Source organism: Bombina bombina, chromosome 8 (genome assembly GCF_027579735.1).
Source record: "Bombina bombina isolate aBomBom1 chromosome 8, aBomBom1.pri, whole genome shotgun sequence".
NCBI classification, from domain to species: Eukaryota; Metazoa; Chordata; class Amphibia; order Anura; family Bombinatoridae; genus Bombina; species Bombina bombina.
The window spans coordinates 259412866-259557044 of record NC_069506.1 but is presented as its reverse complement, the minus strand read 5'-3'; the positions used below and the strand labels follow the sequence as shown (position 1 = coordinate 259557044).

The 144179-nt window shown below is 38.5% G+C and overlaps 1 protein-coding gene across 1 annotated transcript; it reads right to left on the bottom strand.

Annotated features, from left to right (window-relative positions):
• Window positions 1-29838: 29838 nt before the first annotated feature.
• On the bottom strand, window positions 29839-140618 carry LOC128638985 (alpha-tectorin-like). The gene is made up of 7 exons (XM_053691126.1): window positions 140591-140618; window positions 135234-135272; window positions 106163-106293; window positions 105495-105776; window positions 60270-60407; window positions 33797-33956; window positions 29839-30226 (listed from the first exon to the last, which is right to left on the bottom strand). The coding sequence occupies exons 1-7, from the start codon at window positions 140616-140618 to the stop codon at window positions 30051-30053; spliced, it is 954 nt and encodes a 317-aa protein (XP_053547101.1). The 3' UTR covers window positions 29839-30050.
• Window positions 140619-144179: the final 3561 nt, after the last annotated feature.

Genomic DNA, 144179 nt, shown 5'->3' with positions numbered 1-144179 from the left:
TGACTCATTGTCTGATCTAATTTCAGAGGAGACTACTATAGAGGAGATCCAAGATAGGATCAAGGCTTTAAAGCTGGCTAATACTTTTATCTGTGATGCCAGTATGCACGTTGTTAAGCTGGGAGCCAAGATTTCTAATTTTGTGATACTAGCCCGCAGAGCCCTTTGATTAAAGTCTTGGGCCTCTATTTATCAAGCTGTCAACCGCAAATACGCTGGAATTCCGCAGCGTATTTGTGGCGAGCCTGATTCGCCTTAGTTATCAAACCCTACAAACCGGCAAAAGTAGAATTCAGTGACATAACATACGATCCGCCGGACTCAGTCTGACACACATCGATGCTTACGTCACTCCAGATGTTCTGAATGCAAGTTCGGCACAATCTGACTACTTTTGCTAGTTATCAAATAACTAGCAGGTACGCTCGGCACTTTTCTAGCCCAGTGTACCTGGTTTCAATCCACCGCCCTGGAGGCGGCGGATGCCATAGGAATCAATGGGAGTCTGAAAGCAGCGAAAGCTTATGTTCGCTGCTGCCCAATATCCCATTGATTCCTATGGTAATGTCTACACCTAACACCCTAACATGTACCCCGAGTCTAAACACCCCTAATCTGCACCTCCTACACCGCCGCCACCTACATTATACTTATTAACCCCTAAACCGCCGCTCCTGGAGCCCACCGCCACTCTAATAAACTTATTAACCCGTAAGCCGCCGCTCCCGGAGCCCACGCCACTCTAATAAACTTCTTAACCCCTAAACTGCCGCTCACAGACCCCGCCACAACTAAATAAAGTGTTTAACCCCTAAACCGCCGCTCCTGGAGCCCACCGCCACTCTAATAAACTTCTTAACCCCTAAACTGTCGCTCACGGACCCCGCCGCAACTAAACAAAGTGTTTAACCCCTAAACCGCCGCTCCCCGAGCCCACCTGGAGCCCGCCGCCACCTACATTATATTTATTAACCCCTAATCTGCCCCCCTACGCTGCCGCCACTATATTAAATTTATTAATATAAATAAGCCTAACACCCCCTAACTTAAATATAATTTAAATAAATCTAAATAAATATTCCTATAATTAACTAAAGTATTCCTATTTAAAACTAAATACTTACCTATAAAATAAACCCTAAGATAGCTACAATATAACTAATAGTTACATTGTAGCTAGCTTAGGATTTATTTTTATTTTACAGGCAAGTTTGTATTTATTTTAACTAGGTACAATAGTTATTAAATAGTTATTAACTATTTAATAGCTACCTAGTTAAAATAAATACAAAAGTACCTGTAAAATAAAACCTAACCTAAGTTACAATTACACCTAACACTACACTATAATTAAATTAAATCCCTAAATTAACTACAATTAAATAAATTAAATTAAATTATCTAAAGTACAAAAAACAAACACTAACAGAAAATAATAAAATAATTACAAGTTGTTTAAACTAATTACACCTATTCTAATCCCCCTAACAAAATAAAAAAGCGCCCCAAAATAAAAAAAAGTCCTACCCTATACTAAATTACAAAAAAAAACTATAAAAGGGCTTTTCGCGGGGCATTGCCCCAAAGTAATCAGCTCTTTTACCTGTTAAAAAAAAGTACAATACCCCCCAACATTAAAACCCACCACCCACACACCCAACCCTACTCTAAAACCCACCCAATCCCCCCTTAATAAAACCTAACACTAACCCCCTTGAAGATCACCCTACTATGAAAAGTCTTCACCCAACCGGGCCGAAGTCCTCAACGAAGCCGGCCGAAGTGGTCCTCCAGACGGGCAGAAGTCTTCATCGAAGCCGGGCAGAAGAGATCCTCCAGATGGGCAGAAGTCTTCATCCAGATGGCATCTTCTATCTTCATCCATCCGGCACGGAGCAGCTCCATCTTCAAGACATCCTACGCGGAGCATCCTCTTCCATCGACCTCTTCTTCCCAAATGAATGTTCCTTTAAATGACGTCATCCAAGATGGCATCCCTTGAATTCCGATTGGCTGATAGAATTCTATCAGCCAATCGGAATTAAGGTAGGAAAAATCCTATTGGTTGATGCAATCAGCCAATAGGATTGAGCTTGCATTCTATTGGCTATTCCAATCAGCCAATAGAATGCAAGCTCAATCCTATTGGCTCTTCTTCCCGGCTTTGATGAAGACTTCTGCCCGTCTGTAGGACCACTTCGCCCAACTTCGTTGAGGGCTTCGGCCCGGTTGGGTGAAGACTTCTCAAGGTAGGGTAATCTTCAGGGGGTTAGTATTAGGTTTTTTCAAGGGGGATTGGGTGGCTTTTAAAGTAGGGTTGGGTGTGTGGGTGGTGGGTTTTAATGTTGGGGGGGGAATTTTACTTTTTTTTACAGGTAAAAGAGCTGATTACTTTGGGGCAATTCCCCGCAAAAAGCACTTTTAAGGGCTATTTGTAATTTAGTATAGGGTAGGGCTTTTTTTTATTTTGGGGGGCTTTTTTATTTTATTAGGGGGAATAGATTAGGTGTAATTAGTTTAAAAATCTTGTAATTATTTTATTATTTTCTGTAATTTAGTGTTTTTTTTTGTACTTTAGATAATTTTATTTAATTGTATTTAATTGTATTTAATTTTGGTAATTAATTTAATTATAGTGTAGTGTTAGGTGTTATTGTAACTTAGGTTAGGTTTTATTTTACAGGTACTTTTGTCTTTATTTTAGCTAGGTAGTTATTAAATAGTTAATAACTATTTAGTAACTATTCTACATAGTTAAAATAAATACAAACTTGCCTGTAAAATAAAAATAAATCCTAAGCTAGCTACAATGTAACTAGCTTAGGGTTTATTTTATAGGTAAGTATTTAGTTTTAAATAGGAATTATTTAGTTAATTATTGGAATATTTATTTAGATTTATTTAAATTATATTTACGTTAGGGGGTGTTAGGGTTAGGGTTAGATAAATATAATTTATGTGGCGGTGGGCTCTGGGTGCGGCAGTTTAGGGGTTAAACACTTTATTTAGTTGCGGCGGGGTCCGGGAGCGGCAGGATAGGGGTTAATATCTTTATGTAGGTGGCGGCGGTATAGGGGGCGGCAGATCAGGGGTTAATATGTATAATGTAGGTGACGGTGGGCTCCTGGAGTGGCGGTTTAGGGGTTAATAACTTTATTTTGTTGCGGTTGGCTCCGTGAGCGGCGGTTTAGGGGTTAATACATTTATTAGAGTGGCGGTGGGCTCCGGGAGCGGCGGTTTAGGGGTTAATACATTTATTACAGTTGCGGCGGCGGTATAGGGGGTAAAACAATATAGTATAGTGTGGGTGCTTAGTGACAGGGTACCAATAAAGCTGTGAAAGAGCCGAAGAGCAGCGAGATCGATGACTGTTAGTTAACAACTGTCCACTGCTCATCGCCCCGTACTTGGTGCGTGGCTTTTTGACAGCTTTTTTGGTAATTTTGGAGAACATATTCAGGTCCGTGGCAGCGATGTTAGGCGATTTTAGGCGAGCGTATTGGTGCCGGTGGATGCAGGTAAGTTGATAGGTTGATAAATAGAGGCCTTGGTCTTCAGATGTGATTTCCAAATCCAAGCTTCTGTCTCTACCTTTTAAGGGTAAGACTTTATTTGGTCCTGATCTTGCAGAGATCATTTCCACGGTTACTGGTGGAAAATTAGTTTTTTTACCACAGGATAAGAAGAATAGACCCAATTTTTGTCAGACTTCTAATTTTTGTTCCTTTTCGTAACTTCAAAGGACAGAAATCTTCCTCATCTTCTAAATCTGAGCAAGCCAAGACTTCTTGGAGAGCTAGCCAGCCCTGGAATAAGGGTAAGCAATCCAGAAAGCCTTCCGCTGATGCTAAATCAGCATGAAGGGGCTGCCCCCGATCTAGTTCTGGATCAGGTAGGGGACAGGCTTTCCTTCTTTCAGCAGGCTTGGATTTCCGATGTTCCAGATCCTTGGGCAGTGGATGTTGTCTCCCAGGGATACAGGATAGGATTCAAATCATGTCCCCCAAAGGACAGATTTTTTATTATCAAGATTATCTGAAAACCAGGTAAAGATAGAGGCCTTCTTAAACTGTGTAAGGGATCTGTCTACTCTGGGAGTAATTATCCCAGTTCCTCTAGCAGAACAGGGTCAGGAATCTTCTGCTCTTTTTGTTATCTTTTCTAGTAAACGGAGGGGTCAGAAGGCCACTTCTACTCTCTCCTTCTGGTTGAGAAGTGTTATTCGATTGTCTTATGAGACAGCTGGACAGCAGCCTCCAGAGAAAATTACGGCTCACTCTACTAGGGCTGTCGCTTCCTCTTGGGCCTTTAAAAATTATGCTTCTATGGAACATTTTGGGTTTCATATCACTTTAAATAGTGTAAATTGAACTTTTGAAGCTTTTACTGTTTTTATAAATTAACTTCAGTTTTTGAGATTAGATTTGTTTCCTTATTTTTTCATGGTTTGTTTATTGTTTTTCTGATGAATGCAACAACAGATCATCATATTATCTATTACTGCAGAACAGTAGTCTTCATTCACTTGGATGTTAAATGTTGAACCCTTTACATATACCCTGTGAGCTTGTGCACATGCTCAATAGAATCTTGTTCCCCAAAAAGTATGAATATAAAATGACTGTGCAAAATTTGATAATGGAAGTAAATTGGAAAGTGTGTTAAAAATGCATGTTCTATCTGAGTCATAAAAGTTTATTTTGACTGTCCCTTTGATATATTTCTAGCTTGATATTTAGATTATATTACAATAAGGGTATTACAGATTACAGATTTCATACAGTATATTTATTTTGTGGTAAATTACATATAATATACTATAAAGAGCTAGATTACCGGTGGGAGAGCAAAATTGCAGTAACGCGAGCACAATATTTGCGCTCCACTTGTAATACCAGCGCATGCAAATGTGTTCTGGTATTTGAAGTCCCCCACAATGCGAACGTGAGCTTTGAGCTAGAGCATGTTTACATAGGCTCCAATGTGAGCATCGTTCTCATGATGTGAGACACTAGGGGCTCCCTGTACTAAGCAGTGAAAGCTGCTCTGGAGACCTTGTGGGACAGGTTCTCATAGAGAAGGAACGGGCTTTACACGCCCACTTGAGCAGATCGGAACAGCCAATAGAATGCAACTCAATCTGATTGGCTGATTGGATCAGCCAATCGGATTGAACTTGATTCTGATTGGCTGATTCCATCAGCCAATCAAAATATTCCTACCTTAATTCCGATTGGCTGATAGAATCCTATCAGACAATCGGAATTCGAGGGACGCCATCTTGGATGACGTCATTTAAAGGAACCGTCATTCGTCGTTCAGTCGTCGTCCAGGATGGATGTTCCGCGGTGGAGGTCTTCAGGATGCTGCCGCTTCGCTCCGGATGGATGCCGCTTGGATGAAGACTTCAATCGGATGGAAGACCTCTTCTGGCCCGCTTGGATGAAGACTTCAGCCGGATCATGGACCTCTTCAGCCCCCCGCTTGGGCTTGGATCAGGACATCGGAGGAGCTCTTCTGGACCGATCGGTGAACCTGGTATGGTGAAGACAAGGTAGGATGATCTTCAGGGGCTTAGTGTTAGGTTTATTTAAGGGGGGTTTGGGTTAGATTAGGGGTATGTGGGTGGTGGGTTGTAATGTTGGGGGGGGTATTGTATGTTTTTTTTTACAGGCAAAAGAGCTGAATTTCTTGGGGCATGCCCCGCAAAGGGCCCTGTTCAGGGCTGGTAAGGTAAAAGAGCTTTGAACTTTAGTAATTTAGAATAGGGTAGGGCATTTTTTTATTTTGGGGGGGCTTTGTTATTTTATTAGGGGGCTTAGAGTAGGTGTAATTAGTTTAAAATTGTTGTAATATTTTTCTTATGTTTGTAAATTTTTTTTATTTTTTGTAACTTAGTTCTTTTATATTTTTTGTACTTTAGCTAGTTTATTTAATTGTATTTATTTGTAGCAATTGTATTTAATTAATTTATTGATAGTGTAGTGTTAGGTTAATTGTAGGTAATTGTAGGTAGTTTATTTAATTAATTTATTGATAGTCTAGTGTTAGGTTTATTTGTAACTTAGGTTAGGATTTATTTTACAGGTAAATTTGTAATTATTTTAACTATTTTAGCTGTTAAATAGTTCTTAACTATTTAATAGCTATTGTACCTGGTTAAAATAAATACAAAGTTACCTGTAAAATAAATATAAATCCTAAAATAGCTCTAATATAATTATAATTTATATTGTAGCTATATTAGGATTTATTTTACAGGTAAGTATTTAGCTTTAAATAGGAATAATTTATTTAATAAGAGTTAATTAATTTCGTTAGATTTAAATTATATTTAACTTAGGGGGGGTGTTAGTATTAGGGTTAGACTTAGCTTTAGGGGTTAATACATTTATTAGAATAGCAGCGAGATTCGGTCGGCAGATTAGGGGTTAATAATTGAAGTTAGGTGTCGGCGATGTTAGGGAGGGCAGATTAGGAGTTAATACTATTTATGATAGGGTTAGTGAGGCGGGTTAGGGGGTTAATAACTTTATTATAGTAGCGCTCAGGTCCGGTCGGCAGATTAGGGGTTAATAAGTTGTAGGCAGGTGGAGGCGACGTTGTGGGGGGCAGATTAGGGGTTAATAAATATAATATAGGGGTCGGCGGTGTTAGGGGCAGCAGATTAGGGGTACATAGGGATAATGTAAGTAGCGGCGGTTTACGGAGCGGCAGATTAGGGGTTAATAATAATATGCAGGGGTCAGCGATAGCGGGGGCGGCATATTAGGGGTTAATAAGTGTAAGGTTAGGGGGTGTTTAGACTCGGGGTACATGTTAGAGTGTTAAGTGCAGACGTAGGAAGGGTTACCGCATAGCAAACAATGGGGCTGCGTTAGGAGCTGAACGCGGCTTTTTTGCAGGTGTTAGGTTTTTTTTCAGCTCAAACAGCCCCATTGTTTCCAATGGGGGAATCGTGCACGAGCACGTTTTTGAGGCTGGCCGCGTCCGTAAGCAACTCTGGTATCGAGAGTTGAAGCTGCGTTAAAAATGCTCTACGCTCCTTTTTTGGAGCCTAACGCAGCCTTTATGTGGACTCTCGATACCAGAGTTATTTTTATGGTGCGGCCAGAAAAAAGTCGGCGTTAGTTTTTCGGGTCGTTACCGACAAAACTCCAAATCTAGGCCTAAGATAGCTACAATGTAATTAATAATTACATTGTAGCTATTTTAGGGTTTATATTTATTTTACAGGTAACTTGGTATTTATTTTAACTAGGTAAAATAGCTATTAAATAGTTAATGAAATACCTGTTACACTATGCAAGCTTAACTCTAGGGGGCGCTAGAAGAAATATATAAAACAATCTGTAGGATAATACTGAAGTATAGTAAAAACAATAAAAACTTAAAAATAATATAAAATGATCAGATAATAATGTATAAAGACAAAATAATAATGACAATTACAGAAAAAAATGAGACATGGACTCTCATCAAATGTGATGTGATGAGATCAATATAAACAGAAAATGCAGCTTAAAACAATATACAATAAATAAATAGTATTAAGTCTCTAATAAGTTCTTATCTGTATATGATATTGATGATCAGACAGTCCCAAGATTAGGAGGGCACTTCAGAGGTTTATTAGTCCTCCTGGGTAGCACATATATAAGATTCTCCCTTAGATCCAGAAGTCAGCTCCTTGTCACAAAACCAGTCTGGGTAAATACTCTCTCTGTGCAAAGAAAATCACAAAGACAAGGGCGCCTCCTCGTGTGATACAGTTTGGACAAATGTAAAAATAGCTGAATACAGATTTTATACTCACAAGTAAAGCAGCACTCTGTTGTGCTTATAGAGGCAGACTGGGAGTTCACAGTGTCCCAGTTCACTGACCAAGGCAGTGCAACAAATCACTCCAGGGTAGATTTCAATCAAGCTCAGGCTCTCAGCAAAGAGTTAAAATACCATAGTTTAATGGTGCAGTAAAATACAATATAAAATGTCACAAATGTGACCGTAACAATGGATAAACAAGCAACTAGTTTCTCAGATCTCTGTCTGTTTCCTCAGGCTTCTATCCAAAGACTGAGAGCTCTGGCTTATAAATGCTAAATGACCACTCTAAGAGTGAAACATAACCTTGTTTATACATTGTTACGGTCACATTTGTGACATTTTATATTGTATTTTACTGCACCATTAAACTATGGTATTTTAACTCTTTGCTGAGAGCCTGAGCTTGATTGAAATCTACCCTGGAGTGATTTGTTGCACTGCCTTGGTCAGTGAACTGGGACACTGTGAACTCCCAGTCTGCCTCTATAAGCACAACAGAGTGCTGCTTTACTTGTGAGTATAAAATCTGTATTCACCTATTTTTACATTTGTCCAAACTATATCACACGAGGAGGCGCCCTTGTCTTTGTGATTTTCTTTGCACAGAGAGAGTATTAAATAGTTAATAACTATTTAATAGCTACCTAGTTAAAATAATTACCAATTTACCTGTAAAATAAATCCTAACCTAAGTTACAAATACACCTACACTATCAATAAATTAAATAAACTACACATATCTAAACTAAAATACAATAAAATAAACTAAACTAAGTTACAAAAAAAACCCAAACACTAAATTACAAAAAATGAAAAAAATATTACAAGATTTTTTAAGCTAATTACACCTATTCTAAGCCCCCTAATAAAATAATAAAGCCCCCCAAAATAAAAAAATTTCCCTGCCCTATTCTAAATTAAAAAAGTTCACAGCTCTTTTACCTTACCAGCCCTTTAAAGGGCCTTTTGCAAGGCATGCCCCAAAGAAAAGAGATTGGTTCAGCCAATCGGATTGAACTTGAATCTGATTGGCTGATTCAATCCGCCAATCAGATTTTTCTACCTTAATTCCGATTGGCTAATAGAATCCTATCAGCCAATCGGAATTCGACGGACGCCATCTTGGATGACGTCATTTAAAGGTACCTCATTCCTCGTTTAGTCTTCGTGCCGGATGGATGCTCTGCAGCGGAGGAGCAAAGAAAGAAGATTGAAGATGCTACTTTGCTTGAAGACATCGCTGGATGGAAGAAGACATCGCCGGATGGAAGAAGACTTCACTGCCGCTTGATTGAAGACATTGCCCGGATGGAAGAAGACTTCACTGCCGCTTGATTGAAGACATCGTCCGGATGGAAGAAGACTTCTCTGCCGCTTGATTGGACATTGCCCGGATCGGATGAAGAGTTCGGCCCGGCTGGGTGAAGACAAGGTAGGGAGATCTTCAGGGGGGTAGTATTAGGTTTTTTTAAGGGGGGTTTGGATGGGTTTAGAATAGGGGTATGTGGATGGTGGGTTGTAATGTTGGTGGGTGGTATTGTAGTTTTTTTACAGGCAAAAGAGCTGTTTTCTTTGGGGCATGCCCTGCAAAAGGCCCTTTTAAGGGCTGGTAATGTAAAAGAGCTGTGAACTTTTTTAATTTAGAATAGGGCATGGAATTTTTTTATTTTGGGGGGCTTTATTATTTTATTAAGGGGCTTAGAATAGGTGTAATTAGCTTAAAAAATCTTGTAATTTGTTTTATTTTTTGTAATTTAGTGTTTGTTTTTTGTAACTTAGTTTAGTTTATTTTATTGTATTTTAGTTTAGATATTTGTAGTTTATTTAATTTATTGATAGTGTAGGTGTATTTGTAACTTAGGTTAGGATTTATTTTACAGGTAAATTGGTAATTATTTTAACTAGGTAGCTATTAAATAGTTATTAACTATTTAATAGCTATTGTACCTAGTTAAAATAAATACCAAGTTACCTGTAAAATAAATAAAAACCCTAAAATAGCTACAATGTAATTATTAATTACATTGTAGCTATCTTAGGGTTTATTTTATAGGTAAGTATTTAGATTTAAATAGGAATATTTTAATTAATAATATTAATATTAATTAGATCTATTTTAATAAGAATTTAGTTAGGGATGTTAGAGTTAGATAGGGTTATTATACTTAATATATATATATAATATAATAACAATATTAACTATATTAACCCTAATATAATTAGGGTTGATATAGTTAATATATATAATATAATAACTATATTAACTATATTAACCCTAATATAATTAGGGTTAATATAGTTAACCCCTTAATGACCGGACCATTTTTCAATTTTCTTACCCTTAATGACAATGGCTATTTTTACATTTCTGCAGTGTTTGTGTTTAGCTGTAATTTCCCTCTTACTCATTTACTGTACCCACACATATTATATACCGTTTTTCTCGCCATTAAATGGACTTTCTAAGGATACCATTATTTTCATCATATCTTATAATTTCCTATAAAAAAAATATAAAATATGAGGAAAAAATTGAAAAAAACACACTTTTTCTAACTTTGACCCCCAAAATCTGTTACACATCTACAATCACCAAAAAACACCTATGCTAAATAGTTTCTAAATTTTGTCCTGAGTTTAGAAATACCCAATGTTTACATGTTCTTTACTTTTTTTGCAAGTTATAGGGCCATAAATACAAGTAGCACTTTGCTATTTCCAAACAACTTTTTTTCAAAATTAGCGCTAGTTACATTGGAACCCTGATATCTGTCAGGAATACCTGAATATCCCTTGACATGTATATATTTTTTTTTAGAAGAGAACCCAAAGTATTGATCTAGGCCCATTTTGGTATATTTCATGCCACCATTTCACCGCCAAATGTCATCAAATAAAAAAAAAAGTTCACTTTTTCACAAATTTTGTCACAAACTTTAGGTTTCCCACTGAAATTATTTACAAACAGCTTCTGCAAATAAGGCACAAATGGTTGTAAATGCTTCTTTGGGATCCCCTTTGTTCAGAAATAGCAGACTTATATGGCTTTGGGGTTGCTTTTTGGTAAGTAGAAGGCCGCTAAATGCTGCTGCGCACCACACGTAAATTATGCCCAGCAGTTAAGGGGTTAATTAGGTAGGTTGTAGGGAGCTTGCAGGGTTAATTTTAGCTTTAGGGTAGAGATCAGCCTCCCACCTGACACATCCCACCCCCTGATCCCTCCCAAACAGTTCTCTTCCCTCCCCCACCCCACAATTGTCCCCGCCATCTTAAGTACTGGCAGAAAGTCTGCCAGTACTAAATAAAAGGAGTTTTTCTTTTTTTAATAAAAAAAAATAAAATGTTTTAGCTGTGATGGACTCCTGCCTTAGCCCCAACCTCCATGATCCCCCCCCCCAGCTCTCTAACCCTCTCCCCTACCTAATTGCCGCCATCTTGGGTACTGGCAGCTGTCTGCCAGTACCCAATTTGCCCCCCCAAAAAGTGTTTTTTTGATCTTTTATTGCCATTTTAAATTTTTTCTGTAGTGTAGCAGCCCCCCACAATACCCCAACCCCCGCCCCCTCCCAGATCCTTATATATTTATTTTTCCCCCCTCTTCCCTCCTCATTGGTGTCAGTGTGGGTAGCTAATCGCGCGCGCGCACGCTCCCGGCACCCGGCGTGCACATTGCACTTACAGGAGCCGGATGCCGGGTAGCGATGGGCCGCCCACCCCGCCTCCCTGTTGCGCTCCCACCCACCAACGAACCGGCACCATCGCTACCGGTGCAGAGAGGGCCACAGAGTGGCTCTCTCTGCATCGGAGTCTTCTGAAAGGGTATTGCAGGATGCCTCCATATGGAGGCATCACTGCAATACCCTGAGAGCTGCTGGAAGTGATTGCGATCGCTTCCAGCACTCTCTTAGACAACTGACGTACCAGGTACGTCTATTGTCATTAACTGTAAGTTAATGCATGACGTACCTGGTACGTCAGTTGTCATTAAGGGGTTAATATAGCTCACGGCGGTGTAGGGGGATTCAATTAGGGGTTAATATTTTTAAAATAGATGGCGGCGGTGTAAGGGGCTTACTTTAGGGGGTAGGTAAGGTAGATGGCGGCAGGGTAGGGGGCTCACTTTAGGTGGTAGGTAAGGTAGATGGCGGCGGGGGTAGGGGCTCAGTTTAGGGGGTAGGTAAGGTAGATGGCGGCGATGTAAGGGACTCACATTAGGGGGTATGTAATGTAGCTTGCGATGGTGTAGGGGGATCACATTAGGGGGTTATACTTTTAATGTAGGTGGCGGCATGGTCCGTGTGCGATGGTTTAGGGGTTAAATACTTTATTAGGGATTGCGGCGGGGGATCGCGGTTGACAGGTAGATAGACATTGCACATGCGTTAGGTGTTAGGTTTTATTTGGCCGGTAGTTTAGGGAGTTACGGGTCTCCAATAGACAGCGTAAGGCTTACTACGGCTGCATTTTGTGGCGAGGTGAAAATGGAGTAAGATTTCTCCATTTTCGCCATGTAAGTCCTTACGCTGTATATTGGATACCAAACTGCGCTGGTTTGGTATACCTGCCTATGGCCCAAAAAACTACGGGCGAAGGCAGAAATATTCGAGCGTAACTTCTAGGTTACGCCGTATATGGGATACCAAACCAGCGCAAATTTCGGCTTCGCTGGCTTTTGCGGGCGACGCTGCATATCGGATCGGGCCCATAGTCAGCAGTAGCCATCTAAATGTAAGGAAAACTAAATCAGCATTCAATCCTGGCTCATTCAAATGTGGCAATTGTAGTACCTGCCATCATATGGTAAAAATGTCATCAATTGAAGATAGATTCAGAACCAAACATCAAATTAAACGATACATTAGCTGTAATACAGAGGGAGTGATATATGCCCTACGCTGTAGATGTAAATTACTTTACATTGGAATGACGACCCGTAAACTCAGAATAAGATTAATGGAGCATTTAAGGAATATCACAAATGCAGCTAAAGATCTGAAAAAGGGAAAAGCAATTACCAGCATAGCATCCCACTTTTTGAAGCACCATCACTCCAATAAAGAAGAATTAGAGTGCTGGGGAATTGAAAAAGTATCCCTTGGCATCAGGGGAGGGCGTTTAGAAACTGTCCTTCTTAAAGTGGAAAGCAAATGGATATGTCTGTTAAACACTGTTCATCCCAATGGAATGAATGAACAGAACAACTACTATGTCTTTCTATGAAAGGGCACAATATGATTAACCAAGTACTCAACTTTAAGAGGAAGCCATAGGGGACCATTAGAATCCCACAATTTATTTGATCAGGAAAATGGTCCTAACTCCAGATCAATATTGGCCTGGACAAATGATATACTGGGATCATTTTAGAATAACAGGACAGACAGAAACAAGATATTCATATTGGCCTGGACACATAATATACTGGGTTATTTCAGAATAACAGGACGGACAGAAGTAAGATATTCATAGGAGTATAGAACCCTAGCACAATCAATGCTTAGCACATTACTATCACTAGTCCAAAGAATCACTACCTCCAATACAGGAGTCATCACTGGAATTATTGCTTTGAGTTATTTCCACGTGTTTAATTTTTTGTTTAATTTCTTTTCCTCTTTTTTTACTTTTTCCTTTTTCTTTCTTTTTTCACTTGTTACTTCATGTCCTTTGATTAGGACACATAACACGATCAAAATTATGTTATTAGAGGCCACCAGCCTGTATTAGGTACTAATAAAGAATATACTATCTCTAGAATCACTGTCACATTTTTACACCTGAAATTTAATAACACTTATATAGGGGCAATATATAATGCCCAATATTACATATGACTCGGATAGATTACACTGTCCAACTATTATGTCCTGAAATACATATAACAGGATAGATGAGTACAAAAGCCAGTTGCTGATGCGCATTAGGAAGTGATACATATTACCACACAGAGGGATTTGAGTAATTAGAGATTGCAGGCACATATATTTAATCACACTGACTGAACCCAAGCAAAAGTGGGACAATAGAGCCTGTACCATCAGATGCGTATAATATTAAGTGAGTATTATATTAGGCATATACAATATAGACTATGGACAATCCTAAAACATCAGATTGATGACATCCAGTAAATATTATGTCCCCTCTACGTGTACATAACTGTACATATAGGAGATGACATACTATATTACTCTAAGACGGGATAACATTAAACTAAATAGGGGGAACATCCAACATGCCCTCCTTCCTTTTAATTTGCGTATATCGGTAAGCGAGGCACTATGTTATACCATCTTAATACGTATCTACTAGACAATGTCATAGGTCAGCCCTAAAGGTATATGACACAAAATGATGAGAACATAACCACATACCGATTTAAACTCATACAAAAGAACATGTGAGACAATTCAACATAAGGGTTAATTATCCCATTACTTTCACACATCAGCCACCTAAAGCCAATATGAGTAATTACAATAGATACCATCATAATATGTGACAATAGATCCCTCTATATAGATGTTAGAGAATCATATACCCTTTATAAAAAAAAACTATGCCAAGGAGAATTACAAGAATATCAGTACCTATCCACACTTAGTGGAAGATCGGGAACTCCACCTCTGTTCTGCAGTAAATACTAAAAACATGGGGTTAAACCACAATCGAGTATACACCAATACTCATAGTATAAGCTGTGATATAATGCACTATTTAATAATACAGCAGTCAAGTGTACCGTAATCTGCAATATACAAAAAAATTGCATTACTTGTAGTATGATCCTATATAGGTAAAGTGATAATAAGTATATACCTCCTTGACTAATTGTCACAATGAGTGACAAGTCAGATTCAAATCACTACAAACGAATAGGCGGAACTTCTGGTACACCTAAGCTTTAAATAAGTTCAACTCCGGCGGGCCGCTGCCTTTGATAAAGCCTTCACAGGCGAAATGCGTCAGCAGTATGGACGATTTTTCGTTTTACACTCTGTGGAGGCTGTGTATTGAGCCTAGAGTTTGCCTAGTCTAATATCAAAACTAGTCACACATAACCAGTAATAAATGGGTATGGGGAAGTAGCTCCCTATCACAGTCTCGTCAGTAGCGACTGATGGACCTTTACTAAGGGGAGTGCTGTAATAGAATATGACTCAAGGTGGTAACGGAGCTAAGACTGTGAATTTATAGCATACTAAATTGCAACATTCAGTTACATTGAATTAATATAGCTCTGATACTACGGAGAGATAAACAAGGCACTACTCCAATTAAAGAAGAGTCATAGCGCTCAGGTGGGGAGCAAACAAACTGCTTAGACAATAACGGATATTATTTTCAACAGATTATACCAATAATAGGTGCTGCTCAGCTAACTGTACTAAGAGCGGGTATAGGTAATCTCTGGAGTAATACAGCTTGACAGAGGAGAATAAACCAACTGTTGAGAGAGTAATGGATATCATCAAAAATAGACTGTGCTAATAACAGATACTGCACAGTTAACTTTAACAAGAGCGGATATACGAAAGATTTTGAGCAACACAATTGATAGAATACTGTTAATTAGCTAAATTAGAAACACAGCGATCACTAACCCTTTGAGTGCTAAGCACTTTCCCACCTGGGTGCTAAGCTTTTTTAATGTTTTTTTTATTTTCTTATTTTTTGAACAATTTGTTTTTAACTTTTTTAATTTTTTTCAGACCCACAAGACTGTTGGAAAGGTTAGGCGATTACCTTTCCAATGGTGGGTCTTGGGGTCTGTAGCTGCTTAAATGCCTGAGATACAAGCTTCTAAGCAGCATGCCCCCTGCTCCTATACTTAACATTGTTAAGTATAAATAAAGTTGCGCTGTGACGCCCCCAGATCTCCCTCAAGGTAGAATAGTGCTAGTGACGGCTCTGAGCCATCATTAGCACCAGAGTGGGAAACTCTGTGACGGCTCAGAGCCGTCATTAGCGCTCAAAGGTTTAAGCTGACCAGTGTTCATAAGAAATCCATGAACACACTAGATGATATGGTACATACCTTGGGGGGTAATCCAATATCCGGGTCATACTAATTATAAATAACCGTACCAAAACAGATTAAGTCCAATATAATAAGAGACACAGAAAGAGATCACCTCTGATCTGTTATATAACAGGCATTTACCTAAGAAGTGATATAAGACACAGTAGATTACACTTAGTCAGCGGTAGCTTTGTGGTTCGCTCAGTATATGTACAAAATTGTCAAACTGAATAAAAGTAGTGGTATGCAGCCCTGAACAAATAAGCACTATTTAAGACAGTATGACTGCTAGTTACATAGTGTTACGGATGAGATGTTAGACACACGTATCACTGTATCAGTATATTATAAGTATGATGCAACATTAGACAGAAACTAATGGCATGTTTATATTTATGGTGATTTTGCATGTGTCCAATCATTAAACACTACATGAGTTCAAGCACTACATACGATCTACAATAATAGTGTTGCATAAGGGGTTATAGATGTGTTCAATTGGATACCCTAATTTATATATCTAGAGTGTACCTTTACCTCCCAGCATACAATTTGGCATAATTATGCCCCATATAGTTAGCAAAACGCTAGTAGGGGGCTTAGTTATATATTTGGACTCTTAGAGGCTATAAGTATAAACTTATCAGCCCCACTACTAGCAGATCTATATTTCCCCCTCATATACCTGATAATACAGGCGATAGATCCATATACTGTGCAAGTACTGGGAAGACGGATTTAGATCCGGTCACCAGATAATATAAGTGCTATTTCACGTATTTATATGGCAGGTATTATTACATGCACTGTAAGTAATAATTCATCTTAAAGCAAATTCCTAGTCCAATTTGATTAGGATTTGACTATATGACTATATTATCCCAAGCACTATTTATTATTTCTAATAATGCGCAAATGTGTAATTTGGCTTATTAGTGGTTACATACACTGTGAAGACCAATCAGCGGACTAGACTCTTACTATTTGATATGGGAATTAAGTGGTTAAATTAATTCTGGATAAGGCCACAAAGTACTTGACACGCACCACTTCCCGTTTCCTACACAATTAATAAATAGCCCCACAGAGTACTGATTTTAATTTCTATTGGCTAGATTACGAGTTTTTGTTGGTAATGGTGTGCGGTTTTAACAAGCATTATTTTCTCACCGCTCACTTAAGACAACGCTGGTATTACAGGTTCTTCTAAACCGGAGTTAGCCGCAAAAAAGTGAGCCGAGAGCAAAATTTAACTGCACATCTCACCTCAATACCAGCGCTGCTTACGGTAGCGGTAAACTGGCTAAATGTGCTTGTGCACAATTTCCCCATAGGAAACAATGGGACTGAACCGGCTGAAAAAAAACCTAACACCTGCCAAAAAGCAGCGTTCAGCTCCTAACGCAGCCCCATTGTTTCCTATGGGAAAATACATTTTATGTCTACACCTAACACCCTAACATGAACCCCCGAGTCTAAATACCCCTAATCTTACACTTATAAACCCCTAATCTGCCGCCCCCGACATCGTAGCCAGCTGCGTTATATTATTAACCCCTAATCTGCCGCTCCGGACACCGCTGCCACCTACATTATACTTATGAACCTCTAATCTGATGCCCCCAACATCACCGAACCCTAAATTATATTTATTAACCCCTACTCTGCTGCCCCCAACGTCGCCGCACCCTACCTACATTTATTAACCCCTAATCTGCTGCCCCCAACATCGCCGCCACTATAATAAAGTTATTAACCCCTAAACCTAAGTCTAACCCTAACACCCTAATACCTAACATTTAAAATAATCTTAATAAAATTACTACAATTAAATAAATTAATCCTATTTAAAACTAAATACTTACCTATAAAAAAAAAAACCTCTCAGCTAGCTACAATATAACTAATAGTTACATTTGTATTTATCTTAGGGTTTATTTTTATTTTAAAGGCAACTTTATTTTAACTAGGTACAATAGTTATTAAACAGTTATTAACTATTTAATACCTACCTAGCTAAAATAAATACAAAAGTACCTGTAAAATAAAACCTAACCTAAGTTACACTAACACCTAACACTACACTATAATTATATTAAATCCCTAAACTAAATACAATTATTATTTTAGTGTTAAAATAAACTAAAATACAAAAAAAAACCCACTAAATTACAGAAAACAAAAAAATAATTTCAAATTTTTAAACTAATCCCCCTAATAAAAAAGCCCCCCAAAATAATAAAATCCCTACCCTATACTAAATTACAAATAGCCCTTAAAAGGGCTTTTTGCAGGGCATTGCCCCAAAGTAATCAGCTCCTTTACCTGTAAAATAATATACAATACCCCCCCAACATTAAAACCCACCACCCACACACCCAACCCTACTCTAAAACCCACCCAATCCCCCCTTAATAAAACCTAACACTAACCCCTTGAAGATCACCCTACCTTGAGATGTCTTCACCCAACCGGGCACAAGTGGTCCTCCAGATGGGCAGAAGTCTTCATCCTATCCGGGCAGAAGATGACCTCCAGATGGGTAGAAGTCTTCATCCAGCCGGCATCTTCTATCTTCATCCATCCGGAGTGGAGCGGGTCCATCTTCAAGCCAACCAACGCGGAGCATCCTCTTCTTCCGACGACTCCCGACAAATGAAGGTTCCTTTAAATGACGTCATCCAAGATGGCGTCCCTTGAATTCCGATTGGCTGATAGGATTCTATCTGCCAATCGAAATTAAGGTAGGAAAAATCCTATTGGCTGATGCAATCAGCCAATAGAATTGAGCTTGCATTCTATTGGCTGAATGGAACAGCCAATAGAATGTGAGCTCAATCCTATTGGCTGATGGGATCAGTTAATAGGATTGAACTTCAATTCTATTGGCTGATTGCATCAGCCAATAGGATTTTTCCAACCTTAATTCCGATTGGCCAATCGGAATTGAAGGGACGCCATCTTGGATGATGTCATTTAAAGGAACCTGCATTCCAGAAGAGTCGTCGGATGAAGAGGATGCTCCTCGTCAAATGACTTAAAGATGGACCTGCTCTGCGCCGGATGTTTGAAGATAGAAGATGCCATCTGGATGAAGACTTCTGGCGGTCTCGAGGACCTCTTCTGCCTGGATAGGCTGTAGACTTCTGCCCGTCTGGAGGACCACTTCTGTCCGGTTGGATGAAGACGTATTAAGGTAGGGTGATCTTCAAGGGGTTAGTGTTAGGTTTTATTAAGGGGGGATTGGGTGGGTTTTAGAGTAGGGTTGGGTGTGTGGGTGGTGGGTTTTAATGTTGGGGGTATATATTTTTTTACAGGTAAAAGAGCTGATTACTTTGGGGCAATGCCCCGCAAAAAGCCCTTTTAAGGGCTATTTGTAATTTAGTATAGGGTAGGGATTTTTATGATTTTGTTTTTTTTTTTATTATTTTATTAGGGGGATTAGCTTAGGTGTAATTAGTTTAAAAATGTGTAATTATTTTTTTATTTTCTGTAATTTTTGTTCTTTAGTTTATTTTATTTAATTGTATTTAATTGTATTTAGTTTAGGGATTTAATTTAATTTAATTATAGTGTAGTGTTAGGTGTAATTGTAATTTAGGTTAGGTTTTATTTTACAGGTAAATTTGTGCTTATTTTAGCTAGGTAGTTATTAAATAGTTAATAACTATTTAATAACTATTGTACCTAGTTAAAATAAATACAAACTTGCCTGTAAAATAAAAAATAAACCCTAAGCTAGCTACAATGTAACTATTAGTTATATTGTAGCTAGCTTAGGGTTTATTTTATAGATAAGTATTTAGTTTTAAATAGGATTAATTTATTGAATTGTAGTAATTTTATTTAGATTATTTTAAATTATATTTAAGTTAGGGGGGTGTTAGGGTTAGGGTTAGACTTAGATTTAGGGGTTAATACATTTCATATAGTGGCAGCAACGTTGGGGGTGGCAGATTAGGGGTTAATAATATTTAACTAGTGTTTGCGAGGCGGGAGTGCAGCGGTTTAGGGGTTAATATATTTATTAAAGTGGCGGCGATGTCCAGTCGGCAAATTAGGGGTTAAAAATTTTAGTTAAGTGTTTGCGATGTGGGGGGGCCTTGGTTTAGGGGTTAATAGGTAGTTTATGGGTGTCAGTGTACTTTTTAGCACTTTTGTTAAGAGTTTTATGTTACGGCATTAGCCCATAAAACTCTTAACTACTAACTTTTAAATGAGGTCTTGACAGGAGAGGCTGTACCGCTCACTTTTTCCACTTTTAATACCAGCGTTAGGAAAATCCCATTGGATAGATAGGATACGCAATTGACGTAAGGGGATTTGAGGTATGCTCGAGTCGCGGAAAAAAAGGGACAGGTACACCTGTACCTGCCCAACTCATAATACCAGCGGGCGTTAAAAAGCAGCATTGGGACCTCTTAACACTGCTTTTTAACCCTAACGCAAGACTCAGCTTATGTGTGTTAGTTTGGTTTCATATTTTTAATGTTTGGATTAAAAGTTATGTTTTAAATTATCGGAATTCTGCCTATTTTCTAGTCTGGGCATAGAGTGCTATAGTGCATTCCTTTCGTGGATATTTCTGTATCCACAATTTTTGTTTATATTCAGCCCAATGCAGAGAACAAACCCACACACTTAATGATATGCGCACCATTGCACAGTTATATATCAATTAGTTAATGTGCAGAATTAATAACATCAGGTAATAAGTGGGGATTGCCAATTTTTAGTGCCATTGTTTACCCTTGTCTAAATACTTCAACTTACTCTGGGTAATCCAGAGATACTTAACAATAGAGCGCACAGACTTAACTACTAACATGGAATCTGTCTGGGACAAAGACAGGCAGGCCAGGCAACTCAAAAGATCAGCAGACTTAAATGAAATCTTTGAGGAGGGGGGCAATCAAGGGCTCAGTACAACACCGACCACTCTGGAAGGACTATTAAAAGATGCCCACAAAACTATGTTCAAACAAGATAAGGCGTGGTGGATCGCCGTTTCTTTGAGAAATATTTAGAAAAGAAATTAACACCTAGACGGCTGAGGATCCAGCTATTTCCAGCTTTCGAATTCAGGATCCAAACTTTAACTATGGAATGGGAAGAAGCCCTATTGGAATGCTCAGTCAAACTAATGAATATTCTTATTAAACACGATCAATCTGAATATGATTTATTGGAGATAAAAATCAAAGAGTACAATGAGGCCCTAAAAAGGTTTGAGACCAACCCTGAATTTGATAAATTATACAAAACCTACCAAAACAAATTGGACAACTATGAAGAGGAACTTAAAACCACCAAACAAGGCAAACTTTATAGAGATATACAAGATTTCTCGAATCTCCTCTGTTTGAGCTTTCATCCTATTGGCTGATTCATCGGAAGAAGAGGATGCTCCGCGCCGGATGTCTTGAAGATGGAACCGCTCTGCGCCGGATGGATGAAGATAGAATATGCTATCTGGATGAAGACTTCTGGCTGCTTCAATGAGGACTTCTGCCCGCTTTGATGAGGACTTCGCCGGGTGGATGAGGATGGATGTCCGGACTTCAAAAACTGTAAGTGGATCTTCGGGGGTTAGTGTTAGGTTTTGTTAAGGTTTTTTTTGGTTGGTTTTATTTTTAGCTTAGAGTTTTGGCACTCCGTAAAATAGCTGATTGCCCTTTTCGAGGCATGGCAAAAGAGCAAAATGCCCTTTTAAGGGCAATGTCCATCCAAATGCCCTTTTTAGGGCAATGGTCAGCTTAGGTTTATTTAGATAGGTTTTTATTTGGAGGGTTTGGTTGGGTGGGTGGTGGGTTTTACTGTTGGGGTTTTTTTTGTATTTTTTTACAGGTAAAAGAGCTGATTTCTTTGGGGCAATGCCCCGCAAAAGGTCCTTTTAAGGGCTATTGGTGGTTTAGTGTAGGCTAGGGTTTTTTTTAATTGGGGGGGGGGGTATTTTGATAGGGCTATTAGATTAGGAGTAATTCGTTTTTATTTTTTGATATTTTTTTTTATTTTTTGTAATTTAGTGTTTAGGTAGTTAGTAAATAGTTAATAACTATTTACTAACTAGTCTACCTAGTTAAAATAAATACAAACTTACCTGTAAAATAAAAATGAAACCTAAGCTAGCTACATTGTAGCTAGCTTAGGTTATATTTTATAGGTATGTATTTAGTTTTAAATAGGAATTATTTAGGTAATAATTGTAAGTTTTATTTAGATTTATTTGAATTATATTTAAGTTAGGGGGTGTTAGGGTTAGGGTTACGTTAGGGTTAGGTTTATGCTTAGGGTTACGTTAGGGTTAGGTTTAGGGGTTAATATATGTATGTAGTGATGTGGGAGGCCAGAGGTTTAGGGGTTAATAGTTTATTTTATTATATTTTGTTGTGGGGCAGATTAGGGGTTAATAATCTTTAAATAGTGTTTGCCATGCGGGAGGGCGGCGGTTTAGGGGTTAATAGGTTTATTAAAGTGGCGACGATGTTGGGGAGCAGCCGAATAGGGGTTAATACCTTTTTAAAGTGGCGGCGATGTCCAGAGCAGCAGATTATGGGTTAATAAATTTATTTTAGTATCTGCGATGCGGGAGGGCCTCGGTTTAGGGGTTAATAGGTAGTTTTTGGGTGTTAGTGTACTTTTTAACACTTTAGATATGAGATTTATGCTACAGCTTTGTAATGTAAAACTCATAACTACTGACTTTAGATGGCGGTATGAATCTTGTCAGTATAGGGTGTACCGCTCACTTTTTGGCCTCACAGCAAAACTTGTAATACTGGCGCTATGAAAGTCCCATTGAAAAAGGACTTTTTTTAAAGTGCGGTACTGGTACTAACGTTGCGTGACGTCCAAAAGGGTGTGCGGTACACCTATTCTGACAAGACTTGTAATAGCGGCGTTAGGGGAAAAGCATCATTATGAAGCATAACAATGTTTTTTCACTCATAACGCCAAACTCGTAATCTAGCTGATAGATCTTTATTATTAATGGTACAAATGGTGAGGAGTGCTATTTAGTATACATCTTTGTAGTTGGTCACACCAACTACTCATTCTGCTTAACTCTACTAGTATACAGCACCCACCCCCTTATCTGATCTTATTTAATTGTATTAATAGGGTAACCATTTGGTAGTGCTATTCTCTTCTCCCCTCTTTCCCTTTCCCCAATTCTTCAACCAACATTCAAGGTGCCTGGAGGTTGTGTGTATCAAGGTAAATAATGAGCCTCATTATCTTACTGCTGGGCTTAATAAAATTCATGTTATACTATCAGTCTATCATGCCTGACTCAGTGTCAGGTAGAGAGACAGGGTGTTAAATACCATACCACACAAAGTATAGGAACGGCACAGAGTAATACAGAGATTAAAGTGGAGATAGGAGTAATGGGAGTAACAACCAGCCTGAACCTCTGGATGTAGGCTGGACTGTACAGTACTATATAAATCTGGATATACTTTTCAAGGAAAAATAGTACTGGTAAAGGATACAATCCGGTGTAGTACAGGTAACAATCACAAGGGATATGAAGCAAGAAGGGGTTTCAATGGCACTGCCTAATCAGTAATTATGACTACACCCTCGATGGATTACTGGCTTTATTTCCATATAATCTCAGGGTAGACGGTGCTGTGTATTATTTGACTTATAAACAAAAGCATGGGCAGAAGAGACCATTAGAGAATACACAGTTAGCACTCATGTAGACATCTATAACACAAATTGTGTATATGTATTATGAAAAGATTGAGTACTAAATGGTAAGGGGAGTTCGCTTGAATCATTAAAACATAACTTATATTTAATACGCAAAAAAACAGGAGATAAAATAAAGGGATGTGCAATTAAAAACAATAGCTGCCTGGGGCGTGATAAAAGGGGTCTCTTATATCACAATAAGTGCTTGAATATAACGGCTATAGGTTGTTATGCATATGGGTATTAGCAGTATAGACTGCAAATGTATAATAGAACTCTGCAAACAAAGTGACTAAGGGCTCCATGTACGAAGCAGCGAAAGCTGCTCCGGAGCCTTTGCGGGGCAGGTTCGCATATGCGAGCCTGCTTCCCGCAATGTAAGAAGCAGCGGTCATTAGACCGCTGCTTCCTACACCCTACGCCACCTCTTAGGTGGCGAAGCAAAATCACCGAGAGCTCGCTCGCTCTCGGTGATTGACAGCCCCTTCAGTCGCGTGATTGGTCGCGCGACTGAAGGGGCGGGCATTACACACTCCGCTGAGTGTGTAATGGTACATACGGGCAAGCGGATCAATAGATCCGCTGCCCGTGTGTAGCGGAGGCGGGCGGACAGCTTCGCGAGTTAAGAAGCTGTCCGCCCGCCTCTTAGTACATGGAGCCCTTAAGTTTCCCTATGTTATGGGTAACACCATAAATGGTTAATTTGCAGGGGTTGTGTTCAACATATATACATTGCGAATTCAGGACATTTGTCCAATACTGTCTAAGTATTACCCACAGTGTCTTGTTAGCATGAAATACTGTTCATTAAATTTAGCATAATGGTGCATAAAGCACAAATATAATTTGCTAAAAGATCAGTGTGATTGGTGCATACGTAGGTATCCGTGTTTGTCAGTTCTAGACACCACAGAGTTAATCGTTATGTCTTATACAGACAGAGTGGTTAAGCATATGACATCTTATGTAGTATAATAGTTTGACTGGTTAAGCAAAAAAAGTTTATTTATAAATAATGCTAGATAATCAGGTGTACATTTATTTACAGAGAGTATAAGTTCACTTGGCATATATTTATATGCTATAATAAAGAATTGGGTTGCAAGTATTACTTGACAATAACTGGATTTACACAGTACTGTCTCTAAGGTAATAGCGTTTGCACAGATTGACTTTAACACTAATAATAAAAGTAATTGACTTGCTGTGTGACGTACAGCATGTGTGTACCAATATCTAGTGCTTCACAGCTCTTTATTCCGGTTTTAGTATGATACAATATTAAACAGCATAAGCTTATGCTAAGTAGATTTTTGGCGATATAAGTAGCTAAATTGCCACGCGATTAATTTAATAATTTGCCTCTGTAACACTTGTGAATCTTTAATATAACCAGTATTCAGCTTAAACACAGTAGTGTCCCAGGGATACCTGTGTTTGCACAGCAAAGTATCATGTTTGTCTGGGAATAATCACTGATCTTAGTACCAGTTTTACTAAAGTACAATATTACACAAAGTGAACCCTTGCTACATTTGTAGCGATATGTAAAGCTCGAATGCCACAAGGGTAGCTAATGTCTGGCCTCTGTAACACTTGTAAATCTGTGAAACAGCCGGTATTAAGCTTGCGCATTAGCTTTCTGTGGCAAGTAAAAGTTAAGTGATATTGCGCTCCAATATGCTACAATATAAAGTAACTGCTAACAAGAGTATGCAAATGTAACCTACTCGAACGTGCCTATCAACAGTCTCCAACAGAGTCTATATAGTATACATGTAAGGTAATCTGTATATACATGGTAATAGATTGGAGAACGCTATAGCGGCAGATCGGTAAGTATAATTAACAGCAAGTTACACCCCAGGTTAAGCTAGCCCTAACATACACAGGAGCTCCCTGACTCCTCACCATTGCCCTAACATGTTTCGCCGTTCACACAGCTTTCTTAAAGGGGGTCACAAGGGGTCAGGCTTGAGAGCAGTCAAGGTCACAATCCAGGTCAGCAACAGAAAGGCAAACAGTCCAGCTATGTAAAAGGGGTTGAAGTAAAGTATAGTCAAAGTCCTGTTCAGGAAGCAAAGTAAACAGCAAATCCAACAAAGTACCGAGGGGCAAAGAACTAGCATAGTCCATAATCCAAATCCAAGTTTGTAACAGGGAGCAATCCAAATAGCAAGGAACAGCACAGCCTGAGAAGCAGTTCAATAAACAGGCAATGACTGCTAGAAGGGCTGGGTTTATGTAGCCAGATTACTTGACAAATTACCTACATTTGCAGGCAGAGGTGGGGAAAAAGCAAACTAAGCAAAAAAACAAGCTGCAGTCCAAGGGCAAGGATCACACATAGAATAAGCAATAGCTCAAGAAGCTGAGGTCTCAGGTTCAATTCCAAGGTGTGACACTATCTTTCTATCACTGTTTCTCTATCTAACTCATCTACGCTTTTACACCTGCAGCATTTCTGATTATGTCATGGTTTTTAAGGACTGCCCATGCTCCATCAACAACACATCTCCTCATTCACACACATCCACATCTCCTATTGTCATACCTTCCAACATTCTACATTTAGCCACCAATCAGCAAGCGCTACCCAGGTGCTGAACCAAAGATGGGCCGGCTTGTAAGCTTACATTCCTGATTTTTAAAATAAAGATACCAAGAGAACTAAGAAAAGTTAATAATAGGAGTAAATTAGAAAGTTGCTTAAAATTGCATGCTCTATCTGAATCATGAAAAAAAAAAATTGGGTTCAGTATCTCTTTAAGCGTTGTGCTCAAGCACAACACATAATAGCGCTGGAAAATGTAGTTTGTTTGGTGACCTGAAGTAAAGTAAAACATATATAATATAAACTATATATTAAAATAAAGTATTTCACTTATATTTATACACATTAAATGTAAAATAATGGTTTAATATTGAAAAAATATATATGTAAATAAATGTTGTAATAGTAATTTAAAGGGGCAGTAAACCTAGAAAATGATGTTATATAATTCTGCACATAGTGCAGAATTATATAACATTAGCTTAGCGCCAGCTTTGTAAAGCACAGGGTTAGATAGATATTTTACAACAACAACAGAACGCCGCTTCTGGCTCTACTGAGCGGGTCTGTTTTCTTCTCCTAAGCGCATCGCGGCACGCTGTCTAATCACAGCTGGCCTGATCGTGCTATTAAACTCAATGTAGCTCGCTCCCACTACCAGACCAGAGCGGGAGCGAGCTACATTGAGTTTAATAGCACAATTGGGTGAGCTGTGACTAGACAGCATGCCCATGATGCGCTTAGGAGAATAAAACAGAATTTAAAGCATTTCCAACACATTGAAGCTTCAGTGTACAGCGGGGACCGTATGAAGAGGACGCTCCGCACTGGATGTCTTTGCCGCTAAGCTCCGCACCGCACCACCGGGATGAAGATAGAACAACAACCATGGATGGATGAAGATGTCGCCGCCTGGATCAAGACTTCTTACCACCTGGTTGTCCGGTCTTCAGCAACCGTGAGTAGAAATTCTGGGGTTAGTGTAGGGTGTTTTGTTTTATTTTTTGGGGTGGTTTTTTTTTCAGATTAGGGTTTGGGCTTTTGAAAAAGAGCTAAATGCCCTTTTAAGGGCAATGAAAAAGAGCTGAATGCCCTTTTAAGGGCAATGCCCATACAAATACCCCTTTATGGGCAATGGGTAGATTAGTTTTTTTTTTTTAGAGTTAGTTTTTTTTTATTTTGGGGGGTTGGTTGGGTGGTGGATTTTACTGTTGGGGGGCTTTGTATTTTTTTTACAGGTAAAAGAGCTGTTTAACTTAGGGCAATGCCCTACAAAAGGCCCTTTTAAAGGGACAGTCTACACCAGAATTGTTATTGTTTTAAAAGATAGAAAATCCCTTTATTACCCATTTCCCAGTTTTGCATAACCAACACAGTTATAATAATACACTTTTAACCTCTGTGATTATCTTGTATCTAAGCCTCTGCAAACTGCCCCTTTTTTCAGTTCTTTTGACAGACTTGCAGTCTAGCCAATCAGTGTCTGCTCCCAGATAACTTCTCTTGCACGAGCACAGTGTTATCTATATGAATTATGTGAACTAACACCTACCAGTGGTGAAAAACTGTTAAAATGCAATCTGAAAGAGGTGGGCTTCAAGGTCTAAGAAATTAGCATATGAACCTCCTAGGTTAAGCTTTCAACTAAGAATACCAAGAGAACAAAGCAAAATTGGTGATAAAAGTAAATTGGAAAATTGTTTAAAATTACATGCTCTATCTGAATCATGAAAGTTTATTTTGGCCTAGACTATCCCTTTAAGGGCTATTGGTAGTTTATTGTAAGCTAGGGGGTGTTTTTATTTTGGTGGGGGCTTTTTTATTTTTATAGGGCTATTAGATTAGGTGTAATTGTTTTATTTTTAATAATTTTGTTTATTATTTTGTAAGCTTAGTGTTTTTTATTTTTCATAATTTAGTGTTTATTATGTTTTGTAATTTTAGATTTTTTAATTTTGTTCTTAGTGTTAGTTTTTTTAAATTTGTAATTTAGATTTTTAATTGGTAGTATTTTTTATTTTATTAGAATAGTAAGGTTAGGTTAATTTATAGTTTAATGTTAGGTTTATTTTATTTCACAGGTAAGTTTTTATTGATTTAAATATAGTTATATTGTAATTTAAAGTTAGGGGAGTTAGGTTTAGGGGTTTAGTGTTTTGCGATGTGGGGGGCCGGCGGTTTAGGTGTTAATAGGTTTATTTTGTGGCGGAGATGTGGGAGGCTGGAGGTTTAGGTGTTAATATGTTTATTTTGTTGCAGAGATGTGGAAGGCCGGAGGTTTAGGGGTTCATACATTTATTATAGTGTTGGCGATGTCGGGGAGCAGCGTAATAGGGGTTAATAACTTTATTGTAGTGGCAGTGATGTCGGGGAGAGGCGGAAAAGGGGTTAATAACTTTATTATAGTGTCAGCGATGTCTGGAGCAGCAGATTAGGGGTTAATAACTTTATTTAGGTGTCGGCAATGTCGGAGGCGGTAGATTAGGGGTGTTTAGATTTGGGGTTTATGTTGGGGTGTTAGGTTTAAATGTAATTTTTTTCCCATAGGCATCAATGGGGTTGCGTTACAGAGATTTTTCATTACCCACTTCAGGTGTTTTTTTTCATTTGTTTTCCCAAACACTCTCTCCCTATTGATGTCTATAGGGAAAAACGTGCACAAGCACATCAAAGCAGCCCTTGGATTTTGTGCGGTATGGAGCTTAACGCCACCATATCGCACGCACAAGGAGGCTTTACAGTAACTCGTAATGGCAGTGCTATGGAGGGGGAAATAACGCAACTTTTTTGGCGTTAGTTTCGCACCCTATTTAGCGCAAAACTCGTAATTTAGGTGAATGTTAGTTATGTATAGTAAAACAACCTTGCAATATAATTTCATTATTTATTTTGCCTGTTTACTAGTAATATAGCTGTAAATGTAGATTTTGTCATTCTCAGAGCTGTAAATTCACACTGCAGTCTTCTTATTGCTAACCCTGCCACATATATGTCCCTATTGGTTTCATCTAATAACAACTCCAAAGCTATGTACTTTAAAACTAACATAATGACCACGACTAGCCTTGTTCTCTGCAGACTTAAGCCTGGATTGGCTCCTTCAAAAAAAGGAAAGTGGATGGGTGGAGTTTGGTTATTGAAAACTGGAGAAAACAAGATGTCAATTTGTTTTAGAAATGTTTATAGTTGGCTAGATGTTATTCTGTAGCAACACAACAGAAATGTCTTGTAATTACAAGATGTTTACTGTCCCTTTAACTAGCACAAAGACTAGAATTAAACCTGAACCACAAGTTTGGCAATCACCTTTCTGCAGATAAGTGAACAGTAGGGATGTGCATTCAGATCTTTCGTGAGGATGTGATTGCGGAAGTAAACAGCGGCTCGTGCCCTTCGGATATTTTTGCAGCCGGATTGATTCCAGTAAAAGATCCCCACACTGAGATCTTTGCAAATCTAGGTTTTAGAGTGGGGATCTTTTAGAAGAATCAATCCGGCAACGAAAAGATCCAAAGGGCACGAGCTGCGGCTTACTTCCGCAATCAGATCCTCACGAAAGATCTAAATGCACATCCCTAGTGAACAGTGATATTTTAGAAAACCCAATGTTATGGGCTGATAGATTTCATCTTTGCCCTTAACATTGTGGGTGCAATATTGTAACAAATAGCACTGCTGTGTGTGTGTTTAGGAATAAAAACCCCATTGAGAACGTTATAGAATAATAAAGAATAGTTATACGTTGTTTATTATGTTTTGTTTACAAGTACACATAGAAAAACAAATGCATACTGCAGATGTACCACCAAACACGCAGTCTTTACAAGTTTACTATATTTAGTATTCATTATACCTTTATGTTAGGAACATTCATTTTCTATAAGCAAAATGAATCAGAGGATATTATTTGTGCCTTCTCTAGTGGATAGTTACTATATGGGTTCAAAAGCAGGTGCCAAAGTTGATCTGGCAGGTAAAATGCCAGGCTGAAGGCTGACACACTTGAGACCCTGGGCATATTTCTTCATTACATACAACTTCTCCATCCGTTTGGCACAGACATTTTTTCTCACAGGTTTCATCTTTCCAAAAGGTTTCATTGTATCTCACAAAATTAGCTGTGGAGGAGCAGAGAAAATATTTAAGAAAATAGCAACTTACTTTTTTAATATTAACAAACACAATGTTTATCTCTAGGTCAGGACTATCAAGCATCTTTGAATGGGCTGCATTAAAATATTTTTTTATCTGCCACGCCACATGCTTGTACTAGTGCCCCACGTGAAGAGCAAGTCTTCTCCAATGTGATCTGTAAGCACCACTATTGAGTTATGTGCATGAGGACTATGGGGCCCGTGTTTCTGGCGAGCCTGCAGTCTCACCAGAAACAGCAGTTATGAAGCAGCGGTCACAAAGACCGCTGCTCCATAACCCTGTCTGCCTGCTCTGATGAGGCAGACAGGAATCGCCGGAATTCAACCCGATCGAGTACGATCAGGTTGATTGACACCCCCCTACTGGCGGCTGGTGCAATGCTGAATACGGAAAGCGTATTGCTCTCCGCATTCAGCGATGTCTGTCTGACCTGATCCGCAATATCTGATCAGGTCCGACAGATATTTGTTAAATAGGCCTCTTAGTGTTGCAAATGGAAATAGTTAGATGAGTAGGGTAGAGAGACACAATCAAATCTATCACTATAACCTTGTACTACAAAAGAACCATCATGTAGGCTATTCTTACTTAAAGGGACATGACACCCACATTTTTTCTTTCATGATTTAGAAATAGAATGCATTTTTAAACATCTTTCTAATTTACTTCTATTATCTAATTTGTTTTATTCTCTTGATATTCTTTGCTGAAAAGCATATCTAGATATGCTCAGTAGCTGCTGATTGGTTGCTGCACATAGAAGCCTCATGTGATTGGCTCACCCATGTGCATTGCTTTTTCTTCAAATAAGGATATCTAAAAAATAAATAATAGAAGTAAATTGTAATGTGGTTTAAATTTGTATGTTCTATCTGAATCATGAAAGAAAGACTTTGGGTTTAGTGGCCCTTTAATATTTCAAAAATAGAATTAACTATTTCTTTATAGATCATTAGAATTATCCACATTATAAAATTATTTCTGAAATCATCTGTTTAGACCACTCAGATGTATATACTGTATACTGTGTATATATATATATATATATATATATATATATATACACTCACCAGCCACTTTATTAGGTACACTTTACTAGTACCGGGTTGGACCCCTTTTGCCTTCAGAACGGCCTTAATTCTTCATGGCATAGATTCAACAAGGTGTTGGAAACATTCCTCAGACATTTTGGTCCATATTGACATGATAGCATCACGCAGTTGCTGCAGGTTTGTCGGCTGCACATCCATGATGCAAATCTCCCACTCCACCACAACCCAAAGGTGCTCTATTGGATTGAGATATGGTGACTGTGAAGGCCATTGGATTGCAGTGAATGCATTATCATGTTCAAGAAACCAGTTTGAGATGATTTGAGCTTTGTGATGTGGTGCATTATCCTGCTGGAAGTGGCCATCAGAAGATGGGTACACTGTAGTCATAAAGGGATGGACATGGTTAGCAACAATACTCAGGTAGGCCATGGTGTTTAAATGATGCTCAATTGGTACTAAGGGGCCCAAATTGTGCCAAGAAAATATCCCCCACACCATTACACCACCACCACCAGCCTGAACCGTTGATACAAGGCAGGATGGATCTATGTTTTCATGTTGTTTACTCCAAATTGTGACCCTAACATCTGAATGTCACAGCTGAAATAGAGACTGATTAGACCAGGCAACATGTTTTCAATCTTCCATTGTCCAATTTTGGTGAGCCTGTGCGAATTGCAGCCTCAGTTTTCTGTTCTTAGCTGACAGGAGTGGCACCTGGTGTGGTCTTCTGCTGCTGTAGCTTATCTGATTCAAAGTTTGATGTGTTGTGCATTCAGAGATGGTATTCTGCATACCTTGGTTGTAACAAGTGATTATTTGAGTTACTGTTACCTTTCTATCATCTCGAACCAGTCTGCCCATTTTCCTCTGACCTCTGACATCAACAAGGCATTACCGTCCATACAACTGCCACTCACTGGATATTTTCCCTTTTTCGGACCATTCTCTGTAAACCCTAGAGATGGTTGTGCGTGAAAATCTCAGTAGATCAGCAGTTTTTTAAATACTCAGACAGCCCTTCTGGCACCAACAACCATGCCATGTTTAAAGTCACTTAAATCCCCTTTCTTTCCCATTCTGATGCTGGGTTTGTACTTCAGCAAGTCGTCTTCACCAGATTGAGATGACTAAATGCATTAAGTTGCTGCCATATGGCTGATTAGCAATTTGTGTTACCAAGCAATTGAACAAGTGTACCTAATAAAGTGGCCGGTGAGTGTATATGGGTATATGGGGAAAGATGAATCCAGCACTTCAGAAACAACTACTGCTAAATAAAGTGAGGAGGAATACTTAGGGATACCAAATTCAGCTAGATAATGGCTTAGATTCAAAGATGGTTGTTGAGGGGCCTCTCTGTGAAAATGGAATTGTGTTGAGCATCACTTCACATATATTCTCCACGGATTAATTAGTGGCCATTCTTCCTGTCATTAATATTGCAAAGCAGAAAAACATAGTTAATGGGAATCTGATATATTTGTCAGTTTTGTTATGCCTCACTGGATAAAATGGAAGGCGCCTCAGACACTTCACAAACATGAACAAGGGTCTGACCATTGGTGTTCTTGGGCTCTTTGGGGGAGTGATCAGGATTTTTTTTACCAACTCTAATTCCAAACATGAGGAATTCAAAAAGTCTGTTATGCCTTTGTGAAGTATTTTATCTCATGGTTATGTATTTCTATTGGAAAGCTAATGAAGTTGTCTCAGTGTTTTTTTTTCTTTTCTTTTTCTATTACTTTTTCTTTCCATTCTTTCTTTTGTTTTTATGCATATACTATAATGGGGTGTTAGCCAGGTGAGGAGCTCTTTTTAATGGATTGTTCTATACATTTGTTGCAGACATTTTGAAGATGCTGATATCCTTCACTATGGAGCTTGTTCTCTGCACCAAGAGATGAACATTTACTAGATAGACTCTGCTATCTTAATTATAATAGAGAGTCGCTCACAGATGTTACAAGGGGCAGGTACAGATCTATTTGATTTTTGCAATTCTTGAGTAAGGATAATGCAGGGAGTTGTTTTTTTAGCTAGATATTAGTTTTACAAATGGGTTTAATTACTTTGGGCCACTGATTCACATCTTTACTCCAACTTATTATTGACTGAAATACTAATACTACAAATAAAGCCTGGTAGAATTATCCAATCAACATATTATTGTTGACTAAAATACTAATACTACAAATAAAGCCTGGTAGGATTAGCCAATCAACATATTATTGATGGAAATACTAATACTACAAATAAAGCCTGGGTAGAATCAGCCAATAACATTTTCTAATTAATAGATTTGTGAGCTTTGGCCTGTATGTTTTCCATTCACCAATCACCTTCCACTAAATGTATTTTAAAAATAGACAAGGTATTTCAAATCTAGGACATAGTAATACAAATAGTAGGAATCTATGCAAAGAAAGAAAACTGTTCAGAATTCTCCCAGCAAATGCATATGCAGCATGACCATACCTTCATATACACAACCCCCAGGAGCCTTAAACTGATCAACCTGGAAAACCCAACGCCCTGGAGTGTTCACATTGGTTGTTTTTCCAATATTAATAACATCAGATGTTCTGGAGCCAGGAATGTTAAAGTAATGGGTCTTATCACCACTGTTAAAACCAGCCTGCAAGACAAAAAATAGGCATCAGTATATACTTTAGCTTATAAGTCAATTTATTAGTAAGTGTAAATGGCATTGCCACCACTTCCATAATAAAAAAAGATCTTATAGAAATCTTGCAAAGAAATGTTGATCAAAACATATTTTTATAATTGTGGATCTTTACATTCTATATCGACTATAAGAAATAACGTGCAGTCATTTTACGAGAGTAAGGGGCATATGAAAACCCAAAATATTTATTTTGTCATTCAGATAGAGCAAACACATTTTTTATTTATTTCTATTGTTAAATTATCTTTATTGTCTTGGTATCTTTTGTTGAAAAGCAGGGAGGTAAGCTCAGGGGTTGCCCGTCTGGACCACTATATCGCAGCAGTTTTGAAAGCATGTTATCCATTTACAAGAGTACTAGATGACAGCACTATTTCCTGCCATACAGTGATCCAGACACATACCTAGGTATCTCTTCAACAAAGAATATCATGGTGTAAGGGATTGGAAACTTCTCATGATTGCATGCACAAAAAATGAATAAAACAGTTAATGTATTAGCAGTTTATATTAAAGCTTTGCTATAAGAATATATAAATACAGTATGAATACATTAACAGTATATGTACTGTATATCATATGCCTTTAACACATATTTGCCTTTAAGAGTATTGCCTTTAAGAAATAAGTTAGACTTGTATTTTACGCTGCCTTTCTGTTCTCATAGCAGATGCTTTTATCTAGAAAGAGGGGAGGTAACATTCTCAGAGACAGATACTGCTAGGCTAACATGAGAATATTTGCTTGTTATGAGAACACTCTTATTTTGCCAAAACACTTGCTAAATGAAATGTAATTGACATAAAGTTAGACACGCCTTCTACACGGTAAGTTTAATTATTATAATTACTAAGTTGGGAAGGAGAGTCTTTTGGGTAACAGCTTAGAAAAAAGTCTTATACTTCAACTGTGGAAATAGCTGCCTGTGTTCAGTGCTGTTGCATGCTATTAATGTCTTATCCAAAACCCAAAGATAAGTAATGCATTTATAGTTTAGTTTGGCTTGTTTTACTTACTGTAATCACTGCTTAGTGTTTGTTTTTGCAGTATGTTTACAATAAACCCTGCTATTATTCTACTGCATTCTCGGGTTTTAGTTAGTCTTTTTCAATACTACAGTGAGATTTAGTTTGCACTTCCCCAGTGCCAGGAAAAGACACATGGAAACAAAGCAAATCAGATAATAGAAGTAAGTACAAAAATTAACAATTGTATGCTCTGTTTGAATCACAAATATTTTTGGGGGGTTTCATATCCCTTTAAGGAATTAGCAAATGTTGATGGGTAGTTATATAAAATGATGTGAGCCTGCTTACTGGATTGTAAGAAGTAACGGTTATAAGAGGGAGCGGAGATAAATCACCCCAAACATGTTCTTTCAGGTTGATTAACATGATTGGTTGTGCAAAAAAGCAGGGAGCAGTAATGCACAAGGATACATGAGGGCAGCAGATAAACAGTATCCCCTGCCCTCTCGCCATGAAGTTCATCCATGGATTATTATAGTTTGCTCTCTGTCTACTTGCATGGCTGACATCACAGCATAGGCAGCCTAGCAGTCCACTGAGTTTATCTTGTTTTGGTTGGAAGTCTATATTAAAACTGTGACTCTAAGTGTCAGCAAAAATGGGTGTGAGGCACAGAAAAAAAGCATACACTATGAGCATGCACTCACAAGACTTACTCAAAGGAGCACAACACTTATTTTTGTTTAAGTTCTCTGTAAGTACTTAAGTGTTTTCACTGCAGATTCTTGGATTTTATAAAGTAGTGCTATACATAGGGTTGCTAACAGACCCCAAAAATACTAGATGACCTGCAGGTGGCTGGATATAGGTGATAGGTGTAGTCACACAATTAGGACCCACTCGTATATAATCGACAATGGAGTGGTGATTTGCGACTGCCTGTAGCATACGTAGAAGTTATAAAAGACATAATTGTTTTGCTACCCAGATTATTATTATTTTTTTTAAATGGACATTGGAGAGTCCAGGATTTTTTTTAATAATTTTTACTTGATTGCTTGCTGAAATACTATACTGTTCAGTTTAATACTGGACACCTGGCAACCCTATTTATTGTACACAGGAGTTTAGCATACATAACTAGAATATCCCTACTAAATATTAGTGACACATCATTTCATTAATATGGCTGCTAAAAAAATATTTTTCTTAGCTACAGAGATGTTCTAGTGTTATTTTATTTTCATTTTTTATTTTCAGGAGCCATATAAAAGGAACCGTAAAATTAAAATGTAATTTTCCACACAATGTTTAATTATGCAGAATTAAAATGTTTGCACTGCAATATCATTATTTATTTTGTACTCATTTCTCGTAATTTAGGGACATGAAACACAATTTTTATTTCATGATTTATATAGATAATACAATTTTAAATAATGTTTTTATTTACTTCTATCATCTAATTTGCTTAATTCTCTTGGTATCCTTTGTTGAAGAAGCAGCAATGCACTACTGGGAGCTAGCTGAACACAGCAGGCAAGCAAGCCTATAACACAAAGCATATATGTGCAGCCTATACAAAACACGTTTAGAAATTTTTGCGCAAACCAATGCTGAAGTTAATATGAAGGTAAATCCCAGGCGCCAATAAATGGCTAAGGTTTAAAGTGTTAAAAATGTTTAATACAGCTCATCATGTAATGTTAAAAATGTAGTTGAAATACAAGGCTAAAAAGCATGGATCCACGCTATACAATAAAAGATATTAATAGTCGAAAATAACAGTATACAATAAAATATAAACAGTAGTGCTACACAGTGACTTGGGGTAATACTCCAAGTGAGCTAAAACTGGGGTGATTACATGCATCCCCCATGAGGAAGGACTAGAAGCAGTAAAATTCTTCCTTGATAAAGATCTGGAAATACCTGAGGCTCAGAAAGACTTCATTTTGGATGGAATCAAATACATCTTGACCCACAATTACTTCCATGATGATGGAAACTTCTACCAACAGATTTGCGGTACGGCGATGGGGACCAGGTTCGCGCCCAGTTATGCAAACCTATTCATGGGAAAATGGGAAAACATCTTCTGGGACTCATGCCCGGCAAGCGCGGACCTGGTCCTCTATCGCCGCTATATAGATGACATCATTATCATCTGGAAAGGGACCCAGGAGGACCTGAACTACACCATTGAAGTCATGAACAGAAGCACCAACAGTCTGAAATTCACTCATTCATGGAGTAAAACTGAACTCATCTTCCTGGATCTAAAAATAGAGGTCATAGACGGTAAGATTGAAACCTCCACTCACTTCAAAACAGTAGACAGTAACACATACATCCACAACATGAGCTGTCACCATAGAAATTGGAAGGAGAACATACCAAAAGGACAACTGGTAAGGATTAAGAAGAACTGCTCGACAGAAGAAAAATGGAATGAACAAGCCAAAATCATCAAAACAAAGTTCCTGGAGAGAGGTTACAAGGAGAGTCTATTGGAACAGAAAAGCGAAGAAGTAAACAACATCGATAGAAATGAACTTTTGAAATATAAAGAAAAAACACCACGGACAGAAGATGACTCCCTCAATGTATTAATGATTACAGAATACAGCGAGAATAAGAGCATCATCGAAAAAATATTTCAAAAACACTGGTCAATTTTAAAAGAAGATGACCTGATTGGTGACAAAATTCCAGAAAGACCCAAATTTGTATACAGGAAAACCAGGAACTTACAGAATAGACTAGCTCCCAGTATAGAAAAAAAGAAGAATCTGGGTATCAAAGACACATTCGGAAAAGAAGTGAAAGGCTTCTTCCCTTGTGGATCTTGTAAAGCCTGCAAAAACGGTAGTAAATCCAACACATTTTACAGTTTTAACACAAAACAAAGATATAAAATACATGAACTGATCAGATGTCAGGACAGCGGAGTGATTTACATACTGCAATGTTCATGTGGTCTACAATACGTGGGCCAAACCTCGAGGTCCTTGAGAGAAAGGATACGTGAACATCTACGACTTATCGAAAAACTAAACACAGATACCGCTTTATATAGACACTTTACAAGCAAACACAAGGGAAATATAAAGGACTTGACATATATGGGCATACAGAAGGTACGAAAAGATTGGAGAGGCGGCAATTACACAAAAAAATTACTAACCGCCGAGTCAAAGTGGATCTTTAACCTGGACTGTCTGTACCCTAAGGGGTTAAACAATAAAGAAGACCTCTCTCATTTATTTAATATGATATAACATCTCTACACCCACAAAAGAATCCTATCCCCTCGGGGTACTTTCCCCTAAGGCTGACTCTCCACTATTTTTCCCTAAGTCTGAATGTCCACCACCAAGGTTCCTCTCCCCATAATGAAGGAGATAAACTCTGTTGCTCTAAAAGCACAGAAGCTTTTATCAGAAACTATCTACTAAAAATTCCAACCTCACTATAATCCTTACCCTTCGATCTCCTTCTCCAAGGCACTGGTCTCCATATGGAATCAATTTATATTAAGAAGAAAAACAACAATCTTCTATATAAAGTTTCAAAATTCAAGTTAACGCAATTTGATGCAATCAAATCCCTCAACCAACTATAGGAAACCGAGCCATACACTGGATACCAGGCCTCCTATTATTATTTCATTCCTCCCACAGTCCCTGAAAACAATTAGCAATATTTTGTGTAAATACAAAGATACGCTAACAAAATCCGCTTTCCCTGCAAGCTCAGCCAATTTGATCACGTTGATATTTCAACCAGCATCGCATACAAGTCTATACTTCAGTCTATGAAAATAGCTAGAAACAGCACAAATTCTCAAAAGATTGGAACATTTTCATATCTGACTAACATTCAATCCAACATATTCCATCCAGTACACTGGTATTAAAAATTTCGTTAACCTATCATATCTCTGAGATCCAATAAACAAAGTTTTTCCCCAAGTCCACACCCCCGAAATGATGATTCACTATATTTAAAACATAATTAAAATACACGACAAGCATAAAAGCCCAGTTTAGTTTATTTTAGTTTATTTTAGTTTATATATATATGGTCAATTTCTATTTTAATTTATTTTTTAATTTTTGTACCTAACTAATTCAAATAACATTCTACCTTATGAGGGATTACACATAATATACAAGACTGAAACTACCCTAAAGATCTGAACTATTTGGTGTTTAACCTTTTACCCTTTCGCTCCAACCCTCTATGGAGATATTACCCAATCCAGTTATATAGTAGTCCCCAGATCAGCACATAACTTGAACACAGTTATAAAATACACTGATCATTAAAGGCTCATCGCCAACTCCCTAGGGATAAATTTAGCGCATAAATGATTCGAAAGAAATACTCATTAAGTACACTGGAATTTATTGATGTCATATTTTTATTAAACAAACAGACTTATATTGACAATAGGAAGTGACGCCATAGATAATAAGGAGGATTCATACACAAACGACAGATCACATCTATCGATCAAACTGCCATAATAAAAATAGATAGATCATTTATCTATCTATTAACTGCTATAATAATAAAAAGGCTAGTAGACTTATTTACTTATTTACATCTTGTGACCAATACAAATAACGTCAAACCGGATATAGTTAAACCGGAAGTAACGTCATAAACAAACATGGCGTATTTACACACATAAGAAAAAGTATAAATAAAGACCTTTGAAATACCAACAACACAAAACATCAACCTCTAATATATTAGGTATGATAAAAAATAACCTATCTGATCTAGTTCTACTACTTAGGATAAAAATGAAAATCGTCAAACCGGAAGTACCCAACCGGAAGTGACGTCACAAACAAATATAGCGTACTTACAAACACATAATTAAATTGTAAACAAGGACCCTTCATAATACTAATAATAGAATACAGCAGCAACTTTTTATGTACCACCAAGTTAAGGAATAACATATTTGACTAATTTGGTGAGAAATACAGAAATCGTCAAACCGGAAGTAGCTAAACCAAAGCACTTCCGGTCACAATTACACATCCCCTATATAAGGCCATCAGTAAGCAACACACACCAGTCTTGATAAAGGCCCAGAGAAGGCCGAAACGCGTAGACAACACTGGTAAGCCTTATTTCATTTGAGGAATATATTGTGATTATTCTACACATTGTTTTTATCTTTCTTTCCACAGGTTTTATACATATTTTTTTCCCCCTGATTTTTTAATATTTTTATTTTATTTTTGGAATTGTCTGCACTGTGTCATTCAGTGTGCTCTTACCTTCACCACCCCAGCCACTCCAGGCTGGCCACATCTACACTAACATTCTACATTTTTTCTATCCCTTTCTTTTGGAAGCACACCAAAGAGGAGTATCACATTGGATTTATTTTGGATCAAGGTATAAATTTTTGAAAATTTTGGAAATTTTCTCGCATACTGACTACCTCTTGCACTGACTTTTTAAGGACACATTTTTTCACTTTGGACATTTTGATACTTGATTTTTTGAAATTTTTTTTATCTTTTGAAAGATTTTTTCACTGTTTATATTGCAACCTTTGATGTAATCACCCCAGTTTTAGCTCACTTGGAGTATTACCCCAAGTCACTGTGTAGCACTACTGTTTATATTTTATTGTATACTGTTATTTTCGACTATTAATATCTTTTATTGTATAGCGTGGATCCATGCTTTTTAGCCTTGTATTTCAACTACATTTTTAACATTACATGATGAGCTGTATTAAACATTTTTAACACTTTAAACCTTAGCCATTTATTGGCGCCTGGGATTTACCTTCATATTTACTATTTCTCCAGGTGATAACTAGGTATCACCCCCCTAGGCTGATAAGGTTCTAGTAGGCGCTGGGATATTTTCATATTGTTTACCAATGCTGAAGTTAATAAGTAGAAAAAGGGGGGGAAGCAATAAAGAAAATGTTCTCACATAAACAAAAACAATTTCTAGAAAGTATTAATTAGGGAATATATGTTCTTTTCACACACACAAAATGCTCCAAAATTGGGCATCAGTTATACATTAATAAAGGCAAAAAACTGGTAGTGTCAAAATTCAAAGAATGTAGCTTTAATAATTGCATAAAATTACTCAATATAGTTAGAATTTAATCGTTTTACTAATTTGACCAAATATAAGATAAAAAAAACAAACACAATGAATCAGCGAATACACTTTAAAAATCAAATACACTTTAAAAACAAGTACAATAAAATAGCAACACTGTATAAAAAAAAACAAAAACAAAAATTAAAAATAGATTCCCAAGGAGTGTTCCTTATCCTTATTTAGCGTAGGTGGTAACTTTTTCATAACAAGATATATCCGTACTTACACATAAGTAAGCAGATGTCTGCGTTGTCTCCCCGGCTCTCCTGCTTCCAGATACTCCTTATGGAAACCTCCTGCACCTATGGACACAGACGCCTTCCAGGAAATCTGCTTAGCCGTTAGAATCGAGCCCAGAAGAGATGAATAAGCGCACAAAAATTGATTACAAATTAAAATTATAAACAATATAAATTGAGCACACTACAAGAAACCTCATACAAAATAAAAAAATTCTTTCATCTTCCTGATTACAAATAAGAGCACATTACACATTGTAATGTACTCTTATTTGTAAATTTGTAATTTTGATTTTAAATTTAATTTAGGGCTTGAATTATTAATTTATTGAATTAAATTATTTAATAGAATTACTTTTTGATAACAGGAAGATGAAATAATTTTTTATTTTGTATGAGGTTTCTTGTAATGTGCTCAATGTATATTGTTTATAGTTTTAATTTTAAAACAATTTTTGTTTGAACCATTAATTTGCCTCAACTGTTATTTGTGCATATAAATTGAATTTAGTATAATCTTGCATGAACAAATCAGTATCGAATGGAATATGAACTAAATAATGGCTACCCCTTTAAGGAGTGGGGTATAAGAAGCCAAGTAGAAGTGCTGACTGAGCTTGACAAAGAATTGAAACGCGTTGCTCAGTGTTACTACAGGTGTTTGTTTGCATCACTTGACTTTTGAATTCAAGGACTCTTTGTAGTCTCATTATCCATTCAGGTGCTGCAATTTCCTTTTGGCGCTTATTCATCTCCTCTGGGCTCGATTCTAACGGCTAAGCAGATTTCCTGGAAGGCGTCTGTGTCCATAGGTGCAGGAGGTTTCCATAAGGAGTATCTGGAAGCAGGCGAGCCAGGGAGACAGTGCAGACATCTGCTTACTTATGTGTAAGTACGGATATATCTTGTTATGAAAAATACTGATATACATCTAAGCAGCCGATTTTGTCTTTTCATTTAGACGACTTGCGGCTTTCACAAGTTATTAACACCTACGCTAAATAAGGGTAAGGAACACTCCTTGGGAATCTATTTTTACTTTTTGTTTTTGTTTTTTACAGTTACAGTTAAAGTGTTGCTATTTTATTGTACTTGTTTTTAAAGTGTATTTGATTTTTAAAGTGTATTCGCTGATTCATTGTGTTTGTTTTTGTTTATCTTATATTTGGTCAAATTAGTAAAACGATTAAATTCTAGCTATATTGAGTAATTTTATGCAATTATTAAAGCTACATTCTTTGAATTTTGAAACTACCAGCTTTTGGCCTTTATTAATGTATAACTGATGCCCAATTTTGGAGCATTTTGTGTGTGTGAAAAGAACATATATTCCCTAATTAATATTTTCTAGAAATTGTTTTTGTTTATGTGAGAAAATATTCTTTATTGCTTCCCCCCTTTTTCTACTTATTAACTTCAGCATTGGTTTGCGCAAAAATGTCTAAACATTGTGTTTTGTATTTGTAGCTTTGGGAGTACTTCCTCTTGAATATTTTTGTGTGTTTATAAGTCATTTTGCGCTAGTCTAAGAACTGTTTCTTTTGATATATGTGCAGCCACCAATCAGCAGTTCTTGAGTCTACCTAGATATCCTATACAACAAAGTATACCAAGCAATAAAAATTAAATTAGATAATAGTAGTAAATTGGAACGTTGTTTAAAATCACCTGCTCTATCTGAATCTTGAAAGAAAAAACATAATTTATGTAAGAATTTACCTGATAAATTCATTTCTTTTATATTGGCAAGAGTCCATGAGCTAGTGACGTATGGGATATACAATCCCACCAGGAGGGGCAAAGTTTCCCAAGCCTCAAAATGTCTACAAATACACCCCTCACCACACCAACAATTCACTTTAACGAATAGCCAAGTAGTGGGGTGATAAAGAAAGGAGTAGAAAGCATCAACAAAGGAATTTGGAAATAATTGTGCTTTATACAAAAAATCATAACCAACATAAAAAGGGTGGGCCTCATGGACTCTTGCCAATATGAAAGAAATAAATTTATCATGTAAATTCTTACATAAATTATGTTTTCTTTCATGTAATTGGCAAGAGTCCATGAGCTAGTGACTTAAGGGATATCAATACCCAAGATGTGGAACTCCACGCAAGAGTCACTAGAGAGGGAGGGATAAAATAAAAAACAGCCATTTTCCGCTGAAAAAATAATCCACAACCCAAATTATAAGTTTATTCTTTTAATGACAAGAAAAACTTAAAACATCAGCAGAAGAATCAAACTGAAACAGCTGCCTGAAGAACTTCTTCTGAAGAAGCAAATACATCAAAACGGTAGAATTTAGTAAATGTATGCAAAGAGGACCAAGTTGCTGCCTTGCAAATCTGATCAACTGAAGCTTCATTCTTAAAAGCCCACGAAGTGGAGACTGATCTAGTAGAATGAGCTGTAATTCTCTGAGGTGGGGTCTTACCCGACTCCAAATAAGCTTGATGAATCAAAAGCTTTAACCAAGAAGCCAAGGAAATAGCAGAAGCCTTCTGACCTTTCCTAGGACCAGAAAATAAAGCAAATAGACTAGAAGTCTTCCTGAAATCTTTAGTAGCTTCAACATAATATTTCAAAGCTCTTACCACATCCAAAGAATGTAAGGATCTTTCCAAAGAATTCTTAGGATTAGGACACATGGAAGGGACAACAATTTCTCTACTAATGTTGTTAGAATTCACAACCTTAGGTAAAAATTAAAATGAAGTCCACATAACCGCCTTATCCAGATAAAAAATCAGAAAAGGAAATTCACAAGAAAGAGCAGATAGCTCAGAAACTCTTCTAGCAGAAGAGATAGCCAAAAGGAACAATAATTTCCAAGAAAGTAGTTTAATATCCAAAGAATGCATAGGCTCAAAAGGAAGAGCCTGTAACGCCTTCAAAACCAAATTAAGACTCCAAGGAGGAGAAATTGATCTAATGACAGGCTTAATATGAACTAAAGCCTGAACAAAACAGTGAATATCAGGAAGTTTAGCAATCTTTCTGTGAAATAAAACAGAAAGAGCAGATATTTGTCCCTTCAAGGAACTTGCAGACAAACCTTTCTCCAAACCATCCTGAAGAAACTGTAAAATTCTAGGAATTCTAAAAAAATGCCAAAAGAATTTATGAGAAGAACACCATGTTATGTAAGTCTTCCAAACTCAATAATATATCTTTCTAGAGACAGATTTACAGGCTTGTAACATAGTATTAATCACTGAGCAAGAGAAACCTCTATGACTTAGCACTAAGTGTTCAATTTCCATACCTTCAAATTTAATGATTTGAGATCCTGATGGAAAAATGGACCTTGAGACAGTAAGTCCGGCCTTAAAGGAAGTGGCCAAGTTTGGCAACTGGACATCCGAACAAGATCTGCATACCAAAACCTCTGTGGCCATGCTGGAGCCACCAGCAACACAAACGATTGTTCCATGATGATTTTGGAGATCACTCTTGGAAGAAGAACTAGAGGCGGAAAGATGTAAGCAGGTTGATAACACCATGGAAGTGTCAGCGCATCCACTGCTTCTGCCTGAACATCCCTGGACCTGGACAGGTATCTGGGAAGTTTCTTGTTTAGATGAGATGCCATTAGATCTATCTCTGGAAGACCCCACATCTGAACAATCTGAGAAAACACATCTGGATGGAGAGACCACACCCCGGATGTAAAGTCTGACGGCTGAGATAATCCGCCTCCCAATTGTCTACACCTGGGATATGCACCGCAGAGATTAGACAGGAGCTGGATTCTGCCCAAGCAAGTATCCGAGATACTTCTTTCATGGCTTGGGAACTGTGAGTCCCACCCTGATGATTGACATATGCCACAGTTGTGATATTGTCTGTCTGAAAGCAAATGAATGGTTCTCTCTTTAAGAGAGGCCAAAACTGAAGAGCTCTGAGAATTGCACAGAGTTCTAAAATATCAATTGGTAATCTCGCATCTTGAGATTTCCAAACCCCTTGTGCTGTCAGAGATCCCCAAACAGCTCCCCAACCTGAAAGACTTGCATCTGTAGTTATCACAGTCCAGGTTGGCTGAACAAAAGAAGCCCCTTGAACTAAACGCTGGTGATTTAACCACCACGTCAGAGAGTGTCGAACATTGGGATTTAAGGATATTAATTGTGATATCTTTGAATAATCCCTGCACCATTGATTCAGCATACAAAGCTGGAGAGGTCTCATGTCAAAACGAGCAAAAGGAATCCCGTCCGATTCTGCAGTCATGAGGCCTAAAACTTCCATGCACATAGCCACTGAAGGGAATGACAGAGACTGAAGGTGCCGACAAGCTGCAACCAATTTCAAACATCTCTTGTCTGTTAGAGACAGAGTCATGGACACTGAATCTATCTGGAAACCTAAAAAGGTAACCCTTGTCTGAGGAATCAAGAAACTTTTGGTAAATTGATCCTCCAACCATGCTTCCGAAGAAACAACACTAGTTGATTCGTGTGAGATTCTGCAGAACGTAAAGACTGAGCTAGTACCAAGATATCGTCCAAATAAGGAAACACTGCAATACCCTGTTCTCTGATTACAGAGAGTAGGGCACCTAGAACCTTTGAAAAGATTCTTGGAGCTGTTGCTAGGCCAAATGGAAGAGCAACAAATTGGTAATGCTTGTATAGAAAAGAGAATCTCAGGAACTGATAATGTTCTGGATGAATCGGAATATGAAGGTATGCATCCTGCAAGTCTATTGTGGACATATAATGTCCTCGCTGAACATAAGGCACAATAGTCCTTATAGTCACCATCTTGAAAGTTGGTACTCTTACATAACGATTCAAAATTTTCAGATCCAGAACTGGTCTGAATGAATTTTCCTTCTTTGGAACAATGAATAGATTTGAATGAAACCCCAGACCTTGTTCTTGAAAAGGAACTGGCATGATTACCCCTGAAAACTCCAGGTCTGAAACACACTTCAGGAAAGCCTGAGCTTTTACTGGATTTGCTGGGATGTGTGAGAGAAAAAATCTTCTCACAGGAGGTCTTACTCTGAATCCTATTCGATACCCTTGAGAGACAATGCTCTGAATCCATTGATTTTGTACAGAATTTATCCAAATATCCTTGAAAAACCTTAATCTGCCCCCTACCAGCTGAGCTGGAATGAGGGCCGCACCTTCATGCGGACTTAGGGGCTGACTTTGGTTTCTTAAATGGCTTGTATTTATTCCAATTTGAGGAAGGCTTCCAATTGGAAACAGATTCCTTGGGGGAAGGATTAGACTTTTGTTCCTTATTTTGATGAAAGGAACAAGAACGGATAGAAGCCTTAGATTTGCCCTTAGGTTTTTTTATCCTGAGGCAGAAAAACTCCCTTTCCCCCAGTAACAGTTGAAATAATAGAAACCAACTGAGAACCAAATAAATTATTACCTTGGAAAGAGAGAGATAGTAATCTAGACTTAGATGTCATATCAGCATTCCAAGATTTAAGCCACAAAGCTCTTCTAGCTAAAATAGCTAAAGACATGGATCTAACATCAATTTTGATAATATCAAAAATGGCATCACAAATAAAATGATTAGCATGTTGCAGTAAGCGAATAATGCTAGATGTGTCAATTCTTGTTGCGCTAAATTTTCCAACCAAAAAGTTGATGCAGCCGCAACATCAGCCAAAGAAATTGCAGGTCTGAGAAGATGACCTGAATATAAATAGGCTTTCCTTAGATAAGATTCAAGCTTCCTATCTAAAGGATCCTTAAAGGAAGTACTATCTTCCATAGGAATAGTGGTACGTTTAGCAAGAGTAGAAATAGCTCCATCAACTTTGGGGACTTTTCCCAAAACTCTATAGAAATTGCTAGTAAAGGATACAATGTTTTAAACCTTGAAGAAGGAATAAAAGAAGTACCTGGCTTATTCCATTCCTTAGAAATCATATCAGAAATAGCATGAGGAATAGGAAACACCTCTGGAGTAACCACAGGAGGTTTAAAAACAGCATTTAAATGTTTACTAGACTTAACGTCAAGAGGACTGGTTTCCTCAATATCCAAAGTAATTAACACTTCTTTTAATAAAGAACGAATATACTCCATTTTAAATAAATAAGTAGATTTGTCAGTGTCAATATCTGAGGAAGGATCTTCTGTATCAGATAGATCCTCATCAGAAGAGGATAAATCATTATGTTGTCGGTCATTTGAAATTTCATCAACTGAGAGAGAAGTTTTAAAAGACCTTTAACGTTCATTAGAAGGCGGAAATGCAGACAAAGCCTTCTGAATAGAATCAGTAACAAATTCTTTAAAATTCATAGGTATATCATGTACATTAGAAGTTGAAGGAACTACAACTGGCAATGTACTATTACTGATGGACACATTATCTGCATGTAAAAGTTTATCATGACAACTATTACAAATGACACTCGGAGAAATAATTTCCACAATCTTACAACAAATGCACTTAGCTTTGGTAGAACCAATGTCAGGCAGTAAAGTACCAACAGATACTTCTGAGGCAGGATCAGATTGAGACATCTTGCAAAATGTAAAAGAAAAAACAACATATAAAGCAAAATTATCAATTTCCTTATATGACAGTTTCAGGAATGGGAAAAATGCAAATAGCATATCCCTCTGACATAGAAAAGGCAAGAGGCAAACAACAATGGGGTATAAAATTAATGAAAAATTTGGCGCGAAGTATGACGCACAACGTAACTGAAAATTTTTTGCCTCCAACAATATCCGGAAATGACACACTTGCGTCACTAATGACACAACGGACATACTTTTCACGCCAAAAAATTCTCGCGCCAAGAATGACGCAATAAAGTCTAGCATTTGGCTCACCTGCGGGCCTAGTACTGCCCGCAATTTGCAAGAAAAAATGTAGTCAATTTGAAAATAAGACTAAACCCCAGGTAAGAAAAAAATATTTCTTAATATGTTTATTTTCCCTAAATATGAAACTGACAGTCTGCACAAAGAAATACATGAACCTGACTCATGGCAAATATAAGTAAAATACATATATTTAGAACTTTATATAAATGCATAAAGTGCCAAACCATAGCTGAGGTGTCTTAAGAAATAAAAAACATACTTACCGAAAGACACCCATCCACATATAGCAGATAGCCAAACCAGTACTGAAACAGTTATCAGTAGAGGTAATGGTATATGAGAGTATATCGTCGATCTGAAAAGGGAGGTAGGAGATGAATCTCTACAACCGATAACAGAGAACCTATGAAATAGATCTCCTGTGAGGAAAACCATTGCATTCAATAGGTGATACTCCCTTCACATCCCTCTGACATTCGCTGTACTCTGAGAGGAATCGGGCTTCAAAATGCTGAGAAGCGCATATCAAAGTAGAAATCTTAGCACAAACTTACTTCACCACCTCCATAGGAAGCAAAGTTTGTAAAACTGAATTGTGGGTGTTGTGAGGGGTGTATTTGTAGGCATTTTGAGGTTTAGGAAATTTTGCCCCTCCTGGTGGGATTGTATATCCCATACGTCACTAGCTCATGGACTCTTGCCAATTACATGAAAGAAAAATGTGTTTCATGTCCCTTTAACATAGCCTTATATGCTACATTGTGATTGGTTGATTTGTTTACTTATGCTCCTCATTGGCCTCAACAAAGGAAACAAGATAAACAGCCTTGAGGCCAGATTATATGTGGTGTGCTGACAGTTGTGCGGAAGCAATATCAGATTTAACGCGGCTGTTTATCGCAGCACTGGATGTAAGTGCAATCACTTGAGTGCAATTGAATTTAAGGCACATTGGGATAGCGCAACCTTAGACCACTAGTTAACTGTTAAACTCAAATAAAAAGTGTCACAAAACATATAAAAATACATTTAATAACACTATCTAATAACAATTATTAAAAAACATATTGATCATATCAAATATATGAGGCCTTAGGTGTTAAAAAAAGGCAGGCAAAGGGCTTTAACATAGAGAAAAATACTTATACAAGATGTATTTGTATGTGTGTGTGTGTGTGTGTATATATATATATATATATATATATATTCACATATACAGTATATATATATATATATATATATATATACTAGCTGTTGCCAGCGGCTTCACTCGTGTGGATTTTGTGATTTGTAAAAAATAGCGAGAAACCGGACCACTCTCAATGACATGTGCCCTCACGTGTGTGCAGTTCGGGTTGCACACTCGCTGACATTAACTTCTTGAGTTTTCGTTATTTCTCTGTGTTTCTCGTAATCTAAATGCTAATTTCCATGTCTGTAACATCTTTGGTTTTTGAGATATAGGTATCCTTATAAATTACCCCCCCTTTTTGACCCACCTTAAGTGGATGTTTGGAAAATGTTAAAACACGTGTTTCTTTATTGTTAAAGGAGAATGTAAATGCCCATTTTCACGTCTGTAACATTGTCGGTTTTTGAGATATATGTATTCTCATAAAAAGCCCACCTTTGACCCCCCCCCCCCCTTAAGTGGATTTTGGGGAAATGATAAAACACGTTTCTTTATTTTTCAAGGAGAATCTAAATACCAATTTTCATGTCTGTAACATCGTCGGTTTTTGAGATGTAGGTATCCTCATAAATTGTCCCCCTCTTTTGACTCTCATTAAGTGGATTTTGGGGAAATGGTAAAACACGTGTTTTTTTTTTTATTTTTCAAGGAGAATCTAAACACCAATTGTCACATCTGTAACATTGTCAGTTTTTGAGATATACTGTAGGTATCCTCATAAATCAACCCCCTTCTTTTGACCCCCCTTAAGTGGATTTTGGGGAAATGCTAAAACACGTATTTCTTTATTTTTCAAGGAGAATCAAAATGTTAACGTCTGTAACATCGTCGGTTTTAGAGATATAGGTGTCCTCATAAATCAGCCCTCCGTCTTTTAAACCCCATTAAGTGGATTTTGGGGAAATGGTTAAACACGTGTTTCTTTATTTTTCAAGGAGAATCAAAATACAAATTTTCTCGTCTGTAACATTGTCATTTTTAAGATATAGGTATCCTCATAAAAAAGTTCATCCCCCTTTTTCACCACTTTAGGGACGTAAAAAAATCATAACCACCATAAAAAGGGTGGGTCTCATGGACTCTTGCCAATATGAAAGAAATTAATTTATCAGGTAAGTTCTTACATAAATTATGTTTTCTTTCATGTAATTGGCAAGAGTCCATGAGCTAGTGACGTATGGGATAGTAATACCAAAGATGTGGAACTCCACAGAAGAGTCACTAGAGAGGGAGGGATAAAAATAATAACAGCCATTTTCTGCTGAAACAAATTAATCCACAACCCAAAATATAAGTTTATTCTCATAGATGAAAAGAAAAATCGTAAACATAAGCAGAGAGGAATCAAACTGAAACAGCTGCCTGAAGAACTTTTCAACCAAAAACTGCTTCTGAGGAAGCAAATAAATCAAAAAGGTAGAATTTAGTAAATGTATGCAAAGAAGACCAAGTTGCTGCTTTGCAAATCTGATCAACTGAAGCTTCATTCTTAAAAGACCACAAAGTAGAGACTGAGCTAGTAGAATGAGCTGTAATTCTCTGAGGCGGGGCCTGACCCGACTCTAAATAAGCCTGATGAATCAAAAGCTTTAACCTTTCCTAGAACCTGAAAAGACAACAAATAGACTAGAAGTATTCCTGAAATCTTTAGTAGCTTCAACATAATATTTCAAAGCTCTTACAACATCCAAAGAATGTAAGGATCTCTCCAAAGAATTCTTAGGATTAGGACACAAAGAAGGAACAACAATTTCTCTATTAATGTTGTTAGAATTCACAACCTTAGGTAGAAATTTAAATGATGTCCACAAAACTGCCTTATCCTGATGGAAAATCAGAAAAGGAGAATTACAAGAAAGAGCAGATAATTTGAAAACTCTTCAGGCAGAAGAGATTGCCAAAAGGAATAACACTTTCCAAGAAAGTAGTTCAATGTCCAAAGAATGCATAGGCTCAAAAGGAAAGCCTTCAAACCTAAATTAAGACTCCAAGGAGGAGAGATTGATTTAATGACAGGCTTGATACGGACCAAAGCCTGTACAAAACAGTGAATATCAGGAAGCTTAGCAATCTTTCTGTGAAATAAAAAAGAAAGAGCAGAGATGTGTCCCTTCAAGGAACTTGCAGACAAACCTTTATCCAAACCATCCAGAAGAAACTGTAACATTCTAGGAATTCTAAATGAATGCCAAGAGAATTTATGAGAACACCATGAAATATAAGACTTCCAAACTCAATAATAAATCTTCCTAGAAACAAATTTATGAGCCTGTAACATAGTATTAATCACTGAGTCAGAGAAATCCCTATGACTAAGCACTAGGCGTTCAATTTCCATACCTTCACATTTAATGATTTGAGATCCTGATGGAAAATGGACCTTGAGACAGAAGGTCTGGTCTTAAAGAAAGTGGCCAAGGTTGGCAACTGGACATCCGAACAAGATTTGTATACCAAAAGCTGTGAGGCCATGCTGGAGCTAACAGCAACACAAGCGATTGTTCCATGATGATGTTGGAAATCACTCTTGAAAGAAGAACTAGAGGCAGGAAGATATAAGCAGGTTGGTAACACAAAGGAACTGCTAACGCATCCACCGCCTCCGCCTGAGGATCCCTGGACCTGGACAGGTACCTGGGAAGTTTCTTGTTTAGATGTGAAGCCATCAGATCTATTTCTGGAAGACCCCACATATGAACAATCTGAAAAAACACATCTGGATGGAGCGACCACTGCCCCGGATGTAAAGTCTGACGGCTGAGATAATCCACTTCCCAATTGTCTACACCTGGGATATGGACTGCAGAAATTACACAGGAGCTGGATTCTGCCCAGAAAGTATCCAAGATACTTCTTTCATAGCTTGGGGACTGTGAGTCCCACCCTGATGATTGACATATGCCACAGTTGTAATATTGTCTGTCTGAAAACAAATGAACGGTTATCTCTTCAACAGAGGCCAAACCTGAAGAGCCCTGAAAATAGCTCGGAGTTCTAAAAAATTGATTGGTAATCTCGCCTCTTGAGATTTCCAAACCTCTTGTGCTGTCAGAGATCCCCAGACAGCTCCCCAACCTGAAAGACTTGCATCTGTTGTGATCATAGTCCAGGTTGGATGAACAAAAGAGGCCCCTTGAACTATAAGATGGTGATCTAACCACCAAGTCAGAGAAAGTCGAATATTGGGATATTAATTGTGATATTTTTGTATAATCCCTGCACCATTGATTCAGCATACAAAGCTGGAGAGGTCTCATATGAAAACGAGCAAAGGGGATCATGTCCGATGCTGCAGTCATGAGACCTAAAACTTCCATGCACATAGCTACTGAAGGGAATGATTGAGACTGAAGGTTCAGACAAGCTGAAACCAATTTTAATTGTCTCTTGTCTGTTAGAGACAGAGTCATGGACACTGAATCTATCTGGAAACCTAAAAAGGTGACCCTTTTCTGAGGAATCAAGGAACTTTTTGGTAAATTGATCCTCCAACCATGTCTTTGAAGAAACAATACTAGTTGATTTGTGTGAGAATGTAAAGACTGAGCTAGTACCAAGATATCATCCAAATAAGGAAACACCGCAATGCCCAGTTCTCTGATTACAGAGTAGGGCACAGAGAACCTTTGAAAAGATTCTTGGAGCTGTCGCTAGGCCAAATGGAAGAGCGACAAATTGGTAATGATTTTCTAGTAAAGAGAATCTCAGAAACTGATAGAGGTCTGGATGAATCGGAATATGAAGATATGCATCCTGTAAGTCTATCATGGACATATAATGACTTTGCTGAACAAAAGGCAGAATAGTCCTTATAGTCACCATTTTGAATGTTGGCACTTTTACAAAATGATTTAAAATGTTCAAATCCAGAACTGGCCTGAATGAATTTTCTTTCTTTGGGACAATGAATAGATTTGAATAAAACCCCAGACCCTTTTCCTGAAACAGGACTGGTATGATTACCCCTGAAAGCTCCAGGTCTGAAACACACTTCAGAAAAGTCTGAGCCTTTACTGGATTTGTTGGGATGTGTGAGAGAAATAATCTTCTCACAGGAGGTCTTACTCTGAATCGTATTCGGTACCCTTGAGAGAGAATACTCTGATTTTGAACAGAATCTGCCAAATACTTTGGAAGAATCTTAATCTGCCCCCTACCAGCTGAGCTGGAATGAGGGCCGCACCTTCATGCAGACTTGGGGGCTGGCTTTGGTTTCTTAAACGGCTTGGATTTATTCCAACTTGAAGAAGGTTTCCAATTGGAACCAAATTCTTTGGGGGAAGGATTGGGTTTCTGTTCCTTATTTTGCCTAAAGGAACAAAAACGGTTAGAAGCTTTAGATTTACCCTTAGGTCTTTTATCCTGAGGCAAAAAACTCCCTTCCCCCCAGTGACAGTTGAAATAATTGAATCCAACTGAGAACCAAATAAATTATTACCTTGGAAGAGATAGTAATTTAGATTTAGATACCATGTCAGCATTACAATATTTGAGCCACAAAGCTCTTTTAGCTAAAATAGCTAAAGACATAGATTTAACATCAATTTTGATGATATCAAAAATGGCATGACAGATAAAATGATTAGCATGTTGAAGCAAGTGAACAATGCTACACAAATCAGGATCTGTTTCCTGTTGCGCTAAACTCTCCAACCAAAAAGTTGATGCAGCTGAAACATCAGCTATAGAAATGGCAGGCCTGAGAAGATAGCCAGAATATAAATAAGCTTTCCTTAGATAATCAAGTTTCCTATCCTTAAAGGAAGTACTATCTTCCATAGGAATAGTAGTATGTTTGGCAAGAGTAGAAATAGCCCCATCAACTCTGGGGATATTTTCCCAAAACTCCAAACTAACTGCTGGCAAAGGATACAATTTTTTAAACCTTAAAGAAGGGATAAAAGAAGTACCAGGCCTATTCCATTCCTTAGAAATCATATCAGAAATAACATCAGGAACTGGAAAAACCTCTGGAGAAACCACAGGAGGTTTATAAACAGAGTTTAAACGTTTACTAGTTTTAATATCAAGAGCACTAGATTCCTCAATATCCAACATAATCAACACCTCTTTTAACAAGGAATGAATATACTCCATTTTAAATAAATAAGTAGATTTGTCAGTGTCAATATCTGAGGTAGGATCTTCTGAATCAGATAAATCCTCATCAGAGGAGGATAATTCCGTATGTTGTCGGTCATTTGAAATTTCATCAACTTTATGAGAAGTTTTAAAAGACCTTTTACATTTATTAGAAGGCAGGATAGCAGACAAAGCCTTCTGAATCACATCAGCAATAAAATATTTTATATTCACAGGGATATCATGTACATTAGATGTTGAAGGAACAACAGGCATTGTACTATTACTGATGGATACATTCTCTGCATGTAAAAGCTTATCATGACAACTTTTACATACCACAGCTGGAGATATAATCTCCACAAATTTACAACAGATACACTTAGCTTTGGTAGAACTGTTATCAGGCACCAGGGTTCCAACAGTGGTTTCTGAGACAGGATCAGATTGAGACATCTTGCAAATGTAAGAGAAAAAAACAACATATAAAGCAAAATTATCAATTTCCTTATATGGCAGTTTCAGCAATGGAAAAAAATGCAAACAGCATAGCCCTCTGACATAGGAAAAGGCAATAGGCACATAGGAATAGGGTTTTAAATAATGAAATTATTTGGCGCCAAGTATGACGCACAATGCAAAATGAAATGTTTTGACATTAACAACATCCGGAAATGACACACTCGCGTCATTGCAGACGCAACCTTGTGCAAGGAACTCGGCGTCAACTAAGACGCCGGAAATGACAAACTTGCATCACCGGACGTACCTTCACGCCAAAACATTTCTCGCGCCAAGAATGACGCAATAAACATCAGCATTTTGCACCTCACGAGCCTAATTTTGCCAGTGAAAATTTTATTAAAAAAAGACTAAACCCCAGGTAAGAAAAATATTTTCCTAAATATGTTTTTTCCCAAATATGAAACTGAATAGTCTGCAAAAGGAAATATACATAAACCTGACTCATGGCAAATACAAGTACAATACATATGTTTAGAACTTTATATTAATACATAAAGTGCCAAACCATAGCTGAGAGTGTCTTAAGTAATGAAAACATACTTACCGAAAGACACCCATCCACATATAGCAGATAGCCAAACCAGTACTGAAACAGTTATCAGTAGAGGTAATGGAATATGACAGTATACCGTTGATCTGAAAAAGGGAGGTAGGAGATGAAGCTCTACAACCGATAACAGAGAACCTATGAAATAGATTTCCCGCAAGGAAAACCATTGCATTCAATAGGTGATACTCCCTTCACATACTTCTGACATTCACTGTACTCTGAGAGGAATTGGGCTTCAAAATGCTGAGAAGCGTATATCAATGTAGAAATCTAGCACAAACTTACTTCACCATCTCCATAGGAGGCAAAGTTTGTAAAACTGAATTGTGGGTGTTGTGAGGGGTGTATTTGTAGGCATTTTGAGGTTTGGGAAACTTTGCCCCTTCTGGTAGGATTGTATATCCCATACGTCACTAGCTCATGGACTCTTGTCAATTACATAAAAGAACATCTTTTATTTGAGTACTGGCAAACTTTCTGCCAGTACTTAAGATGGCAGTGACAATTGTGAGGTGGTGGAGGGAAGAGAGCCATTTGAGAGGGGTCAGGGAGGGATCAGGGGGTGGGATATGTAAGGTGGGAGGCTGATCTCTACACTAAGGGGCCCATTTATCAAGCTCCGGATGGAGCTTGAGGGCCCGTGTTTCTAGCGAGCCTGCAGGCTCGCCGGAAACACCAGTTATGAACCAGCGGTCTGAAGACCGCTGATCCATAACACTGTCCGCCTGCTCTGAGCAGGCGGACAGACATTGCTGAAAATGAACCAGATCGAGTATGATCGGGTTGATTGACACCTCCCTGCACGAATCTGCAGGGGGCGGCGTTGCACCAGCAGCTCACAAGAGCTGCTGGTGCAATGCTGAATACGGAGAGCATATTGCTCTCTGCATTCAGCGAGGTCTGGCGGACCTGATCTGCACTGTCAGATCAGGTCCGCCAGACCTTTGATAAATATCCCCCTAAAGCTAAAATTAACCCTACAAGCTACCTAATTAACCCCTTCACTGCTGGGCATAATACAAATGTGGTGCGCAGCGGCATTTAGCTGCCTTCTAATTACCAAAAGGCAACGTCAAAACCATATATGTCTGCTATTTCTGAACAAAGGGGATCCCAGAGAAGCATTTACAACCGTTTGTGCATTAATTGCACAAGCTGTTTGTAAATAATTTCAGTGAGAAACCTAAAGTTAGTGAAAAAGTTAACAATTTTTTTATTTGATCGCATTTGGCGCTGAAATGGTGGCATGAAATATACCAAAATGGGCCTAAATCAATACTTTGAGTTGTCTACTACATTACACTAAAGCTAAAATTAACCCTACACGCTCCCTACAAGCTACCTAATTAACCCCTTCACTGCTAGGCATAATACAAGTGTGGTGCGCAGCTGCATTTGGGGGCCTTCTAATTACCAAAAGCTAATGCCAAAGCCATAAATGTCTGCTATTTCTGAACAAAGCGGATCCCAGAGAAGCATTTACAACCATTTGTGCCATAATTGCCAGGGCCGGTGCAAGGATTTTTGTCTACACAGGCAAAGGTGCATAATCACACCTTTATTAATAACAAAACTAATAAAAAGTCCATAAGTCAAATAATAAGCCGGGAGTCAAAACCAGAGCTGGTAGTCAGACGAGCCAAGTCAGGAGCCAAAGTGAGTAGTCAGACAAGCCGGAATCAGGAACAAGGAGAACACCAAAGTCAGGAACAAGCCAGGGATCAGGAACCAGAAGAGACGTCAGACTAGCCAGGTAATACACAGGAACTCACAAACAGGTCTGAGACAATGCAAGGGCAAAGCATACTGAACAGAGGCCCTTTAAATAATAAGTGATGACATCACAATTCTGAGACTGCAACCTGTCTCACACGGATGATGTACAACAGTCTGACCATAAGAGGGCAAGCAGGAAATGAGCAGCATCACACACTCTGAACCAGATTCAGCAAGAAAGGTGAGTAAAATGGCTGCCAGCAGCATATGGCAAACAAAGCAGGGAAAAAACCCTGACACTGTCGTCCTTTCTGCTCTGTCTCAAGTTGAACTTCACTTGACTGACTTCTCAGTCACGACAGCCACCTGGGGGGTGGGGGTTATTGCCAGTCTTCACTTGCCAATTGCCAGCCAAAGAGACTGACAGTTGCCAGGGTCACTTGAAGTTGCCAAGCCAAACTCTAGACTCTCACGCTCAAAGACTGTGCCAGAGCCGCACACACACACTGCAGCCATTTGCCCCTGTCCTGAGACAATTTGTCTGTGTCACTCACACAACACTTCATGTGTGTCATGTGCACAGCCCCGGGCTGTGTGGCTACCCCTCTGCAGTTTGCCCACCCCCAAACTGCTGCCCTCCCCTTCTTACCTGAGCTCTTCAGTGTGTACTTCAGTCAGTACCAGTCTGGGGTTGGCGTCACAGCCATCATTAAGTGACTCCTTCACTTAGTCACTCTTAATCACCCAACAAAAAGTAGAGTCACTCTAAATCACGCAGTGCTAGGCATCCCCCCTCACAATTTTGTGCTCAGAGTCAGAGAGACAGCACACTGAGCACATCAGTGAGTGACTCCACACATCAGTGACGTCAATGACTGCGCTCAGATAGGCAGTGCAACTTTGCAAGCCACACAGCATGCCCACAAAACAAAATTACTTTACATCTTCTGCAGAAGCACTGCAGATTAATGAATGCTGTGTGTGCAGCGTGCACTAGTAGTCTACGCAGTACACTGTAACACAGGCAGCCACTGTCACAATGCATTACTGTCAGGGTGCCAGGAATCAGACTGAGACGAGAAGTGCAAAAATAATCACACCTTTATTAATAGCAAAAAATAATAAAAAGTCCACAAGTCAAAATAACAAGCCATGAGTCAAAACAAGAGCTGGTAGTCAGACGAGCCGAGTCAGGAGCCAAAGCGAATAGTCAGATGAGCCGGAATCAGGAACAAGGAAAACAGCAGAGTCAGGAACAAGCCAGGGATCAGGAACTAGGAAGGACGTCAGGCAGCCAGGTAATACACAGGAACTCTCACAAACAGGTCTGAGACAACGCAAAGGCAAAGCATACTGAACAGAGGCCCTTTAAATAATAAGTGATGACATCACAATTATGAGACTGCATCCTGTCTCACATGGATGATGCACACCAGTCTGGCCATAAAAGGAAGTGCAGGAAATGAGCAGCATCCCCCACAATGCACCATAGTCAGGAAGAGAGGTAAGTAAAATGGCTGCCAGCAGCACATGGCAAACACAACAGGGAGAAAACCCTGACAACCCTGACAATTACCAGATTTTCGCTCACAACACCACACAGCAATTTAGGCAGATCAACCTCCCGCTCTCTGCGTCCCCTGTGGGCGCAGTGCTAAGACTGCCTTATAAAAGTGCCGGCCCTGATAATTACACAAGCTGTTTGTAAATAATTTCAATGAGAAACCTAAAGTTTGTGAAAAAGTTAACAATTTTTTTTCTTTGATCGCATTTGGCGGTGAAATGGTGGCATGAAATATATCAAAATGGGCCTAGATCAATAGTTTGGGTTGTCTACTACACTACACTAAAGCTAAAGTTAACCCTACAAGCTCCAAACAAGCTACCTAATTGAGCGCTTCTCTCTTTTTATTTTTGCAATACTTTGGCTTGTCTACTACAAAGCAATATATACATGCGAAGGGATATTCAGGGATTCCTGACAGATATCAGTGTACCAATGTAACTATTGCTCATTTTGAAAAAAAATGGTTTGGAAATAGCAAAGTGCTACTTGTACTTATTGCCATATAACTTGCAAAAAAAACAAAGAACATGTAAACATTGGGTATTTCTAAACTCAGGACAAAATTTAGAAACTATTTAGCATGGGTGTTGTTTGGTGGTTGTAGATGTGTAACAGATTCTGGGGGTCAAAGTTAGAAAAAGTGTGTTTTTTTATTTTTTTCATCATATTTTATATTTTTTTATAGTAAATTATAAGATATGATGAAAATAATGGTATCTTTAGAAAGTCCATTTAATGACGAGAAAAACGGTATATAATATGAGTGGGTACAGTAAATGAGTAATAGGAAAATTACAGCTAAACACAAACACAGCAGAAATATAAAAATAGCCCTGGTCCTTAATGGTAAGAAAATTGAAAAATTGCCTGGTCACTAAGGAGTTAAAGGAACAGTAAACACAATACATTGCTGTGGTGTTGCTGTAGAAAAAAATGTCAGCAAAGTCTTAACGTTTTTAAAACAAATTAAAATCCTTTTTTTACTGTATTTTTTTTTCAATAGTCAAACTCCACCCACAATTTGCCTTATTTGAAGGAGCCAATCCGGGCTTTAGTAAGCAGACAGCAAGGCTAATCACTATGAAAAAGTTAATATAAAGTGTTTTGCAGTTGTTATCAGTTAAAGCCAATTAGTTACAGATATGTAACAGACTTAGCTTTGATAAATCAGAGGGGTACTTTCCATGTTATTGGAATTGGAAATTGCTCACTTGGGCCTAAAGTTGCCAGTTCTCTCCGGCTATTTGGGTGTATGGCCCCTAAATACGCCCATGCTCTCTGCTTGTCAGAAATATATGAGTGAATATGAGTTAAAATGATTCTAGTTGGTTTCTGAGGGGCAGCAGATTTCCTAGTGCCTATAGGGCAGCACAAAAACTACCACTGACAGGAATATTACTTGACAGAATAAATCACTGTGAAACTAAAAGTTGTTATTCAGTTTCTTACCTGTGCTGCTATGCCACCTAATCCCGTTAATGAATTTCCACCACTAGCTGTGCCAGTTGTCCAAGTAATCTTTCCATAGTTCAGTATAATAAAGGATCTCTTGGAATCAGTAGCAAGAACAGCTTGGAAAGTGTTTGTCTGCGTAGCAACAACATTGAATATTAATTTATTTTCATAACAATAATAAAATATTTCACTTCTTGCATTCTATACATAAAATGTTAAAAGGAATATTAAAATCCAAATTAAATCCACATAAAATGCACAATTAAAGGGATAGCCTTCTCCAGAATTTTTATTGTTTACATAAAAATATTGTCCTTTTGTTACCCATTCCCCCATTTTGAATAACCAACACTGAGTACAAGCACTGAGTACAACCACCGGATTTTCGAAGTATAAGGAGTACTTCTTCATCAGAGGTACCGCTGACGAAGAAGTACTCCTTATACTTCGAAACGCGTAAGGTGTTTACCAAGTGGGCTGTTATGCTGATAAGAACCGGTGCTTGTACTCAATACTAGTTCGGTTCTTACTTTGTAATTGCTATTACAAGACTTTTTTATTGGCTGCAAATGTGTACCAGTGAATATACTTAGTATACTGTCAGAGCTTTTATCATCATAATCCAGTTTCCTAAGAGTGGATTGGGATTCATTTTGTCTGTATCTTACCTCATTCTGATTGAGGATAAAAAGTGTGAGTGTATATCTGTAAAGCTTTAATAAATTCTATTGTTATTTTACTGTATTACACTATGTGATTTTGTATTCTTTTCCTTTAAACTACATCTTGTGGAGTGCAAAGTTCATCCTCCTACTAAGATCATCTTCCTCCTATGAGAAAGTGTATCCGACCATTATAACCCCTGGTGGACAAAGGATGGTGCCTTGCCTCTCCTGAAGCATTCATCTCATCTAAGAGGAATTATTCCAGCCGTTAAACCATTGGCGGACAAAGGGTGGTGTTATTTGTCTATCCTGGAGCATTCATCTTACCTCAAATGATTGAGGTTCAATCTGGTAAACCTAAAGCCATCTATTATACTGAGATATGTCCATACTTGGATTAAAGGTGGAGGTGGAACCTATCCTGATCACATCATTGAATTGAACTTTTTATTTTATTCTGATTAGAGACTATAACCTATGTGCGCTTTGTTTTGAGACTTTCTCTTTATTTTAATATATATATATATATATATATATATATATATATATATATATATATATATATACAAAACACGGAAGGGGTTTGCACTCTCAAACTGGACTGGGTACACATCCCATGAACCTGCAACATGCTCAGCCCTGGGTCCTATAGCACTCTCAGGAAGCTGTGCTTTCTCCAGAGTCACAGGCAGTTAACCCCAGACAAGCCTGGGTGTAAGGACCATAGGGAAAATCACAAAGTAAATTAATACAACACACAGAGAATGTCCAGCACTCGCTTACAAGCTCTCAGCTATGATTAAAAGCAAAACTGGAAGAGTTAGTTACCGCATCTGGGCAAATGGGACATGCCCAGGTACCACGTCAAGCTCTCTTCCAAAACCTGGGTCCCTAATACAGCCATACAAATGCAAGCTCTCAATCAAACAAAATAGGAACATATACACAGGGCTTGAAAACTATTCCAAAATACTACAATTCCCATGAAAATTCCTACTAGCCCACTTTTTCAAAATTTTTCCTGCAGCATACATGAACTTGTAATGAACTATTATATACTTCTATAATGCATTTGTATTTAGAATAAACACTGTTTGTTTATACTTAGATTCGCAGTAATAGATGGCGCAGGTCTTTAGGAATTATGATCTCTCTGATAACAAAGAGAAAAAGGCTTGATGTGTATGTAAAAGCCAGTTAATAAGAGTGCAGTATACTCACTCCATGAGTTGTATGCTATCCGCTTGTCTTAAGTATGCCACTCAGATGTTTAGTAGCAGTGATCCACAAAGATTTAGTAAGCTGGGAGTGAAATAGAAACTCCAGTGAAATATATGCAGAATCTGTGGAAATAAAATAAGCAATAACTTACTCCATCCAAATTGGACTTCCGGCACTGTCACAGCAAAAAACAAAGGTGATATTCTGGTTAGGATAAAAAATATTTATTGGCTCAACGTATATACACGTCTTTTTCAAGAGCAAATATAAAACAGATAAAAACAGTTGCAAAGTTTCTGAGCTGTGACAATTAGAGCCGGTTTAAATACAGTTGGTCTATGTTCCCACTTCCTGTGTTAAACAGGAAATTGGACTCACAAAAGGTTAAATTGTAAACATCTGATATAATTCAAATTCATCCCCAACCAAATGTATACATAATCACAAAAATGTAATTGTCAACTATGCCGTAAAAAAATTAGATTGAATTAAGATTAAAATTTGGTATAGAATCAAATGGTTAGGTGTGAATATATATATCCACCAATGAGAATAAGTATTGCCATACAATAGCCAATAGAAAAGGTTCACACTAAAAGTCCTCAATCGAGTAGTATTAGACAGGAGGTTCCATTTCAAGTCTGCTTGTTGTCACGTGATTTATCAGACCTATCCGGAGCAAGATGTCGTGGAATGAAGTAAATAGTCCTCAATCAGGTAGTACGTGGGCGAAAAGTTCAGTTTCAGGTCCGCCTCTATTGTTACAGATCCGTCAAGTGGAAAAGGAAATCCGGGAATAACAGTGACGAAGAATAGTTTAGAGTAGCAGGTTACATGTTTTGTAGATATTCTATGGAGTAAAAAGAACAAATGAACAGTAAATGTTCTTAAAGACATAGCAATAACCCTTAAAGATGCAACAATTTGTTGAACAAATAAGCAGTCTGGTTTCTCAAATGAACAGATGATAAAAAACATAAAATTCTCATTGCTTGCTAACATTAACAAATTAAATTGAACGCTTTTATTTTTGCGTTGTATGAAATTACATTACCTAATGTTCACATGATGTTAACACAATTTCCATTATATATCGACATAATGTTCTTAAAGAAACAATACATTTGCATTTTCATTGTATCCATTACATGTTTATAGTAACCTAATATGATATTATGTATTCCAAACTGTGAATCTGGTAAAACCAGAATATAGAATAAAAAATAAAGAATAAAATTATTTCAAAAATATCCTGATGGATATTAAAAACAATAATAATTGAATATATACGTGTGCACAATTTATATTTCAAATATGTATACAACATACGTAATATTATATTTCAGATGCTAAAACAATATATATTCATACTACTTATTTAACATGTATATATATATATATATATATATATAGAATAAACAATTCCCAAGAATGAATGGATAAAATTAAATAATACTAAACAAAAGCTGCTATTCTGATATCCTTATTAAGACCCCAGTGATTATATGTTTTAGTGTGTGTATCCACCAGAGTTCTCTCCTATCCAATTCATTTTCTAATTTTCCTCAATGTGTAGATACTCTTTCTATTCCCATCCAAAGAAACTTTTTAATATCAAATTTTTGACATGTGTTACAATGTAAGGGTACTCCATGACCCTCATGTTTTTGTCTATCTTATTAAGGTGTTCTAACACATGTGTTTTCAAAAACCTGGTAGTTTTTCCTAAGTATTGGATCTTACAATTGCATTGAAGGAGGTATATAACATTGGTGGTCTTACAAGTAATAAAATGTTCAATTGTAAATGTTTTACCTGTAGTAGATGAAGTGAACGATTTATGTACCCTATTAGTGTAATTGCAGCCTTTACAATGGCCACAAGTGTAAAAACCTTGTAGATTCGAAATTGATAATGGTATTTTAGGGGTCATACCCTTTATTAAAGAGGGGGCCAGCTTTTGCTTAAAATTAATGCCCCTTCTAAAGGTGATCTGTGGTCTAGTGGATATGATTTTTTCCAAAACTTTATCAATCTGTAAGACATGCCAATGTCTTTTGATAATGTTCTTAATCCGGTTGTGTCCAGAATTATAGGTGGTTATAAACCTTGGAAAAGATTGTTGGATTGATGATTCTTGCTTATGACCTTTTAACAATTTTTCACGATCTAGGTTTTTCAATTATTGCCTGTCTGATTCTAGTTCTTTTGCTTTATATCCATTTTGTAAAAATCTAATTTTTAACATTTTAGACTGTTCCTCATAATCCTCTAGCCTGTCGCAGTTGCGTATAATGCGTTGAAATTGTCCTTTTGGTATGGCTTTAAGCCATGAAGGGTGATGTTGGCTGTCATGTTTGATATAAGTATTTACATCACATTTTTTAAAATGGGTTTTAGTATGTATAAGTCCATCTACAACTGAAATGGATAGATCTAAAAAAGTGGCCTCTGTTTCATGTATTTCTGGTGTTAGTATGATGTTCATATCATTATTATTCAACTTACAGATAAAAAGTTGAAGAGAATCTAAGTCACCTTTCCAGATGCATAATACATCATCAATATATCTCCGCCATGTCACCAGGCTCGACCCCGATATGTCACTGGACCAAACATGTAGATGTTCAAAGTGGTCCATATAAATATTGGCATAATTCGGGGTGAACCTGGTGCCCATGGCAGTGCAAAATATTTGCAAATATTGTTTATTATCAAACCAGAAAAAATTATGGGTTAGCATGAATTCAATGGCCATAACAATAAATTCAAGCAGGGAGTCTGACAGATTGGAATCCTGTTTTAACTTCCATGTGACAGCTGATATACCTTTCTTATGAACTATTATAGAATATAAAGTTGTTACATCCACGGTAGCCCAAAGGAAACCTGGTTCCCATTTGATCTGATTAATTGTATTGAGTGCATGAGAAGTGTCTTTTAAATATGATTTAGAATTTTGGGCATATGGCTGTAAGAGGAAATCAATAAAGGCGGATAAGTTGGAAGTTAAAGAGTAAATCCCACTGATAATGGGACGCCCAGCTGGATTTTTAGGATTTTTATGCAGTTTGGGCAAGAAATAAAAAATTGGCGTTTTTGAATTTTTGGAAAAAATCATATCCACTAGACCACAGATCACCTTTAGAAGGGGCATTCATTTTAAGCAAAAGCTGGCCCTCTCTTTAATAAAGGGTATGACCCCCTAAAATACCATTATCAATTTCGAATATACAAGGTTTTTACACTTGTGGCCGTTGTAAAGGCTGCAATTACACTAAAAGGGTACATAATAAATAGTTCACCACATCTACTACAGGTAAAACATTTACGATTGAACATTTTATTACTTGTAAGACCACCAATGTTATATACCTCCTTCAATGCAATTGTAAGATCCAATACTTAGGACAAACTACCAGGTTTTTGAAAACACGTGTGTTGGAACACCTTAATAAAATAGACAAAAACATGAGGGTCATGAAGTACCCTTACATTGTAACACATGTCAAAAAATTGATATTGCAAATTTTCTTTGGATGGGAATAGAAAGAGTATCTACACATTGGAGGGGAGGAAAATTAGAAAATGAATTGGATAGGAGAGAACTCTGGTGGTTACACACACACTAAGAACATATAATCACTGGGGTCTTAATAAGGATATCAGAATAGCAGCTTTTGTTTAGTATTATTTTATTTTATCCATTCATTCTTGGGAATTGTTTATTATATATATATATATATATATATATATATATATATATATATACATATATATATATATATATATATATATATATATATATATACATGTTAAATAAGTATTATGAATATATATTGTTTTAGCATCTGAAATATAATATTACGTATGTTGTTTACATATTTGAAATATAAATTGTGCACATGTATATATTTAATTATTATTGTTTTTAACATCCATCAGGATATTTTTGAAATAATTTTATTCTTTATTTTTTATTCTATATTCTGGTTTTACAGTTTGGAATACATAATATCATATTAGGTGAATATAAACATGTAATGTATATAATGAAAATGCAAATGTACTGTTTCTTTAAGAACATTATGTCGATATATAATGGAAATTGTGTTAACATCATGTGAACATTAGGTAATGTAATTTCATACAACACAAAAATAAAAGCGTTCAATTTAATTGTTCACTTAAGTACATTTGTTAATGTTAGCAAGCAATGAGAATTTTATGTTTTTTATCATCTGTTCATTTGAGGACCCGGACTGCTTATTTGTTCAACAAATTGTTGCATCTTTAAGTGTTATTGCTAAGTCTTTAAGAACATTTACTGTTCATTTGTTCTTTTTACTCCATAGAATATCTACAAAACATGTAATTTCTGCTACTATAAATCATTTTTCGTCACTGTTATTCCGGATTTCCTTTTCTGTAACAATAGAGGCGGACCTGAAACAGAACTTTTCGCCCAAGTACTACCTGATTGAGGACTATTTACTTCATTCCACAACATCTTGCTCCGGATAGGTCTGCTAAATCATGTGACAACAATCGGACCTGAAATGGAACCTCCTATCTAATACTACTCGATTGAGGACTTTTAGTGTGAACCTTTTCTATTGGCTATTGTATGGCAATACTTATTCTTATTGGTGGATATATATATTCACACCTAACCATTTGATTCTATACCAAATTTTAATCTTAATTCAATTTAAAAAAATTTATGGCATAGTTGACAATTACATTTTTGTAATTTGAATTATTATTTGAATTTGAATTATATCAGATGTTTACAATTTAACCTTTTGTGAGCCTAATTTCCTGTTTAACACAGGAAGTGGGAACATACACCACCTGTATTTAAACCGGCTCTAATTGTCACAGCTCAGAAACTTTTCAACTGTTTTTATCTGTTTTATATTTGCTCTTGAAAAAGACGTGTATATACATTGAAACATATTGAGCCAATAAATATTTTTTATCCTAACCAGAATATCACCTTGGTTTTTTGCTGTGACAGTGCCGGAAGTCCAATTTGGATGGCGTAAGTTATTACTTATTTTATTACCTACCACAGATTCTGCATATATTTCACTGGAGTTTCTATTTCACTCCCAGTTTACTAAATCTCTGTGGATCACTGCTACTAGACATCTGAGTGGCATACTTCAGACAAGCGGATAGCATACAACTCATGGAGACTCTTGTTAACTGGCTTTTACATACACATCAAGCCTTTTTCTCTTTGTTATCAGAGAGATCATAATTCCTAAAGACCTGCACCATCTACTACTGCAAATCTATCTTAACCACAGTCCCTGGGGAGAGACTGAAAGAAGACAGCGGTCTCACCACAAGGAGAGTATTAGTTCTCAGTCCATTTGTAACAGACTGGTGTGTTTTTTACCATCTCACAAATCTGTACATTTTCTTTTTTGTATTGCATTGTTTATACTTACAAGCTAAAAAATAATATACCAAGTTCAGATGACAGAAAGCAGGGACTGGACCAAAAACTCAAATGACAGCAAACTGAACACATAGGGACCGCAAGGGGTGTCAATCATCCCGATCGTATCCAATTAGGATGATTACTATCTGCAATCTCAGAGGTGGCAGATGGGTTAAGGAGCTTTCTTAACTTATGTTTCCGGGGAGCCTAAAGGCTCGAGCAGAAACAGCAGCATACGCTGCTTCTTAAATCGGCCCCATAGTGTAGATGACAGTGAGCAGGTAGGAAAACACATTTAAATAGTTGAAATTAAACTCTTTGGGTAGATTTATTAATGGTTGAGCGGACATGATTTGCTGTAGCGAATCATATCCGCTTAACCTCGCTAAATGCCGACTGCATACGCTGTCGGCATTTAACATTGCATAAGCATTTCTCGTGAAATGCTTGTGCAATGCCGCCCACTGATCACTGCCACTAGCAGGGGCTGTCAAACATCCCGATCATATTGGATCTGGATTATTTCAGTCCGCCACCTTTTAGGTGAAGTTAAGGAGCCCCAGTCTTATGACGGGGCTTCGATGCAGCATCCACTGCTTCATAAATCGACCCCTTTGACTTTCATATGTAATTAAAACAAAGCATTCCCTCTACTTGTTGGTTGTTTTTTTCCAGAGGTCAGAGTAAAAACAGAAATAATTTTCTCACAGCAGGAGAAAAAAAAACCCTCATGTTTCTGCCTTTACAAAATGACGTTGGCTTGGATAAGCATTTTTATTTCTCGGAATACAGAGAGGAGTTCAGAGAGAGATAGAGAGACACAAAGGGCTCCATTCATTAAGCATTGAATGCTGCTTTGGAGGCCCAGTGTTTCAGGCTCGCCTGAAATGGAAGTTAAGAAGCACCTTTTTGGGGGCAGATTGAAATCATCCCAATCCGATCAGGATGATTGACAGCCCCTGCTAGCGGCCAATTGGCCACCAGAGAACAGGGGCAGCATTGCACAAGCATTTCACTAGAAATGCTTGTGCAATGATAAATGCCGACAGCGATGTCAAGCGGACATAATTTGCTATAGCGAATCATGTCGGCTCAACAGTTATTAAATCTACCACAAAAAGAGGGGAGAAAGACACAGAGAGGTAAAGAGAAGCATGAGGGAGAGTCACGCATGGGAACAATATAGACATAAAAACTGGGATGGGGTAAAATGCATTTTAGGGAGGGAGTGAAAGAGGGGGTAGACACACAGACACACAACACTGATATTTCCCTTTAAGGCATAGGGAACAAAGGGTGGTAATGTAGCTCTCCCCATTTACAACACACATCTAAATGTAATACACATAAAGTTCCAACTTCAGCTAGTAAGCTGATTCCATTACACCACTGGTTTTCAAACCTTTCCTCAGGCCTCCCCAACAGTCCAGGTTTTCTGGATTACCTTTGGGGAGAGCAGGTAAAATAACCATGGTTACTAAGCAGCTGATTGTTTCACCTGTGCTCTAGTGCAGATATCCTCAAAATGTGGCCTGTAAGGGAGATCTGAGGACAGGTTTTAAAACCAGTGCATTACACTTTAGTTATGCTCTGGAAAGCAACTCTGTGTAAAGAGCTTCATACTTTAACCTAGTGGCACAAGGCAATGTTAAATCTGTTCTGTTTGAAGATAAAAATGTTATTCTGTAAATGCTGAGGATTAGATCTCATATGATATGAGCCATATAAGGATATGTGCCTTATTCAACAACAATAATTATGTAATGCATGGCTCACATGAAATCTAATGCTCCTCATTAACAACATAACATTTGAATTATAAGGGCTAATTCCCAAAGAAAACAACAGTGGAAATAAATAGATAAAAATAAACAAATAAAAATTAAATAAAAATAAACATTTTCTTTGCTGTAGCTTTTACTAAGTCGCCCAACTAATATTTTAAAGACAACCATAGAAGTGCAAAAATAATCACACCTTTATTCATAGCAAAAAATAATAAAAAGTCCACAAGTCGGGGGGCGGGTCCTAGAGGCTGACATGATCGGTCGCATTTTCATGGGCTCCTACCATATTATAAGCAATAAGCTGATAATATAATCTTCAGGCAATCCATTATATTGTTTGATACCTCTATTCTCATTACAAGCTATCAGTGCAAAATACTGAGACCATTATCTACAGTTTGCAAAGACCAGAAGCCTGCAAGTCGGATTGTTAGTACCAGCTGCAGAGAGGGGCCTACCGGACATATATCACGATCTCCCCCCCCCCCGGTTCCCCGGGTTAAAAAAGGAGCACACTGCTACAACCATGAAGGGATACTACACAAATCTCTTTAATCTGCTGGCAGAACTAGAAATTAAAGCTGTGAAGGGGTTCAACAATCTCATGGACACTATCAAAAATGGCGGCATGGAGGAAGATGCGGAACAACAGAGGGCTCAGGAGACTATTTCGGCAACACAGCTGGCAGAGCTTACAGACGCTAAACAGACTGCAACATCGCTTCCCAAGGCCTCAAGCTTGACCGCGGCACTAACAGGGCAAAATCCCCTAGCCTCAACTACAGAGAAGATTACCCTGTTCATTTCGCTAAATCTCCACAGTATGGTGTCTTACAGGGAGCAACCACATTCGATGCATCTCATACACGTGGCCCTTGGTTGCAGGAGTGCGGCCGGCTCCTGCGACTGGGGGGTGAGACATATCTGCGGGCTTCATCTGCCTTGCGGAAATATCGGATCAGAGTGGAGGAGATGGCGGCTTCTAGTAGCGAGGAAAACATTACTACCCTTCATTTTTGTCTATGGCTGGGATCTCTGTGGCAGAGGGAATCGATGGCCACGCTTGGGGGTAGGATAGAGCTGGACTCTCGGTTTCCTCCTTAAAGGATCTAGGGGAGCATTGGGTCAGCAAGATATGACTTTAACCCCTATTTAATATTCCTCCCCACAGGCAAAGTTTATGACATTGGTCTTATCAGAGACTATCCATACTCAATCCAAATAGCTCAAATTATTCTAGTAATATTATTCAACATTTATTATAGTTCAGGGTGCATGTTTGTTTGTTTTTAGATAACTGCTGGACGGTATAAATTATCATGTACCTGTTTAGGTGCTTTTTTCTTCTTGGTGTGTATATGTGAAGTATATTATAGCATCTCAATAATTTGCTCCACAAATTTAGGTTAACTCTCTGCACTCAGACATAATGAGGTCACATATAACGTCTGGCAGGGAAAGATTGTCACTACCTCCTCAGCGCACCTACTAAGAACGTGGCACAAATTCAGCTGAGCTCCCTACTTTAAACATAATACATGTGCCAGCTCCTGGAGCACGTTCTGTATTTTTCCTACTTAAGAATATTGGGGCCGCTTTTGGTATAGATAACATAAACCATGAGATGGATATGGATGATATAATGTCAGCTGCACATTGTTTTTCTCTTTTTTCTTTTTCTCTTTTTCTCCGCTTTCCTCTCTCCTTCATGAACACCTATTCCCACCCTATTTTCAGGGCTATATATACCCAAGAGTTGTACTCTACTATTTCTAGCAATCTATTTGTGTAGCTCCCAAAAACATAAGATTTTACACAATAATTACCTAAAATGGTAAATACCTAAGCGGTATTAATCCGCTCTTATGCACCCCCACACACAAGGCTGTCAAATAGTAATACCTCTCATAAATAAGTTTAATGAGGCTTATAAAGGACAGATATAAATTATCACTCTAATAGGCAGCAATGCATACTAAAGAGGTATAGGTATTTAGTTACATCATAAATTTAAAAAGAGGTATCAATATATTGTTGTTACATGGTAAAGTCTACATTAGTGTTAGAGATTATGTGAGTTAATTTACTGTATAAGATTTTATGTGTTATTTTCAGGTATGTCTGCTGGGTAAATTTTCTTTTTGTCTTTCAGTAGGAAATATGTATAACACTAGTATGCATAGGTTGTTTGCTGGGATCCCCCCAGATTTGAATTCTACAAATATGTTAACACAAGATATATGTTGTTTTATTGCATCACTAAGCCTGATTTACTATTAGCGATAATGGGTATTCCTGTATTCTATAAGATTTTACATGTCACCCACAAGTATATCAGCTGGGTAAATTTTGCCTGTGTATCTTAGTAGAAAATGTGTAAAACCCTAGCATGTTTTTTTTTTTCTGTCGGTTATTGTGATTTTTACAAATCTGCATTCCACAATTATGTTGACGTAAATGTTTGATGTTTTCTAACATACCTCAATAAAAAAATTTGATTTAAAAAAAAAAAAAAAAAAAAAAGTCCACAAGTCAAATAACAAGCCAGGAGTCAAAACCAGAGCTGGTAGTCAGACGAGCCGAGTCTGGAGCCAAAGCGAATAGTCAGAGGAGCCGGAATCAGGAACAAGGAAAACAGCAGAGTCAGGAACAAGCCAGGGATCAGGAACCAGGAAGGACGTCAGGCAGCCAGGTAATACACAGGAACTCTGAGAAACAGGTCTGAGACAACGCAAAGGCAAAGCATACTGAACAGAGGCCCTTTAAAAAATAAGTGATGACATCACAATTTTGAGACTGCATCCTGTCTCACATGGATGATGCACACCAGTCTGGCCATAAAAGGAAGTGCAGGAAATGAGCAGCATCCCCCACAATGCACCATAGTCAGGAAGAGAGGTGAGTAAAATGGCTGCCAGCAGCACATGGCAAACAAACAGGGGAAAAAAACCTGATAGTACCATCCCCTCAACGACCCCTCCCCCGCGGGAGGACAAAAGGCTTATTGGGGAAACGGGCATGGAAGGCATGGAGGAGGGCGGGAGCATGAACATCAGAGGAGGAAACCCAAGAATGCTCCTCCGCACCATAGCTCCTCCAGTGAACCAAATACTGTACACGGCCCCTGGACATACGAGAGTCAATAATGCTGCTGACCTCATACTCCTCATGGTTGTCAACAAAGATAGGATGGGGACGAGGCAACACAGTGGTAAACAGATTACAAACCAATGGTTTCAAGAGGGAGACATGAAAAACATTGGAGATGCGCATAGCAGGAGGAAGGTCAAGAGCGTAGGCCACAGGATTAACCTGTCGGAGTATTCGAAAAGGACCAACATAACGGGGAGCCAATTTATTGGAAGGCACATGAAGGTTCAAGTTGTGGGAGGACAGCCAAACTCTCTCACCAACCTGGTAGGAAGGTGCGGGCAGATGCCTTCGATCAGCCTGGAACTTTTGGCGCTGCATAGAACGATGAAGGCAATCCTGAATCTGCACCCACATGGAACGGAGTTGCCAGAGATGCTCCTCCAAAGCCGGAATACCCTGAGACATGAATGAATCGGGCAACAAGGATGGTTGAAACCCATAATTCGCCATGAACAGGGATAACTTAGAGGAAGCATTAATAGCACTATTACGAGCAAACTCTGCCCAAGGTAACACTTCAGACCAATTATTGTGGTGATCTGAGACATAGCAACGGAGGAACTATTCCAGAGCTTTATTAGACTGTTCCGCAGCCCCATTGGATTGAGGGTGATATGCCGAGGAGAAGGAAATCTGGATCCCCATTTGAGCACAAAAGGAACGCCAAAATCTGGAGACAAACTGGCTACCCCGGTCAGACAATATCTCCTTGTGTAACCCATGTAAACGGAAGACCTCCCGGGCAAAAATTGAAGCAAGCTCCTGAGCGGTAGGCAGCTTCATTAAGGGAATGCAATGTGACATTTTAGAAAAATGTTTAACCACCATAAGGATAACAGTATTGCCATTGGAAACAGGGAGCTCAACAATGAAGTCCATGAAAAGATGTGTCCAAGGATGCTCACCATTAGCAATAGGTTGAAGAAGACCCACAGGAAGACATCGAGGAGTCTTATTCTGTGCACAAACTGAGCAGGAGGCAACATACGCAGCAACATCAGAATGAAGACCTGGCCACCAGAATTGTCGAGTGACAGACCAAATCATTTGGTTCTTGCCTGGGTGACCTGCGGCCTTAGGATAGTGGTAAGTGTGCAAAAGTTTACTTCGAAGATTCTCAGGAACAAAACACTTACCACTAGGTTTCTCAGGAGGTGCATTGGTTTGTGCAGGATCTCCTCCCCCAAGGGAGAAGTCAAATTAGTACGTATGGTAGCCAAAATATAGTCAGGAGGTATAACAGGAGTAGGTACAGACTCCTCCTTGGACAAAGGCGAAAACTGCTGAGAGAGGGCATCAGCCCTAACATTCTTACTACCAGGCAGGTAGGAGGCCACATAATTAAACCGAGACAAAAATAGCGCCCATCTGGCCTGTCGGGGCGACAAACGTTTTGCTGATAAGTTAAATTCTTGTGGTCAGTAAGAATGAGCACTGGGACGCTAGTACCCTCGAGAAGATGCCTCCATTCCTTGAGTGCCAAAATTATGGCCAGTAATTCCCTGTCGCCAATTTCATAATTGCACTCTGCTGGAGACAATTTCTTAAAGAAGAAACCACACGGATGCAAGGAACCGTCAGGCGTAGGACGTTGAGACAAGAGGGCACCTACTCCAGTCTCAGACGCATCGACCTCAAGAACAAAAGGCAGGACAGAGTTAGGATGAGCCAGAACTGGAGCGGCAGCAAAGGCAGTCTTAAAACTATCAAAGGCCTTAATGGCAGTAGGGGACCAATGGAGTGGATCATTCTCTTTACGGGTCATGTCTGTGATAGGTTTGACCAAGGAAGAACATTTTTTAATAAACTTTCTATAGTAATTGGCGAACCCCAAAAAACGTTGAATAGACTGAAGACCAACTGGGTGAGGCCACTGCAGAACTGCAGATAACTTGTCAGGATCCATGGAGAACCCTGCAACGGAGATAACATAACCTAGGAAGGTTACTTGAGTCTGATGGAACTCACATTTCTCGAGTTTACAAAACAGGCCATTCTCACGTAGTCTCTGAAGAACCCGTGTAACATCAGAACGATGAGCCTCAAGTTTGGGTGAGTGTATGAGGATGTTGTCTAAGTACACCACAACACACTGTTGCAACATATCTCGTAGGACATCATTAATAAATTCCTGAAAAACAGCAGGAGCATTACATAGGCCAAAGGGCATTACAAGATACTCATAATGCCCGCTCCTGGTGTTAAATGCTGTTTTCCATTCGTGGCCCTCCTTAATCCTAACGAGATTGTACGCTCCTCTCAAATCAAGTTTAGTAAAGACCGTAGCTCCCTTGAGGTGGTCAAAGAGTTCGTAATAAGTGGAATAGGGTAAGCATTCTTAATGGTAAGACGATTTAGAACCCTATAATCGATGCATGGTCTTAACTCGCCACCCTTTTTCTTCGCAAAAAAGAAGCCAGCCCCTGCAGGAGAGCAAGATTTGCGGATGATCCCCCGCGACAGAGCATCAGCAACATACTCCTCCATAGCAGAATTCTCTGCAACAGACAGAGGGTACACCCGGCCCCGAGGAGGAATGGCTCCAGCTTGCAGGTCTATGGCACAATCGTAAGACCGGTGAGGAGGCAACGTACTTGTCAAAAATGTCTAGGAACTATCGGTACTTCCCTGGCAATTGAGATACCAAAGAAGTGCACAAGAATTTAACTGGTTTCCGAAGACAAGTGGAAATACATTGCGGGGACCACAATAAAATTTTGGACCTGCACCAGTCAAGACTGGGATTGTCCTTTTGGAGCCAGGGATAACCCAGAACAATCAGAAAATGCGGAGAGTTTATCACCTGGAACTGGAGGGTTTCAGAATGGAGAGCCCCAAAACCATGAACAATGGAGCAGTTTCATGAGTAACGAGTGCGGGCTGAAGGGGCCTGCCATCAATGGCCTCAATAGCAAGCGGAACGGACCGAGACAAGACAGGAATTGAGTGCTTTGATACAAAAGCACTGTCAATGAAATAGCCCCGCAGCACTGGAGTCAACAAGAGCCTGAGTGACTATGGAAGAGTCCACCCAGGAAAGGACAACTGTGACCAAAGGTTTCTCTTTAAGCGGTTCCTGGGACGAGGATAAACCACCCAAGGTCTGCCCCCGACAGGACCTTAGGTGTGAGCGTTTCCCGGCCATGTAGGACAAGACTTCAAAAGGTGACCCTGTAACCCACAATAGAGGCAGAGCCCCTCCCTCCTCCTAAAGGCCCTCTCCGCCGAGGAGAGACGTGTGAATCCCTGCATCGGCTCAGCAGTACCTGGTGACTCGGGACCAGGAGGCATGGGAGGAGAGGGAGGCTTGGGTGGGAACGAACATGTAGGAGAGAACGGAACAGGAGGGTTCCGCAAGCGCTCCTTGAAAGAGGGCCTCTCTCTGAGTCTGATGTCAATTAGGATAAAAAAAGACACCAATGCTTCGAGATCCTCTGGTAAATCTCTGGCAGCAACTTCGTCTTTAATCTCATCAGAGAGCCCATGAAAGAAGGCGGCAACAAGGGCTTCATTGTTCCAACCTACCTCTGCGGCAAGCGTACGGAACTCAATAGCATACTGAGCAACAGATCTTATACCTTGCTGAATGGAGATGAGTTGTTTAGCAGCAGAGGAGGAGCGAGCCGGAACATCAAATACCCTTCGAAAGGAGGTCACAAATTCAGGGTAATTTGAAATCACAGGTTTATTAGTCTCCCACAAGGGATTAGCCCAGGCAAGAGCTGTGTCAGAGAGTAACAAGATGAGAAATCCCACCTTAGCTCTGTCAGAGGGAAACGCCTGAGGTAACATCTCAAAGTACATGCCCACCTGGTTCAAAAACCCTCTGCACTGAATTGGATCGCCTCCATATCGCTGAGGTAGAGGTGCAGAACCGGACATGCTCCTGGCAGGCATAGGTGCAGCAGCAGAAACAGGAGCAGCCATAACTTGCGGGACACTTTGGTCCAAATGTGCAGTTTGAGTCAGCAGGGTTTGCAGGGCTAGTGCAAATTGATCCAAGCGGTGATCCTGTACATCCATCCTGGAAATGATGGCAGGTAAAGGTGGATAATTAGCACCATCAGGATTCATGGCCTTTGCGTAATGTCAGGGTGCCAGGAATCAGACTGAGACGAGAAGTGCAAAAATAATCACACCTTTATTAATAGCAAAAAATAGTCCACAAGTCAAATAACAAGCCAGGAGTTAAAACCAGAGCTGGTAGTCAGACGAGCCGAGCCAGGAGCCAAAGCGAATAGTCAGACGAGCTGGAATCAGGAACAAGGAAAACAGCAGAGTCAAGAACAAGCCAGGGATCAGGAACCAGGAAGGACGTCAGGCAGCCAGGTAATACACAGGAACTCTGACAAACAGGTCTGAGACAACGCAAAGGCAAAGCATACTGAACAGAGGCCTTTTAAATAATAAGTAATGACATCACAATTCTGAGACTGCATCCTGTCTCACATGGATGATGCACACCAGTCTGGCCATAAAAGGAAGTGCAGGAAATGAGCAGCATCCCCCACAATGCACCATAGTCAGGAAGAGAGGCGAGTAAAATGGCAGCACATGGCAAACAAACAGGGAAAAAACCCTGACAGCCAGTCCTTCTATTTCCTTGGTGGAATGTCATAAAGCAACTTTTTACCCTGGAAACAGTGTGTCTCACTAAGGGGCTTACAGCATTTTTGTATGAGAAGGAGATGCATACTAGGGATGGCCAAATGGTTTGCAATATTTGAAAAATTAAACTAATTCTAACACATTTGTTTGTTTGTTTTGAATTTTGAATGCTTGTATATTTGTTAAATAGAATGTTACATTCAAAATTGCAAATGTGGACATTCGATCTCATTATAAACATTCAAATTCGAAAGTGACATTTGAAAACAATAAATAGCATTCGATTTTAGAATTTTTAAGAATATTCGTTCTTATCAACATTCGATTATGTAAATCGAATTTCTACAATAACATTCATTCTAACATTCGAATTAGAATATAAACACTTTAACCCATCCCTAATGCATACATTACAAAAGTGCACAATTACATTTGTAATTTAAAAAAATGTACAAAACGAATAATTGAACCATTCACACAAAAATACGACAGGAAAAAAGGTATTGTTAAGGTGCATCAAAAATCATAACAAAATTATTCACCAAAAATCATATTTTATCAAAAACACAAAATTTGTATGCAAATTACACAGGACTAAATTGTATTAACTATGTACAGCGTAAATTGTAATTCAAGTAAACTGGATGTGCAAGAAAAGAAATTTGTACTTAAAAGTACAAAATGCAAAGCGTAATTGTTTTTTCTTTAAATGGGCTAAACATGATGGTTTTGTGGGCGTTTATGAAACTGTCTCTGAAATCCCAGCTTAATTCTGTAAACATTTTTGCCCAACAGACAGTTTTTTCACGCAACTTAAAAAGTGTCAAGATTTTAGCACTAATTACTCTGAAAGGAAAACCTATGCATATGAAAATAACAGCAAATTTAAGGTACAGTGAACTAAAAACAGCGTCATTTATATTAGGAGTAATATTAAAGTTTAAGCATATGCCGGGGTCTCGCTCTGTACTTTTTACTCCATTGTGAACTATTACCTAACAAAGAGCACTCATTATTTCTATGAAAGACATCTCGCCACTCGCAGGGACAGTCCGTTTTTTATAGAATTCCAAGAGGGCTGCCCCTGCGAGTGACGCCGTGGAAAATCACGTCTAGACTTGTGAATTTTATAGAAGTGGCCCCTGTGTATAGAAATAAAAGATAATGAGGATTTATGTAAACATAGAGAGATTAGCTAATGAGGTCTGCTCTCCTTGGAAGCTCAGCATATTTGATTAGGTTGTCGTTTAATTTAGCAGAGACAACCTTTTCATATATAAAAATATACCTAAATGAACACTTTTGCATACATTTTAAATTCTGCAGCTGGTATAACAAGGCATTGTAAACACATTAAGGGGAAACACACTATCCTTTTAAACTATGGTAAACAAATCTACTATAAGAGTGGTATATTCCCCAGAGTCATTGGGCTATTTTCCATTGAGGTGGACACGTTTGGAAACTGGTGGTAAAAACATTTATCACCATTAAAGTCTATAGATTTTTTTTTTTTTCAAAAATAGTTTTATTTTGCAAAGAAAGAATTATACACTGTGCATGTACGATTGATAGAGTTACAACTCAATATCGCCTAGATTTAGAGTTCTGCGTTAGCCGTCCAAACCAGCGTTAAGGGGTCCTAACGCTGGTTTTGGCCGCCCGCTGGTATTTAGAGTCAGTCAGGAAAGGGTCTAACGCTCACTTTCCAGCCGCGACTTTTCCATACCGCAGATCCCCTTACGTCAATTGCGTATCCTATCTTTTCAATTGGTCTTTTTAACGCTGGTATTTAGAGTCTTGGCTGAAGTGAGCATTAGAACTCTAACGACAAGACTCCAGCCGCAGAAAAAAGTCAGGAGTTAAGAGCTTTATGGGCTAACGCCGGTTCATAAAGCTCTTAACTACTGTGCTCTAAAGTACACTAACACCCATAAACTACCTATGTACCCCTAAACCGAGGTCCCCCCACATTGCCGCCACTCTAATAAAAAATTTTAACCCCTAATCTGCCGACCGCACACCGCCGCAACCTACATTATCACTATGTACCCCTAATCTGCTGCCCCTAACATCGCCGACACCTACATAATATTTATTAACCCCTAATCTGCCCCCCCCCCAACGTCGCCGCTACCTAACTACACTTATTAACCCCTTATCTGCCGACCGGACCTCGCCGCTACTCTAATAAATGTATTAAACCCTAAAGCTAAGTCCAACCCTAACACTAACACCCCCCTAAGTTAAATATAATTTAAATCTAACGAAATAAAATAAATCTTATTAAATAAATTAATCCTATTTAAAGCTAAATACTTACCTGTAAAATAAACCCTAATATAGCTACAATATAACGAATAATTATATTGTAGCTATTTTAGGATTTATATTTATTTTACAAGCAACTTTGTATTTATTTTAACTCGGTACAATAGCTATTAAATAGTTAATAACTATTTAATAGCTACCTAGTTAAAATAAGTACAAAATTACCTGTAAAATAAATCCTAACCTAAGGTACAATTAAACCTAACACTACACTATCAATAAATTAATTAACTAAACTATCTACAATTATCTACAATTAAATCAACTAAACTAAATTACAAAAAAATACAAACACTAAATTACAAAAAATAAAAAAAGATTACAAGAATTTTAAACTAATTACACCTACTCTAAGCCCCCTAAAAAATAACAAAGCCCCCCAAAATAAAAAAAATGCCCTACCCTATTCTAAAATAAAACGTTAACAGCTCTATTACCTTACCAGCCCTTAAAAGGGCTTTTTGCGGGGCATGCCCCAAAGAAAACAGCTCGTTTGCATTTAAAAAAAACATACAATACCCCCCCCAACATTACAACCCACCACCCACATACCCCTAATCTAACCCAAACACCCCTTAAAAAACCTAACACTAAGCCCCTGAAGATCTCCCTACCTTATCTTCACCACGCCGGGTATCACCGATCCGTCCAGAAGAGGGTCCGAGTCTTCATCCTATCCGGCAAGAAGAGGTCCAGAAGAGGGTCCGAAGTCTTCATCCTATCCGGCAAGAAGAGGACATCTGGACTGGTAGACATGTTCATCCAGGTGGCGTCTTCTATCTTCATCCATCCGGCGCGGAGCGGGACCATCTTGAAGCAGCCAACACGGATCCATCCTCTTCTTCCGGCGACTCCCGACGAATGAAGGTTCCTTTAAGTGACGTCATCCAAGATGGCGTCCCTCGAATTCCGATTGGCTGATAGGATTCTATCAGCCAATCGGAATTAAGGTAGGAAAAATCTGATTGGCTGATTGAATCAGCCAATCAGATTCAAGTTCAATCCGATTGGCTGATTGGATCAGCCAATCAGATTGAGCTCGCATTCCATTGGCTGATCGGAACAGCCAAAGAATGCGAGTTTAATCTGATTGGCTGATCCAATCAGCCAATCGGATTGAACTTGAATCTGATTGGCTGATTCAATCAGCCAATCAGATTTTTATTACCTTAATTCTGATTGGCTGATAGAATCCTATCCGCCAATCGGAATTCGAGGGACGCCATCTTGGATGACATCACTTAAAGGAACCTTCATTCGTCGGGAGTCGCCGGAAGAAGAGGATGGATCCGCGTCGGCTGCTTCAAGATGGTCCCGCTCCGTGCCGGATGGATGAAGATAGAAGACGCCGCCTGTATGAACATGTCTACCGGTCCGGATGTCCTCTTCCTGCCGGATAGGATGAAGACTTCCGACCCTCTTCTGGACGGATCGGTGATACCCGGCGTGGTGAAGATAAGGTAGGGAGATCTTCAGGGGCTTAGTGTTAGGTAAGGTAAAAGAGCTGTTAACTTTTTATTTTAGAATAGGGTAGGGCATTTTTTTATTTTGGGGGCTTTGTTATTTTTTTAGGGGGCTTAGAGTAGGTGTAATTAGTTTAAAATTCTTGTAATCTTTTTTTATTTTTTGTAATTTAGTTTAGTTGATTTAATTGTAGATAATTGTAGATAGTTTAGTTAATTAATTTATTGATAGTGTAGTGTTAGGTTTAATTGTAACTTAGGTTAGGATTTATTTTACAGGTAATTTTGTACTTATTTTAACTAGGTAGCTATTAAATAGTTATTAACTATTTAATAGCTATTGTAACTAGTTAAAATAAATACAAAGTTGCCTGTAAAATAAATATAAATGCTAAAATAGCTACAATATAATTATTCGTTATATTGTAGCTATATTAGGGTTTATTTTACAGGTAAGTATTTAGCTTTAAATAGGATTAATTTATTGAATAAGATTTATTTTATTTTGTTAGATTTAAATTAAATTTAACTTAGGGGGGGTGTTAGTGTTAGGGTTAGACTTAGCTTTAGGGGTTAATACATTTATTAGAGTAGCGGCGAGATCCAGTCGGCAGATTAGGGGTTAATACTTGAAGTTAGGTGTCGGCGATGTTAGGGAGGGCAGATTAGGGGTTAATACTATTTATTATAGGGTTTTTGAGGCAGGAGTGAGGCAGTTTAGGGGTTATTACATTTATTATAGTGGCGGCGAGGTCCGGTCGGCAGATTAGGGGTTAATAAGTGTAGTTAGGTAGCGGCGACATTGGGGGGGGCAGATTAGGGGTTAATAAATATAATATAGGGGTCGGCGATGTTAGGGGCAGCAGATTAGGGGTACATAGCTATAATGTAGGTTGCGGCGGTGTACGGAGCCGCAGATTAGGGGTTAATAATAAAATGCAGGGGTCAGCGATAGCGGGGGCAGCAGATTAGGGGTTAATAAGTGTAAGGTTAGGGGTGTTTAGACTCGGAATACATGTTAGGGTGTTAGGTGCAGACTTAGGAAGTGTTTCCTCATAGGAAACAATGGGGCTGTGTTAGGAGCTGAACGTTGCTTTTTTGCAGGTGTTAGGTTTTTTTCAGCTCAAACTGCCCCATTGTTTCCTATGGGGATATCGTGCACGAACACGTTTTTGAAGCTGGCCGCATCCTTAAGCAAAGCTGGTATTTAGAGTTGAAGTGGCGTTAAATTATGCTCTACGCTCCCTTTTTGGAGCCTAACGCAGCCCTTCAGAGAACTCTAAATACCAGCGTTGTTTAAAAGGTGCGGGGGGAAAAAAACACGCTTAGCTAACGCACCCCTTCTAACGCAAAACTCTAAATCTAGGTGTATGACTTTGCAGCTGTGTGGACTGCACATACACGATGCAGTTAACAAACAAACAAACAATGATTAAAGAACAATAAATCATATAATAACACATAAAACAAACACATTGTGCCTCCCGGTGTCTCTCATGTATTCCCCATCCACTATTTCTATATCAGCTTCCATTTCCTTCACTAATATCCTAGGTCATGTGTTTTGGCGCTTTATGTCTTACGGGTGTTATGATGTGTGGGAGTCGAAATTATTCCTCAAATATTCTTCCCAGGGTATATTAATCTATATGTACCTGTCTAACCTTCGCTGTTTAAGATAATGATATTCCTCTAGCAATACAGAGCAATTGCACTCTTGCACCCAAAGCGCTGTGGTCGGGATTACAGAGCTTTTCTAGTTCTTGGCTATTAGTATCTTAATACTATTGCTTGCTATATTAAATAATTTAGTTTGCTCTAAGGTGAATTTTTTGGGGACGATATGAAACAGCCATAAGAGTGGATCCACTGGTAGTTTTTTATCTAATAGTTTTGACGTTTCCTTTGTAATTTTTTCCCACACTGGGATTATTTTAGGGCAAAGCCACCAAATATGTGCCATATGGCCAGTTTGGTTTTGACATCTCCAACATATGTCAAAGGCGTCCCTGAACATTTTCTGACATCGTGATGGGGTAAGATACCATCTGTGTAAAAGTTTCATGTTTAACTCAATAAGTTTACTAGATGTGGCGGATTTCTTGATGGCTATGAATATTTTAGAAGCATCAATATGTGAGATCTGGATTCCTAATTCTTCCCCCCATCTATGGATGAAATGAGGGGTATGACCTGGGGCATTTTGTTTCAGTAGTGCATATAACACTGATAATATGTGTTTTGTAGGAGATTCTTTATTGCACAAAGACTCAAATATTGTCAGGGGCCTCAACATATTCCTTTTGTGTGGATGTCCCGATAGGTAGTTATAACACTGCATATAAAAATACCAATCTCCGAAACAATTAAACCCTTTTTCAATTAGAGCCGTCTTAGAAAGCAACTGAGTTTCATTCCCTAGGTGACAAATCCTCAACTCCCTATCCGGTTGTGTGTCATTTTTTATCTTTGCCAAGAGGCCAGGGGCCAATTCCTTATTAGAAATAAGAGAAGTGAGAGGAGAGTAGGCAGAGGAAATATTAGGGAACTCTACAAGGGTCTTTTCCCATATCAACATGGTCTCCTGTACTGTGTGTGTGAGATGGACCTGTGATGATCCCATAGTTGACGGTGTCCAGCATCGTGTGCCCAGGTGTAAACAGCCAGTTATGTCGTGTTCGAGGCGAACCCAAGGTTTAAAGTTGAAGTTAGTGTACCAGTCCACTATTATCTGTAAGTGTGTGGCCTTCCAATATGCAACTAAGTCAGGTACACCTAGTCCCCCATTATCTAACGTCTGATACATGTCCTTCCTATTTATCCTTGCATGGCATTTGTTCCATATAAATTCAAAGATTTTAGTTTGCAAGGATGTAAGAAAAGTGCGTGGGAGGGCTATGGGTAGTGTCTGTATGATATATAGTATCTTTGGTAGGATGCTCATCCTGAAAGCATTGATCCTACCTATCCAGGATAAAGGTTTCCTACGCCAAGAGGACAGGGTGGATATAATGGTCGATTGGAGAGGTAAGAAGTTTGTCTTGAATATTTGGTTAATCCTTGGAGTCAGAAATATTCCTAAATATTTCAATTTGCTATTTTGCCAACTAAATGTACATACCCGTTTAATAAGTAATAAGTCCCCCTCTGGGGTGTTAATATTTAAAATTTCTGATTTACTTTGATTGATAAGAAAGTTTGAGATCTTTCCAAATTCATCCAGCTGCTTTAATAAACTTGTAATAGATTGTATGGGATTCGTTAGAAAAAAGAGCACATCATCTGCATACAGAAGTAGCTTATGTTGATGTTCCTTAACCTTTACTCCTATGATGTCTACTGTGGATCTAACCTTTAACGCCAAAATTTCTATTACACAGGCAAATAGAAGCGGAGACAGAGGGCATCCCTGCCTGGTTCCGTTAGATATCCTGAAAGGGGCAGACAATGACCCATTTACCCGGACTCTAGCTATTGGGCAAGAGTACATGGCGAATACTCTAGCTACAAATGTCTCACCAAGGCCATTCGTATAAGGACCACCCAGAGGAAACGCCAGCTAACCCGGCCGAAAGCCTTTTCAGCATCAGTGGACACTACTACTGTAGGTATACCACAGTGGTTCACATAGTCAATTAAATTAATGGCCCGTACAGTGTTGTCTTTAGCTTCTCTTGTCGGTACAAAACCCACTTGGTCAGCATGAATTAAATTTGGAAGTAAGGCGTTCAACCGGGCTGCCAGCAGTTTGGCATATATCTTCACATCAGTGTTCAATAGAGAAATCGGTCTATAGTTCTCGACTCTCGAGTGGTCCCTACCTTCCTTTGGGATCAGTGATATATGTGCAGTCAGGAAGCTACTGAGAAATGGGTTAGTACTGGAGATAGAGTTAAAAAGGGTCAGCAAATGTGGGGCAAGTATTTTACTATACTTTTTATAGTAGTAGTTAGTAAAGACGTCCGGGCCAGGAGCCTTCCCAATCGGTAGGTCCTTTATAACCAAGAGGAGTTCTTGCAAAGTAAAGGGGGAATTAAGAGATACTTTTTGTGCCTGAGTGACCTTTGGTATGTCTAAGTCCTTAAGGAAGGATTCTATAAGGGCAATATTAGATGTGTCAGTAGGAGTGGCATCTGGTAGGTTATAGAGGGACTCATAATATGCGCAAAATGCCTCAGATATGTCAGAGGTGGAGTAAGCCATGTCTTTCCCTGATCTATTGATGGACAAAATATATGAGCGGTGAGTTCGTCGTCTCAGTTTGCGGGCCAACAGTCTACTACATCTATTGTCGCTATCGTAATACGTTTGTTGTAGTTTGAGTGCGAGTTGTTTACAATCTTTATCTAAAAGGGTATTAACTATTTCTCTTTGAGTCTGTAGTTCCTTTTTCAGTGTTTCGTCTGTCGGTGATAATTTAAGTTTCTCCTCATTCATAGTGATAGCAGTCAGTGCATTCTGCAGTGCAATGCGCTGTTGTTTATGGTTATGAGATTGCATGCTGATAAGGTCCCCCCTGATTGTGCTTTTATGGGCCTCCCAGACAAGTCTAAAATCAGGTATAGATGCTACATTTAGTTGAAAATACTCCTGGAGATGATTCTCTATCTTTTCTAAATACAGTGGGTGATCTAATAAATTATTGTCTAATTTCCAAACAAATGTGGAGTGTGGCGCTGAAGGCCACTCGATAGAACAGGTCACCATCGAGTGATCCGTCCATCCTGTGGGGGTTATTGCCGACCTAACTGCTAGGGACAGACAAGATATGTCTAAAAGGATGTAGTCGATGCGGGAGAAACGGGAATGTGGTAAGGAAAAAAAAGTGTATTGGCGGTCTACCGGATGTTGTATCCTCCAGGTATCGTGCACTGCTAAGTCTCTAATATGCTGCTTGATTCTGTAAAGAACTCTATTTGGTGTTGAGGAGAGCCCAGTTGATGTGTCTAATGCTGTGTTAAGGGAAACATTAAGGTCCCCACCTAGTATCAACAGACCCCTTTTGACCTCTAATATGGCGTCCGAAAGGCGTTTGAAAAAGATGTCTTGATGGGTGTTAGGAGCATATACACAGGCCATTGTGACTATTGTGTTATATAGTTTGCCAACTAAGATCAAGTACCTGCCCTCTCGACCTCGTGCTGAGCTAAGTAAAGTAAAGGGTATACCCTGTTTGATCAGGATACCCACCCCGTTAGTTTTGCTGTGATTCGATGCAAAGTATGCCTCTAAAAAATTTATATCTAAATGTTTTTGGCTCTTTCTTGTGGAGGAAGTGAGTTTCCTGTAGCATGATTATATCCCCTTTGTTGTCTTTAAAATCTTTAATAGCTATACTCCTCTTATTTGGGGAATTGAGACCCTTGGCATTGACTGTTATGATGTGCAACTGCGTGTTATTGGGGGCCATCATATATCAGTATAATTATGAGCTGTAGTGATGTCGCGAATAGTTCGCCGGTGAATAGTTTGTGGCGAACATAGCATGTTCACGTTTGCCGCGGCGGGCGAACATATGCGATGTTCGATCCGCCCCCTATTCGTCATCATTGAGTAAACTTTAACCCTTTACCTCACAGTCAGCAGACACATTACAGCCAATCAGCAGCAGACACTCCCTCCCAGACCCTCCCACCTCCTGGACAGCATCCATTTTAGATTCATTTGGAAGCTGCATTCTTAGTGAGAGGAGGGACAGTGTAGCTGCTGCTGATTTAATAGGGAAATTGATAGCTAGGCTAGTGTATTCAGTGTCCACTACAGTCCTGAAGGACTCATCTGATCTCTGCTGTAAGGACAGCACCCCAAAAGCCCTTTTTAGGGCTAGAACATCAGTCTGCTTTTTTTTTTTCCCTGTGTAATCTAATTGCAGTTGCCTGCCTGCCAGCGTGTGTGTCAGGCTCACAGCGTATACTGTGCCCACTTGCCCAGTGCCACCACTCATATCTGGTGTAACAGTAGTGTGCATTTAAAAAAAACACTTTTTTGACTGTGAAATAACAGCAGAAAGCTGCCAGTACCCAAGATGGCCGCCAATAAGTCAGATGGGGAGGGTTAGAGAGCTGTTTTGGGGGGGATCAGGGAGGTTGGGGGCTAATGGGGGGAGGCTACACCACAGCATATGTAAATATGCTTAAATTTTTTTTTAAAAAATTAAAAACCTTTTATTTTAGTACTGGCAGACTTTCTGCCAGTACTTAAGATGGCAGGGACAATTGTGGGGTGGGGGAGGGAAGGGAGCTCTTTGGGAGGGATCAGGGGGTTTGATGTGTCAGGAGGGAGGCTGATCTCTACACTAAAGCTAAAATTAACCCTGCAAGCTCCCTACAAACTACCTAATTAACCCCTTCACTGCTAACCATAGTACACGTGTGATGCGCAACAGCATTTAGGGGCCTTCTAATTACCAGAAAGCAATGCCAAAGTCATATATGTCTGCTATTTCTGAATAAAGGGGATCCCAGAGAAGCATTTACAACCATTTGTGCCATAATTGTACAAGCTGTTTGTAAATGATTTCAGTGAGAAACCTAAAATTGTGAAAAATGTAACGTTTTTGTTTAATTTGATCGCATTTGGCGGTGAAATGGTGGCATGAAATATACCAAAATGGGCCTAGATCAATACTTTGGGTTGTCTACTACACTACATTTAAGCTAAAATTAACTCTACAAGCTCCCTACATGCTCCCTAATTAACCCCTTCACTGCTGGGCATAAAACACGTGTGGTGCGCAGTGGCATTTAGCAGCCTTCTAATTACCAAAAAGCAACGCCAAAGCCATATAAGTCTGCTATTTCTGAACAAAGAGGATCCCAGAGAAGCATTTACAACCATTTATGCCATAATTGCATACGTTGTTTGTAAATAATTTCTGTGAGAAACCTAAAGTTTGTGAAAAAGTGAACAATTTTTTTTTATTTGATCACATTTGGCAGTGAAATGGTGGCATTAAATATACCACAATGGGCCTAGATCAATACTTTGGGATGTCTTCTTAAAAAAAATATATACATGTCAAGGGATATTCAGGTATTCCTGACAGATATCAGGGTTCTAATGTAACTAGCGCTCATTTTGAAAAAAAGTGGTTTTGAAATAGCAAAGTGCTTCTTGTATTTATTTCCCAATAACTTGCAAAAAAAGCAAAGAACATGTTAACATTGGGTATTTCTAAACTCAGGACAAAATTTAGAAACTATTTAGCATATTTGTTTTTTGGTGGTTGTAGATGTGTAACAGATTTTGGGGGTCAAAGTTAGAAAAAGTGTGTTTTTTTCAATTTTTTCCTCATATTTTATAATATTTTTAATAATAAATTATAAGATATGATGAAAATAATGATATCTCTAGAAAGTCCATGTAATGGCGAGAAAAATGGTATATAATATATGTGGGTACAGTAAATGAGTAAGAGGAAAATTACAGCTAAACACAGCAGAAATGTAAAAATAGCCCTGGTCCTTAAAGGGCCACTGTAAGTAAATATTTTCTATGCCTGTTACTAACTAACTACCCCAAATAGGCTTTTTATCAATAGCATTTCATTAAAATATCTCTACCGTATATCAGAAATCTTGTCTGCAAATTTAATTGTTTTCCAAACCCACTCCGTGGGTATCCTTTGCTCTGTACCAATCCGTTTACAATACCTAGGTTTCAAAATGGCGCTTTAAACACAAAGTTATTGGTTTAAGTATTTTGAACACTCAGTGCTGAAAATAGTGGGCAGGATAACGTGACATCATCAGCGAATAAAAGATATAACTTTTAGAACGTTATGAAACTTCGTTTTGGAGAAAATATAGGTCAGTAGGTTTTAATTAATGTTTATTAACTTTAATATGTTAGTTGTTTAGCTTAAAAATTATAACAGAAAGTAATCCTTTAAGGGAAAGAAATTGAAAAATGGCCTTGGTCCTTAAGGGGTTAAAAAAAAAAACTAGAAATTTGACTGTGAAATAATAGCAGTCAGTGTAGGGGGGCGGGATCATGGGCGGGGATGTCTGGGGGCGCGCACGGACGCACGCGAGTGCACAGGAGGGCGGGGACGGGCGCGTGCACGGGGAGGGAGCGGGTGGGAACCGCTACACTACAGAAAAAGTTGGTGTAAAATTTAAAAAAAAAGGAATAAAAATTTTAAAAAAAAAGATCAGGCAGGTGGTGGGGGTTGGTTTGTGGGTGGGGGGGGGGGAAGCTACACTACAGAAAAAAAATAATAAAAACAGAAAAAAATACTTTTTTTTGCATACTGGGTACTGGCAGACAGCTGCCAGTACCCAAGATGGCCGCCAATAAGGCAGATGGGGAGGGTTAGAGAGCTGTTTTGGGGGGGATCAGGGAAGTTGGGGGCTAAGGGGGGATGTTACACCACAGCATATGTAAATATGCTAAAAAAAATGAAAAATGTAAAAACCTTTTATTTTAGTACTGGCAGACTTTCTGCCAGTACTTAAGATGGCGGGGACAATTGTGGGGTGGGGGAGGGAAGGGAGCTGTTTGGGAGGGATCAGGGGGTCTGATGTGTCAGGTGGGAGGCTGATCTCTACACTAAAGCTAAAATTAACCCTGCAAGCCCCCTACAAACTACCTAATTAACCCCTTCACTGCTAGCCATAATACACGTGTGATGTGCAGCAGCATTTAGCGGCCTTCTAATTACCAGAGAGCAACGCCAAAGTCATATATGTCTGCCATTTCTGAACAAAGGGGATCCCAGAGAAGCATTTGCAACCATTTGTGCCATAATTGCACAAGCTGTTTGTAAATGATTTCAGTGAGAAACCTAAAATTGTGAAAAATGTAACGTTTTTGTTTAATTTGATCGCATTTGGCTGTGAAATGGTGGCATGAAATATACCAAAATGGGCCTAGATCAATACTTTGGGTTGTCTACTACACTACACTTAAGCTAAAATTAACTCTACAAGCTCCCTACATGCTCCCTAATTAACCCCTTCACTGCTGGGCATAAAACACGTGTGGTGCGCAGTGGCATTTAGCAGCCTTCTAATTACCAAAAAGAAACGCCAAAGCCATATAAGTCTGCTATTTCTGAACAAAGGGGATCCCAGAGAAGCATTTACAACCATTTATGCCATAATTGCATAAGTTGTTTGTAAATAATTTTTGTGAGAAACCTAGTTTGTGAAAAAGTGAACAATTTTTTTTTTATTTGATCGCATTTGGCGGTGAAATGGTGGCATGAAATATACCACAATGGGCCTAGATCAATACTTTGGGATGTCTTCTAAAAAAATACATACATGTCAAGAGATATTCAGGTATTCCTGACAGATATCAGGGTTCCAATGTAACTAGCGCTCATTTTGAAAATAAGTGGTTTTGAAATAGCAAAGTGCTTCTTGTATTTATTTTCCTATAACTTGCAAAAAAAGCAAAGAACATGTTAACTTTGGGTATTTCTAAACTCAGGACAAAATTTAGAAACTATTTAGCATGGTTGTTTTTTCGTGGTTGTAGATGTGTAACAGATTTTTCAGGGCCTGCCAGGGCACAGTGTCACACCAGTGCAACTCATATCTGGTGTAACAGTAGTGTACATAAAAAAAAAAAAAATACAATTTTGACTGTAATAGATTGAATAGCAGTTAGTTGTCTGCAAGCGTGTGTGTCAGGCCTACAGCGTCTACTTTGCCAACTTCTGCCAGTGCACAGTGCCACTCATATCTGTTGTCACAGTAGCTTGCACGCATAGTACCACTAATGGGAAAAAAAATGACAGGCAGAGGCAGGCCACCCCGCAGGGGCCGTCGTGGTCATGGTGTTGTGATTCCCTTTGGCCCTAGAATAATGCCCAGTGTTCAGAGGCCACGTACCCTGAACTCGAAAAGTTCTGAGGACATAGTTGACTGGCTAACACAGGACACCCAATCTTCTACAGCTTCCGCTCGGAACCTTGACACACCATCCTCCACCAGCTTAGCTTTGGGCACCTCTCAAGTTACCACTCGCCCGCCTGCCGCCACCACCAACATTAGCACCACAGCCGCTTCACTTGATCTGTCAGAGAAGTTATTTAGACATCAGTTGGAAGAAATGGGTGATGTGCAACCATTATTGCCAGAGGATGTAGATAACAGGGATATGTCTCAGTCAGGCAGCATTACACACATGGACGTACGGTGTGATGATGATGATGTTGTACCCGCTGCGGGAGTTTGGTCTGTCACTGTGAAGCGGGCGTAACCCTTACACTACATGATCGATACAACATCATACCTGATGTTTTAAAGCATGTTATTCCAAACAATTTAGGAATGTTAGGTGATTTATGTCATTTATGGATTAAAACCAGACTCTGCATCAACTATGTAATTTTCCATGGGAGTTTTGCCATGGATCCCCCTCCGGCACGCCACAGTCCAGGTGTTAGTCCCCTTGAAACAACTTTTCCATCACTATTGTGGCCAGAAAGAGCCCCTGTTGGTTTTAAAATTTGCCTGCCCATTGAAGTCTATGGTGGTTCGCCGGTTCGTGAACTTTTGCGGAAATTCACGTTCGCATTTCGCGAACCCAAATTTTTATGTTCGCGACATCACTAATGAGCTGTCGATTGGTATGGAGGCTAGTATCTATCGGGTGTGAACAATATGTAGCCATGAGAGTGACATCAGACATAGAATATATCAGTAAATAGTTATCAGGAAGTGTGGGTGTGATTATGCAAGCACAATGTGTTATACAATAAACAACAATAAAAATTCCAAAAAAAAATAACGAGTAACCATTAATACATATAAAAACCTCACCGGAGAGACTTATTAACAGTCCCTCCAACAGAACAATCATCATAATAGGGTAGGGGTCAGCCGGGTACTTGGACCCAGGCAGATGTGGAATTATTTGACATCCGTTATAAGGATGGTATAAATGGATATTAATAAGAAAGGTTGCAAATTTTAGGCACAATGGTAATAGCTCAGTTGGTTCAAACTGGGTCTATGCATGGTATGTAACAACAGTATACAGTCATTAAATGTGTCCATGTGGGTGATTAGGCGAATAATTGCCTTCAATTGTCTTTGTAGCAAGACCACACTTTAGGATTTCTTCTAGGCAAAGTGCTCACCTCATGCTAAGGGCAGCTGTTGGCACTTACAGTTTATGTACAATGAACAGCTTAACATTAAACTTCTGTACCAGTCTCACCCAACCATGGAACCTGGGAGATGATAAGGTCTTTCGTTAGATCTCACGATTTCGGTCTGTCCTTCCTCTTCTTGTGAACAACTTTGTGCCACTGTGTCCCTGCTGATGAGTGTGGCAGTGAAGCTGTGTTGTCGGGTGGCTTCTCTGATGGAGGAGGCGGTTGGAGTGACAGTCCCAAGCCCTTAGAGAAGGACTCTAGGTCTTGAAGCCCTCTGTAGGTGTGAGTCTGACCTTCATTAGTCACCACCAAGCTGAAAGGGAACCCCCAACGGTACTAGATATTCTTCTCTTGTAGTGCTGTGGTGATAAATCGGGCGTCTCTTCTACGTTGTAGGGTGCTTGGGCATAAATCCGGGTATATTTGTAGGGTGTGATCTAAATACAATATTTTCCTCAGTTGTCTCGCCTTGGTCCAGATTTCCTCCCTGTCAGTGAATCTTAGGAATTTGAGGATAACATCCCTGGGGGGCGCTCCAGTTGGTGGGAGTGGACGTAGTGCACAGTGTACTCTCTCCAATTCCATTTCGGTTATATCTGGATCCCCCAAAACTTGTTGAAAAAGATTCTGCATGTATTCTTTAAGTTCGGAGCTCTTTATTGACTCTGGTATACCCCGCACCCTTAAATTAGACCGCCGAGTGCGGTTTTAGAGATCCTCAATTTTTTCTTGCATTGTCTCTATTTGTGAGGCTTGGACATTTGCATGCGTATCTAGGGACCCCACCATTTCAGTAATGGTAGTCTGCATGTCTTCTACTTCCTCTACTCTGCTCCCCAAAGTATTTATATCTGTTCTCATGGATGTAAGCTCCCTGGTTATTAATGACTTTAGAGAAGCAAAATCCTCTTTTGAAGGCAGATTAGCAATATCTTGTTTTAACTGTGTGATGTAAGAAGTAGCTACCTGCATTTCTGAGGTACTTGGTAAATCTGTGGAGGTCTCAGTAGGAGTTGCTGTCTGGGGTGCAGGGTTAGTTGCTGTATCCGACAGTTGAAAAAATGTGCTCACAGATACTGGTACATTGGTCTGGTTTTTCGTGAGCTTCTCACCTTTAGGCAAGCGTTTAGTCGCCATGTTGTGCGATGAAATAGGTAATAGAAATGTCCAGCAAGATTGTGTGCCTTTTCCTAGGGTTAATGATATTAGGAGGAGACAGGGAGGTTTTGAGCCTTCAGTGACACTTATATAAAGGGTTACAATAAGGTGTGGTGTGCATCCTTTAAATTTTGCTGTGTACAGGCTGTGTGTTCCACACCGTGTTAATGGCGGTGCTATTCAGGCTCTCTTATCTCCGGGTCAGTAGAGGAGTACATTATGCCCCTTCCTCCTATCACAGAAATGCCCATACATTTGTGCGTGGGTTCAGGGAAGCCATTGAGTTTGTGGCAGGGTGTTTTAGCTCTCCGTCTGTTGGGAGGCTAATGTGTATTACAAGTGACCCTGTAACCCGATTTGCAGCTGTTATGTGCTATGGATCGCATACTTCAGCTTACCCCCATGCATGAGCCGAGTCCGAGGGGAGTCCTGTTATCCGTTCTGCATGGCTCGCATTCGGCCCTTTCCAAAATGGCGGCGGTCCTCCTGTTGCAGCTAGAGAGCAATCCGTTATCAGCTTAATTACGGCTCAAAACTCCTTCAAGCCATAGAGGTCAGTGTCCCCACACATTCAGTCACCTGTGTACCACTTTTAAATATAATTCTAGCAGATACGGAGTCCTTGGTCCTTTTTCCAGCACGGAGCTGATTCACATTGCGGCCATTTGCCTGCACGGCCGAGCTCCGCCCCCGTCTATAGATAATTTTTATGTTACCACCAGATTCCAGACTTTACCACCTCAATGGAAGCTAGGCTGATATCTGTCCCTATTTGTCCTCAGAAGAAAAGAGTGTATAAAGAAAAACTGGGTTTTAACATAGCTGTGCCCATTACTTTATATAAACTAAAGTACTTTATATAAACTCAAACTTTACACGTATTTCTTCTATATTTAATAAAATAGTATAATTAGAAGTACATCTGGATAGTGATGTTGCGAACCTAAAAATTTGGGTTCGCGAACAGCGAACGCAAACTTCCCCAAAAGTTCGCGAACCGGGCGAACCGCCATTGATTTTAATGGGCAGGCGAATTTTAAAACCCAAAGGGACTCTTTCTGGCCACATTAGTGATGGGAAAGTTGTTTCAAGGGGACTAACACCTGGACTGTGGCATGCCAGAGGGGGATCCATGGCAAAACTCCCATGGAAAATTACATAGTTGATGCAGAGTCTGGTTTTAATCCATAAAGGGCATAAATCACCTAACATTCCTAAATTGTTTGGAATAACGTGCTTTAAAACATCAGGTATGATGTTGTATCGATCAGGTAGTGTAAGGGTTATGCCCGCTTCACAGTGACAGACCAAACTTCCCCAGGGGGTACAACATCATCATCATCAAACCGTACGTCCATGTGTGTAATGCTGCCTGACTGTCTGAGACATATCCCTGTTATCTACATCCTCTGTCAATAATGGTTGCGTATCACTCATTTCTTCCAACTGATGTGTAAATAACTTCTCTGACAGATCAAGTGAAGCGGCTGTCGTGCTAGAGTTGGTGGTGGCGGCAGGCGGGCGAGTGGTAACTTGAGAGGTGCCCGAAGCTAAGCTGGAGGAGGATGGTGCGTCAAGGTTCCGAGCGGAAGCTGTAGAAGATTGGGTGTCCTGTGTTAGCCAGTCAACTATGTCCTCAGAAATGTTCGAGTTCGGGGTACGTGGCCTCTGAACACTGGGCATTATTCTAGGGCCAAAGGGAATCACAGCACCACAAACACGATGGCCCCTGCGGGGTGGCCTGCCTCTGCCTGTCATTTTTTTTTTGATTGGTGGTACTATGCGTGCAAGCTACTGTGACAACAGATATGAGTAGCACTGTGCACTGGCAGAAGTTGGCAGAGTAGACGCTGTAGGCCTGACACACACGCTTGCAGACAACTAACTGCTATTCAATCTATTACAGTCAAAATTGTATTTTTTTTTTTAAATGTACACTACTGCTACACTAGATATGAGTTACGCTGGTGTGACACTGTGCCCTGGCAGGCAGTGAAACGCACACGTGTGAAGGAATCTGACTGCTATTATTTAACACAGTCAAAAAAGTGTTGTTGTTTTTTTTTTAAATGTACACTACTGTTACACCAGATATGAGTTGCACTGGGGTGACACTGTGCCCTGGCAAGCAGGCCCTGAAACGCACACGTGTGAAGGAAACTAACAGCTATTATTTAACACAGTCAAAAAAGTGTTTTTTTTTTTTAAATGTACACTACTGTTACACCAGATATGAGTTGCACTGGTGTGACACTGTGCCCTGGCAGGCACTGAAACGCACACGTGTGAAGGAAACTGACTGCTATTATTTAACACAGTCAAAAAAGTGTTGTTTTTTTTAAATCTACACTACTGTTACACCAGATATGAGTTGCACTGGGGTGACACTGTGCCCTGGCAGGCAGGCACTGAAACGCACACGTGTCAAGGAAACTGACTGCTATTATTTAACACAGTCAAAAAAGTGTTTTTTTTTTTTTAAATCTACACTACTGTTACACCAGATATGAGTTGCACTGGGGTGACACTGTGCCCTGGCAGGCAGGCCCTGAAACGCACACGTGTGAAGGAAACTGACTGCTATTATTTAACACAGTCAAAAAAGTGTTTTTTTTTTTTTTAAATCTACACTACTGTTACACCAGATATGAGTTGCACTGGGGTGACACTGTGCCCTGGCAGGCAGGCACTGAAACGCACACGTGTGAAGGAAACTGACTGCTATTATTTAACACAGTCAAAAAAGTGTTGGTTTTTTTACATGTACACTACTGTTACACCAGATATGAGTTGCACTGGGGTGACACTGTGCCCTGGCAGGCAGGCCCTCAAACGCACACGTGTGAAGGAAACTGACTGCTATTATTTAAGACAGTCAAAAAAGTGTTGTTTTTTTAAATGTACACTACTGTTACACCAGATATGAGTGGTGGCACTGGGCAAGTGGGCACAGTATACCCTGTGAGCCTGACACACACGCTGGCAGGCAGGCAACTGCAATTAGATTACACAAGGAAAAAAAAAAAAAAGCAGACTGATGTTCTAGCCCTAAAAAGGGCTTTTTGGGGGGCTGTCCTTACAGCAGAGATCAGATGAGTCCTTCAGGACTGTAGTGGACACTGAATACACTAGCCTAGCTATCAATTTCCCTATTAAATCAGCAGCAGCTACACTGTCCCTCCTCTCACTAAGAATGCAGCTTCCAAATGAATCTAAAATGGATGCTGTCCAAGAGGTGGGAGGGTCTGGGAGGGAGTGTCTGCCTCTGATTGGCTGTAATGTGTCTTCTGACTGTGAGGTAAAGGGTCAAAGTTTACTCAATAATGAAGAATAGGGGCGGATCGAACATCGCATATGTTCGCCCGCCGCGGCGAATGCTAACATGCTATGTTCACCGGCGAACTATTCGCGACATCACTACATCTGGATATTATTCTCAGGCTATACACCATGATATCAAGCATTTATATACTGTTTAATGTGTATTCAAGCAAAACACTCACATATTAGTAACTAGGTCATACCCTATATATACATTTTTCATTTGATCATACTATTAATTGCACTGGCTAAGTCATTACCCATCAGCTCATATCTCCATAGTCTTTTATTTTACATTTTCTAGTCTCCAACTGAGCTTAGTTATTTTATTCATAAATACAACTGCTGGTTACAATCGTAAAACTGTTGGGTCGTGTGACTAGCTCTTTTAAATGGGTCAGAAGCTTTTTCACTCTGAACCAGCACTCCTGTGTCTCCGGAAAGGTACTTTACTTGTCTGTTTAATCCATTTATGGGGTTAAAAACAGATTTGCAGGGTCGATAGTGATTATATTACAGGCTCTAACAAATATATGACTGGTAAAACAATCAGGAGAGGTATGAACCAATTACAAAGGGCTTGATTACGAGTGGAGTTCTATTTATTGCTCCTGCTCATGTGCTAGCGTCGATATTACAAGTTGAAAGTAAAAAGTTTGCACTTGAGCGCTATCCCGACGCGCACAAAAAGCCAAAGTTACAATATGGCAACCGCATCAACATATTTTCCCATAGAGTTCAAAGGAATGGGAAAAGTGGGAAAATAAACACCCCCAAATCTTTGAGCCCTTTTAAAATATATTTTATTAGATTGTGTTATATACTTTTAAATGTATTTTTGATGTGTTTTGTGCAAATTTTTACTAATCACGCTATCCCAACGCACGTTAAATCAAATTGTGCTTGAGTGAATGTGTTTACTTTCATCTTGTAATACGCATGCTACTTCCAACATGCGCAAATAGCCACGATAAACCCGATATTTCTCCTGCGCAACAGTTAGCGTGCCCATAAAGCTCGAGATTACAAGTGGAGCAGTATTTATCTCTCCCGCTCGCTAACTCTGCTAGAAGTAAGCTTTTTGCAGGTAGAGCATGTATTACAACTTGAAAGTAAGCAGTTTTTTTGCGCAAGCGCTAATCTGATGCGCTCAAAATGCCAAAGACCTAATATCTTTGAGCCATTATAATTTTGTTGCACATTTGATTCAAAATTATTTTTATCAGATAGTGTTATTACGACTGTAACTGTACTTTGTAATGTATTTTTTATGTGTTTTGTGATATTTTTTTGTTTCGTGAAACAGTAAACCAGAGCTCTGAGGACATGATATGCACGTTAACTTTAATTGCGCTCAAGCGATAGCATTTACTTTCAACTTGTAATATGAGCGATAATCCTGATGTGCGAAAACCCCTTTTCGCTTGTGTGTAACTGTTAGAGCACCATTTGTAATGTGGCCCACTGTTTACTAATTTCGAGCTACATTTTCACAATGTGCTTGACTCTTTAGAAAGAGATAAATATATAAATGTTAAAATAATTAAAAATATCCAAAATACAGCAGTGTCTTTGTTAAATATATGCTTACATACATAAATAAATACACATTTATGTTAAAATAACTGTTTAGACAAAACATATATTTTTAATTTTTTTAAAATGTAAATTCCCTTTAAAAAAAATACAAATATTTTGGTAAATTCTGCACCATTCATAGACACTGACTACAATAACATGAAAACAAATGATATTTTTAGAATAATGACAAATCATCAGTGCTTGTGGTTGTCATGTGTTTATTATCTGACTAGTTTGGCACAGATAGAGATCTTCTCATCTGGTTGCCGTGCTATATCCTGTTTGCTTTAATTAAAAATAAAGATTAACACATTACATTATCATTAAACACTAATGGTATTAAAAGCAAAAGGCAAAGAAGTTACAGTTAGTAAACTATAAATAGTTAAGTGTCAGTGAAAATATGCTTAAATCAGTCAGTGCAAAATAACATTAATGATTAAAAAAACTCCTCAAACAATGTAGAGAAAATTAATTAAACATACAACTGTGCTGTGGAACACAGAATAGCCAATCAAATCAAATATATTCAAGGGGTATACATACACAAGGGACTAGATTACAAGTGAAGTGATACACTAACTGCACTCAAGGTGAATCAATAGCGCTCCAATGTTAGCACTGGTATCACAAAGTAAAAATTTAGCATGCGGATATCATGAACATGCTACCTAGTTCCCTATAGAGTTCTATGGAATGTGCTAAAAAGGCCTTTGTTTTTCACTTGAACACTAACCTGAAGGTGTGCTAGGCCAACTATGCTAAAGCCGAAGGTACGTTAATGCATTAGGAATACTTCAAATGCCTATGTTCTTCGTTTAGAAGAAAATGTTTTTTTCTAGTTATATACGGTATCTCACAAAAGTGAGTACACCCTTCACATTTTTGTAAATATTTTATTATATCTTTTCATGTGACAACACTGAAGAAATTACACTTTAATACAATGTAAAGTAGTGAGTGTACAGCCTGTATAACAGTGTAAATTTGCTGTCCCCTCAAAATAACACAAAACACAGCCATTAATGTCTAAACCGTTGGCAACAAAAGTGAGTACACCCCTAAGTGGAAATGTCCAAATTGGAACTAATTAGCCATTTTCCCTCCCCGGTGTCATGTGACTCGTTAGTGTTACAAGGTCTCAGGTGTGAATGGGGAGCAGGTGTGTTACATTTGGTGTTATCGCTCTCACACTCTCTCATACTGGTCATTGGATGTTCAACATGGCCCCTCATGGCAAAGCACTCTCTGAGGATCTGAAAAAAAGAATTGTTGCTCTACATAAAGATGGCCTAGGCTATAAGAAGATTGCCAAGACCCTGAAACTGAGCTGCAGCATGGTGGGCAAGACTATACAGTGGTTTCACAGGACAGGCTCCACCCAGAACAGACCTCACCATGGTCGACCAAAGAAGTTGAGTGCACTTGCTCAGGTTCATATCCAGAGGTTGTCTTTCAGAAGTAGATGTATGAGTGCTGCCAGCATTGCTGCAGAGGTTGAAGTGGTGGGGGGTCAGCCTGTCAGTGCTCAGACCATACACCACACACTGCATCAAATTGCATGGCTGTCGTCCCAGAAGGAGGCCTCTTCTAAAGATGATGCACAAGAAAGACAAGCAGACTAAGGACATAGATTACTGGAACCATGTCCTGTGGTCCAATGAGACGAAGATAAACTTACAGTCAAGTATGGTGGTGGGCGTGTCATGTTCTGAGCCTGCATGAGTGCTGCCGGCACTGGAGAGCTAAAGTTCATTGAGGGAACTATGAATGCCAACATGTACTGTGACATACTGAAGCAGAGCATGATCCCCTCCCTGAGCATGATAGCGACCCCAAACACACCTCCAAGATGACCATTGCCTTGCTAAAGAAGCTGAGGGTAAAGGTGATGGACTGGCCAAGCATGTCTCCAGACCTGAACCCTATTGAGCCTCTGTGGGGCATCCTCAAACAGAAGGTGGGGGAGCGCAAGGTCTCTAACATCCGCCAGCTCCGTGATGTCATCATGGAAGAGTGGAAGAGGACTCCAGTGACAACCTGTGAAGCTCTGGTGAACTCCTTGCCCAAGAGGGTTAAGGCAGTGATGGAAAATAATGGTGGACACACAAAATATTGACACTATGGGCCCAATTTGGACATTTCCACTTAGGGGTGTACTCACTTTTGTTGCCAACGGTTTAGACATTAATGGCTGTGTCTTGAGTTATTTTTAGGGGGCAGCAAATTTACACTGTTATACAGGCTGTACACTCACTACTTTGTAGCAAAGTGTCATTTCTTCAGTGTTGTCACATGAAAAGATATAGTAAAATATTTACAAAAATGTGAGGGGTGTACTCACTTTTGTGAGATACTGTATATAAATATTTATATATTTTTTTTAAAAAAAGAAAATTTTCTTCTAATCTCAGAAGGAATTTCAAGTGTTTCTATTAAAAAATGATATTGCATATTTCAAAGTAATTGACTAAGAAGAGCTCAAAAGTATATATATATATATATATATATATGTGTATATATATATATATATATATATATATATATATATATATATATATATATATATATATATATACAAAAAGTAAGTAGTTGGAGTCCAGCACCATAAATTATGCTTAATTTTCAACCTGTGTGCTTGTCACCAAGGAGTATCAGCAAAACTCCAATGTACACAGTCCATGTAGAAAAAATGTGACAGCACCACAGTACAAAATTCTTCTTTAAAGGTGAAAAATGTTCTTTATTAGGATATAGCAACCATAAAAGCGACGTTTCGGACCTACATGGTCCTTAATCATACGTAGTTAAAAGACAATCAAACAGACATTTAAAAAGGGTATCTGGACCAATCAGGTTTCAGTTTCCATTACTAATTGGTTTAACCCATACCTATCCAGGTTTTACAAACTACAATATAATAGTGACCTTTAGTGGTACCAGAATATATACCATGTTATAAAATTATAAAAACAAATACAAATCATAATCCCTATTCAGACCATGGGGATGTAATGTATTTAGACGCTTAATCCACCATACCTCTTTTGTTTCAATTTTAGTTCCCTATTACCCCCTCTTCTGTGGTTGGGGATATGGTCAATTACTTGGAAACGGAGTTGGCTAACTGTGTGTCCCATATGTGTGACATGTGCAGATACAGGAAGTGTTAGGTCCTTTGATTTAATAGAAGCTTTATGTTGGCTGAATCTATCGCTGGCGGCCTGAGTGGTCTTGCCAATATAGCAAAGACCACATGGGCATTTGAGTAAGTAAATTACATAGTTGGTCTGACATGTGTACAGTCCATTAATGGTATATTGTTTCCTTTTGTCATTTTGTGCCAAAAAGTTTCCTTTTATAATTGAATTGCACTGTGCGCAATGAAGACAAGGATAACAACCCTTATTTGGTGTGGTCAAGTAATTAATACCCAGGGATTTTATTGTCCCTACATCTGCTTTGATAATATTGTCCCTAAGATTTTTTACCCTTCTGTACGATGGCATAGGGGGCAATTTAAAAGAATCAACCTCTGGATTATATTTCGATAATAAGTGCCAGTATTTCCTCACTATTTTAAAGACATCATTGCTCTTATTGCTGTATTCCATAGAGAAAACCAATCTGTTTGAACATTTCTCTGTTATACTTTGTTTTTTGTTTTGTCTTTCATCCAATTCCTGGATGCTCTTGTTAATAGTTTCCCTTGGATAGCCTCTTTGGATAAATTTATTGCCCATAGATTTTAATCTTTCTGGCAATATACCCTGATCCTTAACTATTCTCCTTGTGCGAAGTAGCTGACTCCTAGGTATAGATTTAAATACAGTCTCAGGATGGAAGCTTTCATATCTCAACAAAGTATTTCTATCCGTAGGTTTAGTATAAAGATCAGTGCTTAGTATACTACCATGCTTATACACTGTGGTATCCAAAAAATTAACCTGTTGTGTAGAATATGAAAGTGTGAATCTAATGCCTATCATTGAGGCATTCATATCTTCAACAAACTGCAATAAAGACTCCAATGAGCCCCCCCATATGCCAAAGATATCATCAATAAATCTTAGCCACAGCTTACAGCAGCTGATGAATGGCTGATTGCTATAGACAAATTTGTTCTCGAAGCCACTCATGAATAAATTGGCATATGAGGGGGCTACATTGGAGCCCATAGCTGTTCCTCATTTTTGCATGTAGTAGGTGTTTTGGAAAAGGAAATACTGTAGTTACAATATAGTACAAGTCTTAACATGTCATCAACAAAATCAATCTGGGATTGGTTATATAATCTGCTATCATCCAAAAAACTTTTAATAGTCATTAGACCAGCCTCATGGGGGATAGAGGTATAGAGATTTACCACATCTAATGAAAAGATTAGCCATGTCTCCTCTACTTCAACCCCTGTGAGTTGTGTCAGAAAATCATTTGTATCTTTAATAAAAGATTTTTGTTGTTTAACAAAGGGAAAAAGAATTTTATCCAAAAAAATGGAAACATTGGAAAATACAGAATCAGTACAGGCTACAATAGGGTGTCCTGGCGGGTGGGAAAGATTTTATGCATTTTGGGCAGTGTATAAAAAACTGGTGTTATGGGGTATTTATTAAACAAAAAATCATAAACTTGCTTAGAGATGATGTTATGTCCCAAAGCCCTATCAAGTATACCTTTAAGCTCTTTCTGTATCTCACTGAGGGGATTGTGATCCAATATTTCATAAACCCCCCATCTGACAATTGTTGTAAGATTTCTTGTATGTAGTAGTCAGTGTCCACTATTGCTCCGTCCTTGTCGGCATTTTTTATAGTGATATTTTTATTGTTTTTCAAGGTAGATATAGCCTCCCACTCCCCTTTGGTTAAATTATATTGTTTAGTGTGTGGATTTAATCTAGTTTTTTTTATTAAGGTGGCAACATCTTGTTGGACAAATTTAACAAATGTTTCTACACCAGAGTTACTTGTGGGTGGTTTAAATGCAGATTTTTTTATGCAAATTTAACATTCCCAAATTAAAACATTCGCTTTGCATTGTTTCTTCATTTATTATGTTCTGCTCACCCACATTAACTGCACCGCTGACTGCCAGACGCTGTAATCACAAGAAACAGTCTTGACAAAGGTCCCTGCGAGGACCGAAACGTTGACTGAACTTATGAATCAATAAAAGTACTTTTGTGCATATTAAGACCTGTGAGTGCCTCTTCCTTTTGAAAAGTTTCTACCTATTTACCATAGAGTGCACCCAGGCGCATACCACTAACAGTGAGTCCTTGGATCCCAGAATCTTGTATATATATATATATATATATATATATATATATGTTCAAATATTTGCATCACTAATATATATATAGTCCAATAAAAAGTATCATTGCTCAATATATATATATATATATATATATATATACACACCTTTGAGCCCTTTCAAGTTCAACACCTTGTCATATACTATATTCCTTTTTAAATCTTTTAAAACATTTTTTCCAATATTTAACTGATATTTTTTATTAAATATGCTTATTACATTATTAATTTAAATTTTTCTGTTGAAATCTTTTTTTGACAGTTGAATTCGAATGTAAGATTCAAATTCGAAATAGTATTTCTAATCTAATACTGTGTTTAATAAATGTAATATTCAAATTCGAAATAGTATGTCTAATCTAATACTGTGTTTTTTAAATGTGATATTCAAATTCAAATGTGACATTCGAATTTGAGCGTCACATTCGAATTCGAAATAGTATTTCTAGTCTAATACTGTGTTTTTTAAATGTAATATTCGAATGTGAATGTGACATTCAAATTTGAATGTCACATTCAAATTCTAATGTCACATTCGAATCGAAATAGTATTTCTCATTTACAACTGTGTTTAATAAATGTAATATTCGAATGTTACATTTGAATTCGAATGTAACATTCAAATTTGACATAGTATTTCTAGTCTAATACTGTGTTTTTTAAATGTAATATTTGAATTTGAATGTGACATTCGAATTTGAATGTGACATTCGAATTCAAAATAGTATTTCTAGTCTAATACTGTGTTTTATAAATGTAAAATTCGAATTTGAATGTCACATTCAAATCGAAATAGTATTTCTAGTTTACAACTGTGTTTAATAAATGCAATATTCGAATGCTACATTCGAATTCGAATGTAACATTCGAATTCGAAATATTATTTCTAGTCTAATACTGTGTTTTATAAATGTAATATTTGAATTTGAATTTCACATTCGAATTCAAAATATTGTTTCTAATCTACAATTGTGTTTTATAAATGTAATATTAGAATTCGAATGTCACATTCGAATTGAAATAGTATTTCTAGTTTACAACTGTGTTTAATAAATGTAATATTCGAATGCTACATTCGAATTTGAATGTAAAATTCGAATTCTAAATAGTATTTCTATTCTAATACTGTGTTTTATAAATGTAATATTCGAATTGGAATGTCACATTCGAATTCGAAATAGTATTTCTAATCTACAATTGTGTTTTATAAATGTAATATTCTAATTCAAATGTGACATTCGAATTCGAATGTGACATTCGAATTCAAAATAGTATTTCTAGTCTAATACTGTGTTTTATAAATGTAATATTCGAATTTGAATGTCACATTCGAATCGAAATAGTATTTCTAGTTTACAACTGTGTTTAATAAATGTAATATTCGAATGCTACATTCGAATTCGAATGTAACATTTGAATTCGAAATAGTATTTCTAGTCTAATACTGTGTTTTATAAATGTAATATTCGAATTTGAATTTCACATTCAAATTCGAAATATTGTTTCTAATCTACAATTGTGTTTTATAAATGTAATATTCTAATTCGAATGTGACATTCAAATGTGACATTCGAATTTGAATATGAAATTCGAATGTGACATTCGAAAACTGTAAATAACATTCGATAATAGAATTTTAAAGAATATTCGTTCTTATCAACATTCTATTATTTAAATCGAATTTCTACAATAACATTCGTTCTAACATTCGAATTTGAATATCAATACATTCACCCATCCCTAGCAAGCACACAGCTAGATTAAAAGCAGAATGGAATAGTTAGTTACAGCATTTGGCCAAATGTTAATAGGCCCAGGTCTCATTTTGACTGAGGATTGCTTGTGAACATAGTTAACTTCTGCATGAGATTGATGATCTACTGTTTTTTGTGATATTATTAAGAAATATAAAAACTGCTAAAGGACTTAGCTATCTCAGGACATGGAGTACCTTTCTGTTTTGTTAAGTCCAAGCTATTTTTTTAAGGCACATGTATTAGGGATCATAGATAAATTACAATTAATACATAGCCATACCCAAAAACTGCACATACCTTTTTTGATCTCGTACCAAAGTAGGCTACGTTATCCCATGTGCCCACAAATGCCCATGTTGCCTTGAAATGAAGGTTTGGGAAATATTTATTCAAATCATCTGTTATTCTCTTTAAAAGTTTTGGATCTGTGCTTTCCCGGTAATAGACAGTGCCCCCTCTTTCATTGTTCACATCCCCCCAATATGGGGCAACAAAAGGACTTCCATTTGATAGTGGAAAGGCATTAGGTGTGTACTGTGAAACAGCAATACCAAATGAAATCACGCCATTATTGTTTACCTGTAAATATAGAGCAGAAGGTTACTATTGGTAGGTCTCTATAGTAAGGCTTATTAAACTTAAAATTGTATTCCTCTGTCCCAGGAAGGCTCAAATGAATCATTAACCTTCTGTTAAATCACCTCTCTCTCTTCTCTCCTCCAAGCTATACATATTTAGGCCATCATCAAGTTTTATTTTTTAGACCTTGTACTATTGTAATAATCAGCCTTTGAACATATTACAGTTTATATATCCCCAAAACTGACCCCTACGTAACACCATAAAATAACTGTCTTTTAGTAAATGCATTGTGAATACAAATAACCCACCCTAGCCACAATGGGTATGGTTATCTGGCTTAATCGTTATTGTACATAATTACAATAAGTCAAATGAATACATACAAAGAGAGAATTATGTGTTTTTCCAAAAAATGTAAATGGAACCGAGATAGTAAGTCGATTAGATGCACCATCATCTTTTCTTGGAGTTTCTTTATCCCCAACTGATAATCCATAAGGATAGAGAACCGATTCTAGAAATGGATAAAAAAAAAAAAGAAGCTGAAAACGTACGCATATTATAAGCATACAGGGCTAGATTGCAAGTGGAAAACAATTTAAAACACAGGGTCCGTTATCTTGTGCACAATCTAGTAATACAAGTGGACGGTTACATTTTTTAACCAGAGCATATTAATATGGATAAAACTTGTTTACCACATACATAGAATGACATGAAGAAATCTACTACTTGGGCACCATTGACTTTGAACTCAAGCGATATTCAACATGAATTTTACTGTGCTCCCACATATAAATCTAATCTGTGAGGGATTTATCACACCCGTACTATCAGACGGGCAGATGTTAGCCTGCTCTAGACTTTTGCTCCAGTAATAAAATATAACTTTGGACATGTAAAATGAGCCAAAAAATAGAGGCGCTATTGATTGCACTAAAGAGATATTAATGTACAAAATCAACGATATTTTTGCCCTTCATTTGTAATCTAGCCCAATGATTTTTCTATTTATCTATAGCAGTATTTATTGGAGCAAACTTACTGTACCTTTAAAATTTATTGAAACCCCTTATTTATATTACGTCATGTTACACCCAAGGATCCCAATAATATTAATTATAAAAACTATTGCATAATATGAGTCGCTAGAAAATACTTCAGGACTATTTGCTGCCTAATGAAAGGTGCAGACACACTTACACCTAGATTACAAATTTTGCATTCCGGTTTTAACGCTGAAAAAACTGCATTTTCAGAGTAAAAATCGGAACGCAGCCAATACGAGTCTTGTCGGTATAGATGTACTGCAAGCATTTTAGCCTGTAACGCAACGTCAATCCCGCACTCAAAAAATGAAGTTTTTGTGTGGGATTTCCATAGCACTGGTATTACAAGTTGTGCTCCATACTGCACTCCAATACCAGCGCTGCTTAAGTCAGCGGTGAGCTGGTTGTACGTGCTCATGCACGATTTCCCCGTAGACATCAATGTGGAGAGCCGACTGAGAAAAAGTCTAACACCTGCAATAAAGCAGCGTAAAGCTCAGTAATGCAGCCCCATTGATTCTTATGGGGAAACAAAATTTATTTTTACACCTAACACCCTAACATGAACCCCGAGTCTAAACACCCCTAATATTACACTTATTAACCCCTAATCTTCTGACCCCAACATTGCCGCCACCTACATTATACTTATTAACCCCTAATCTGCCGCCACCAACGTCGCTGCCACTATACTAAAGTTATTAACCCCTAAACCTAAGTCTAACCCTAACACCCCCAAACTTAAATATAATTAAAATAAATCTAAAGAAAACCTACTATTAATAACTAAATAATTCCTATTTAAACTAAATACTTACCTGTAAAATAAACCCTAAACTAGCTACAATATAACTAATAGTTACATTGTAGCTAGCTTAGGGTTTATTTTTATTTTACAGGCAAGTTTGTATTTAATTTAACTAGGTAGAATAGTTACTAAATAGTTATTAACTATTTACTAACTACCTAGCTCAAAAAATACAAATTTACCTGTAAAATAAAACCTAACCTAAGTTACACTAACACCTAAAACTACACTACAATTTAATAAATTACCTAAACTAAATACAATTAACTAAATTAAATACAAATACCTAAATTAAAAAACCCCCCACTAAATTACACAAAATAAAAAACAAATTACAAGATATTTAAACTAATTACACCTAATCTAATAGCCCTAACAAAATAAAAAAGCCCCCCCAAAATAAAAAAAAAACCTAGCCTAGCTAAATTACCAATGGCCCTTAAAAGGGCCTTTTGTGGGGCATTGCTCCAAAGAAATCAGCTCTTTTACTTGTAAAAAAAAATACAAACAACCCCCCAACAGTAAAACCCACCACCCATACAACCAACCCCCCAAATAAAACCCTAACTAAAAAATCTAAGCTCCCCATTGCCCTGAAAAGGGGGCATTTAGCTCTATTGCTGCCCAAATCCCTAACCTAAAAATAAAACCCACCCAATAAACCCTTAAAATAACCTAACACTAACCCCTGAAGATCCACTTACAGTTTTGAACAGCCGAAATCCATCCTCAACGAAGCCAGGAGAAGTCCTCAGCGAAGCGGCAAGAAGTCCTCAGCAAAAGCCGTTAGAAGTCTTCATCCAAGCCGGGAGAAGTGGACCTCCAGACGGGCAGAAGTCTTCATCCAGACAGCATCTTCTATCTTCATCCATCTGGCACGGAGCAGGTCCATCTTCAAGACATCCGACATGGAGCATCCGCTTCTGCCGACGACTACCCGATGAATGAAGGTTCCTTTAAGTGATGTCATCCAAGATGGCGTCCCTTAGATTCTGATTAGAATTCTATCAGCCAATCGGAATTAAGATTGGATCAGCCAATAGGATTGAACTTCAATCCTATTGGCTGATCCAATAAGCCAATAGGATTGAGCTCGCATTCTATTGGCTGTTCCAATCAGCTAATAGAATGCAAGCTCAATCCTATTGGCTGATTGGATCAGAAAATAGGATTGAAGTTCAATCCTATTGACTGATTGCATCAGCTAATAGGATTTTTTAACCTTAATTCCGATTGGCTGATAGAATTTGAACAGCCAATAGGATTTCAGTAGCTCTCATCCTATTGGCTGATTAGAATTTCAAAAATCAAATCAGCCAATAAGAATGCAAGGGATGACATTTTGAAATGGCTCCCTTGCATTGAAGATTTAGTGTACAGAGGAGAATGTGTGAAGAGGACACTCCGTGCCGGATGTCTTGAAAGATGGACCTGCTACCCGCCACCAGGATGAAGATAGAAGATGCCGCCTAGATGAAGATAGAAGAAGCCATCTGGATGGATGAAGACCTCACTGCCTGTATGAAGACCTTACTGGCTGGATGAAGACTTCTTGCCGCCTGGAGGTCCGGACTTCAAAAACTGTAAGTGGATCTTCGTGGGTTAGTGTTAGGTTTTTTTTAACTTTTTTTTTGGGGTGTTTTTTTTTTATTAGGGTTTGGGCTATCTTAAAAAAAGCTAAATGCACTTTTCAGGGCAATGAAAAAGAGCTGAATGCCCTTTTAAGGGCAATGTCTATACAAATGCCCTTTTCCGGGCAATGGGTAGCTTAGGTCTTTGTTAGAGTAAAGTTTTTTAATTTGGGGGTGGGTTGGGTGATGGTTTTACTGTTTGGGGGTCTTTGTATTTTTTTTCAGGGAAAAGAGCTGATTTCTTTAGGGCAATGTCCTACAAAAGGCCCTTTTAAGGGCTATTGGTAGTTTATTGTAGGCTAGGGGTTTTTTTTTTTTTTTTTTTTGGTGGGGGGGTATTTTTAGGGCTATTAGATTAGGTATAATTGTTTTTGATTTTTGATAATTTCATTCATTATTTTTCATATTTTTTTGTAATTTCGTATTTTTTATTTTTGTAATTTCGTATTTTTTATTTTTTAACATTTTAGACTTAATTTTTTTAGTAGTGTTAGGTTTAGGGGTTAATAGTTTAAATACGTTTTTTGCTGTCGGTTTAGGGGTTAATATGTTTATTTAGTGGAGGTGATGTGGGGGAGCGGCTGAATATGGGTTAATAACTTTATTATAGTGTGGGCGATGTTGGGGTGCAGGGGAATATGGGTTAATAACTTTATTATAGTGGCGGCGATGTCAGGGAGCGCCGGAATAGGGGTTAATAACTTTAGTTGGTGGCGATGTCGGGAGTGGCAGATTAGGGGTTAATAACTTTATTTAGGTGTCGGTGATGCCGGGTGCAGCAGATTAGGCGTGTTTAGACTAGGGATTTATGTTAGGGTGTAAGGTTTAAATGTAACTTTTTTCCCCATAGACCTCAATGGGGTTGCGTTACGGCGATCGCCATTCCGCGTTTCAGGTGTTAGTTTTTTTTCTAGCATGCTCTCCCCATCTATGTCTATGGGGAAAGCGTGCACAAGCACGTCAAAGCAGCCCTTGGATTTTGTGGGGTATGGAGCTCATCGCAACAATCACATTTACAACGTGGCTTTTCAAAAATTTCTAATGTCAGCGCTATGGAGGGTGAAATAACACAACTTTTGTTGCATTCATTTCACACCCTCTATAGCGTAATCTAGGTGATAGAAGGAAATGCCTGTATCATGTGAGATTTCTTGCTCCATGTGACATCATCACACACCATCAGCATATGACAAAGAGTTCGGAAAAAAAAGAAATTATACCACCCATTTCTTAAATATGTAAAGTATGTTTTGTTTCTTGTCTGGTTTATTAAAATGCATCCGTACAGCTGAGCATATACAATAGGCAAAAGTATACAGTTAGTGAAATCTCTGAATAAAGGTCCATCTAATCACTTCATTACCAATCTGCACGTTAAAGGGACAGTCTAGTCATAATTAACCTTTAGTAATTCTGAAAGGATAAGCAATTTTTTTATATATTTCTTTATTTAATATCCAACAGAATATACACTTTAAATTATAAATATATAATCACATAAGAACAAATATGGGGATGCGAGGGAAAGTACCTTGCAGGGTGCCTAGAAAAAAGCATTAAAAAAAACCCCCAAAAAAAACAAAAAGCAGCATATAACAAAAAAATGCATCCTTCTAAACTTTTATCCAAGATTCAGCATCATACCTCTATTTGGTGTTTTCCCTCTAAGAATAAAAAACAGACCTATAATCAAGAGTTCTTTATCCAACCTTCATCTAACCCTATTATATAAACTCAAGTGTGTCTCCAGTTATCTTTGTGTTACTCTGTTGGAGTATTTTATTATTTTCTTAGTACTACCTCATAACCCAAATGGCTGGGGTCTACATAAACTGCTATCGACCATAACCAAACCAGGCCCAAGGAGGCCAGGTTAAAAGGTCCAGACTAAACCAACCAACCATAACAAGACAAAACAAACAAAGAAAAAAAAGAAGAAAGAAAGAAAAAAAAGAAGAAAGAAAAAAAAAAGGAAGGAAAAGAAGGGGTGAGAAAGACAGCCCTATTGCCAAAGGCCCAGCAACACACATTCTGATTATGAATTTCTAAATGGGTAGATTAATTGTTCAATTTCATTACAAGGTAAAGATTTAATAAAAACTGACCATTTAGCAAAAAATATAGTAACATCATGTTTATTATTTAAATTGGTATCCATCTGTTCAAGAATGCATTGTTTTTTCAAGCAGTTTTTAACTTCTGGAATACTGGGGGTTGCTCTCCCTTTCCATTTCCTGAAAATTAAATATCTAGCTGCTAAGATGGCCATATTAAAAATCTTATTGTTTACCTGCCGATTCTCCGGGCCTTTCCATAAGCACAATATATATGGTAGCTTTAGTGTCAGAGGGAAGATCCCCAAAGTTTTATTGAGCCAATATTGTAATTTAAACCAGAAGTGTTGAATCCTTGGGCAATCCCATAACATATGTACAAGATTATCCGACAACAAGGAGCACCTGGGACAGTGATTATAATTAAGATTTCCACATCTAAAACGCTTCTCAGGGGTAAAGTAAGTCATTAGGAGTAATTTAATATGAGATTCTCTCCAAGAGGAGGAAAGAGTGGTTTGCGTTACTTCAAAGATTGAAGATTGGATATAACCAGTATCCACATTATTCTGCAATGAAGCTGTGGCCCATTTGGTAAAGATTTTTTCCAAATTGAGGATACCCTTAAGGGAGCTCAGAGCTTGGTAACAAGGAGAAACTGACATAAGTCCATTTTTAACTAACACAAGTCATTTCTCAATGCTCCCCAAAGTCCAATTCCAGCCAAAATTGCTTGTTAAGTTCAGCACAAAGTGCCTTGCTTGTAGATATGCAAAAAAATCTTTTTGAGGGACATTAAACTCCCTCCTAAGGGAAGCAAAGGTTTTAATATAATTCCTATCAAAGTCCAGCAATTGAGAAACATTACTTAAACCCAAACTATTCCATCTCTGAAAAGGGAATAATTGGAGTCCATCTTGAAATTGAGGATTACCTAATATTGGCATATATTTAGAAATACCCTATTGTCATGATACAATCATGTGGAGTAGTTGATGCCTGGATTGGCTCCTCAGCAGAGGTGGTATTGTCTCAGCCTGGAAGTGAACCATTTGTTCTGTGTGTGTGGAATCTATATTCAGAGAAGCTGTGAGCTGAGCCCCTTCCCCCTCCTTAGCCTAGTGATGTGTGTAAAGGAATGCAGAACGCTCCTCCCCTTGGAGACTGATAGTGGTAGCTAAGACTTGTTTTTATTGGCCAGACTCGTAAATTATAACCCGGGCGTTGTCTTTGACAAGACAAAGGAATTCTGTTTTAAGTATGCAACAGAGACTTTTTTAGTCAGAACTGCCCTTGGGACCAGAAGACTAACATCGGATGGCAGCTCTCCACATATCTAAAGGAATTTGATAATAAGTAAGGTATTGTGTAATTCTTTTTCATGTCCCATTTTGTTTTTTAAAGAACTGTAGCTTTGTAATTGTATGTTGTTTTGAGTGTATTTATAATTTTGCACTGTGTAACCTGTGTTGATATTTTTGTTATTAAATACATAGAAAATCTAATTCTGTCTTTGGGCTCTAATATCTGAATTCCCACTCCTGTTGAGACAAGGTTAAAGGCACGTTACCAAGGTGTTAAATAGTGTGAGTTTTTAGGGGTTCCCCAGAACTCCCCTTTAATTTAAAAGTTTTGGTGGTGGCAGCAGGGGAATTGTTAATTAGAGCAGTGTGGACAAGAATTGGGGGCTAATGAGGTGTCCCTTCTAAGGTCCTTTTGCAGAGTTGCAAGGATAAGGGAACCAGAGCTGTGTGCCATTAACCCCTTCATGCCCACGCCCCTCTATTGTGACGCTGAGAAGGCGTGATTCGTCACACCTATGATCTAAATCAAAAAGTTTGCATACTCTCCTACAAGCCTGGAGTGGATTAAATATAGTTCTCAGTTTTTTTATCTCTCTAGGTAATGAACTAAGATTGCAATGAATTATTGCTACAGGCGAAAGTGGATAAGTTACACTTCTCTCAAGTTCATTATCAGTAACATAATCTCTCACACAGATCCAATCCATAATTAAACGCATCAGAAAAGCATAGTTATATAATTTAATATCTGGCAGAGCTAGCCCTGCAAATTTTCTAGGAAGAGAGAGTTTACATAATAAGATTCTAGGTTTTTTGTTTTGCCAAATGAAATTTCTCAGGGCGGTATTAAATGTTAAGACATCTTTTCCCTTAAGAATCAATGGAGTATTCTGAAGGACATAAAGAAGTTTAGGAAGACAGATCACTTTGTACAGGGCTATGCGACCTGACAGAGAAAGGGGAAGATTTTGCCAATTTTTCAGATTCTCTTTAATTTTATTCAATACTGGAAGAATATTAAGGCTATACCAAGTATCTGGATTAGAAGAAATTGTAATACCCAGATACCTAAAAGATCCAGAGATTACTTTAAATGGTATATTTGTGAGGGATTCACCGGGTTGTTTAATCCAGAGAAGTTCAGATTTTGTAGAATTCACCTAATACCCAGAAAAAGAGCGAAACTGATCAATAATTGTCAGAAGTTTTGGGATATTAACGGAAGTATTTGAAATATATATGAGAATATCATCAGCATATAAGGCTATTTTCAGCTCCTTCTTGCCAATCCTAATCCCTTCAAGATGATGTCTAACACAAACTCTATGGAGAGATTGAAGAGAAGAGGAGAAAGGTGACACCCCTGCCGAATTCCTCTACCAAGCAATATATCTGAAGAGATCATACCATTAACTATCATCCTTGTAGAAGCCACATTATATAAATTGTCAATAAATTCAAGGAAACTACCACGGAAGCCAAAACGTTGAAGAGAATAAAGTATAAAATCATAATGAACTGAATCGAAAGCTTTTTCAGCATCTATTGAGATGATTGCTGAGTCAGGGGTATCCCTCCCCCCTGCCCTCCCCAACCTCTCCCAAGTTTTAAAATAATCAATGGTAAGAAACACTTCCCTTATCTTGGCAGAGGAATTTTATTTAAACATGAATCCTGCCTGATCCTTATGAATAATACCAGGAAGGATAGATTGGAGCCTTGATGCCAAAATTGAGGTAAGTATTTTATAGTCTGAATATAACAAGGCTATAGGCCTGTATGATTCCTTCTTACCGGGATCCTTCCCTTGTTTGAGAATTAAAGTAGTATAGGAAGCAGTAAACCTGGAGGAGGGCGGGCTACCCTTAATATACATGTCATTGTAAAGTGAAGTTAAATGTGGGACAATTACCGGGGATACTATCTTATAAAGTTCATTGGGAAGAGCGTCCAGACCTGGAGCTTTAGTTAGGGAGAGATCTTGAATTACTCTGGACACTTCAGACTCAGAAATAGGAAAATTAAGAGTTTCAGCTAGTTCAGATGTTAGTGTCGGGTAAGAAATTTTACTCCAGAAATCCTCGCTCTCCAAGTTATTTGAATTTTTAAGGGAGTACAGGTCCTGGTAGTAACTTGAGAAGGTCTTCAACAGTTCTTCTGTCATTGTCAGAGTTTTGCCTTCTTCATGTAAAGAATCAATCAGAGATGAGCGTTTATCCCTCTTAACTAAGCTTGCGAGAAGTTTTCCGGTTTTATTTCCATATCTAAATAATTTCGCCTGAAATCTCAAATCTTTCTAAGATGACCTATAAAGAAGAAAAGAATTCCTTTCCTTTAATGCTCTCGTATATCGTGCCCAACTCTCAGATGTTTTCTCTAGCAAATGACAGTTATATGAATTAGATACTGACTTCAAAATTTCCTTTTCCCTAAGTTTAATTTTCTTTGTCCTATTTATACTATAGGCTAAAATCTCCCCCCTAAGAACTGCTTTCGCCGTTTTCCAAAAAATAGAGGGACGATTAGTATATTCGTGATTAAAGGAGGCAAATTCTTCAAACTTAAATTTAAGCCAATTTTTAAACTTTAAGTCTGATGCCAAATACACTGGAAAATAAAACCGATGATTTCTAGAAGCAAGATCACCAAGCTGAAAGTCAAGAAAAATAGGAGCATGGTCCGAAATACAAATAGGAAGAATCCCAGCAACCACTTTTAGTTTACATAGTCTTTCATCTAGAAGGAAAAAATCAATCCTTGAAAGTGACTTATGTGCCTTAGAAAGACAAGTAAAGTCTCTGGAGTCAGGATTCTGTGACCTACATAGGTCTCTAACCCTAAGAGTCTGAAAAAGTCTAATAAACAGTTTTGACTCTAGATTATCTCTTTTACTTTTAGAACAAGAATGGTTCTGTCTTAGGGGAGTAGTTATCAAGCCGTCAACCTAAAATACGCTGAAATTCCGCAGCGTATTTGTGGCGAGGCTGATTCGCCTTAGTTATCAAAGGCTAGAGACCGGCAAAAGTAGAATTTTGTGATGTAAGCTTCGATCCGCCGGACTCAGTCCGACACAGATCGAATCTTACGTCACTCCAGATGTTCCGCACACAGGTGCGGAACAATCTGACTACTTTTGCTAGTTATCAAAAAACTAGCAGGTACGCTCGGCACTTTTCCGGCCCAGCGTACCTGGTTTTCAAACCGCCACCCTGGAGGCGGCGGATCCCATAGCAATCAATGGGAGTCTTACCATAGCGAAAGTTCATGTTTGCTGCTGTCAGACATCCCATTGATTCCTATGGGAGCTGTCTACACCTAACACCCTAACATGTACCCCGAGTCTAAACACCCCTAATCTGCCCCCCTACACCGCCGCAACTAAATAAAGTTATTACCCCCTAAACCGCCGCTCCTGGAGCCCACCGCCACTATAATAAACTGATTAACCCCTAAACCGCCACTCCCAGACCCGCCGCCACTATAATAAATATGTTAACCCCCTATACCGGCGCCCCCGGAGCCCCCTGTAACTAAATAAAGTTAGTAACCCCTAAACCGCTGCTCCTAGACCCCGCCGCAACTCTTATAAATGTATTAACCCCTAAACCACCGCTCCCGGACACCGCCGCCACCTACATTATACTTACTAACCCCTATCCTGCCCCCCCTACACTGTCGCCACCTATAATAAATTTATTAACCCCTATCCTGCCCCCCCTACACCGCCGCCACTATAATAAAATTATTAACCCCTAAACCTAAGTCTAACACTAAACCTAACACCCCCCTAACTTAAATATTAATTAAATAAATATAAATAATATTTCTCTTATTAACTAAATGAATCCTATTTAAAACTAAATACTTACCTATAAAATAAACCCTAATATAGCTACAATATAAATAATAATTATATTGTAGCTATCTTAGGATTTATTTTTATTTTACAGGCATCTTTCAATTTATTTTAACTAGGTACAATAGCTATTAAATAGTTATTAACTATTTAATAGCTTACCTAGCTAAAATAAAGAGAAATTTACCTGTAAAATAAAAACTAACCTAAGTTACAATTACACCTAACACTACACTATACTTTAATATATTATTCCTATTTAAAACTAAATACTTACCTGTAAAATAAACCCTAAGATAGCTACAATGTAATTAATAGTTACATTGTAGCTATTGTAGGATTTATATTTATTTTACAGGTAACTTTGTATTTATTTTAGCTAGTTAGAATAGTTATTAAATAGTTATTAACTATTTAATAACTACCTAACTAAAAGAAATACAAAATTACCTGTAAAATAATTCCTAACCTAAGTTACAATTAAACCTAACACTACACTATCATTAAATTAATTAAATAAATTAGTTACAAATAACTACAATTAAATACAATTACATAAACTAACTAAAGTACAAAAAATAAAAAAAATAAGTTACAAACATTTCAAAAATATTACAACAAGTTTAAGCTAATTACACCTCATCTAAGCCCCCTAATAAAATAACAAAGCCCCCCAAAATAAAAAAATGCCCTACCCTATTCTAAATTAAAAAAGTTCAAAGCTCTTTTACCTTACCAGCCCTTAAAAGGGCCTTTTGCGGGGCATGCCCCAAAGAAAACAGCTCTTTTGCCTGTAAAAGAAAAATACAACCCCCCCCAACATTAAAACCCACCACCCACATACCCCTAATCTAACCCAAACCCCCCTTAAATAAACCTAACACTACCCCCCTGAAGATCATCCTACATTGAGTCGTCTTCACTCAGCCGAGCCACCGATGGAACCGAAGAGGAGATCCGGAGCAGCAGAAGTGATCCTCCAAGGGGCGCTGAAGAAGTCTTCCATCCGATGAAGTGATCCTCCAAGCGGCGCTGAAGAAGTCTTCCATCCGGGCGATGTCATCTTCCAAGCGGCGCTGAAGAAGTCTTCCATCCGGGCGATGTCATCTTCCAAGCGGGGTCTTATACAATCTTCTTTCTTCAGGATCCATCTTCATCCCGCCGACGCGGAACATCCTTCGTCCCCGACGGACTAACGCCGAATGAAGGCTCCTTTAAGGGACGTCATCCAAGGTGGCGTCCCTTCAATTCCGATTGGCTGATAGGATTCTATCAGCCAATCGGAATTGAAGGGACGCCATCTTGGATGACGTCCCTTAAAGGAGCCTTCATTCGTCGTTAGTCCGTCGGGGAAGAAGGATGTTCCGCGTCGGCGGGATGAAGATGGATCCTGAAGAAAGAAGATTGAAGACCCCGCTTGGAAGATGACATCGCCCGGATGGAAGACTTCTTCAGCGCCGCTTGGAAGATGACATCGCCCGGATGGAAGACTTCTTCAGCGCACCTTGGAGGATCACTTCTGCCGCTCCGGATCTCCTCTTCGGTTCCATCGGTGGCTCGGCTGAGTGAAGATGACTCAAGGTAGGATGATCTTCAGGGGGTAGTGTTAGGTTTATTTAAGGGGGGTTTGGGTTAGATTAGGGGTATGTGGGTGGTGGGTTTTACCGTTGGGGGGGTTGTATTTTTCTTTTACAGGCAAAAGAGCTGTTTTCTTTGGGGCATGCCCCGCAAAAGGCCCTTTTAAGGGCTGGTAAGGTAAAAGAGCTTTTAACTTTTTTAATTTAGAATAGGGTAGGGCATTTTTTTTATTTTGGGGGGCTTTGTTATTTTATTAGGGGGCTTAGATTAGGTGTAATTAGCTTAAAATTGTTGTAATATTTTTTTAAATGTTTGTAACTTATTTTTTTTATTTTTTGTAACTTAGCTTTTTTATTTTTTGTACTTTAGTTAGTTTATGTAATTGTATTTAATTGTAGTTATTTGTAACTAATTTATTTAATTAATTTAATGATAGTGTAGTGTTAGGTTTAATTGTAACTTAGGTTAGGATTTAGTTTACAGGTAATTTTGTATTTCTTTTAGCTAGGTAGTTATTAAATAGTTAATAACTATTTAATAACTATTCTAACTAGCTAAAATAAATACAAAGTTACCTGTAAAATAAATATAAATCCTACAATAGCTACAATGTAACTATTAATTACATTGTAGCTATCTTAGGGTTTATTTTAAAGGTAAGTATTTAGTTTTAAATAGGAATAATTTATTAAAGTATAGTGTAGTGTTAGGTGTAATTGTAACTTAGATTAGTTTTTATTTTACAGGTGAATTTCTCTTTATTTTAACTAGGTAAGCTATTAAATAGTTAATAACTATTTAATAGCTATTGTACCTAGTTAAAATAAATTGAAAGATGCCTGTAAAATAAAAATAAATCCTAAGATAGCTACAATATAATTATTATTTATATTGTAGCTATATTAGGGTTTGTTTTATAGGTAAGCATTTAGTTTTAAATAGGATTCATTTAGTTAATAAGAGAAATATTATTTATATTTATTTAATCAATATTTAAGTTAGGGGGATGTTAGATTTAGTGTTAGACTTAGGTTTAGGGGTTAATAAATGTATTACAGTGGCGGCGGTGTAGGGGGGGGGCAGGATAGGGGTTAATAAATTTATTATAGGTGGCGACAGTGTAGGGGGGGGGCAGGATAGGGGTTAATAAGTTTAATATAGGTTGCGGCGGGGTCCGGGATCAGCAGGATAGGGGTTAATAACTTTATTATAGAGGGCGGCGGTATAGGGGGGGCAGGATAGGGGTTACTAGGTATAATGTAGGTGGCGGCAGTGTCCGGGAGCGGCGGTTTAGGGGTTAATACATTTATAAGCATTGCAGCGGTGTCCGGGGCAGCGGTTTAGGGGTTAATACATTTATAAGAGTTGCGGCAGGGTCTAGGAGCGGCGGTTTAGGGGTTAGTAACTTTATTTCGTTGCGGGGGGCTCCGGGGGCGCCGGTATAGGGGGTAGAACAGTGTAGTTAGTGTGGGTGCTTAGTGACAGGCTAGCAATAAAGCTGTCAAAAAGCTGAAGAGCAGCAAGATCGGATGAGTGATAACTATCACAATCCGCTGCTCATTGCCCCGTACTTGGTGCGTGGCTTTTTGACAGATTTATTGATAACAGGCGAAATTTTGCAGGTCTGCGGCGGCGATGGTAGGAGAGCTTAGGCGGGCGTATTGAACCAGCGAAGGCAGGTAAATTAGACGCGTTGATAACTACCCCCCTTAGTCTATCTAAAGGGTATTGTGGCGCCATATTAAAGTCCCCCCTACTATCAGGTAACCCTCCACATATGTCATAATATTAGCCTGAAGTGATTCCCAAAAAGGCAAACAAAAAACATTAGGGGCATTTATATTACATAATGTGTACTGTATCTTATCTATTTTAATTTTAACCATTAGAAACCTTCCCTCTGAGTCTACCTTAGTGTCAAGAACTTGGTACTTTAGCTTTTTTCCTAAGAGAATCGCAACTCCTCCCTTTCTCTGAACACTAGGAGAAGAAAGAACATCCTTAACCCATGAACACTTAAGCTTAAGAACTTTCTCCAGTTTTAAATGAGTTTCCTGTAGGAAGGCAATATCAGTATTTATTTTTCGTAAATAAGATATTATTGTTTTTCGTTTAATAGGGGATGTAAAACCCCCAATATTCCAAGAAGCCAACTTAAACCTACTTGTCAAGTCTACCATTTAGAAAATAGTACAGATACAACAAATGAAAAAAACAAAACGGAGAGGAAAAAAAAGACACAAATACACCTCTCATACCAATTGTGGTCCCCTCTGGGTCACAACCGCCTATGACCCAGGGGTCAGCCCTGAAGAGCACTGACATGATGAACCATAATCCTGACATTCTTTAATACTCATTATCTATCTCTATCCCTATCCTACCCAGGGGGCAATGACTGAGCGATACATTTTTCTGCGTCTCTGGCTAACTCAAAATAATGTGTATGATTATCAATTGTGATCTTAAATCTAGCTGGGTAGATTATGGTAGCTCGATGTCCCTGATTAATTAATCTGGTGCAAATTGGGGCCAATTCTCTCCTCTTAGCGACGTCTCAGCCGAAAAATCCTGAAAAAACATTCGCCTAGATTTAGAGTTTTGACGGTAAAAAGCTGAGTAGCTAACGCTGCTTTTTTTTCCAATGCACCCTTAACGCTGGTATTTATAGTTGTCTGAGGGGCTGCGTTAGGCTCAAAAAAGGGTGCGTTGAGCCTAACTTAGCTCCACTTCAACCCTCAATACCAGCGTTGCTTACAGTAGCGGTAAGCTGGAAAAACATGCTCGTGCACGATATCCCCATAGGAAACAATGGGGCAGTTTTGGCTGAAAAAAAACCTAACACCTGCAAAAAAGCAGCGTTCAGCTCCTAACGCAGCCCCATTGTTTCCTATGGGGAAACACTCTCTAAGTCTACACCTAACATGAACCCCGAGTCTAAATACCCCTAACCTTACACTTATTAAACCCTAATCTGCCGCCCCCACTATCGCTGTCCCCTGCATATTATAATTAACCCCTAATCTTCCGCTCCGGACACCGCCGCAACCTACATTATCCCTATGAACCCCTAATCTGCTGCCCCTAACACTGCAGACCCTATATTATATTTATTACCCCCTAATCTGCCCCCCCCCCCAACGTTGCCGCTACCTAACCTACACTTATTAACCCCTAATCTGCCGACCGGACCTCGCCGCCACTATAATAAATGTATTAACCCTTAAACCGCCGCACTCCCGCCTCCCAAACACTATAATAAATTGTAGTAACCCCTAATCTGCCCTCCCTAACATCGCCGCCACCTACCTACAATTATTAACCACTAATCTCCCGCCTGCAACGTCGTCGCTACTATAATTAGAGTTTTGTCGGTAAAAAGCTGAGTAGCTAACGCTGCTTTTTTTCCCAACGCACCCTTAACGCTGGTATTTATAGTTGTCTGAGGGGCTGCGTTAGGCTCAAAAAAGGGTGCGTTGAGCCTAACTTAGCTCCACTTCAACCCTCAATACCAGCGTTGCTTACAGTAGCGGTAAGCTGGAAAAACATGCTCGTGCACGATATCCCCATAGGAAACAATGGGGCAGTTTTGGCTAAAAAAAACCCTAACACCTGCAAAAAAGCAGCGTTCAGCTCCTAACGCAGCCCCATTGTTTCCTATGGGGAAACACTCTCTAAGTCTACATCTAACATGAACCCCGAGTCTAAATACCCCTAACCTTACACTTATTAAACCCTAATCTGCCGCCCCCGCTATCGCTGTCCCCTGCATATTATAATTAACCCCTAATCTTCCGCTTCGGACACCGACCGCAACCTACATTATCCCTATGAACCCCTAATCTGCTGCCCCTAACACTGCAGACCCTATATTATATTTATTACCCCCTAATCTGCCCCCCCCCCAACGTTGCCGCTACCTAACCTACACTTATTAACCCCTAATCTGCCGACCGGACCTCACCGCCACTATAATAAATGTATTAACCCTTAAACCGCCGCACTCCCGCCTCCCAAACACTATAATAAATTGTAGTAACCCCTAATCTGCCCTCCCTAATATTGCCGCCACCTACCTACAATTATTAACCACTAATCTCCCGCCTGCAACGTCGTCGCTACTATAATAAAGTTATTAACCCATAATCTCCCGCCCGCACCGTTGTCACTACTATAATAAAGTTATTAACCCATAAACATAACTCTAACCCTAACCCTAACACCCCCTAACATAAATATAATTTATATTAAACAAAATAATATTCCTAAAATTAACTAAATTATTCCTATTTAAAACTAAATACTTACCTATAAAATAAACCCTAATATAGCTACAATATAACTAATACTTACATTGTAGCTATTTTAGGATTTATATTTATTTTACAGGCAACTTTGTATTTATTTTAACTAGGTACAATAGCTATTAAATAGTTAATAACTATTTAATAGCTACCTAGTTAAAATAATTACAAAATTACCTGTAAAATAAATCCTAGCTTAAGTTACAATTAAACCTAACACTACACTATCATTAAATTAATTAAATGAATTACCTACAATTAAATACAATTAATTAAACTATTCTATAATACAAAAAAAACACTAAAATACAAAAAAGAAAAAAGAATTACAAGCAGTTTAAACTAATTACACCTAATATAAGCCCCCTAATAAAATAAAAAGCCCCCCAAAATAAAAAATTCCCTACCCTATTCTAAAATACAAAAGTAATCAGCTCTTTTACCAGCCCTTAAAAGTGCTTTTTGCGGGGCCTTGCCCCAAAGTAATCAGCTCTTTTGCCTGAAAATAAAAATACAATACCCCCCAACATTACAACCCACCACCCACATAACCCAAACCCCCCTTAAAAAAACCTATCACTAACCCCCTGAGGATCTCCCTACCTTGAGTCATCTTCACCCAGCCGAACCGAATTCTTCATCCAAGTGGAGCAAGAAGATGTCCTCCATCCGGTAGAAGTCTTGATCCAAGCGGCAAAGAAGAGGTCCTCCATCCGGGCGAAGTCTTGATCCAAGTGGCAAAGAAGAGGTCTTCCATCCAGGCGATGTCTTCTTCCAAGCGGCATCTTCTATCTTCTTTCTTCCGGATCCATCTTCATCTGATCGGAACAGCCAATAGGATGAGAGTTCAATACGATTGGCTGATTGGATCAGCCAATCGGATTGAACTTCAATCTGATTGGCTGATTGCATCAGCCAATCAGATTTTTTCTACCTTAATTCCGATTGGCTGATTCTATCAGCCAATCGGAATTGAAGGGACGCCATCTTGGATGATGTCCCTTAAAGGAACCTTCATTCATCGTTAGTCCATCGGGGAAGAAGGATGTTCCGCGTCGGCAGGATGAAGATGGATCCGGATGAAAGAAGATAGAAGATGCCGCTTGGAAGAAGACATCGCCCGGATGGAAGACCTTTTCTTTGCCGCTTGGATCAAGACTTCGCCCGGATGGAGGACCTCTTCTTTGCCGCTTGGATCAAGACTTCTACCAGATGGAGGACATCTTCTTGCTCCGCTTGGATGAAGAATTCGGCTCGGCTGGGTGAAGATGACTCAAGGTAGGGATATCTTCAGGGGGTTAGTGATAGGTTTTTTTAAGGGGGGTTTGGGTGGGTTAGAGTAGGGGTATGTGGGTGGTGGGTTGTAATATTGGGGAGGGGTATTGTATTTTTATTTTCAGGCAAAAGAGCTGATTACTTTGGGGCAAGGCCCCGCAAAAAGCCCTTTTAAGGGCTGGTAAAAGAGCTGATTACTTTTGTATTTTAGAACAGGGTAGGGAATTTTTTATTTTGGGGGGCTTTTTATTTTATTAGGGGGCTTAGGTTAGGTGTAATTAGTTTAAACTGCTTGTAATTCTTTTTTATTTTTTGTAATTTAGTGTTAGTTTTTCTTTGTATTATAGAATAGCATATTTAATTGTATTTAATTGTAGGTAATTGTAGGCAATTTATTTAATTTATTTATTGATAGTGTAGTGTTAGGTTTAATTGTTAGGATTTATTTTACAGGTAATTTTGTAATTATTTTAACTAGGTAGCTATTAAATAGTAAATAACTATTTAATAGCTATTGTACCTAGTTAAAATAAATACAAAGTTGCCTGTAAAATAAATATAAATCCTAAAATAGCTACAATATATAATTATTCGTTATATTGTAGCTATATTAGGGTTTATTTTACAGGTAAGTATTTAGCTTTAAATAGGAAGACTTTAGTTAATAATATTTAATTTATTTCGTTAGATTAAAATTATATTTAATTTAGGGGGGTGTTAGGGTTAGACTTAGCTTTAGGGGTTAATACATTTATTAGAGTAGCGGCGAGGTCCGGTCGGCAGATTAGGGGTTAATAAGTGTAGGTAAGGTAGCGGCGACGTTGGGGGGGGCAGATTAGGGGTTAATAAATATTATGTAGGTGTCGGCAATGTTTGGGACAGCAGATTAGGGGTACATAGGTATAATGTAGGTTGCGGCGGTGTATGGAGCGGCAGATTAGGGGTTAATAATAATATGCAGGGGTCAGCGATAGAGAGGGCGGCAGATTAGGGGTTAAGAAGTGTAAGGTTAGGGGTGTTTAGACTCGGGGTTCATGTTAGGGTGTTAGGTGCAGACTTAGAAAGTGTTTCCACATAGGAAACAATGGGGCTGCGTTAGGAGCTGAACGCTGCTTTTTTGCAGGTGTTAGGTTTTTTTTCAACCCAAATTGCCCCATTGTTTCCTATGGGGGAATCGTGCACAAGCACGTTTTTCCAGCTAGCCGCTACCGTAAGCAACGCTGGTATTGAGAGTTGAAGTGGCGGTAAATATGCCTGTAAGCTCCCTTTTTGGAGCCTAACGCAGCCCTTCAGAGAACTCTAAATACCAGCGTTGTTTAGAAGCAGCGCTAGAAAAAAAACATGCGTAGCTAATGCACCCCTTTGGCCGCAAAACTCTAAATCTAGGTGTAAATGTAGTAACCCCTAAACCCCTGGCCTCCCACGTCACTACCACTTACTAAACCTATTAACTCCTAAACCGCCAGCCCCCCAGATTGCCATAAACTAAATTAATCTATTAACCCCTAAACCTAACAACCCGCTAAATTTATATTAAATATTAACTCATCCCTATCTTAAAATAAATTTAAACTTACCTTTAGATTTAAATTAAACTATATTAAACTAATAATTAATCTACCCTAACTGTTATACTAAAATTACATTAAACTATATGAAACTAATAAACTAATAATTAACCTACATTAAACTACAAATTAAATTAACTATATTATATATTTAAAAACCTAACCCTACTCAAATAATTTAAATCTACTATTACAAATTACAAAGTTACAAAAAACTAACAACTAAGTTACACAAAATAACAAACAGTAAGTTACAAAAAAAATAAACACTAAGTTACACAAAATAAAAAATAAATTATCAAATATTTAAACTAAGTACACCTAATCTAAGAGCCCTATGAAAATAAAAAAGCCTCCCCAAAATAAAAAAAACCCTAGCCTACAATAAACTGCCAATAGCCATTAAAAGGGCCTTTTGCAGGGTATTGCCCCAAAGAAATCAGCTCTTTTACCTGTAAAAAAAATACAAATATTCCCCAACAGTAAAACCCACCACCCACACAACCAACCCCCAAATAAAATCCTAGTCTAAAAAAACCTAAGCTCCCCATTGCCCTGAAAAGGGCATTTGTATGGGCATTGCCCTTAAAAGGGCATTTGCTCTTTTTCAAAAGCCCAAACCCTAATCTAAAATTAAAACCCACCCAATAAACCCTTAAAAAAGCCTAACACTAACCCCCGAAGATCCACTTACAGTTTCTGAAGAGCCAACATCCATCCTCAACGAAGCGACAGAAGTCCACATCGAAGCCGGCAAAAGTTTTCATCCAAGCGGGCCGACGTCTTCATCCAACCGGGCAGAATCTTCTGTCTTGATCCATCCGGCGCAGAGCAGCTCTATCTTCAAGACATCCGACGTGGAGCATCCTCTTCGTTCAACATCTTCTTCAACAATTAATGTTCCTTTAAATGACGTCATCCAAGATGGCGTCCGTTAGATTCCGATTGGCTGATAGAATTCTATCAGCCAATTGGAATTAAGGTTGAAAAAATCCTATTGGCTGTTGCAATCAGCTAATAGGATTGAGCTTTCATCCTATTGGATGATCCAATCAGCCAATAGGATTGAGCTTGCATTCTATTGGCTATTCCAATCAGCCAATGTAGCCACCAATCAGGATGCTTAACCCAATTTCTAAGCAAAAAATGGGACAGCTCCTAAGTTTACATTCTTGCTTTTTCAAATAAAGATACCAAGAGAAAATTGACATAAAACATAAATTAGAAAGTTGTTTAAAATTGCATGCTCTATCTGAATCATGAAAGTTTAAGTTTGACTACACTGTCCCTTTAATACCTAAACCCTCCCTAGTGTGAACATTACAGTGGAGTAAAAATGATGTCATAAAATGCAACACAAATATACCAATAGCTTAATCACAGCAGAGTATATTCCACCCCAATTTTTAATCATATCATAATTTCCCAACATCATACTTTTCATCTTGATCACATATTCAAAATTTTCTATATAACCAAATAACTATAATTAAAAGTTTAATACTTTTATTAATGGAGCAGACCTTACTACCTTTATTCTATCAGCCATTCGGACTCTAAGGGATGCAATCTTGGATGACATAATTTAAAGGAACATTCATTGTTAAAGAAGACGTCGAACAAAGAGGATGCTCCGCGTCGGATGTCTTGAAGATAGAGCCGCTCCGTGCCGGATGGATGAAGATAGAAGATGCCATCTGGATGAAGACTTCTGCCTGCTTGGATGAAGACTTCTGATGCTTCGTTGAGGATGGATGTCGGCTCTTCAGAAACTGTAAGTGGATCTTCGGAGGTTAGTGTTAGGCTTTTTAAAGGGTTTATTGGGTGGGTTTTAATTTTACATTAGGTTTTGGGCTTTTGATAAAGAGCTAAATGCCCTTTTCAGAGCAATGGGGAGCTTAGGTTTTTTTAGATTAGGTTTTTATTTGGGGGGTTGGTTGTGTGGGTGGTGGGTTTTACTGTTGGGGGGTATTTGTATTTTTTTACAGGTGAAAGAGCTGATTTCTTTGGGGCAATGCCACGCAAAACGCCCTTTTAAGGGCTATTGGCAGTTTATTGTAGGCTAGTGTTTTTTTATTTTGGGGGGCTTTTTTAATTTTCATAGGGCTCTTTGATTAGGTTAATTAGTTTAAATATTTGATAATTTATTTTTTATTTTGTGTAACTTAGTGTTTGTTTTTTTTGTAACTTAGTTGTTAGTTTTTTGTAACTTTGTCATTTTTAATAGTAGATTTAAATTATTTGAGTAGGGTTAGGTTTTTAAATATAAAAATATAGTTAATTTAATTTGTAGTTTAATGTAATTTTAATATAACAGTTAGGGTAGGTTAATTATTAGTTTAATATAGTTTAATGTAATTTTAGTATAACAGTTAGGGTAGGTTAATTATTAGTTTAATATAGTTTAATGTAATTTTAATATAACAGTTAGGGTAGATTAATTAGTAGTTTAATATAGTTTAATTTAAATCTAAAGGTAAGTTTAAATTAATTATAAGATAGGGATAAGTTAATATTTAATATAAAGTTAGCGGGTTGTTAGGTTTAGGGGTTAATAGGTTAATTTAGTTTATGGCGATGTGGGGGGCTGGCAGTTTAGGGGTTAATAGGTTTAGTAAGTGTTAGTGATGTGGGAGGCCAGAGGTTTAGGGGTTAATACATTTAGTTAGTAGCGGCGGGGTTCAGGAGCGGCGGGATAGGGGTTAATAAGTTTATTAGAGTTGCGACGGTGTTGGGGAGCAGCGGGATAAGGGTTAATAAGTTTATTAGAGTTGCGGCGGTGTCGGGGAGCAGCAGGATAGGTGTCAGGCGAGCCTATTGGTGCCATCGAATGTAAGTAAGTTGACGGCTTGATAAGTAGGCCTCATAGTGTAGTCAAAATGAAAATTTCATGATTTAGATAGAGCAGCAATTTTAAGCAACTTTCTCATTTACTCCTATTATCAATTTCTCTTTGTTCTCTTGGTACCTTTATTTGAAAAAGCAAGCATGTAAGCTTAGGAGCCAGCCCATTTTTGGTTCAGACCTGGATAGCACTTGCTGATTGGTGTCTAAATGTAGCCACCAATCAGGAAGCTCTACCCAGTTTCTAAACCAAAAATGGGCCAGCTCCTAAGTTTACACGCTTGCTTTTTCAAATAAAGATACCAAGAGAACATTGATAACATAAATTAGAAAGTTGTTTAAAATTGCATGGTCTATCTGAATCATGAAAGTTTAAGTTTGACTACACTGTCCCTTTAATACCTAAACCCTCCCTAGTGTGAACGTTACAGTGGAGTAAAAATGATGTCATAAGATGCAATACAAATATACCAATAGCTTCATCACAACAGAGTATATTCCACCCCCAATTTTTAATCATATCATAATTTCCCAACATCATACTTTTCATCTTGATCACATATTCAAAATTTTCTATATAACCAAATAACTATAATCAAAAGTTTAATACTTTAATTAATGGAGTGGAGTTTACTACCTTTATTTCCACATCAACAACCTCATTGTGGTAGCGACAGCATCCTGTCTAAGCAACATTTCAAGTGAATATTCGGGGGTTGCACTGCAAATTTTAACTAACATTTAGTTTGATAACAACCTTTACCGATAACTTGGTTTTGGACAATATGGGCTCTGGACAATTCAAAATGTGTTCAGCCTCTAAAAGCCCACAGCTGCAAAAATGTTTTCAATATTACTTGTTATTGGGTTCGAACTGGGAATCCAACCGAAATATATACAATGGCCCTTTCACACCTCTTAAGTTTACATTATAGTTCTTTTAAATTAACCCCTTTGTTCAGTGTGTAGGGGAAATGCTGATTTGTGTAAGATTCAACTATTGTAATTTAAATCCAATCTGATCACTGGTAAACAATATTAATGACATTTGTATATAGGCATGATGGGTATACTGGCCGTATTTGCTCAATGCTCATATTGAATATTTTAAAAGTATAGATTTTTTTCCAATATTTCCAGTTATTGATTAGTTTTGGCGAGAAATACATCTGCAATCAATGAGAACACTACTGTTTTCTATTACAAGGAAGTGGCTGCAAATTATCTTCATTTAGATAGGGCATGTAATTTTAAACAACTTTCCAATAAACTTTTATAATCAAATTTGCTTTGTTCTCTTGGTATTCTTTGTTAAAAGCTAAACCTAGGTAGGCTCAAACTGATTTCTAAGCAGTTGAAGGCCACCTCTTATCTCAGTGCAACCAACCTTCATAAAGTTGCAGAGTTCTTGGGTATAAACGCACACACACACGCACACATACAGACACACACACACATACACACTCACACACATGCACACATACAGACACACACACACATACACACACTCACACACACCTACAGACACACAAACACATACAAACAAACACACAGACTCACACACGCACACACAGACATACACATACACACAAACACATACACACACACAAACATACACACACATATATAAACATACACACACACTCACATACGCACACACACAAAAAAATACTGGAAGACAAGCAGGTGACATGGGGGGGGGGGTTAGGAGGAACTCATGGTCCTGCAGCTGCTCTGTCATCCATATACCCTCATCACACATCAGAGCAGATTCGTAGTCTTGAAGTCTCTCTGTTAGCAATATACCAACATCACACATCAGACCCTAGTCCTGCAGCTCCCATATCAGCTAAATACAGGGGTCAAATTGAGTGGGAACGCATGGGAACGGAGTTCCTGCACTATTTTTGCAGGAGGAACTAAGTTCCCTCTGGACAGAGAAAATAAACACTTCAGCAAACACTGCTGCAGCTGCTGGTGGGAGGAGCTGCGCCACAGTCTGGTAAGAAGGATAGTGAGATCCTTTAGTAATAGGAAGTAGCACTTCCTACAATACACTAAATGCAACCTGTCAGCGGTCCTGCTGTGTGATCACCCGCAATGTGTGTAACACATGGTGCTTACATTTCTATGTGGCTTCATCTGGGGTTATTTTCTATGTGGCTTGCTCTGGGGTAATTTAGCTCCCTTAAGCAGAAATAGGACTATTGCACCTTTAGTGGGTGAGACTCTGTGACAGAGGAGGATTCTCAGACCCAAAGGCGACCGTTTAAACCTTCATTGGATTTCATTTTCTTTCATTAACCAAAGTGTAGAGATTATATACCTATAAATACAGTGTGTGTGTGTGTGCATGTGTATATATATATAAAACAATATTAATTGTGAGGGGGGTTGAAAGTCTTGGTGAGTTCCCACACTTTTTTTGTAGGACTAGCTAATTACCCTCATACACATGAGATCAGACTAATAGTCATGAAGTCTCTCTGTCAGCCATTTACTAATATCACACATCAGATCAGACTCCTAGCCCTGCAGCTATTCTGTCAGCCAAATATCCTCACCACACATCAGATCAGACTCATGGCCCTGTAGTTGCTCTGTTAGCCATATACCCTCATCACACATCAGATCAGACACCTAGCCCTACAGATGCTCTGTCAGCCTTATATTTCCATAACATATAAGATCAGATTCATGGCTCTGCAGCCACTATGTCATCCATATACCCTCATACACATCAGATCAGTCTCATTGCCCTGCAGTTGCTCTGTTAACCATTTACCCTCATCACAAATCAGATCAGACTCATAGTCCTGAAGTCTCTCTGTTAGCCTTATAGCAACATCACACATCAGATCAGTCCCCTAGCCCTGCAGATGCTCTGTCAGCCTTATATCCCCATAACATATAGAATCAGACTCATGAATCTGCAGCCGCTCTGTCAGCTAAATACCCTCATACACATGAGATCAGACTCATAGCCCTGCAGCCACTCTGTCATTCATATACTCTCATCACACATGAGATCAGACTAATAGTCCTGAAGTCTCTCTGTTAGCCTTATAGCAACATCACACATCAGATCAGTCCCCTAGCCCTGCAAATGCTCTGTCAGCCTTATATCCCCATAACATATAGAATCAGACTCATGAATCTGCAGCCACTCTGTCAGCTAAATACTCTCATACACATGAGATCAGACTCCTAGCCCTGCAGCCACTCTGTCAGCTAAACACCCTCATACACATGAGATCAGACTCCTAGCCCTGCAGCCACTCTGTCAGCCAAATACCCTCATACACATGAGATCAGACTCATAGCCCTGCAGCCACTCTGTCAGCCAAATACCCTCATACACATGAGATCAGACTCCTAGCCCTGCAGCCACTCTGTCAGCTAAACACCCTCATACACATGAGATCAGACTCATAGCCCTGCAGCCATTCTGTCAGCCAAATTCCCTCATACACATGAGATCAGACTCATAGCCCTGCAGCCACTCTGTCAGCTAAACACCCTCATACACATGAGATCAGACTCATAGCCCTGCAGCCATTCTGTCAGCCAAATACCCTCAGCACACATCAGATCAGACTCATGACCCTGCAGGTGCTCTGTCATCCATATACTCTCATCACACATCAGATCAGACTCATAGCCCTGCAGCCGCTCTGTCATTCATGTACTCTCATCACACATCAGATCAGACTCATGACCCTGCAGCTGCTCTGTCAGCCAAATACCCTCAGCACACATCAGATCAGACTCATAGTCCTGAAGTCTCTCTGTCAGCCATATAGCAACATCACACATCAGATCAGACCCCTAGTCCTGCAGCTCCCCTATCATCTAAATACCCTCATACACATAAGATCAGATTCATGGTCCTGCAGCCGCTCTATCAGCCAAATACCCTCATCACACATCAGACCAGACTCATGGCCCTGCAGTTGCTCTGTTAGCCATATACTCTCATCACACATCATATCAGTCTCATGGCCCTGCAGTTGCTCTGTTAGCCATATACTCTCATCACACATCAGATCAGACTCCTAAATCTGCAGACGTTCTGTCAGCCTTATATCCCCATAACATATAAGCTCAGACTTATGACCTTGCCGCCGCTCTGTCATCCATATACCTTCATCACACATCAGATCAGATTCATAGTCCTGAAGTTTTTCTGTCAGCCATATACCAACATCACACATAAGATCAGACTCCTAGCCCTGCAGCCACTCTGTCAGCTAAATACCCTTATGCACATGAGATCATACTCATAGCCCTGCAGCCATTCTGTCAGCTATATACCCTCACCACACATCAGATCAGACTCATAGCCCTGCAGCCATTCTGTCAGCTATATACCCTCACCACACATCAGATCAGACTCATAACCCTGCAGCCACTCTGTCATCCATATACTCTCATCACACATGAGATCAGACTCATAGTCCTGAAGTCGCTCTGTTAACCATATACCAACATCACAGATCAGATCAGACTCCTAACCCTGCAGACGCTCTGTCAGCTAAATACCCTCATACAAATGAGATCAGACTCATAGCCCTGCAGCCATTCTATCAGCCATATACCCTCATCACACATCAGATCAACACATCAGATCAGACTCATGGCTCTGCAGCCGCTCTGTCAGCCTTATATCCCCATAACATATAAGATCAGACTCATGACCCTGCAGTTGCTCTCTTAGCCATATACCCTGATCACGCATCAGATCAGATTCATAGTCCTGAAGTCTCTCTGTTAGCCATATACCCTCACCACACATCAGATCAGACTCCTGACCATGCCGTCGCTCTGTTAGCCATATACCCTCACCACACATCAGATCAGACTCCTGACCCTGCAGTCGCTCTGTTAGCCATATACCAACATCACACATCAGATCAGACTCATGACCCTGCAGTCGCTCTGTTAGCCATATACCAACATCACACATCAGATCAGACTCATGACCCTGCAGTCACTCTGTTAGCCATATAACCTCACCACACATCAGATCAGACTCATAACCCTGCAGTCACTGTGTTAGCCATATACCAACATAACACATCAGATCAGACTCCTGACCCTGCAGTCGCTGTGTTAGCCATATACCAACATCACACATCAGATCAGACTCCTGACCCTGCAGTCGCTGTGTTAGCCATATACCAACATCACACATCAGATCAGACTCATGACCCTGCAGTCGCTGTGTTAGCCATATACCAACATCACACATCAGATCAGACTCATGACCCTGCAGTCGCTGTGTTAGCCATATACCAACATCACACATCAGATCAGACTCATGACCCTGCAGTCGCTGTGTTAGCCATATACCAACATCACACATCAGATCAGACTCATGACCCTGCAGTCGCTGTGTTAGCCATATACCAACATCACACATCAGATCAGACTCATGACCCTGCAGTCGCTGTGTTAGCCATATACCAACATCACACATCAGATCAGACTCATGACCCTGCAGTCGCTCTGTTAGCCATATACCCTCACCCCACATCAGATCAGACTCATGACCCTGCAGTCGCTCTGTTAGCCATATACTTTCACCACACATCAGATCAGACTCATAACCCTGCAGTCGCTGTGTTAGCCATATACCAACATCACACATCAGATCAGACTCATGACCCTGCAGTCGCTGTGTTAGCCATATACCAACATCACACATCAGATCAGACTCATGACCCTGCAGTCGCTGTGTTAGCCATATACCAACATCACACATCAGATCAGACTCATGACCCTGCAGTCGCTCTGTTAGCCATATACCCTCACCCCACATCAGATCAGACTCATGACCCTGCAGTCGCTCTGTTAGCCATATACTTTCACCACACATCAGATCAGACTCATAACCCTGCAGTCGCTGTGTTAGCCATATACCAACATCACACATCAGATCAGACTCATGACCCTGCAGTCGCTGTGTTAGCCATATACCAACATCACACATCAGATCAGACTCATGACCCTGCAGTCACTCTGTTAGCTATATACCCTCACCACACATCAGATCAGACTCATGACCCTGCAGTCGCTCTGTTAGCCATATACTTTCACCACACATCAGATCAGACTCATGACCCTGCAGTCGCTCTGTTAGCCATATACCCCCACCCCACATCAGATCAGACTCATGACCCTGCAGTCGCTCTGTTAGCCATTTACCCTCACCACACATCAGATCGGACTCATGACCCTGCAGTCACTCTGTTAGCCACATTCCCTCACCACACATCAGATCAGACTCATGACCCTGCAGTCGCTCTGTTAGCCATACACCCTTACCACACATCAGATCAGACTCCTGACCATGCCGTCGCTCTTTTAGCCATATACCCTCACCACACATCAGATCGGACTCATGACCCTGCAGTCGCTCTGTTAGCCATATACCCTCACCACACATCAGATCAGACTCATGACCCTGCAGTCGCTCTGTTAGCCATTTACCCTCACCACACATCAGATCAGACTCATGGCATTCCAGTCGCTCTGTTAGCCATATACCCTCACCACACATCAGATCAGACTCATGACCCTGCAGTCGCTCTGTTAGCCATATACCCTCACCACACATCAGATCAGACTCCTGACCATGCCGTCGCTCTGTTAGCTATATACCCTCACCACATAGATCAGACTCATGAACCTGCAGCTCCCCTATCAGTGCTGTTTCCCCTATGTGTAGTGTCATGAGGCTGTGTGTGCATAGACAGTCAGAGGCGAACGCTTGACCTGACTTTTTTCCTGCATTACAACCAGGGGAAAACAGCATGAACAGGGGTGGTGCCACAATCCATGTAACCTCCTTTTGGTCCCGATCACTGCATAATACAAGCAACCCTGAGATTTCTATACCAGGGCCCGGAAACCCTATAAGGCCTATTGTCACCCACATTAATAGCAGGTAGTCAAGGCAACAATAAATTAGTCCGGCCACCAATTATATTTTTTCTGATAGATAGTTCAGAGCTGCTTTTTTAGCTATCTTCAGTCATTCATATCTAGAAAACATAAATACATATTTATTGTCAAAAAATGTATTTGAGATCAAATACATTTAGTTTTATTAACTTTCTGTTACATAACATGTTATTTTACAATATATCTCATATTTCCCTTTAAGAGTTTTATGATATACCTGTTGCTGGTTTATCTTCTCCAAAGCATGCTGTCACAGCTGCAATAAAACATACAATTATGAGTTAATAAAAATAGAATCCTCCTATAATATTTAGATTTAGATAAAAGGATCTTTATAAAAATTCAAACAAATCAGGGCCAATAAATAATAACATAAGTCTGTTCCAACCCTCATAGACCAATTAAGGCCTAGGTTACAAGTAGAAAGCTATCAATAGCGCAGGGCTCACTATACACAGTATTAAAAGTCAGTGGTAAAATAGTTTTTCCAGAGAATGTTAGTGCGGCCAACATTTTTTAGTGCACCTATACTTTTCAATTGATCAGTCATATTACAGCACAACACATAATAGCGCTGAAAAATTTAGCGCCTGGAAACTTCAATCAGGGGGTCGATCCGATATAAAGCGTCGCCCGCAAAAGCCGGCGACGCCAATATTTGCGCGGATTTGGTATCACATATACGGCGTAACCTAGAAGTTACGCCCGTATATTTCTGCCGTCGCCCGCAGTTTTTTGGGCCATAGGCAGGTATACCAAACCCGCGCAGTTTGGTATCCAATATGCAGCGTAAGGACTTACGTGGCGAAAATGGAGAAAACTTACTCCATTTTCACCTCGCCACAAAAAGCAGCCGTAAGAAGCCTTACGCTGACTATTGGAGCCCCGTAACTCCCTAAACTAACTAGAAAATAAACCTAACACCTAACGCATGCGCAATGTCTATCTCCCTGTCAACCGCGATCTGCTAAAATAAACCTAACACCTAACGCATGCGCAATGTCTATCTCCCTGTCAACCGCGATCCCCCGAAATCCCTAATAAAGTTATTACCCCCTAAACCGCCGCTCCCGGACCCCGCCGCCATCTACATAAACTAACCCCCTACTGTGAGCCTCTAAAACCGCCGCCATCTACCTTATCTATCCCCTAATCTGACCCCTTACACCGCCGCCACCTATATAAAAATTATTAACCCCTAATGTAAGCCCCTTACACCGCCGCCATCTCTATTAAAATGATTAACCCCTAATTTAATCTACCTACCCCACCGCCAGCTATATTATCTATATTAACCCTAAGTATATTATAGTTAATATAGGTATTACATTATATATATTAACTATATTAACCCTAATTATATTAGGGTTAATATAGTTAATATAGTTACTATAGTATTTATATTAACTATATTAACTCTATCTAACCCTAACTAAATTTATATTAAATTAATCTAATTCATTTATAAACTAAAATATTCCTATTTAAATCTAAATACTTACCTATAAAATAAACCCTAAGATAGCTACAATATAATTAATAATTACATTGTAGCTATGTTAGGGTTAATATTTATTTTACAGGTAAATTGTTAATTATTTTAACTAGGTATAATAGATATTAAATAGTTATTAACTATTTAATATCTACCTAGTTAAAATAATTACCCAATTACCTGTAAAATAAATCCTAACCTAAGTTACAAATACACCTACACTATCAATAAATTTAATAAACTACAAACATCTATCTAAAAATACAATAAAATTAACTAAACTAAATTACAAAAAAAAACAAACACTAAATTACAAAAAATAAAAAAAAGATTACAAGATATTTAAGCTAATTACACCTATTCTAAGCCCCCTAATAAAATAATAAACCCCCAAAATAAAAAAAATTCCCTGCCCTATTCTAAATTTAACAAATTTCAAAGCTCTTTACCTTACCAGCCCTTAAAAGGGCCTTTTGTGGGGCATGCCCCAAAGAATTCAGCTCTTTTGCATACAACAAATACAATACCCCCCCCCCCATTACAACCCACCACCCACATACCCCTATTCTAAACCCACCCAAACCCCCCTTAAAAAAGCCTAACACTACCCCCCTGAAGATCTCCCTACCTTGTCTTCACCACACCGGGCCGAACTCCTGATCCGATCCGGGCGATGTCTTCCTCCAAGCGGCAAAGAAGAATTCTTCCTCCGGCGATGTCATCCTCCAAGCGGCAAAGAAGAATTCTTCCTCCGGCGACGTCTTCCTCCAAGCGGCAGCAAAGTCTTCATTCTTCCGGCGGCATCTTCAATCTTCTTTCTTCGCTCCGCCGCCGCGGAGCATCCATCCCGGCCGACTGCTGAACTTGGAATGAGGTACCTTTAAATGACGTCATCCAAGATGGCGTCCGCCGAATTCCGATTGGCTGATAGGATTCTATCAGCCAATCGGAATTAAGTTAAAAAAATCTGATTGGCTGATTGAATCAGCCAATCAGATTCAAGTTCAATCCGATTGGCTGATCCAATCAGCCAATCAGATTGAGCTCGCATTCTATTGGCTGTTCCGATCAGCCAATAGAATGCGAGCTCAATCTGATTGGCTGATTGGATCAGCCAATCGGATTGAACTTGAATCTGATTGGCTGATTCAATCAGCCAATCAGATTTTTTTAACTTAATTCCGATTGGCTGATAGAATCCTATCAGCCAATCGGAATTCGGCGGACGCCATCTTGGATGACGTCATTTAAAGGTACCTCATTCCAAGTTCAGCAGTCGGCCGGGATGGATGCTCCGCGGTGGCGGAGCGAAGAAAGAAGATTGAAGATGCCGCCGGAAGAATGAAGACTTTGCTGCTGCTTGGAGGAAGACGTCGCCGGAGGAAGAATTCTTCTTTGCCGCTTGGAGGATGACATCGCCGGAGGAAGAATTCTTCTTTGCCGCTTGGAGGAAGACATCGCCCGGATCGGATCAGGAGTTCGGCCCGGTGAAGACAAGGTAGGGAGATCTTCAGGGGGGTAGTGTTAGGCTTTTTTAAGGGGGGTTTGGGTGGGTTTAGAATAGGGGTATGTGGGTGGTGGGTTGTAATGGGGGGGGGTATTGTATTTGTTGTATGCAAAAGAGCTGAATTCTTTGGGGCATGCCCCACAAAAGGCCCTTTTAAGGGCTGGTAAGGTAAAGAGCTTTGACATTTGTTGAATTTAGAATAGGGTAGGGAATTTTTTTTATTTTGGGGGTTTATTATTTTATTAGGGGGCTTAGAATAGGTGTAATTAGCTTAAATATCTTGTAATCTTTTTTTTATTTTTTGTAATTTAGTGTTTTTTTTTTTTTGTAATTTAGTTTAGTTAATTTAATTGTATTTTTAGATAGATGTTTGTAGTTTATTAAATTTATTGATAGTGTAGGTGTATTTGTAACTTAGGTTAGGATTTATTTTACAGGTAATTGGGTAATTATTTTAACTAGGTAGATATTAAATAGTTAATAACTATTTAATATCTATTATACCTAGTTAAAATAATTAACAATTTACCTGTAAAATAAATATTAACCCTAACATAGCTACAATGTAATTATTAATTATATTGTAGCTATCTTAGGGTTTATTTTATAGGTAAGTATTTAGATTTAAATAGGAATATTTTAGTTTATAAATGAATTAGATTAATTTAATATAAATTTAGTTAGGGTTAGATAGAGTTAATATAGTTAATATAAATACTATAGTAACTATATTAACTATATTAACCCTAATATAATTAGGGTTAATATAGTTAATATATATAATGTAATACCTATATTAACTATAATATACTTAGGGTTAATATAGATAATATAGCTGGCGGTGGGGTAGGTAGATTAAATTAGGGGTTAATCATTTTAATAGAGATGGCGGCGGTGTAAGGGGCTTACATTAGGGGTTAATAATTTTAATATAGATGGCGGCGGTGTTAGGGGCTCACTTTAGGGGGTTATAGATATAATATAGCTGGCGGCGGGGTACGGGAGCGGCGGTTTAGGGGTTAATAATTTTATTAGGTTGCGGCGGGGTAAAGGAGCGGCGGTTTAGGGGTTAATAGCTTTTTTATTGTTAGGCTAGTGAGGGGGGATAGCGGATAGAGGGTTAGACAGTGCGGGCTATGTTAGGGAGGCGTGTTAGACAGTGCGGGCTATGTTAGGGAGGCGTGTTAGACAGTGCGGGTGTTTTAAACTTTAGTCAGGTTTTATAGGCGCCGGCAGATTCTAACGTGGCGCAAGTCACTGGCGACGCCAGAAATTTGTACTTACGCAGATTTCTGGACATCGCTGGTTTGTGAGACTTACGGCACGTTAGCATCTGACGGCGACATATATGGGATGGCTCGAGTTGCGAGCTGAAACTGCGGGCGACGCCGGTTCCCTCGCTTGCGCCGCAAACTGCGATCGATATCGGATCGCGCCCCAGGTGTTAGTGTTAGAATAAAAGTAAATATATAAAACAATGTCCAAACGAATGCACTCACCAATCCATGCTGTGTAGTACCGGGGTACATTTTTTGCACTTTAGCTCCCAGTGAACACTTTTATTAAAATTAAAATATAGTTTGTGACTTTGTGAAGAACTCCACTATTTCTTCTTTTTTTAAAGCCCTTTTAAGATTAGCACTCAAGTTAAATTCATGACCTGAGTTTTTCAGTGCACCCATAAAAGTCTTCTATGTGAGGCATTTAGTGTGGCTGGGCTATGTGACCTCCAGATGTTAGTGTACCCTAGGCTTTCACTAGAGCGCTAACATTTTACTCTCCGCTTGTAATGAAAAAGGAAAATCAGGAGTGCTATGGATTGTGCTCAAAGTATATAATGTGCAGCACGTGTAACTCATAAGTGTCCAGGAAAACATGGCTGAGGTGGTAACTTTATATGTGTCTGCTGCATAGTTTATTTGTGTTGCTCAATTTTAGTGATCTACACAGAGAGTGAGAGAAAGTGCTCAATGTAAACTGGATGGGATACATGCTTAAAGGGACATGAAACACAAACATTTTTTTAAATGATTCAGATAGTTCATGCAATTTTAAGAGACTATTAAATTTACATTTATTTTCAAATCTACTTTTATTTCTTGGTATACTTTGAAAACCAGGTAGGTAGGCTCAGGAGCGTAAACATGTGTGGAGCACTTTATGGCAGCAGTTTTGCAAGAATACTTTTAACAGTGTTATTCATTTGCAAGAGCACTAGATGGCAGCATTGTTTGCATGTGCAGTTTTTTCATTTTGGATTTCATGTCCCTTTAACTCTTAGAATAACATATAACTCTAACCCTATTCCTAGATTTGCCTATTAAACTTAACGTTAATCCTATTTCCCCATAAGAAAAAGCTCCTGCTTCTCTGCTTCTAGGTTAGTATTATTGAGGATGCACAATTGTTCTGAGCACCAGATGATGGACAGAGCTAGTATGGAAGAATGTACACAGATCTTGTATTTCATGGGAAGAAAGGACAAAGCTTTATTGATTGTAATGCAATGCATACTGCATTCTATGTGCACAGTTAAACACATATTTCAATGGCAAATATAAAGACAACTTACCAAGTAGCAATAATGGGAGGGTTTTCATATTGTAAAAATATATTTATACTGATTTACCATCTGAAAGAAAAAAAAAAAAAGATTCAGCATCATTCAGGTATATCTCATGGGTCTGCTATATTATGCACCTATGAAGCAAATGGGAAAAACAATGCAATAACGTCAAATAAGCTGCAAGCGTATTATTACATGAGCATGATGTCATTAACAGGACTGCCTGTCAGAGCCTGTCATTCAGTATGGAGGGGTTCAGTGTGTTTTGTCTAATGTTAAGTTCTATACATTTTGGGAGTTCTCGGTAGTAATTCAGAAAATGTTGCCTGGGTTTATGAAGTCATTGAGCTGAGGAATTTGATAACAAAATATTGGTCACATAAATGTGTCATTAAGTATCGAGAATGTGGATTGTGATCATCCAAACAGGACAGGCACATGCTACATTATACCTCCCAACATTTGTGGCTGGGTATCAGGGACTCAGGAGGTTAAGGGGGTCGTCACCGTTTTCTGGGTGGAGCTGTGTTGTGAAGGGTGGGTTCATGGAGGGTTAGAGGATGGGGCTGTGAGTGTGCCTGTGTGGTTAGTGGGCGTGTCTTGGTGATCTGTGGGTGGGGCTAATGGGAATTCTGCAAAGAGGGACAAATGACTGTCTCAGAGGGACAGCCTTACTTAAATCTATTCATCTAGTGGTTCCCCAAACCAAAAAAACACTTCTTATACTTTGTTTAAATTTCAATATAGATTTTATTATTATCTATAAAACAACTCAAGTTAAATGTAAAACGCAAGTCTGTCAAAAGAACTGAAATAAGGGGGCAGTCTGCAGGGGCTTAGATACAAGGTAATCACACAGGTAAAAAGTATAATAACAGTGTTGGTTATGCAAAACTGGGGAATGGGTAATAAAGGGATTATCTGTCTTTTTAAACAATACAAATTCTTGAGTAGACTGTCTCTTTAATCTCACAAGAGCAGAAAGTGTTAGCTTTTATTTGCTTAATCCCTTTTTTTACCATTCCCCAGTTTTTTTATAACCAACCCTGTAATATTAATATACTTTTTACCTCTATGATTACCTGTACCTAGGCTTCTGCAGACTGCCTCCTTTTCTCAGATCAATTGACAGACTTTCATTTCAGGCAATTAGTGCAGACTTTTAAATGACTCCTCTGAGGTGAGCACAATGTTATCTTTATGGCACACATGAACAAACAGCACAGGTTATTAGCTATTTACAGTCAAACTGTGACATAAGAGGTGGACTACAAAGTCTTAGAACTCAGACTATTAGCATTTAACAAAATAATACCAAGAGAAAAAAGCAAATTTGCTAAAAGATAGCTGTTTAAAATAACATGCCCTATCTGAATCATGAAAGTTTAATTTGGACATTGCTGTCCCTTTAAATATTTTTTGGCTCTTTTATTTCGTATTAGTTTAGGTTTAACAATTTTATTTTGGATAGATTTGTTTATTTTTTCTGTAATTTTAATATTTTTATTTTTATTTACTTTAGCTTGGGGTTTTGTATCTTTTAAACATAGACTACCCTCTGGACAGGCTTATTGCCTAGTTAGATATATTATTGATACCCTGCTTGTAAAATAAAAAAACAGAGTTTAGATGCACTCACCAGCCTCTTCTGCTGTAGACCTATGACTGAACAGATATTTGCTAACGTTTTTATGTCTCTTATAAAGACATCTGGTGTTGTGTATTTAAATACTAATCTAGCCAGAATAAACTGTTTAAATGCAGGGCCTAGAGTCATTATAAATAATAAACTAAATAATAAATAATAAAATAACCCTTTGGGTATCTGTAGGAAAAGCCACAGACTACGATATTTTGCTAAATAAATATATTAGAGTTCTCTCATGTTTACTTGTGCAGGCAGCTGATGCTTTAAGACACACAGCATTTACTGCATGCCAGAAAACAAATATAATTAATAATTTCATTGTTTATAGGGCTAACACTGCTTAAATGTCAATTTAGTGTAGATATCAGAAGTTAGTTTGCTATTTTTTTACTTGAAATGCTAGAATAAAACCTAATGATTTAACTTTCTGAAGTTGTAGGTATATAATCCAAATCTCCATGATCAAGTAGAGCACTTCACCTTCAGAAAAATGCAATGAGGTCACTGGCAAATACCCTTGTGCACAAAATATCCAAGTACTATAAGTAGGGTGACCATATTGCCGCTTTAAAAAGGGACACATGAAAAATACATATGTCAGGGCTGTTTTTAGGGCTGTTTAAAGAAATGTTTTTTATAAGAACCCTGACATATGTATTTTTCATATGTGCACCTTCTTAAAGCGGCAATATGGTCAGCCTAACTATACAGCAGGGCCTACATGTTAAACCAGAGATATATTATATGTTTTTTTTGTCTTAAATCACCAATCCAAGGTCCAGGCAAACAAGGCCTTAAAGGGATAGTGAAAGTTAACAGATGTAAATCTTTTCATTTTACTGATATAGCATTTTTTTTTTTTTAATTGACGTGCTAGTATTTTTAATATAATAAAAAATAGAGTTAAGATGCACTCACCAGCTCTTCTGCTGCACAACTATGACTAAACAGACATTTGTTAAAGTATTTAATACTGCTTATGGAGACACCAGCGTGTTGTGTACTTAACCCTTTAAATGTAAAGCAAGTGAAAAGGAACTGTTTAAATGCAGGACCTAGCGTCATTCTTTGGAAAAAAATAATAATAAAATAACCCTTTGGGCATCTGTAAGAGAAACCTCACATTACAATATTTTGCTAAATCAATATATCTCCTGTTTACTTGGGCAGGCAGCTGATGCCATAAAACAGACACAATTTACTGCACACCAGAAAACAAATATAACAAATCTTTCCATTGTTTATGTGGCTAACAATGCTTAAAGGGACATTAAACCCACATTTTTTCTTTCACGATTCAGATAGAATATACCATTTTTTTGTTTTCTTGTTATCCTTTGTTGAACATCAGGAAGGTACGTTCTGCCCACTACCTATCTAGATATCTCTTCAACAAAGAATAACATGAAAATGAAGCAAATTTGATCATGGAGATAAACTGTAAACTTTTTTTTAAATTGTATTCTCTATCTGAATCATGAAGGAAAACGTTGAGGTTTCATGTTCCTTTAAATGTCAATTTAATGTAGATATCAGCGTCTCAGGTTTTAGCCGCACAGACGCCAATCAAAGAAACGCTGAACATCACCTGTGAACAGCTTGCCGGAGACCACCCAGTGTGCTAGCCACTGAAAGTGTTAGCCTGCCTGTCAGCACCGGTTATCATACGGTGCCATTACCTCTGGTAAGCCTTTACATTATTCACCTATTTTGGCTTTGAATCTACAATATCACGCTATGTGGCGCCCTCTTTGTTATTTCTAATGTAGATATCAGAAGTTGTTTTTTTTTTAACTTGGAATATTGGAATAAAACCTAATGATTTAACTTTCTATAGTTGTGGGTATTTAATCCAAATCACTGTAGTAGAGCACTTTCCCTTCAGTGCACACTGTAATGAGGTCACTGGCAAATACTCTGCACAAAATATCTAAATAGTATACAGCA

What these genes read in the sequence shown, in the direction of transcription:
- LOC128638985 (XM_053691126.1), bottom strand. Translation starts at nt 140,618, where the DNA reads ATGAAAACCCTCCCATTATTGCTACTTG. An exon ending in AGAAGATAAACCAGCAACAG is followed by an intron (nt 106,294 to 135,233) that starts GTATATCATAAA and finishes ATCCATTTCTAG; the next exon opens with AATCGGTTCTCTATCCTTAT. An exon ending in AAACACATAATTCTCTCTTT is followed by an intron (nt 105,777 to 106,162) that starts GTATGTATTCAT and finishes CTATATTTACAG; the next exon opens with GTAAACAATAATGGCGTGAT.